This window comes from Primulina eburnea, chromosome 10, assembly GCF_022965805.1.
Source record: "Primulina eburnea isolate SZY01 chromosome 10, ASM2296580v1, whole genome shotgun sequence".
Lineage (NCBI taxonomy): Eukaryota > Viridiplantae > Streptophyta > Magnoliopsida > Lamiales > Gesneriaceae > Primulina > Primulina eburnea.
In genome coordinates this window covers 3,557,281-3,699,815 of record NC_133110.1, presented here as the reverse complement: position 1 = coordinate 3,699,815, position 142,535 = coordinate 3,557,281, and the positions used below count along the sequence as shown (strand labels likewise).

At 34.3% G+C, this 142,535-nt stretch overlaps 17 protein-coding genes, 1 long non-coding RNA gene and 1 pseudogene across 23 annotated transcripts; 7 read left to right on the top strand and 12 right to left on the bottom strand.

The window, feature by feature from the left end:
* Window positions 1-4,320: 4,320 nt before the first annotated feature.
* On the bottom strand, window positions 4,321-5,677 carry LOC140803681 (uncharacterized). Its single transcript, XM_073159578.1, has one exon. The coding sequence runs from the start codon at window positions 5,352-5,354 to the stop codon at window positions 4,425-4,427; it is 930 nt and encodes a 309-aa protein (XP_073015679.1). The 5' UTR covers window positions 5,355-5,677; the 3' UTR covers window positions 4,321-4,424.
* A 754-nt stretch (window positions 5,678-6,431) lies between these two features.
* LOC140842598 (probable glycosyltransferase At5g03795) lies at window positions 6,432-9,837 on the bottom strand. The gene is made up of 4 exons (XM_073210607.1): window positions 9,107-9,837; window positions 8,176-8,423; window positions 7,445-7,793; window positions 6,432-7,258 (listed from the first exon to the last, which is right to left on the bottom strand). Exons 1-4 carry the CDS (start codon window positions 9,464-9,466, stop codon window positions 6,584-6,586), a joined length of 1,632 nt encoding a protein of 543 aa, XP_073066708.1. The 5' UTR covers window positions 9,467-9,837; the 3' UTR covers window positions 6,432-6,583.
* Window positions 9,838-11,583: 1,746 nt separating this feature from the next.
* Window positions 11,584-16,247, top strand: LOC140842597 (beta-galactosidase 15-like). Its single transcript, XM_073210606.1, is given in 19 exon segments — window positions 11,584-11,745; window positions 12,087-12,182; window positions 12,264-12,376; window positions 12,485-12,551; window positions 12,658-12,750; window positions 12,989-13,132; window positions 13,271-13,356; window positions 13,487-13,592; window positions 13,709-13,796; window positions 13,894-14,012; window positions 14,107-14,268; window positions 14,368-14,588; window positions 14,680-14,783; window positions 14,869-14,978; window positions 15,068-15,286; window positions 15,380-15,588; window positions 15,694-15,973; window positions 16,135-16,188; window positions 16,191-16,247. Coding segments are annotated over 19 exon segments (2,481 nt in total). The 5' UTR covers window positions 11,584-11,586; the 3' UTR covers window positions 16,242-16,247.
* A 588-nt stretch (window positions 16,248-16,835) lies between these two features.
* LOC140842596 (threonine dehydratase 1 biosynthetic, chloroplastic-like) lies at window positions 16,836-21,011 on the bottom strand. Its single transcript, XM_073210605.1, has 8 exons — window positions 20,358-21,011; window positions 19,652-19,831; window positions 19,080-19,556; window positions 18,599-18,847; window positions 18,437-18,510; window positions 17,889-18,006; window positions 17,332-17,466; window positions 16,836-17,211 (listed from the first exon to the last, which is right to left on the bottom strand). Exons 1-8 carry the CDS (start codon window positions 20,811-20,813, stop codon window positions 17,071-17,073), a joined length of 1,830 nt encoding a protein of 609 aa, XP_073066706.1. The 5' UTR covers window positions 20,814-21,011; the 3' UTR covers window positions 16,836-17,070.
* A 7,166-nt stretch (window positions 21,012-28,177) lies between these two features.
* Window positions 28,178-33,512, bottom strand: LOC140842594 (vacuolar protein-sorting-associated protein 37 homolog 1-like). Of its 3 annotated transcripts, none has more exons than XM_073210602.1 (7): window positions 33,339-33,511; window positions 32,932-33,162; window positions 31,190-31,277; window positions 30,653-30,692; window positions 30,511-30,557; window positions 30,280-30,400; window positions 28,178-28,497 (listed from the first exon to the last, which is right to left on the bottom strand). In XM_073210602.1, the coding sequence occupies exons 1-7, from the start codon at window positions 33,353-33,355 to the stop codon at window positions 28,331-28,333; spliced, it is 711 nt and encodes a 236-aa protein (XP_073066703.1). In that variant the 5' UTR covers window positions 33,356-33,511; the 3' UTR covers window positions 28,178-28,330. The 3 variants fall into 3 exon arrangements, with proteins under 3 accessions (XP_073066703.1, XP_073066704.1, XP_073066705.1); XM_073210603.1 differs by having other exon boundaries at window positions 32,932-33,152; window positions 33,339-33,510; XM_073210604.1 differs by having other exon boundaries at window positions 28,400-28,619; window positions 33,339-33,512.
* LOC140842595 (uncharacterized) lies at window positions 31,529-32,919 on the bottom strand. Its single transcript, XR_012120444.1, has 2 exons — window positions 31,971-32,919; window positions 31,529-31,917 (listed from the first exon to the last, which is right to left on the bottom strand). It is a non-coding gene; the product is annotated as an uncharacterized lncRNA (long non-coding RNA).
* Window positions 33,513-35,773: 2,261 nt separating the features above from the next.
* On the bottom strand, window positions 35,774-37,082 carry LOC140842593 (uncharacterized). Its single transcript, XM_073210601.1, has one exon. It carries the CDS (start codon window positions 36,883-36,885, stop codon window positions 36,001-36,003), a length of 885 nt encoding a protein of 294 aa, XP_073066702.1. The 5' UTR covers window positions 36,886-37,082; the 3' UTR covers window positions 35,774-36,000.
* Window positions 37,083-40,203: 3,121 nt separating this feature from the next.
* Window positions 40,204-42,110, top strand: LOC140842592 (purine-uracil permease NCS1-like; annotated as a pseudogene).
* A 12,162-nt stretch (window positions 42,111-54,272) lies between these two features.
* Window positions 54,273-56,434, top strand: LOC140803581 (probable 2-oxoglutarate-dependent dioxygenase SLC1). The gene is made up of 4 exons (XM_073159482.1): window positions 54,273-54,686; window positions 55,133-55,380; window positions 55,580-55,949; window positions 56,049-56,434. Exons 1-4 carry the CDS (start codon window positions 54,399-54,401, stop codon window positions 56,295-56,297), a joined length of 1,155 nt encoding a protein of 384 aa, XP_073015583.1. The 5' UTR covers window positions 54,273-54,398; the 3' UTR covers window positions 56,298-56,434.
* A 3,218-nt stretch (window positions 56,435-59,652) lies between these two features.
* Window positions 59,653-69,762, top strand: LOC140842591 (uncharacterized). 2 transcript variants are annotated; one of them, XM_073210598.1, is made up of 21 exons: window positions 59,653-60,449; window positions 61,543-61,614; window positions 61,701-61,905; window positions 61,984-62,080; window positions 62,632-62,727; window positions 62,827-62,916; window positions 63,035-63,172; window positions 63,261-63,344; window positions 63,451-63,532; window positions 63,628-63,687; window positions 63,765-63,824; window positions 63,907-64,084; window positions 64,685-64,898; window positions 65,029-65,086; window positions 65,177-65,233; window positions 65,356-65,601; window positions 66,898-66,962; window positions 67,077-67,133; window positions 67,229-67,322; window positions 69,001-69,141; window positions 69,242-69,762. In XM_073210598.1, exons 1-21 carry the CDS (start codon window positions 59,727-59,729, stop codon window positions 69,368-69,370), a joined length of 2,946 nt encoding a protein of 981 aa, XP_073066699.1. In that variant the 5' UTR covers window positions 59,653-59,726; the 3' UTR covers window positions 69,371-69,762. The 2 variants fall into 2 exon arrangements, with proteins under 2 accessions (XP_073066699.1, XP_073066700.1); XM_073210599.1 differs by having other exon boundaries at window positions 59,654-60,449; window positions 63,765-63,817; window positions 63,918-64,084.
* A 1,210-nt stretch (window positions 69,763-70,972) lies between these two features.
* LOC140803580 (UDP-glycosyltransferase 73D1-like) lies at window positions 70,973-72,805 on the bottom strand. The gene has a single exon (XM_073159481.1). It carries the CDS (start codon window positions 72,688-72,690, stop codon window positions 71,218-71,220), a length of 1,473 nt encoding a protein of 490 aa, XP_073015582.1. The 5' UTR covers window positions 72,691-72,805; the 3' UTR covers window positions 70,973-71,217.
* A 2,681-nt stretch (window positions 72,806-75,486) lies between these two features.
* Window positions 75,487-77,317, bottom strand: LOC140803579 (UDP-glycosyltransferase 73C11-like). The gene is made up of 2 exons (XM_073159480.1): window positions 76,633-77,317; window positions 75,487-76,471 (listed from the first exon to the last, which is right to left on the bottom strand). Exons 1-2 carry the CDS (start codon window positions 77,254-77,256, stop codon window positions 75,614-75,616), a joined length of 1,482 nt encoding a protein of 493 aa, XP_073015581.1. The 5' UTR covers window positions 77,257-77,317; the 3' UTR covers window positions 75,487-75,613.
* Window positions 77,318-79,677: 2,360 nt separating this feature from the next.
* Window positions 79,678-81,457, top strand: LOC140842590 (UDP-glycosyltransferase 73C25-like). The gene has a single exon (XM_073210597.1). The coding sequence runs from the start codon at window positions 79,876-79,878 to the stop codon at window positions 81,364-81,366; it is 1,491 nt and encodes a 496-aa protein (XP_073066698.1). The 5' UTR covers window positions 79,678-79,875; the 3' UTR covers window positions 81,367-81,457.
* A 722-nt stretch (window positions 81,458-82,179) lies between these two features.
* LOC140842587 (UDP-glycosyltransferase 73C4-like) lies at window positions 82,180-84,121 on the bottom strand. Its single transcript, XM_073210593.1, has one exon. The coding sequence runs from the start codon at window positions 84,011-84,013 to the stop codon at window positions 82,478-82,480; it is 1,536 nt and encodes a 511-aa protein (XP_073066694.1). The 5' UTR covers window positions 84,014-84,121; the 3' UTR covers window positions 82,180-82,477.
* Window positions 84,122-84,862: 741 nt separating this feature from the next.
* LOC140842588 (protein SHOOT GRAVITROPISM 6-like) lies at window positions 84,863-117,265 on the bottom strand. 3 transcript variants are annotated; one of them, XM_073210594.1, is made up of 51 exons: window positions 117,126-117,265; window positions 116,906-116,996; window positions 116,731-116,785; window positions 116,504-116,635; window positions 116,142-116,213; window positions 113,892-113,982; window positions 113,694-113,789; window positions 113,029-113,107; window positions 112,865-112,928; window positions 111,999-112,102; window positions 110,614-110,719; window positions 109,806-109,895; window positions 109,182-109,259; window positions 108,898-108,965; window positions 108,716-108,815; window positions 108,450-108,626; window positions 107,667-107,756; window positions 107,513-107,578; window positions 107,248-107,343; window positions 107,085-107,159; window positions 105,538-105,597; window positions 104,923-105,012; window positions 104,520-104,641; window positions 103,644-103,773; window positions 103,456-103,535; window positions 102,876-103,011; window positions 101,752-101,833; window positions 101,120-101,265; window positions 100,213-100,293; window positions 100,040-100,140; window positions 99,314-99,552; window positions 99,042-99,151; window positions 98,601-98,729; window positions 98,407-98,481; window positions 98,170-98,303; window positions 97,987-98,059; window positions 97,688-97,819; window positions 97,232-97,413; window positions 97,036-97,158; window positions 96,894-96,954; window positions 91,795-91,890; window positions 91,252-91,352; window positions 90,752-90,857; window positions 89,614-89,727; window positions 89,428-89,502; window positions 86,967-87,065; window positions 86,233-86,304; window positions 86,065-86,150; window positions 85,889-85,982; window positions 85,547-85,654; window positions 84,863-85,476 (listed from the first exon to the last, which is right to left on the bottom strand). In XM_073210594.1, the coding sequence occupies exons 1-51, from the start codon at window positions 117,157-117,159 to the stop codon at window positions 85,294-85,296; spliced, it is 5,184 nt and encodes a 1,727-aa protein (XP_073066695.1). In that variant the 5' UTR covers window positions 117,160-117,265; the 3' UTR covers window positions 84,863-85,293. The 3 variants fall into 3 exon arrangements, with proteins under 3 accessions (XP_073066695.1, XP_073066696.1, XP_073066697.1); XM_073210595.1 differs by lacking the exon at window positions 98,601-98,729; XM_073210596.1 differs by lacking the exons at window positions 110,614-110,719; window positions 111,999-112,102; window positions 112,865-112,928; ... (6 more) ...; window positions 116,906-116,996; window positions 117,126-117,265 and having other exon boundaries at window positions 108,898-108,957; window positions 109,806-109,821.
* A 1,048-nt stretch (window positions 117,266-118,313) lies between these two features.
* Window positions 118,314-119,863, bottom strand: LOC140803759 (thaumatin-like protein 1b). The gene is made up of 2 exons (XM_073159643.1): window positions 119,760-119,863; window positions 118,314-119,053 (listed from the first exon to the last, which is right to left on the bottom strand). The coding sequence occupies exons 1-2, from the start codon at window positions 119,809-119,811 to the stop codon at window positions 118,389-118,391; spliced, it is 717 nt and encodes a 238-aa protein (XP_073015744.1). The 5' UTR covers window positions 119,812-119,863; the 3' UTR covers window positions 118,314-118,388.
* Window positions 119,864-121,969: 2,106 nt separating this feature from the next.
* On the top strand, window positions 121,970-125,403 carry LOC140842586 (ras-related protein RABC2a-like). Its single transcript, XM_073210592.1, has 6 exons — window positions 121,970-122,546; window positions 123,425-123,493; window positions 123,637-123,702; window positions 123,915-124,036; window positions 124,107-124,235; window positions 125,035-125,403. The coding sequence occupies exons 1-6, from the start codon at window positions 122,408-122,410 to the stop codon at window positions 125,146-125,148; spliced, it is 639 nt and encodes a 212-aa protein (XP_073066693.1). The 5' UTR covers window positions 121,970-122,407; the 3' UTR covers window positions 125,149-125,403.
* A 1,086-nt stretch (window positions 125,404-126,489) lies between these two features.
* On the bottom strand, window positions 126,490-128,942 carry LOC140842585 (uncharacterized). The gene is made up of 6 exons (XM_073210591.1): window positions 128,683-128,942; window positions 127,384-127,475; window positions 127,225-127,303; window positions 127,054-127,148; window positions 126,839-126,934; window positions 126,490-126,766 (listed from the first exon to the last, which is right to left on the bottom strand). Exons 1-6 carry the CDS (start codon window positions 128,861-128,863, stop codon window positions 126,698-126,700), a joined length of 612 nt encoding a protein of 203 aa, XP_073066692.1. The 5' UTR covers window positions 128,864-128,942; the 3' UTR covers window positions 126,490-126,697.
* A 1,337-nt stretch (window positions 128,943-130,279) lies between these two features.
* On the top strand, window positions 130,280-139,847 carry LOC140842584 (pre-mRNA-splicing factor ATP-dependent RNA helicase DEAH7-like). Its single transcript, XM_073210590.1, is given in 18 exon segments — window positions 130,280-130,553; window positions 130,650-130,788; window positions 131,309-131,533; window positions 131,742-131,812; window positions 132,473-132,716; window positions 132,911-133,084; window positions 133,215-133,357; window positions 133,480-133,574; window positions 134,640-134,748; window positions 135,510-135,687; window positions 135,779-136,008; window positions 136,096-136,272; window positions 136,780-136,851; window positions 137,002-137,178; window positions 137,639-137,700; window positions 137,781-137,933; window positions 138,014-139,022; window positions 139,024-139,847. Coding segments are annotated over 18 exon segments (3,852 nt in total). The 5' UTR covers window positions 130,280-130,547; the 3' UTR covers window positions 139,612-139,847.
* The last annotated feature ends 2,688 nt before the right edge of the window (window positions 139,848-142,535 follow it).

Sequence of the window (142,535 nt, the reverse complement as noted above, 5' to 3'; positions counted from 1 at the left end):
AAGTAATACTATTAGCATAAAAAGTAATATTTTTTCATTGATGACCCAAATAAGAAATCCGTCTCACAAATGCAATCTGTGATACCGTCTCACACAAGTTTTTGTCTTAAAGTAATTAAATTCGCTTAAATTATGTAATGGATTTAAAAATATTAAACTATATATAATTTGTAATATTATCAAGTTGGACTATGTTTGGTACATATGATATGATAAGTAAATGATTAGTAATTAAGATTATTAAAATATGAGATATATGGATTAATGATATCGACCGTCGTAATCCCAATGTTTTGAAGTTATGTCATTTCTTATAAATCAATAATTAAAAAAAAAAAAAAAGAATGGCAAAATGATATGGACCGTCGTATCTTTCTCAAAATGGCCCCCTCTTTTATGAATCTAATAATTTTTTTTTAAAAAAAGTAAAATTATTGGCTGGAAGAATGAATTTAGGAGAGGATATGGATAAATTTCAAACGATTAAATTGGTGGGTAGATTTGAAACTGAAGAAAAAAACAAAGATCATCAATTCTTTGTCAAATTGATAAAAATGGATTTGATATATAGGAAATCGAATTCACTTAAATCTTTCCATCCAAGATGGATTTGATATATAGATTTGAATTTCAGTTATAATTTTAGTATTAATAGTAAAACAATATATCAAAATTTATAACTATACTTTATTATTCACACATTAATTACACAAAATTAAAATGAATTTATCTGAGACAAGAAAAATATATCTGAAATTTATGGATTTGAAATCTATCGACCGAGATGCAACCTTATATCATGTTTGGATGGAATGATTTGATTTGAGATAAATTTAAAGAGTATATTTTAAATGATACACGTCTTGAATGCATTTTAAATTCAACATAATAATTATATTTGCATTTACATAAGTTAATAAAAGGCGTATTTAAAATTCATCTAAGCAATCAAATTTGCTTGGTTATCCCTCCAAATTTACGAGACTTCTGAAATTATTTCATTACATGCAGGTGCATGCACCCAAAGATAAAATTATACACCACTCAACTTATAATGCGAAAACACTGGATTAATCGAAACTTTTTGTGAGGCCCGTTATCTTGATAATAATCGATTAGAATTCAGACCTAATTAATCAATAAACAATAAAAAAAATGAGTTAAAAATCTGCATCTGATTCTATAAAAATATTAATATAATCTTTCTGTAAATAAGAGATATCAGAAAATCAAATACTCAAAATAAACAACACATGTCATCAACAAACAAAACTAACATTAACAAGTTTCGGCTAGACACGATAATGATATATACCAGACAAAAATATCATATAGCAAACAAGGTTTGATAATAATATGATACAATCTTCCAAATATATACATATTATATTTGAGAGATGACAACACTACTCAATAATACAGCCGAGCCTACTCTTAATGAGCTTTGGTGTTTTCTGATGCTTCCTCTCAAGTACCTGAGATGGAACCACATGTACCATATGTCATGTCCATACACAAAAGACACGACAATCCCTTTTTGGGGTCAAAAACCCAAGTACGAGATATCAAGAAAAGAAATTACGATATATAACATAGAAATACAATGATGTCATACATGAATGCAATGCATAAATATGTGCAAGATATCATGATATAAAGAGTAGAATGATTGATATCAACAGTCATGTATAATATGCTCAAGGTGGTCCGAACTCGGCAGACAGTGCCTCTGATATGGCCCAACATTGTAACCAACAACTACCTAAGTCGGATCGAATCAAGATAGTCAAACATCTTCATGACACAATATGATATCATATATAACGGATCTCAAAAGAAATATAACCGGATCTTAATAACATACATGTTCAATATGGTATATTAAGTGATATTAATATATCGAAGTAAAATAAAAATATTCGTAGATAAAAAAAAATATTTTATTTTACACATCAATTATCCATGAGTAATATATAAGTCATCATATAATATCATACTATTAACATATAACAAAAAATATCATACACAAGATTATTTGTATTAAAAATTTCATAATCCTCGATATATCATTAAACCATCAAATTATTATATTATTATTCAAGGATAAAAATTATAGGCTCATGGGTTAAACCGTCAAATCGATCAGAACCTACAACATTAATTAATCAATATTGGTGCAACATTTGAGCTAAAATTTAATCAAACTCGAATGAGTGAAACTCTTCACCGAGGTAGCCCGCTGCCTTGGACAATAAGGACGACTGTAAATTGAGTTTTTACACTTGTGAAACTCAAAGCCAAGACAATCTCCGTAGTGACAGGCGGTGGATGGCAACAGAAGACAAGAATTGCACAAAAATTCAAAAAAAATTGGCTCAAAGTTTCTGCCCAAGTTCACAACATCAACTTAATGTTTCCGACGAGAAAATCCCACGGTAACAAGGGAGGAATAACGTTGGAGCTCCAACGCGAAACAGGGGTAGATGGTGACTAGCTCAAGTAGCGATTTCAGGTGCAATATTGATACCAATAGAAAGCTTACGTCGAATGATTTCCAACCATATATTTATTTTAACTTTTCGACAATCAACAACAACGAACGAGGCGAAAGAGGTTTGGAATTTTTTGTGGAAGGGAAGAGAGAAATCAACCAATGGAACAGGAGCTAGGCAAGAGAAAGTAGAACGTGAGAGAAAATAACTATTAGTACATGTTTGTGTCCTGCCATTTGTAACATGGAAGTAATGGAATTATTAAACAATATTAGAAAGAAAAGAGCACATGATTCAGCTTTTCATCTTCGTTTAATATTGCGCACATACGAAAGTTTACATCCCCCGACCTACATAAATTATTAACATTAATAAAATATATACATACATAATATATACATACATATATATATGTATATATATATATTATTAAGACACGTGGCGTTTCCCCGAACGATTCAGTCGTATGTGTGCGACACCTTCCGTACTTACCGGACCCACGTTGTGAACGTCTGACCCGCCATTTGGTCCGCTTCTTTCTCAGGTTCACGTTCGATTCGCATCTCCTCCATTTTTCTTCTTGCTTCTTCCTTTGTTTCATCGTATGCATCATTCGTCGGAACGGTTGCGGTACTTGAAACAGCAACTATCGTTTCAGTTTCAATGTTATATTACTGAACAATTGTATAAAAAAATTGAAAAAAAATTTAAATATAAAATACATCATACTAAAAAATAAAATATATGAAATTATTACAAATTAATATATCAATACAAAACTATTTTACAATAATAGCACAAGAAGAAATACACACTAAAAATTATTACATCTAATACCATGAAGAGTGACGGGAGGAGCGAATCATTGTTATATTTTTCATCACTATCTCATAGATTAAATTGATTTCGAACGTTTGGATATTGACGTGATTGTCCATAGAGATATTGATTAGATTGAAATGACGAAAGATCATTAGAATGGGAGGACTGATTTTGTAATAATGTTTCGTCACGACGATTATAATATCCGAATCCAAGATACACAGTAGAACTATCAGTTGTACTTAAAGATCGATACTAGGGACCATGACGTCCAACACCCCGCCATATGATGATAAAGATTCATTGTATCTATCACCAATATATTAAGACGACACATAATCAAATCCACGATGTCTAATTCCATGTGTACCAGATATTGAAAAATCAAATGATCTATCAAAACATGAAAGTTATAGTCTTATATCTTATCTATCTGATAGGAGTGACCTCACAACAATTGGATCAATATACAAGACATTATACTAAAAACCGCAACGCCACATTTTTCATACCATTTCTGCACTTCCATTTCCTATTTGACTCAAGATCAACTTTCTAATCTACACATTCATTTCCATAATCTTCAACGACTACGAAATATAATATCAATAACATAACCATTATATTACATTCCAATAAACATAACCATAAACAATAACCATAAACAATAACCATTACCATACCTTACCGTAATTAACCATTTATCTCATATCCATATTTTTTAAACACCAAACCATTCTGCTCGGTCGTTCCGTTCTACGTCGCCGTTAAATCGCCGATAAAACGTCGAAGAACAATGTTATAAAACAATAACCGATTTGTCCTGAAACTTTGGAACAACGGTCACGGTTCCCGTTCCGTTCCGGCCGCATAACGATGGTTCCCGCGTACCTTGATCGTATGACTCCTACATCGCGACAGCTTGAGAAACTAATCCATAATAATGTGGTAAAATATTGAACTGGGAATCAAAATTCAGGATAAAACCAAATTTTTTTCTTCTTAATTTGTATTAAGAAAATTACAGATGCTCCTTTTCATTATTCAAGAAAAATAGAACAAATAGTACAAAGAATTACAACCATCAGTATTCTGCAAGCTAGACTGGACTCATAATCTGCTAACCTTGGCTGCTTCGGTAGTGTCCACCCCCGTCTGTTTAGCAGCTCCTTCAGTTTCTTCCGCCGCTTGCTTCGTCTCCTCTTTCTTCCCTATCAAGTACTCCCTAGCTCGCCAAGTAGCATTCGCAGCTGAGTCCTTCAATTCGGTGATCTTTCCCACCGTTGTATCCTTCCCTTCTTTGGCCTTTTCAGTAGTGTAGTCCTTGTACTCACCGGCCTTGTCTATAGTTGCAACCTTGGCTTCACCGACTTTCTGCATCATTGTATCCTTCGCTTGTTGCGCTTTTTCAATAACATAATCTTTGTACTCCCCCGCCTGTTGCATAGTCGAGTCCCTAGTCCCCTTGGCTTTTTCAGCTGACGAGTCCCTGGTCTCTCTGGCACTATCAGCCGCAACCTCCGTTTTCTCAACCGTGTAATCTTTACACTCGCCGATTTTCCTAGCCACAGTATCTTTCGTTTGTTGGGCCTTCTCTGCAGCAGAATCCCTGGTTTCTTTAGCCTTCTCCGCCACCTCATCAGGTTTTTGGGATGCGTAATCCTTAATATCTTTGGCTTTCTCCGCCGTATGATTCTTATAAACCTCCGCCTTCTGGGAGGCGGAATCCTTTGTCTCCTTGCCCCTCTCTTCCGCCACCGCCGCACTTTCACGGGTGCTTTCGACACCTTCTTGAGACTTACCCAGCACTGCTTCCTTCGCGTATCCTACTGTTTCCTGTACTGTACCGATCATGCTCCCGATAATCCCGGGGGACCTCTCTTCTCGCTTCCCACCTGTTTGATCAATGTGCCCCGGCTCTTCAACCATTTTAGCTTCTGTTTCTCTCCTGCTTCCCCTGTTCGCTTCACTCAACTCCTCCGCCGCTGTTTTCGCAGCTTCTTCAGCTCTCTCGTCTCTGGCTCCTTGCCTCGATGCCATTCTATCAGCCGTCAAATAAATAAACACTTGAAACAGATGTAACGATCGAATATTGCTGTATACTCGCAAAAATCTTCCGTAGTTCAATGGTTTCACGAACAAGCGGGAGGAATATATGCTGGCCAACCAATTTCAATAAAAATTCCTGAAAAATTAAGATTTTTTTAGAGACTGACAGGTAGAAATACTGCATGCATAGTTGGACTCCATCGCCGTGCCATGTGGCGTGACTATGTTGCGACACTAGGATGAGCGGGATGAAATATAGAAGTTTCGAGCACCGATGATACGTCCGTGGACTTCATCCTCTGACACTGCGCCTCTAGTGCCGAGTTAATCCACGTGTATTCAAATTTATCATACAAAAATGGAAATAATTTTTAAAAGTAAACCAAATATCGTATATATACCTAAATTTAAAATGAGGGAAATTTTTAATTATGATATAAATATCTTTTTGAAAGATTTTGATTGTTAAATCATTAAATTAATATAATTGAGTAGTATTTTGCTTATTTATCTCATTTTAAAATGAATAGAAATACGAAATTCATATTAATAAATGTTTAATTGGAAAGATCTTATACATAATAAAAGATGATAAATTTCACACTTTTTCTTTTCGCAAATAAAAGAAGCTCATACGAGAATTTGTAGTTTATAAATTATACTACTGATCAAATAATTTTAATAATACAATTATTTCTCAGAGAAATAATTGCTTATATTGGTGAATTGATTGGGACATAATTGATTCTTATCGATTGAGGGACAAACATCGAGTTATCATAATCTGATTTTTGAAACATTGAATACTTAAAAAATTAAGCCCATTTTGTTTTGAAATCAAACATTAAACACTTAAAATAATTCATCGTAAAATCGATTAAACATTTTAAAAAAACAATTAAAATATATACAAGTTGAAATACCATAATATATTTTTTTATCATCAAACTCAAAATCGGTAACATTACGAAATCCAAATATTATTATTATTTTTACTAATAATATAATATTAGTTTTCTAAAAAATTATTTAAGACTTAGAAAGTGGAACATACCCCACAACATTTGAGTTATTGATTTTTTTTTTCGAACGCCATACACAATATTACACATATTTTGATGTATCAATCCATCAAAAATTTATACAAATATTTAACAGAGAAACATATTTTTTTTACACTGCCTGCTGTGATTCTTGGACTGGCAAGTAAAACAACGTTGTCATGAATCCTCGATCCCATGAAGCCTAATATTAAGCCTTCTTAGCCAAATCGAATGAAGTGTCATATGGAACACATCGTACCTCTTCGGATGCAAATTCACCTCAAAATGTCGTCTTGCCAGCACACCCCGTCTCTGCAGTCTGATGTATTGTCTCGTAGAGATCCCAGTCAAAATTTGTTTAAGATTAGGGATCTCTGTAACCGAAATTTCAACGGAAAACGACTTCCAGTTCAAGACATCGCTAAAAGGGGGAACGTAATTATCCTTGATGAGCACGGGTACGCAACCGGTGTAAAGGGCTTCGACCATTCTTGGGCTCGCGACTTCATACCCGCTCGGGCAAATGCAGTACCTGCTTTTCCTCATCATGGCTAAGTAAGAGACATCCTTCGGGAGGTACTTGTGAACTTGCACGTCTTGATCTTTGTTTTCCCAATGTTGGAGAAGAATCGGCCTAATGGGACCATGAAGTCCACCGGCAAAGAAAACGAGGATCGGTCGTTTCGAGGGGGATGGACCACCGATCAAGCCATTGGTATGACGACCGGGTAGATTTATCTCTGGTATGGAGACGTCTTTCGAGGGTTGAAATCCTTCTGACATGTTTGCATTGCATAATGCTCTAATTGAGTTGTTAAATAGCCAGGGAACCGATTTAGAAAGCTCGGGCCCCTACGATGAAAACATACCAATAAACAAAAAACCTTCTCGAACCCATAGGCAGAGACCTAAACAATAGTTTGATACTTTCAACAAAAATAACAATGTCAAGAACTTGATACAGCAAGGGAAATGGATATTGCAAGAAAGCGAAAACGCAGAAAACCGGACAATAGATAAGAATGAAGATGTATTTACCCAATCGTGGCAAGCCAGCATGAAATGATCGGCTCCAAGGCTTCGATTCCAATATGGATATTTCTTAGAGACAAGATAGACATAGTCTTTCACGGTCTGTTTCATTGGCAACCAATGATCTTTTGGAGATTTATTATATATGAAGTGGACTATTGATGCCACGCTGAACGGGAGGAAGAAAACATGCGCATTTTCTGGTTCCCTTGTCCGAAATTTTGTAGTTTCCATCTTATATATGAAGTTTCCCTCCATGGAATAAATGCTACCACAAGGACCATTGTGGAAAATAGGTTGCTCTCCTTCTCCATAGACATACACTTTGAACTGCTTTTCCATCTCCAAATAACTCCTAATGTGCCAAATGAAGGTTACATGTGGATGAAGAATTTTTTTTTGTAATCGATTAACATGATTAGTCGAACCTCGCTGTATGCACAACGAATAAGTAAGAGAAGATCAAAATATCACACACGACGCCATGCTCGAGAGGAACTCGAAAACACTGAACCTCGTTACTCAAAGTAATAAAGTTTCATCAACTCCTCGACGGTAGTATTTAAGGTCGATTCTGAGATCATCAGTCATATTGTTGAACCCATTGAATTAAGTATTAATTCTTTCATGCATATATTTACCAAGTTACATATAATAATTTGCTATGCCTTAATTTCAATTCGATTGCGGAGGGGGTTTGGTAACACCATGTAACATAACTAACAATCGCAACTTACCGATGAAAAGCCAAGGGATTCCAATAGATTGGACCGTTTGGGATATAGTCTGTGTCATATGTTCCATTCCCATTATTCGCCTCTCGAATTGATGCTCGAGATCGTTGGAGTCGGGCTTCAAGAGTTTCTAAACTGCTGAACTTTCTTTCTATTCTGGGATTCGATGAAAGGATAAGAGTCTCATTTGATGAAGGAATACCATAAGATCTATTTTTAGAGATTATAGAACTCTCTACCACCTCCTCTACCTGTTCACACAAGAATATATACAAGATCAAAAATCACTTATTAATATCAAGATTTTAAGTCGAATTTAAATTTTTTGTATCCTTTACAAAAATTCCTTAAAAAATATAATAGATTCTTTTCTTACAAGTGCAAGAAATGTCATAATTGAACAAACGGAATAAAGGTGTGGAAAATAATTACCAACAATTCAAAGGAAGCAATTAATACTATATTTAGGGACCAGAAAATAACAGCGTCTGAAGTTGAGGTAAGCTACCATATGTGTTTAACATCATCACATGGAGTTTTTCCAGAATCATGTTATTTGTCAGATAATTAGAGTATGGAGAAACTTTCTAAAAAAATTAAAATAAAAATAAGATCAGTAGAGGGAAATAGGCTTCTTTTTTCAAATTTTTTATTCGCAAAATTAAATATTAATCAAATCAAATATTAAATAAGTATGTACATAATAAATTGATTTTCATAATTTTTTTATACTAAATTCCACAGATTTGGACCAAAACTCATCCTGATCCTGAGGAAAAAATGATTATTAAATTTAAATTACGGACAATATTATTTTGGAATCAAGGATTTAATTTTTAAGATAGTTATACATGTTGAAAATTATATTATATTATGATTGAACTTTATACTAAAATTAAATTCTCTTTAAAATAATAGTAAAAAAAGTTCTCACATGTGGCATCCTTGTAGCTACAACGGCAAGCGGCGGTGCCGCGGAGCGGTTGAGATTGTAGTCCGCCGAAAGTGCCTTCTCTTTATCTCCCCCACCCGCCACCGTCCTCCAGAACTCAAAAGCCACGCCGCCGTCTCCCGGCGGCGGAGTACTCTGCTTAACACTCCCCGCTCCATGATTACTATAAACAGGAAAAAGAGAACTCCGCACCCAAGGATGATTGTAGCTGGAAGACTGCGAACCCATCAAACCCACCACCCCGAAAACCACCATTAACGGAAGCAAAAAACACAGAAGCCTCGTCGAAGACGACGATGTTTTCCACCATGAACACACTCTCCTCTTACACCCTCCGTCCATTATGAATCCACAAAAACCCACCAAGAAACCCTCCTTAGAAACCAAATCAAATCTCCATAATTCATAAACCCACACGATTCAATTTTCTTGATTTCCCGAATCACTTTTCATGCAGCCAGCCCATTAATTCTCTCTGTCTAATTATACAATCCTCAGCCTATTCAATGATGATCCTCTCTTTAATTCTTCCTCCTCCTGTGACGTTTGAGCTACATATACGTACAAAACCCGATTTGTACGTATATGCGTGTTATTGTGCAATTTCAGGCGTTATTTTTTCTCTCTCTCGGAAAAGTGACGAACACAATTGGCGAGAGATGGTTAGAGCACCGAACACGCTAATTCGCCAAGCGGCGGATGGTCTCTGTCTCAGTATTAGAGTTCTTCATGCAAAATTACGCACTTTTTAAATTTTCTGTTCCCCTGTTCTGCCCCTCATTAATCTCCGTAGACCAAATTTAATTATATAAACATTTTCTCCTTAAATTGGACACCAATCGCGAGAGGAGAAATTGACACCAATCGCGGAAGATGGGGTGCCACGTCTTTCCTAGGAGAATGTTTCGCCACGTGGCAAGCACATGTCGCGAGTATACTAGTGAAGGAGCGTGGGGTGTTACGGAGATCGGGTATATATGGAATCGGTATTGAATTCTACAAATATGGTGATTAGCATCTTGAATTTGGAATTTACCTTTTTTTCGCCATAATAATTGCATAATACACACACACACACAATATACATTATGGAGTATCAATTAATCGTGGAGTAGGTCTCTTGTGAGACGGTCTCACGAATCGTTATTTGTGAGACGGGTCAATCTTATCGATATTCACAATAAAAAGTAATGCTCTTAGCATAAAATGTAATACTTGGATGACCCAAATAAAATATATGTCCTATAAATACGACTCATAAGACCGTCCCACACAAATTTTTGTCATAATTGTGATGTGCTGATCTGTCTACACCATCGCTTGATTTTTTTACCGAACTTAGAAGAAAAATTTTGATGGCCCATTTCAAAATCTGTAATCTTTTCAGCCTGCTGTATTATCAAAATCAGAATCGTTCATCGAGGTAGTCACAAATTAATAAGCAAGTGAATATTTGAATAATGATTGAGAGTTTAATTTATTTTCAACATTTTTTTAATGAGTTGTCTAACAAAATTTGTTCAGAGATTTTTACTTGACCAGCATAGTTCGATGAGTACTGCGTTTATTCAGGGTAACACTCTGATTTCATCGTCATTTTAACTAATCCATCTAGGTAAAATTTGAATCATATTTTGATCACCATATTGATTTTTTTTTAAAAAAAAATCTAACACGGGATAAAATTATACATAAATGTAATTTAATCTAAATATCCACACACACAAAAAACTAAAATTATATTATAAATAAAAATATTCGATTTGCTTTAAAATTATTCAGATAATATCTTAACAATAAATTAGGATGAATCAGTTTTTTTCTTAACTAACCTATAACCTTTTTTTAAAAAATAACTTATTAAAAAACATTTTTTTTAAAATTGCATTTTTGGTCATTTAATCTAGTGACTTTGCGATTTTAGTAATCTACATTTTTACGTCATGATAAATAAATTAGAAAAAGACATAAACAACTGTACAAAAAATTCAGTTTATTAATTAGCAAAAGATAGAAGTTGTTATGATTTTAAATTCAATACAAATTTTAAAATTATATCTATCGAATTACCATATATCAGATCAGATATAACAGAAGACTGTACTGTACCTTCTTTAAATGTTTTTTTTTTTTTTATTTAAAGAAACAAGTAATTTAAAGGCTCTACAATTAAGTTTGGAGATAAATGAAAGATAAATAGTAATTATATTCTATCTGTATATCTCTACGATTTGATATTCTCGAGGTTACATTTGGGGAGTTGGATTTGAATTAGAAATCGTACTTTCATATACAATCTTGAAGATATCATTGTTACACAAACACATATAATTCAAGATTTAGACTTATCCCAATTTATCTCATCGAGAATTTGAATAAAATTTGTTGGCCTATAAATACCCACATACCAAATGATCATTTCTCACTTTTTTTTAAGGTTTTATCTGATTAGAAAGAAAAAAATGATGGGCTCTTTCAGATTATTTCTGTTGATTTTCTTCACTTTCTATTTGGCTACAAATGCTGTTGAGGTTACATATGATGATAGAGCAATCAAGATCGATGGAGAAAGGAAACTCATCATTTCTGGATCTATTCATTATCCTCGTAGCACTACTGAGGTATGCATGCTTTCTAAAATTTTGTCTAAATAATATCGTGATTTTTACGAAATTTAGTTATTGAGTCGATGTTTAGATATCATCGATATATACCGTAAAAAAATGTATTTTGTTTTAATATAATCCATATATATACATACATATACGAAACATGCCGAGCTTAATGAATCATATTACTTCAAAATATTCTTAAAAATTTACTATACTAAGAAAATTTTATTATCTCTATAAATTTATTAACCTATAGAATACATAATAATACCTGATTCAATATATCAAAGCATGTATTATTTGAAATTATTTAATTTAATTTCTTTTTGTTGTTGTTGTTGGGATTGTAGATGTGGCCATCGTTGATCAAGAAGGCCAAGGAAGGAGGTCTCAATGCAATTGAGACTTACGTTTTTTGGAATGCACATGAGCCTTTATATCGGCAGGTTTGATATTATATATATATATATTGTGTTATACTTAAAAACGTGTATGCAAATGCGACTGATCTCCTTTTTTTCACACAGTACACATTCGAAGGTAACTTAGACCTTGTCAAGTTTATCAAGACAATTCAAGATGAAGGGATGTACGCGATTTTGAGAATTGGACCATATGTTTGTGCAGAATGGAATTATGGGTATTATTTATGAACAAATTTAGTTTTTTTTTTTAAATATTAATCGGAAAATTGGGAAATTTTACTTATTGACTAAATTATATTTTAATTTTTTTAATGTATGTGTAGAGGTTTTCCTGTTTGGCTGAATAGTCTACAAAATATCACTTTCAGAACCCAAAATGACGCCTTCATGGTAGTGTTTATCCATTTATAACTTAATTGCCTTATTTTCTTTATTGTTTATTTTATGTAAGTAGGATTAATTTGTATATCAAATTTGTTGTTTAATTTGGGTTCAGAATGAAATGAAGACTTTCACAACCTTGATTGTTGATATGATGAAGAAAAATAATCTCTTTGCTTCTGAAGGAGGACCCATTATAATGGCTCAGGTATGTAAAATTTACGTGCGCGGTGTCACAACAATTCAATTATTTCTCGAATGAAAATTTTCCTAAATTTATGTGTAATTTTTGAAAAAAAAGACTAATTTCCCAATCAAATTCTAAATTTTTATTCAATGGGAAAATTTTAATGTCATATATATGTCAATTACTTAGGTAAACTCCATTTCATTATTGATGAATCTGTAAATTATTTTTTGTTTCTATTTTTTGGACTAAAAATCAGATTGAGAATGAATATGGAAATGTCATCGGCTCATATGGAGATCAAGGAAAATCATATATCAATTGGTGTGCCAATTTTGCTGAGTCTCTGGACATTGGTGTCCCTTGGATCATGTGTGAACAAAAGGATGCACCACCATCAATGGTCTGTAATAAATTAAATATATATATATACATACATATATATGTATGTATGTATGTATGTATGTATGTATGTATGTATGTGAATGTTTATATAATATAATAGTAATAATAATATAATTTTGTTTAAATTAATGAACAGATCAATACATGTAATGGTTACTATTGCGACCAGTTTTCGCCTCATAAAAATAGCCCAAAGCTTTGGACTGAAAATTGGAGTGGATGGTTAGTATATATTAATTCTTTATATTATTTAATTATTATCAGCTATTATTATTTTTTTCTTAATTTCGTTTTGTAATATATAATTTAACGTTTTACATGATCTTCATATAAATATATAAAATTTATTAAGGTTCAAGGATTGGGGTGGCAAAGACCCACATAGAACAGCAGAAGATCTCGCATTTTCCGTTGGACGATTCTATCAATATGGTGGCACATTACAAAATTATTATATGGTTTGTCACAACATTAACTTCTAAAATTTAGGAAATTTACATTTTTTATATGAAATTTTCGCATGCATTTCAAGATCTAATTGATCATATATTATAAATTATATACGTGGTTGTAGTATCACGGAGGAACGAATTTTGGACGTGTAGCCGGTGGACCGTATATAACTACGTCATATGACTACGATGCCCCCCTAGATGAATATGGTAAAATATACATAATACAAGAATTAAATATCATATAGTATTACTCTTATAATATGCTTAAATATAATTTAACTTTTGTTTTATATTAACGTTGCAGGTAATCTGAACCAACCTAAATATGGACATCTGAAGCAGCTTCATACCCATCTCATGTCAATGGAAAAAATTCTAACTCATGGTGAATCTACAAATAAAGATTATGGGAACTGGATGTCTGTGAGTAAACTTAATTTCCCATTTTCTTTTTCATTATATATATGTGTGTGTAGAAAAAGATTATATTAAATTTTATATTATTTTCCATTTGCAGTCCACAATTTACAATTACAATGGTTCACGGGTATGTTTCTTTGGTAATGCAAATGACAAAGAAGATGTAACAATAGATTTTGAAGGCAAAAAATACACTGTTCCATCTTGGTCAGTTAGCATTCTTCCGGACTGTGTCACTGAAGTCTACAACACCGCCCGGGTAGGGAGAACGAGTTTTTTATTAGGACAGGAATAAAAATTTTGATTAAACCTCGTATGATTTCTAAAAGGGAGACTTTTTTTTTGAATTTTATGATAGGTGAACACACAAACATCATTAATGGAGAAGAGATTACCAGAAGATGCTGTGAGAGGACTACATTATAATTTGAACTGGAAGTGGAGAAGCGAGCCAATGGAGCACTTGAGATGTCCCGTTCAGTATAGTAGAAACCTTAAAGGTGTTACTTATGCTAAAGGACTCATTGACCAAAAGCTTGTGACAAATGATACAAGTGATTATCTATGGTACATGACAAGGTATTACGCTGTTTCTATGTTGTTTTTTGATGTTTAAGGTACTTGAACTCGATTTTGTTTGGATCCTAGATGATAAGGTTTTTTCATACAGTGTGAACTTGTATGGAAATGATCCCATCTGGGGTGAAGAGGTAACATTACAAGTGAACTGCAACTGCCATGTACTTCACGCATTTGTCAACCGGAGACACATTGGTAACTATCTTCATCCCACATTCGTGTTTATCTAATTTTGATGATGAATCTCGATTGATTTTCTAAGTTTTTCGTTGAATATTAGGATCAAAATGGGTGAGAAATGGGGAATTCAAGTTCGTGTTTGAACGAAACTTTGCACCAAGAGTAGGGACGAATTACATAACCTTGCTTAGTGTAACAGTTGGACTCCAAGTAAGAATTTGTGATGCTATTCTTTTCTTTTCGTACTTGAATTTGCCCTAGATTACTTTGTTGATTTTAATATTTTGTTTTTCTTGAAGAATTATGGAGCGAATTTAGAAAAAACACCGAATGGCATACTTGGACCAGTGAAACTACTAGCACCAAGCAGTATAGAGAAGGATCTGTCGAATAACAGATGGGCTTATAAAGTTGGATTAAACGGTATGGATGAGAGGGGACTTGGAAGTGATCCGATGTTTAGCAGACGAAGATGGTATACAAACTGGCCCAGCAACCAAATGTTTACCTGGTACAAGGTATGATCAATGTACCATATATCTCTCTATATTGTTTTGTTCGGAGAAAAAAAGAGATTAATTTATATTTTATAAATGAAAATTTCTTTGCAGACAGCCTTCGCAACACCAAAGGGGGATGACGCTGTTGTCTTGGACTTGTGGGGTTTAGGAAAAGGGACAGCTTGGGTGAATGGTAATAACATAGGCAGATACTGGCCTAGTTTTCTGTCTGGCGACGGATGCAGTTCCTCATGTAACTATCGAGGAGGCTATGGGGCTTCGAAATGCGAGTCTAATTGTGGGAAATCAACGCAAAGATGGTAAGACGTTCAGAAATTTAATCCAAGAATCTACATCCTCCCACCCAAAAAAAGCTAAAAACATGCAATTTTAACGTACATAACCGTGTTCTTTGCGTACTCTAGGTACCATGTTCCGAGGTCTTTCTTGAACAAAAGAGGCCTTAATACCTTGGTTCTGTTTGAAGAGTTTGGAGGAAACCCTTGCCTTGTAACTGTAAAAACCGTGACAAATTCAAAGGCATATGCACATGCTTACGAAGGGAGCAGTTTGGAATTGTCTTGCCAAGGGAAAAGGGTTATATCCAACGTAAACTTTGCTAGTTTCGGTCTTCCAAATGGGACATTCGGATCACTCGAAAAAGGCCACTGCGAGTCATCCAACAGTTTATCAGTTCTTAAAGAGGTAAAGCTTCTGTTTCAGTTTTCTTGATCCGTTCGGTTTCAATGTTAAAAAACCTAACTATAAATTTGTTTCTTAATAAGATAGGATTTTCAGATTTCTTATAAATGTAAAAAGCTGTTTTGATAAGAGTATTTCTGACTGTTCTTGCTAATGATTTTCAGGCATGTGTTGGCCAGAAAAGTTGCTCGATCGACGTATCGGAGAAGACTTTTGGGCTACTGATTGCAAATCTTCAGTGCAAAGGCTTGCTGTTGAAGTTGAATGCTAGGAAAAATAACACATTTTTTTTATCCATGGCGTATTGTTTTAGATGATGTCGGTTGGAGAATAGTTGTGGTATTTTTTTCTCTTTGATAATTAGGGTTTTTGGTCAAATTTGGATCTCTTCATTTTTTTATATCAAAAATTATTTAAGGTCTAGTTAATGGTATAAAAAAAATTGCTACCTTAAGGCTATTTGCTTAAATGAAGTTATTTATAACATCATAATAACAAAATTTCACAAGCCCAAAGTTTGCATTATAAACCAGAACAACCCCAATAACTCCAAATTGTACATATACAAATATATAGACATGAAACGCGAGTATTTTGCACGATTTTAGGCAAAGGAAAAATGGGATTTTTAGCATTTTACATTGCACAACTGTGCGTGAAGACCTCCAACAGAATTTTGATCAAGTTGTTTGAATCTCCTCATGCAAAATTCCATGTTCGAATAATGTGAATAGAGAGAAAGATGCAGATACAGCTTCTCTCATAATAAATCTGATCCAATTCGAGTATTAGGTATATTCGAATGTAATTTACGATTCCATGTATTAACATACAAGGTTTGAATCATTTTATTGGAACATAGATATAACACTACCAACATTCGATCGACAATCTTCTTCCCATCACAAATGCAATCTTTGTTTGACAATCCCTTCATACAAAGCATACGAGAAACGAAAGATTCCATAACTCTACAAGTGTGATACTTCGACGGATAAAAGGGCACACAAACTGAAAATTCTCACATACAACAGAACCAAGTCTCGACCAAATCCTTGTATCTTTCCAAGGATTTGATATCTAGAAATCCGGCACCATCATCATCTCATTAAAAGCTGGAAGGCTTCGTTAATGGTTTCCACTTCATATTCATATCCCAGACAGTTTGCACGATTCTTGAACTCGTCTATCTCATTTTTCGATACTTGGATGGCAATTAACACGTTTGCCCCAGTTTCTCCCTACAGATACAGTATATGCATATGAACATGGAATGTGAGGGTATATATAACGACGATAAAAATATCATATGCATACGGATGAAATTGATGGTGGCATGTTTTAAACATCATCATAGTTACCTGTGCTCTATAATGGAACAAACTTATGTTCCAACGTGGGCTTAACATATCCAAGAATTTCATCAAAGCTCCTGGCCTCTCTGGGAAAACGAAACGGCATAGAAGCTCATTTTCAAGATTTGATCTGCCACCCATCTAGAAAAAGTAAAAGAAGTAAGCGCACAAATCGAATGCATACTCTAACCAACACATGTAGAACTTAAGGCAAAAAATGGAATATAAGGACTCTATACCAAAACTCGTAGTCTACTTCCACATCTCCCAAGGGACGTAAATTTTTTAAAACATCCCAGTGAGGGGGCATACATTTTAACCAGGTTTCATAGTCGTCTCTTCTCAAAGAGAAGATTGAGCTGAAATTAATGAATAAGCTAGCCTGCATGATTCCTTAACTAGCATACAAAATTCAAAAGGTCAAAAGAAAAGTCGTCACTTTTTTCAAGTTATGTTAACTCCCCTGTACAGTTTTAAAAAAGGCTATGGGCATCGATCAGATTGATGAAACAGAGTGTTCACAAGCTCAATTAAATTTTAGAAATAACTAAAAAGGCACTAACCAAATGCCGCAAATGATCTTTGACCAACTCATTTTCTGTAAGATTAATGGTCAGTAGTTGAGCTGATTTCATTCTTCCTATCATCGCATCCAGTTCCAATTTCGTGTGAAGCCCGACACTGAAGGAAAGAAAAAGAAAAGATAACTCGGAGTGATTTTGGATACAAAAGCACCTGGTTTAAAAAACACTTTATCAAGAATAGTTTTTGAAGTTGTTTTTCCTTAAAAAGGTAAATGCAGATTATGTTTGCATAAAAATTAAAATATCGAACAAGTTTGTATTATGTATATTTCTGATAAAGAAGCTGAAACAAAACACCTCAAAATTACAATTTTTAGCTCATGATTTTGGGTTTTTTAAAGTAAACACCAACAACATATCACTTTTTTTAAAAGAATTTCTCCATCAAAATACTTTAGTGCCAAAAAAGTACTTTCAATTTAAAAGAATTTCTCTGTCTCAACTCTCAATGCTTAGTTGTCAATTCTTTGACTTTTACTTTATTTTTTGTGTCATCTATGCGGAAATATGTGAGATGCGCCTCTTACCTATATAATACGAGAGCATTTTCTTTATCTGAATTATATCTGTATTTGATTTCGGTAATATTCATCGGTCCAACCTGCAAACAGACAACTGAAGAACATAAACTTGGATGCATTCCATAAGATGGTGGGAAATAACAGGCCTAGATGGATCAGGAAACCCACGAGCCCACAGAATCGCTTAAAGCTCCCAAGTTCCTCAGGCATGTAAGTGGCAAGTACAGCTTCCCGACGTCTACCAACATCCGCAAGTTCGGTTACCAATCTCAGTCGATCAAAATTCATGTTAGCTCCACTAGTTACCGCGACAACATTTGCACCCTTAATTCCATAGTACTTACAGTAAGCTTCGGCCCCAGCTAAAGAAAGAGCACCGGCCGGTTCTAAAATGCTCCTTTTCTCCTCAAACATATCCTGTCATAAGGCAAAATCAAATACGAGACAGATAAATAACATCTGAAGGACGTTAACCTCGAAAAACTCCATGATTTTTGGCTTGCAGAAAGCCGGATAACAAGGGAATACAAGAACAAGGATGGGGCAAAACAATTTCACATATAGATTGATTCAACAACGCAGCAGTCTCTGAGAATGCATCAAGAAGAATGAAAAAAGATGAACCCAAACAGTTAAAATGGAATTTAACCTTTATTGATGCACAAATTGCGTCCCGGTTAACAAGAACTACCCCATCTATCAGTTCCCTACAAAGGTTGAACGTCTCTTTGCCAACCTCTTTCACTGCTACACCATCAGCAAAACCTCCAACTTGGTCCAACATAACTTGCCGGCCATGGTACAAAGATAATGCCATTGCATTTGCATCGAATGGCTCCACTCCTATAATTTTTACTTCAGGGGAGACCCTTTTCACATAGGCAGCAATACCAGCAATAAGGCCCCCACCACCGACTGGCACAAATATCGCTTCTAGAGGCTCTTTCATTTGCCGAACAATCTCCATTCCAACTGTGCCCTGCCCTATGATCACATCTGGGTGATCAAAAGGTGGAACGAACGTACGACCCTCCTCTTCTGCTCGTTTTTTGGCATAAGCTTGAGTTTCATCATAAGAATCCCCTACTAGTACAACAGTGGCACCCAGTCTTTCGACCGATCTCCACTATCCATAAAAAGGGTTTAGTAATATTGTTATACCAATAGGGAAAACATTAGAAAACAAAAATCAACAATTAAACAAATCAAATAAGCAATAACCTTAATCTCTGGTGTGGTAACGGGCATAGCGATGATTGCATTGCAGCCCAGTTTCCGAGCGGATAATGCCACACCTTGTGCATGATTTCCGGCAGATGAACATATCACGCCTTGTTCGAGTTGCTCCTTCGAAAGCTTTGCCATCATATTATAAGCACCCCGAAGCTTGAATGAAAAAACCTGCGAAGTATAATATCATATTCACATTCCAAGATCTCCTACCACACCGCACCATAAAGCTACGGACTTCACGTCTTTTCTTTTTCCTCAATCAAAAGCTCAGTAAAAACAAAGCACACCAGGGAAACTTGACCAGTACAAAGCTCCAAAACTTTCCCAGAATCAATAACAAATTTATTTGTTGTCCAAATTCAGGGAAAAAAAAAAGAGTATAGACTAACCAAGATTGAAAGTTTAAAAACATTTCATGAAAATTATTCCACCCAAAAGTTAGAAAATAATAATGATGATAAAGTCGCATAATGATTTCAACGGTTAAAAAAAACATTCTGCAAAGATAAATTTGCCATATTTCATCCATCATTCCACTTTCAGCTGAAATATTGGAATTTCCATCCTGGCCAATTTACAATTTATTGCATGCAAACATGCTGGTTATTTTTTTCTTAGTTGAAGTCGATAAACATACTGGCAGAAAGATGCACGCACATTATGTAATATTAGAATTATAAAATTGAGGACATACGGGCTGAAGATCCTCTCTCTTGAGCCAGACATTGACTCCCCACCTATCCGAGAGCTTGGTGGCCAGCTCCAATGGTGACTCGTACGCCACTTCATACACCTTAGAGGATAATATATTCGTCAAATATTCCATTGCATTCAAGCCACAGTTACCCGCCGCACCGTTGTCCGAGTGATTCTTATTCTGTATCAAATACCCGCTCTCGCACTGCAGAGAACTCGGAGAAACTCTCTCCATATGAGACCCCAAATTACTGTCCGGAGGCGGTGACAGTGTAGCCATCCTAGGCAGCGGAATCTCAAGGGCCGGTAAAATTTCCGCCACCGACTTCGACAGTGTGGCATGGATCAACGGCTTTATGCGTGTGCTCTTTACGGCGGCGAAGGGCTTGTTGACGGTGAATTCTGCAGTTAAAAGTGGGGGTTGCGCGTGGCCTGAGAACCGGAGAGCTTCCATTTTGGAGAAAAAACGAGGGAGGAAGGGAGGCACGGCCAGAAAATTTAATAGAGTATGCGTCGCTGCATGGTGCGAAACAAAAGCGCAAGTGGCCAACAGCGAATCAGATATTGACACGTTTGAATTGAAATATGTCTATTTGTGTGTGCCGGGTAACTCAACATTGAACCGCCTGCATGGGAAGCTACTCCTTCCTAACTAAAACCCCCGCACCTTCGTCGTTAGGGTATTAGAGTTCACTAAGTAGGTCTTTTATTGATTAAGTTCATTTTTTTAATAATATTTTTTCGAACGAGTTTGTTAATTTATTGTCTTCAACGAAAAACTATTTTATTAAACATCTCCATAATTTCAACAGTAAAAACAAAAAAAAATTTTGTCATGCCTATAAGTTAGGCATCTAATAAAAAAAGAGAGTCTAGAATGGCAGTGAAGTATTTATTAACATTACTCTATTTTTATGTTTCAAAAATCATAGACAAAAACTTGTGTGAGACGGACTCTATTTTTATGTTTCAAAAATCATAGACAAAAACTTGTGTGAGACGGTCTCACGGGTAGTATTTGTGAGACAGATTGGGTCATCCATGAAAAATTATTACTTGTTATTGTGAATATCGGTAGGGTTGATCCATATCACATATTAAAATCCGTGAGACCCACTCTACTTAAAATTTTGATTTTAGTTTTTTTTTTTTTTTTTAAGAATTATGATTTAAAAAAAAAAACTTTCAAGCGTTGTAAGTGACGGGAACTCCACACGAAATTATATTCCAATCATAAACTATTCATCATATTATTAAGTTGTCGCCTTTCGTAGCTTGACGCAGACGCATATCCGCGTACATGCATATACCTAGGAGAGCTACAGGCACGTTAAAACCAAGAGCGGAGTCAATATTCAAAATTATTTAGGATTGGTTTCGTCCACGATGTCTTTAATAAAATAAATAATTAATTAAAAAATTTAAAATAAAAAATATGTAAACATCGATTTCATGAAAACATAGAACAAAAGTATTTAATATTTTCAAAAACATGAAACTAAAACATTACTGAAGTTGTGTTTTTCGATTTTTCTTAAAATAAAACTCAATAATTATTAAATCGATGTCAACTTTTTCAACCAATGTGTATGTCCTTTATTTTTTTTCATGTACGCAAGCTACAAAATACATATAATAATTAATAGTGTGTCATTAATTGCTGTCAAGTAGATTAAAAACTGAAACAATTGGAATTAAAATTGTCTTATTATTATACAATAAACATAATGTGTGTATATCAAATTGAAATCTTGTTTTCGTTTAAATGATTTAAAATTTGTTCATATATTTAATTGATGCCAAGGAGAGAATATAATGCATAAATATATATATTTGAAAGTTTTAATATATTCGAACATGAAAATTTTAGTTTTGTCGTAACTATATTTTGACGATCAATTAGTTTTGTATTTTTTGTTAAATTAACAATACGATAGAATTACAACAGGAAAGATATTTATATTACATACATAACCATGAGGATAATGATAATTAAGATTCATAATTACATGAAATTTGTGGTTGAGCTTTATATATATATATATATATATATATATATATATATATATATATATATATATATATATATATATATATATATATGTCTATGTCGAAGGTTGAACTTGACCACTACCAAAAATAAAGGACATACACATTGATTGAAAAAATTAGACCAAGCCACATAGCGCGATGGAACAAGAAGCTACTCGGGGTCCTCTTTTCTTGTTTACTTTTATTTTTAAAACACTACGATCTTCGGTTTTGATGGTAACGATGCAAATCAAATATTTTAAACCGTACAACAGCTCAATCGACAACTCGAGTCTTTTAAATAATTTAACAACTCAAATGTCATATTTCGATTACTCTTTGTAGCAGTGACAAATTATTTTTTCATTCATATCAAATATATAGACTACTGTATATTTAATGCGATGCTGGTATTCTAGATACGTATGAATATAATGCGGAATTTTATGGGACCTAATTACCTGGCTGCTTTCATGTCTTTTCATTTAATATATGGAACCGCCAGTGTTGACAAAATAATTCATCGTACTGTAAATAAATAAATAAATAATAAATAATAAAAAAACACACAAACATAAAAGTATGCATAAGATGAGAAAATATATATCAATATTATTTGACATATGCCACAAAAAAAAAAACAAAGAGTTTTGTGAAATATTAATTTTTGAACTTTTTTTACTTTAAGATTTGAGATTTACCCTAGAGAATATCCGAATTTGCAATTGAATTTGATATTAAAAAAAATACAAAAGCCTCTAATATTGATACCATAAATTAGTCTTTTATTATATTTTACTTTTTATATTAGTTTTTTTTATTGGATCAGTCCGTCTATGATAAAAAAAAATAAAAAAAAATGTGAAACGTATGAAATCTTTGTTAGGGGGCCGTACATATTTAATTATATGAGTAGGTAAAAAAAATATTTTTAATATAAAAAATAATAGTTTTTCATTGATAACTTAAATAAAAGATACGTCTCATAAAATATTACCAATAAAATCGTTTTACACAAATTTTTTCCTAATTACATTCATGAAATATTTACGTTAATAATCACTTTGCGGACACGTTTATATCATGTACAACTCCACCTAGCTATTATTGTTCGGAGAGAATGACGTTAGACTAATGAATTCCTTCTCATAGACTTGCGGCCAAAATGCAATTGATAGTTAAGAGCAATAATTGCATGGTCTATATTTATTTAATTTTGTGGGGCCCCTTTATATACTATTCATCTTTTTTTTTTTTCTGTAAAATATATTAGATAAGAATGTGGTTTTCGGTAAATTGCTCAAAAATCGCCAAAACACAAACAAATATTTGTTTTGAGTGCTCGTGTGAGAAACATTTCTATGAACTATCTTGGCCCAAGTATTTTTTCTCCGAGAAAAATGGTACAAAATATTAAAAATATGATATTTGAGTATAATTTGTTTCAAATCTAGTATTAATATATGATTTTTTAAGTACTCAAACCTATATAACAATATTGATACTACCGACACATTTGTCTTTTCGGGTGAAAATTATTACAAAATATTGAAAATATAGTACTAATATCATATTTGGAAACTAACTATTTTATATCTGATACAAAAAATATATTTTGAATATAAAATAACAATTTTATTAATATCAATATTTACTACAAAAAAAAATCAAATATTAATATCAGATATGAAATAGTTGGTATTCAATTAATATCATACATTAGTGTTATATTTTTTTTATATTTTGTACCAATTTTAATTCAAAAACACATGTGAGCTCAGAAACTTTAAACACATTTTGTTGTAGACCATAGAATGTAAACACATAATTTTTTTGACAATGAGTGAATGCAAATTTAAATTTGAACATAAAGATTTAAAGCAAATTAAACATTTAGTTTTCATGTACTACAAAATAAATTATATTTCATCTATAAATATCATATCAAATTGGGCTGTATAAGAAAAGGAAGAAAGATAAAGGGCTCTATTTGGTGGGACGTGGAGAAATTTACATATAAATGTAAGAACGTGTAACGGGGGATCGTTAGACCTTACTTGTGGGGGCACTATCCCCACAAGATTTCCACGGTTCAGATTTAGTCATATTTGTTATTTTGAAAAGAAAACAAAATGAACTCCATGTACTTGTGGCTAAATCTGGACCGTGGATTTACACATAGGAGCATTGTCCCCATATGTAGGGTGAAATGATCCTGTAACGGGTAATCAACCAACATCATGTATACTCGGGTTGGTATATAACTAATCTTAATATGCAGAGCACCTCTTATTAAACATTTCATAAAAGTCGCAAGACATTCATGTGAACATCTTTGGAATATTTAATGCGTCTGTGTTTCTCGAAATCTGAAAATGTATGTGTAGAGATAACTGATATGACATTCCACAAGATGTTCAACTTGTGACGTCTATGAGGTGTCTAACATATTATATATATATATATATGATAGAAAAGATCTTCATATATATTTTATATAAGTAGAAAAAATATCTCGAATATATTTTGGATGCATAAATTCATATACATAATACACACACTATGTGTGTGCGTGTGCGCTGAAGTATAAACTAATATTTCATAGTCCGTAGACTAAAATTAAATAAAATAAATAAAATTTTATAAAAACTCTCAGGAGACTGTCTCATTAGTTAATTTTGTGAAACAAATATCAGACACGACTCTATCCATTAGAAAAATTTAATTCATATGTGAAAGTAATATTTTTTTATTACATATATGGATCGCGTCGACCCATTTCATATATATATATATATATAAAAGATTATATTACAAGATATTTATTCTAAATTTTATGTGAAAAAAGTTCATGGATAAGAAAATTAACGTGTCGAGGTACATGTAAATATAATATATAAATCAAGTACACAATCGAATAATAAAAAATAAAATAAAATAAGAGAGTTGTGAAAAGAACGAGAAAATAATAAAATTACTCACATTCCAAAATATATTCAATTCCTTCGACGGTAAATGAAAATAACAGGTAGTCGTGGATTTTGAGAAATGAGAGTTACTCTAATAACACAAAAAATATTAATCAGATCATTTTAAAAGTCAATTTTATCAAACAGATCTCCTATCTGACTCGACTCATAAATAATATGTTTTATTAAATATATTAATCGGATCGATTAATCTCACGAATCTCTGGAACATCAGACCTACTCAAAACATGTGAAGCTAACAAAGTTAATCATAAATAATACATGTAATTCGTATATCAAATTTCCACTCGCCCGAAAGTTAATCATAAAGCATGTATAAAAATTTTCGTGGAAAATATCTTAATTTTTTTTATGAGTCGAGTCAGATAAGAGATCTGTTTGATAAATATAGTTGTTGAAAGGCGTAATAGAAAAAAAAAGGTATTTATATTTATTTTATATTTGATCATTTCACCTGATAAAAGAATATCTTAATATAAATTAAATCTTTCCTATCATTTTTCGTACGTTATTTAATTGTATTTAATAAAGTATTAACAAGCACAAAAAAATTTAGAAACGATCAAGAGCTGCCAAATACAAAATTCGACTCATAATCGTGTGCAAACATGTTCGAACTCATTTCGAAAATAAGTAAAAGTAGAATAATATTTGAGCAGACTCAAAACTTCTATCTACATCAGTTGATGCTAATAACCACAGAAAATCAGAAACTGAGGGGGCAAACAAGAAATCTTTCGAATCATTTTGTCACATTTACAAATGACAAACCAAAACAGAAGTACAATCTTTCGAAAAAGACCAATTCCCAAGGCTTCATCTCTTTTTTGTATGAAATGAAAATGAAACTACCATACTCCTTCAATCCATCACCTTTCATTTCTAGGAATCGTAAGTACAGCCAATGTTGAAAAGGACCAACCTTTGAGGAGAGCCCGATTTCTAGTCTAGTGTACGTCGTGGGATCCTCCGGCGTTGTGGTGCCTCGTGCATTTTCGTTCCTTCAGCACTCTTCAGTTCAACGTTGCGGTGCCTCATACTAAGTTACTGCATGTTGTGTATCCTGAAAAACAGGCGTCCAAGTACATCCTCGAAGCACATACCTCGATTTGAATCATTTCAAACTTTTCACTACTGTCCATCACTATATTGTTAATTGGTTTTCTTTTCTAAAGTTTTCTGTACTATATCATTCGATATATTGTGTAACACTTTGTCCCACATTTGATCGGTGAACTTGTGCAAGAAAGAAAATATAGACAGAAAGAACGGAAAAGCACAACTTAAGACATCGAGCACTGCACAACTAGGCTAGAATTCTCTACAATGTGAATGGATGACTGAATGTTAAAAATGTTCTTATAGCTCTAGCGTATTATTGTACTTGATTCTCTGAACAGTTTTTCGTTCCTGAAAAAACTTTTAAGCCAGACCGAAATTAAGTTACTGTCAGCACGGTTTTGAAGAAATGGCTATAGAACTTAAGTAGAAACCTAAACCCACATGCTGAAACAAATAATAAGGAGGGGCGATGGACATTATCGAAACAGAAATGGAATTAAGATTTGAATTCTAAAAACATGTGCATTCAGTTACTTGAAAAGAATTTCAAGGCAACACTTCTAACACACATGTTTCCAGATGATCATTGTGATTTCAGAAAACAAATAGACTGCCTTTGTCATGTAACAAACCTCCCAAAATTGTGGTGCCTTCATTCTTAACTTTAACGAAACATATGCACCACATTGCAGCGCTATCCTGGGGAAAATGGTAAAAAAGTTTAAGCTTGGCACAAATTAGTCACAACCCAAGAGTCATTCAAAAAAATATAACAAATTGAATAAGATACACATTTGCCTCTCTCTATTATGACTATAATTGGTGATCGTATAACAATCAAAATATGGGGAATCCAATTATTCTTGTCGAGACTAGATAGCATTTATTTCCATCAGAAACAATTGGTGTCACATAAGGAGAAAGAGATGCAGTAACCTGCTAAACCAGTAATACATCAGGAAAGAAGTTGGGATGATGCTGATTTCATTAACGAAAGTTTCATAAAACCTCATAGTTCAAATAGATTTAAACAAGACCCTCTCTCGTTTATGCTGCCCATGAACTTGGGTGAACACCTGGCTCCTTTGTCATAGATAGTGGCAACATCAACTAATATAACATAATAGTTTGTGATTTTATTCCCAAAACGGTGTGTTAATTTAAAACAAGATCATACTTCCAATCCCCCAGCTCTGTAAAGAGAACTTACCGGGGGAATGGGGAATGACAATTGTCCCTACTATCTTGCGTGGTATGGCGATCGAAATAGGACATTGGTGTTATTGTAAGGATTATAAAGATTTGAATTTTTGCATTGTCAATTTGTTATTGTAAGGCTCGTTCAAAAAATATTAATAAAGAAAATTATTGTTATTGTTGTTTTATATATGTTGTTATTCCCTAAAGCATGATTTTATCCCCCTCTCTCACAGCCTTGTTGTTGGTTCAACTCTAAATATCTCACCATCCTTCATAAACTAACAGACGTTAACATTCTAATCCAGTACAGTTGATATATTTTTAGAACTTTTTCCGTATATTCTGATAAAAACTAAGTAATCTAACTCATTCAACAATCTTTCATAATAACAATTTTAGTAAATATTATTTGACTCAAAAAATAAAACTATAAATACATCTCATTCTCCAATACATTATTCAAAAGTATATTTCCAAAAACATCTTTCAACCAAAGATTTCACCAGAAATTTTGACATGATATTCAAGCAGAAGGTTGAACTACAAAGAGAGACAAGCAGGTGTCGCGCTATCCAAAAATCCCAAAACAGGTTTACATGAAATAAAAATCTTACTACGTAGTTACAGGAGAAATCACACAAGTTTGAATAACAGATTTTTGTTTGGTGACATATACACATGGAAAGATTCAAGCCGTGAATGATGATGTCCTTGCAGAAAGATGGGTAATAGAGCGTTTATGGTAAGTGTAGCGCATCTTCTTGTATTTTTGCACAAAAGCTGGTAGATCGTTCTCTCTGTCAAGAAGCTGCCTGTGAAAGGCATCGGATTCCTCTTCTGTTTCATTCATTGCAGCTACACAATGCAACCACGACTATCGATCAGACAACAGTCGTATTGATGATAAGTAGTTCAATAATTTCAATTTCCAGTCTCCTTGAAAACCGTAGGCATGGTTTTGAGGAAAACATCTGTCCCTTCAGTCATATGCAAATGTCGTGCAAGTTTAGGCTTAAAGAAATGCACGAGGAAAAGTTCAAGATCCAAGGCGCAAAAGTTCAATCAAGTTTGTCAAGAAGAATGAATAATATATATGATGCAGGAAATAAGTATCGTGTTTCAGGAAAAATGAAGAAAAATGTGAGAGGAAGAAGTAAGGGAGAAAGGTTTGTTGTATAATCAACAGATCATAATAAGTAAAGACCAACTTAAATCCGATAATTCTGGGGCAAATTGGGAAAAAGGGGACTGGTCGAGTCAAACATGATAAGACTCTGATTGTGATGAGTGTGTAAAAATCACTTTCCTCCTAGTCGAAACAGATACTTGTATGTGAAACCAAGGGGTTAATACTCATTTTCGTCCTTTTCGTTAACCGCTTTTCCCATTTCAGTCGCTCATGATTTTTGACTGCTTAATTAATCCTTCGTGTTTTCAAAATATTCCCGAATTCGTCCTTATCGTTATCCTGACGTTAAGGCTAACGTTGACTTGACATTAGCGACGGTTTTTATTAAACCGTCGCTAAATTAGCGACGGGTTTTCAAAACTTCGTCGCTAATCAGCGACGGTTTAATATTTTCATAAAATAAAAAAAAAATAATTTTAATAATTTCAAAAAAAACTTAGAATCGGACTATGCTAACAATATTAATGATCTTAACTAACACTTAAAAATTTACAAAAAATTAAATCGAAAAAGTTTACCCTAAGTCGAAACTAAAATTGTGTAAGAGAGAAAAATTTTAAGTGTTGCGAAGTGGTGTGGATGAAATGGAAAGAGAGTATTTTTATAGACAGTTTGCGACGGGTTTTGGTAACACCGTCGCTAATAGCGACGGTAATATTATTAACCTTGAAGTATAGACGGTTTTGCAAGCACCGTCGCTATTTTACCAAAAGCATAAAGCAAACTGTCTATAAATATACTCTCTTTTCATTTTCATACACACCAATTCACAACACTTAAAATTTTTTTCTCTTACACGATTTTAGTTTCGACTTTGGGTAAATTTTTTCGCTTTAATTTTTTGTAAATTTTTAAGTGTTAGTTAAGATCATTAATATTGTTAGCATAGTCCGATTCTAAGTTTTTTTAAAAAAAATTATTAAAATTAATTTTTTTATTTTATAAAAATATTAAACCGTCGCTAATTAGCGACGAGTTAAAACCTCGTCGCTAATTAGCGACGGTTTTTAAAACGCCGTCGCTAAATAGCGACGGTTTTTAAACGCCGTCGCTAAATAGCGACGGTTTAATATTTCCATAAAATAAAAAATTACTTTTAATAATTTTTTTTAAAAAAACTTAAAATTTATTTTAGTAGCGACGCTAATTAGTAACGGCTTTTGAAAAATCGTCGCTAATTTCTACCGTTTTTCGCAAGTCAACGTTAACCTTAACGTCAGGATAACGGTAGGGACCAATTCGGGAATATTTTGAAAACATGAAGGATTAATTAAGCAGTCAAAAATCATGAGGGACTGAAATGGGAAAAACGGTTAACGAAAAGGACGGAAATGGGTATTATCCCGAAACCAAGAAAGAGACTGGGTTACTGCTTCCAAATTTCAAAGTTCAATACAAAATATGTAAGAGTGACAAATTAGCTGTATAAAACATGCAGTTAAAACTACCTTGTAGTCTATGCAGGAGAGAAGAGGGAGAATAATATTTCATTGTTTCTTCCTTTTTCCCCTCTAAATCATGCAGTTTTTCTTGTGCAGAGGCCAGCTCTGTTGTTCGAATGATTCTACACTGAAGCCACAAAAGGTAGATAAACACGATTTCAATCATTTACTTGCAGCTAAATTAAACGTTGAAGGAAAATATAAAGTATATGCCTTCTCAGAGGGCAAACACTTTACCTGATTCCTAAGCTCCATTATGCGTGGTTCTTTTTCCAGATTCTCTCCTGCAAGCGAAATATCAATAATTTTATTTGATTATGATCATAATGTGGTCTTGCACTCAAATAGAAATTAAAGCAAAAGTAAATAAACAACTTACTAGCAAGCTGCAGTGTTTCGTTCCTCAGTTCATCTCTGACCTAATTTGGTTATAAAGAAAATTGTGAAGTGTGTCAAAATAGTTCTGGCAATTAAACTCGCAATGATGTGGATGAAGAAAATACAGTGTCAAAATGAGAGGAGTCGTGTGAGTGCAAAGACAACAGAAACTCAAATCATATCAAATGACAAGAGACAGTCCAGCATATTTTGTGACATGCATTATACGAAAAAACTCAGATCGATAAAAAACAATGATTGGCTTCAAGAAACAGTCACACACCCCTTTTAAATGTTCAGAAGCAAATGGAAGTTCAAAATTATTAATATTCGTCAATTTAAAAGGTATGTCATTATGACATAACATAAAAGGCCCCAAAATTATTGTTTTCACCTACTTGAGACACTTTTATCGCACATAATTCTAAAAATACCTATCGTACAAAAAGTGCAGAACCCTGCATGTGAACCTTGGTCAAGTAAGATGACTGAACAGTGGAGTGCGGACGTATTATAAAAACCACGAAATGTAACGTACCCTGTTTTGAGTTTTGACAGGTTCAAGTGAAAATAAGAGGTTCTGATATGCCTCCTTGTCGGATAGGAGCTTCCTCAGCTCATCAACACTGAAACATCAAAAAATGGAGAAGATGATGGACACTCTACAAGTTTACAGATATATGACAATTTACTGCCAAAATTATTTACATACACGTTTATATTAATTTTTTTGCAGATGACAAAGTAAGAGAATGTGATAATGTTAAGATAATTGGATTCTAAACAAATAGAGAAAGCTTAAAAGCAGTATCTAACATGTGACACTCACTTTCACACTTCATCACTATCTTATACGAGGAGATAAAGAACAAATTGATTGATGAATTAGATGTGAACCCCGAAAATATATCAATAAGATACATAAAAATATGATAAACAAATCCACAAAAATTGCTAGTTCAACAAAGGCTTACACTACCATAGAAAGCTTCAACCTGTTGCTTATACATCTAGCAGGAACCTAAGCCACACGTTAGCTACGAACCCCGACCATTTACTAATAAAGAGGTCAGAACCTGGTATCAATTTGTAGATGCCACATCCAAACAGCTATTATATGACGATGATAAGTCGAGTTTCGATTGCCACAAAGATGACGCTCCTATAAAATCTTTTGTTCAAGAAGAGCACAAATAATACTCTAAATTCAATATTAAAACTCAAAGTATCAAGGAAAAAGGATATACATAAATCTCGCTTAAGTGCCTTATTAGGTATGAGAACCTGCCTATAGTTACCACATGGGCCTAACAGAAGACTCGATTTAACCAAAACATATCCAAACAAGTAATGCCTGAAAATCAACAAAAATAATCAAGAATGAGCCCAACAAAGAACAAAATGACACAATTGTTTGTTTTTTTTTTTAACCTCCGGACCACCCATACCAAATTCATCTCCTCCAAAGCTTCGTACCAAAGAATTCTGATGAAAGAACACTTAATAAATATATGATCCTAATTCTCCACCTCCATCCGACACAAAACACACCAATAGGACACAAAGCACACAAAGACCATTTATTTGCATCATATCACAAGTGAGCAATTTACCCAGCACTGCAGTCCACGAGAATATTTGTACCTTATATGGGACAGGGCTTTTCCAAATGACATTAAAGAACGGGAACATGGGGACATCTCTAATCAGAAATAAAGACTCATAAAATGATTTTACTTAGAAAACTCCTTAACAATCCCCAACCCACACCCAGGTATATTCAACCCTTCAACCAATCCGACACTCTCTAAAGATCCTAACAAAGATCCCTCCGCAAATGCAAATCCCAAGATATAGAAGGAGCGGAGGAATAATCCTCCAACTGGACGAAATTAGAAACAGTGTCGTTATGAACCAATGAAAGTTGAACTTCTAACATAATCTTTCTTCATTTTTCCTTTATTAACATTCACCACCATGAGATCGTCTACTTTTTTTATCCCATTGGTGAGTAACGTCGCCCTTGACTGATCTTCAGTTTCACTGTTGATTGGTACAGGTTAGGAACAACAATGTGATAAAGTCGTCGAATTTCTCTTCCTATTAAGGTACTCAAAAAAATCATATTTTTACAACTTCACCAAGCAGGAACTAATGCCTTACAACACAGAACAAAAAATTGATGAAAAGTAGAATTATTTAATAGGTTGAAAACGTTGGAAGAAAAAATGAAATTCAGGACTAATCGTCCCATTCAACTTAACGATACAAAGCACTCACCTTTTATCTTTCAACGAAGCAATGATGCCTGCGGCTTCTGCAGGTGAAACATTCACCAGAGAGTTTTGTCGATCTACAGGTCTTGACACAGTGAAACCGCTAGAACTGCTGGAGCCAGCGCCAGGCGTCGCCGGGCGTGAAGAGCTTGGTGAACCAACAACAGAAGGGGGATACCACGAATTTGTAGGCATCTCCTGTGGCCGTGGCTGAGATTGCTGCTCCTGAGAATTCCTACAATTCGATTAGAAACAATAAAAGATCAATAAATTGCAGGCCTAATAAAGCAAGAGTCTCATCGCGAAAGGCAAATAAATCATGTAAAACAGAAAAAGTTCAAAGCATCAATTAATATTAAGTCATTACTTCCTTCCAATGGAAACCGATTGATTTGAGAAACAGATGATTACCAAAAATTCTTGAACATGACTTTGAAATGGTGTAAGTCGTCGATTGTCGGATGAATCCAAAGGGATCAGAAAGAGGATCGAAAACCCTAAAAGAAAAAACCGATTGTCGTCTTCAATTGAGAGACCAAGCTATCTGAATTATCCGAGTTTGATCAGCCTGGACTTGAAATGTAGCATTTACCAAGTATCTTGTATTTTTATTAAATTTTAATGCATATCATCTGCTGTGAATATTCAATTTTTTATAATTCCACGAGATATCGAATATTAATTTGTGAAACGAATTTTGGATTCAAATATTCATAATGCGTTATTCATATTATGCGTTTTGAATATTCATATTTTTATGATTCCACGATATATCCGAATATTAATTTTGTAAAACGAATTTTCGATTCGATTTAATCAATAAAAAATATTATTTTTATATCAAAATTATTATTATTTATTGTATTGTATGGATGTCAATCTTACAATATATATGTGGACGATGTCGACTCATAAAAAAACATACTTTTAAAATAAAATGAGGTTCACATGGTTTGCAACTTTTGAGTTGTTAGATTGATAGGAAGTGAAGATGCAAATAAATTTTTGAAAATGTCAAAAAAATAACAAAACAATATAATTGGGAAACAATGGAAACCGTGTTTTTTTTTTTTTTTGGTGGAAGAGGTTTTGAGGTCGAGCTCAATATCTCTTCCAACTTTGTAAAAGCTTATATGCTATAGTCTGATACAAACTCGACGAAATCACGTGGATTTAAACTAGCTGAAATGATGTATAATTTATATTTAAAATGAGAGTGAGTTTCTTGTGAGACAGTCTCACGAGTCTTTATCTGTGAGACGGATTAACCCTATCGATATTCACAATAAAAACTAATACTCTTAGCATAAAAAGTAATATTTTTTCAAGGATGACTCAAATAAAGATCTGTCTCACAAAATACGACTCGTAAGACCGTCTCACACAAGTTTTTGCTTAAAATAGATATCTGTATTTGATTTTAAACTCGAAAGATTGAGAAATGAGTGGGGAATACTAAAAATAATGATTAAATCTGTTTCAAATGTTAGAGATTCGCAAAAATACCAGGAAATTGTCTAAAGACACGATTGTCCGTTTGATGCTCTCCATTATCTAATTGCTCTCAAGTTTCTGAAATTAGTAATCCTAAGATCTTCCCTTGACCTTTCAATTGCCAATAACTGCATCTCCATTTTCATGTAACAATTTCGTTTAGTTAATTGACTAAAAATACTAAATATTTACTATGTCGCGTGTCAAGTCTAACCATGATTGTTGTATAAATAGAGCATTTGAAACTAATAACATTTATAACCAATTATAATTTTTCACAAAACACCAAACATTTCATCATACAATTGATATCATAGAAAAAATATCAATCCGATTATCATAAGCTACTAGTTGGTGTAATTATTGAGAGGAGTCTTATTTTATGAATTCTAACATTATACTGAGTAAAGGGAATTTTTACAAGGAAAAGGTTATAACAAAGGAATATATATATTGAATCTGTAGGAATCACTTTTAAATTTCGGACATTGATATATCGACAAGTCAATTAACGACGTGAAAGTTGTATTCTAAAAAAGAAAGTGATTGTGAAACTATTGTGTCACAATTGTTGAAAATGAAAGTTTAAAATAGCTTAATTGATCTATATAAAAACTTAAATTAATCATTTTTGTAAAGTAATGATGAATGTTAAGTACCTGCTATACAGACTCATTGTATAGTCGCGCTCGCGAAAATTAAAGTTTAAGACATTATAATTACAACATAAGTTATACGATGACGAGGGGATGTTCGTAGGACTCATAAAATCTTTAAAAATCCGACTCATCTCGAACCCACCCTGCCCTTCTCCCTACACGAGTGGTCGGAATTCCCGTCCCGATCAATGTTTGAGAAAGATCGGGCATATAATATCAACCCGATGAGATTTCCATCCTCATCCGTTAAATTAATAATAATATTTTTTAAAAAATATTTTAATATTATTAATACGTGGGGTTGGCATATTATAATTTTAAACATAATATTATTGGGCCGGAGCCCATGGAAAATTAACCAACTCATTTAAAAGGGGGCTAATTCATAGATGACGATTTCATGACTTAAATTAAATTATCAACTAATTAATCCAAATAAAAAATTCATATAGATAACTATTATAATTATTAATTGTCACGACTCAGATTATTTGTAAAATTTTCCACTTGGATATGAGACTTCACAGCTTTAAAACGTGTCATAAAAAATTCCTACACGCTCATTTAAATGCACAGCATCTCTCCTGTTGTTTGGCGCTGTGTGATTTTGTCTAAAGGCCTTCGCCCCCTTTTCGGGCAACGTCTTTGCTGAGATTTGTCATATCATCCCAAACCCACGCGAAGTCTCTCTGATAACAAATATTGTGAAGTCCTTAACTTCTAATCGTTATTACAATGTAATTTAATTAGAGTTAATTAATTACAGCGAAAAACGGTTAAAAATTTTCTGTACAGAGAGCCCAAAACGCGTTAATTATTATTTTAATACTAAAAATAGTATATAATATAATCTCGTCTAAATACGTCAAATTTATTTAGTTTTTTAAAAATAAAAATTAAATAAAGAAATAAAAATTTATTCAGTATGGAAGAACCGGGCCAACTTGACTCCCCTTCCCCAGACGTAACCTTGAAAATGATCTCCTCAACTTGGACGACATACTATGAAGTTGGTTCACTGGTATCGTCCTATACGATTCACATTCACTCCTCTTCAATTTACCCCTCGAAGAAGATGAAGCAATCCCGGGATTACTCGATCTGATTTCTCCTTCATTTTGGATGTTAATTACAACAAAAGATGGGTCCATTGAAATGGATCGATTCAATCCGCCGATCGAACGTTGTGGAGATTTCATCTCCGCCGCGTGCGGCAGCTCCAACGACATACAGTGGCGGAGCAGGCCAGAGCGTCGTGCACTCGGCAGTGATGGTTCCATGCTATCCGGAGTGTAACAAGCTTCGTCGTCAGGATTGTAATTTGTCTGCGCGGTATCTGCCGAAGTTTCTTGGGGATTGTCTTGCGTCAGAATCGGGGACCTGCACAAGGGGCAGCTCGTGTGGGCAAGAAACCATTGATCGATGCATGGAACATGAAAAGCGTGCTTGCAGTTAGGCAGTGATCGGACCAGATCTTCGTCCTCCAAACCCCCTAGACAAACGACACATTCTTCTTGATCCAATCGAAGGTACTGGTCACAGCCTTTCACGGCGGAGAACGCAAGAACAGGAATGGCGTCGAGAACTTTCTTCTCCACTCCGGGTGAGACGACCGGCACGGGTCGCGCAGCTGTGGTGGTGAGTTCCTGTCGCCGCCTCAAGAAGTACTTGACGAGGAATAAATGGTAGACGATTATGGCCACAGATGTGACAACTATGCCCACCGTAGAGATCAGCAATGGAGATGAAAATGAACTGGAGTGTGCTCTAGTTTGTGATCCAGGCGGTGAAGTCACTCCCTCCATAGATCAAGATCTAGTAGATTCTACTGCAGATTTCATTTAGGAATCCTTTTCTGTGTCTGTTTTTGAGACGTGGATTCAAGAAAACGGTGGGTGAGTGAGAAATAAGAAATGAACAAGAGAAGATTTTTGTCTGATGAATGGCACAACGGTATGTCTTGTTTATATATTTAGAAGAAAAAATGAACACGCGTTATATTTAAGATTGATTTAGGGTTGTAGGATTTAAATTGTGGTGATAGATGCAACAGGTGGAGCTGAATCCGGTTATGGGATATAGAAATTTTCTTGGTTTATATATATATATATATATATATATATATATATATATATATATATATATATAAACCAATGTGTGTGTGTGTGTTGCATGAAATTTGACAGCTGGATTACAATTTGTCATTCCATATATTATCAAGAAATGTTACATGCACATGCACAGTTCTAATATTGTGCACATAATATTTATGTGATGTTGATGTGTGAAGTATAAAAATGCAAGAAAAATAAAAAAAATTGGAACTTCTAAAATCACGATGACTATGAATTTATATTTTCAATAAATAAATATAACATCAAAACAAAGAAAGTTATTGAAAATCGAGTAATAAATTTCTGACATATTTATATTTTCAATAAATTATAGAAATTTACAAGACATAAAATATAAAAATGAAAGATATTGAAATATGAACAGTAACGGCTTGTGCTACTTAAATATGGAATGAAAAACGTGAAACTATGACTAAGATTTCTGTATATAGTTGCTAGAATTTGTTCGAGATTTATGTTGTTATCTCTTCTATCCATGAGTTCCTTTTTATGCAGACTATTGGACGGTTTCTACGCTCTTCTCACGACTCACGATATGACCATGTTTTTTTCCCGCGATCTTCACTTATCTACACGCTTTATATATTCAAACACTTTAATTTGTTGAGCTTCTTTTAATTTGTTAAACATAAATTCACGAACTTGGACAATTAATGGTTGGCATAATTTTGGCCCAAACACGTATACATCAAAATAAATCGATTACTACTATTTGCCAACAGATTATCTAGTGTGGAGGAAATCAACGAAGACGAAGATGTAATCACCGACCAATAGATTATGCTTCTCATGACAGACATGGAATTTAAGTATTTAATATCAGAGTGAGATTCATGTGAGATCGTCTCACGGATCTTAATATGTGAGACGGATCAACCTACCCATATTCACAATAAAAAATAATACTCTAAGCATAAAAAATAATATTTTTTCATGGATAACTCAAATAAGAGACTCGTCTCACAAATACGAGCCGTGACACCGTCTCATAAAAGTTTTTGCCTTAATACCATTATTTTTTAAGAAAGTTGGACATATGAATTTGGCATATTAATGGAATCCTTGTTCTTTTTCTTTTTTCTTTTCCAAAAAATTATAATAATACATCTAAGATTGCTAAATTTAGCACAATATTGATCCCTACTAAATTTTTTTTAACGAACCATTACATGTATCACGATCCGCTAATATATTTTATATAACACATGACATACATGTAATAATTACTTTATGGTTATGGTGTAAGTTATTATAAACCATAAATACCCCTATAAGATTAAAAAAATATTTTATGCCTATTTAATTTTAAAAAAAATTATGATAAAAATTTATTTTAGTAAATTTATGGATTATTTATAAGTAACATATCTCGATAATATTTTCTTTTAACTTATTATCTGAAATTTTGATTTTTTTTTTTAAATAATCACATCATTACTAACTTAAAATATTAGTGTAAAAAAATATTTTGAATTTTAACATGATATCTATATATTTTACACAAACATTATTTTACACAAAAAACAATTAATATGTATGAATATATTGTGTACGGAGAAACACTAGCGTGTATATATATATATATATATATATATATATATATATATATATATATATATATATATATATATATATAGATGAAGTTTTGATATAGGTAAAAATATGTGTGAGATTTTCTCACGGATCGTATTTTGTGAGACAGATCTCTTATTTAGGTCATCCATGAAAAATTTTAGTTATTATTGTGAATATTGGTAGAGTTGTCCCATCTCACAGATAAAGATTCGTGGGACCGTCTCACAAGAGACTCATTCTTTGATATATTGAATATTTATCATAAATATGTATGTGAGGATCGACTAAAATGACAATTATTTATTTGATCTATATAAATCATATCAACTATTCTTACAATACGCGTTCAACCTATCTAAACCCATATAGATAATTAAAATTATTTCTTTCTTTTTTTTATAGGAAAAATTGATTCAGTGTTTTAGAATCAATATTAGTTGTATGACTTCCGAAGCAGAACAAAATCATGATCATGATTTGATAGGGAATCTCTTTGAGTTTTAAAATAAATAAATAAATAAAAATTTTATATGATGGATGTAGATTATTTTTTGGGCCCTTATTTTATTTCATATTGAAATAATCGTACAATTTTCTCTTATTTGTCATATAAATTATGCCAAGTTGCAAAATAATTCTTAACCTATCGACTTAATCAATAATGGAAATTTTTTGAAAAAGGAAGAACAATAATCTATATCAAATTTAAGTATAATAATTGCTAATAAATTTCATTTAGATTGATAGCGTCATAATTTGTATTTATAACATTCACACACAGTAAACTTACATCAATGACTTAATGTTTTTAGTTGATAAATGGTTTTATTATAATTGAGCTTCGAGCTCCATAATTCAACCAAAATTTGATATCTTGATAGCAAATAAACTAAACAAATCAATTCAATTATTTACGTTCTTCAAAAAATTTGTGGATGTTCGTAAAAAAAAATTTTAAACTTATTCCATCCCAAGTGAAAATTTCATTTGTCATATGTGTAGATCTCTTGTGAGATAGTCTCACGAATCTTTATCTGTGAAACGAGTCAACCCTACTGTTATTCACAATAAAAAGTAATACTCATTAGTATAAAAAGTAATTTTTTTCATGGATGAGTACCCAAATAAGAGATATATCTCACAAAATACGATCCGTGAGACCGTGTCACACAATTTTTGTCTTATCATATAGTTAAATTATTTTATCAACATTATTTATTAATCACCTTCTAACAAAGAACTATCACCAAACATTTTTAAAACAAATCAATTCCATTGTTTATCAATTTTATCCTTAAAAATAATAAAATTGATTTTTTTATATCAACAATGTGAAGTAAGCGTAGTACATATAATCGGCGACCACTTCATTTGGCATATATATATATAACAGTAGTATCTCCAATCATTAGTAGAGATTCCCAATTAAAGCCAATCTGAATATCTTGTTCCAGGTAACCATGGTGTCCAAATTGTGTAGTCTCCATCTCCATTCCCATCCCTACAGCCATGGCTCTCTCTTTCCCACCACCAAAACCAATTTCCCTTTCGAAAAAGTCCCCAACAAAACTGTAATCCATCTCCAACCAAATACTTCTGCAAAAAGAATCGCCTTTTTTCCTCTCAGGGCTAAAGAAAGTGCTCAATCCCAGTTAAATCCCATCATTCTTGATGAATTTGAACCTGATCCCACGTTAACAAATGATGACCTTATTCCGACAACGTCGGCTCAACGGACTTTATCCGGTCTCGAAATGGCTAGTTTGTGGGTCGGCCTTGTGGTGGGAGTGCCCACATATTACTTAGCTGGAAGTTTGGTTGATCTTGGAATGGCTTGGTGGCAAGGGATTGCTACTGTTGTTGCTGCAAATTTTATCCTGTTAATCCCTTTAATCCTGACAGGAAATCCCGGGGCTCGGTATGGGATTTCGTTCCCTGTTTTGGCTAGGTCAAGCTTTGGTATCCGGGGTGCACATATTCCCACTCTTCTTAGAGCTCTCGTTGGCTGTGGCTGGTATGGGATTGAATCTTGGATTGGGGGTGAAGCGATTTTCATTCTTTTGCCAAGATTTGTTAAAGAATCATCCTTTGCGAAACCTTTATCTTGGCTCGGAACTTCCCCCCTTGAATTTGCTTGTTTTATTGCATTTTGGGTGGCTCAATTGGCGATTGTTTGGAATGGCATTGATGGGATTAGGGAGCTTGAAAAATACTCTGCCCCGATTCTTATGTTTTTAACTTCTTGTCTCTTATCTGGTCATATACAAATGCCGGTGGATTTAGCCACATGTTATCCTTATCCTCGAGGCTTACAAATCTTGAATTTTGGCAACTTTTCTTCCCTTCTTTAACTGCAAATATCAGTTTCTGGGCGACTGTTGCGCTGAATATCCCGGATTTCACTAGATACGCCAAGACCGAATCGGATCAAATTATGGGCCAAATCGGGCTACCCATTTTCATGGGTGCATTCACATTTGTAGGCCTAGCAGTAACATCATCAACAAAAGTGATTTTTGGGAGTGTGATATCTAATCCTATCCGACTTCTAGAACAAATTGGCGGTGGATTCTTTTCCTAAAATTCTAGCCATTTTCGGCATAAGTCTTGCCACCATTACTACCAACATTGCTGCAAATGTTGTTGCTCCTGCAAATGCACTAGTCAATCTGAGCCCTTCGACGTTCACTTTTCGAAGAGGAGCGATCCTTACCGCAGTTCTTGGGATTGCTTTTCAGCCATGGCGTCTGCTCCAGTCCAGCGAAAGCTTCGTTTATACGTGGCTAGTTGGGTATTCTGCATTGTTGGGACCTATTGGAGGGATAATCTTGGTGGATTACTATCTGATTCGAGGTTCGATATTGAGTTTAAGGGATTTGTACACACTGAATCCTGAAGGGATGTATTATTACTCTGGTGGTTACAATTTGACAGCATTATGGGCACTGATCATAGGAATCTTGCCTGTGATTCCTGGTTTCTTGCTTAAATTTGGGATGTTGAGTTCGAGTCCGGGTATTTTCACTGTGATTTATAACAATGCTTGGTTCTTCAGCTTCTTTACCGCTGGAGTTATATACTGGATTTTTTCATTTGTGAGAGGGAAAAGGAAGAGTCCCCAGCTCGTGGATCCTGTGTTGCCCAATACACCTTAGTTTCTATGTTTTCTTTAAATAAAAATAATGCCCAGAATAGCTTTATGACTTGTCTATTTGGTTGGCCACTATTTTTATTTTGTTTTAGTTTTTTTTTTCCTTGTAAATTTCAAAAAATAAACCTTAAAAGCTTGTGTATATTGCAAGGAAATGCATATTTGTAAATTACTTTCAATTTTATTTTTAAAATTACGTTGGAACCTGCAATCACTACCTTTCGATGTATACTGAATAAACCTCCGCATTAACACTCAAACCACACCAGTTAAATAACTCGCATTGAACAAGCCGTATATGACATATCATTCAAGAAAGTGTTGATAGAAAGAATTAAACTCATGACTAATTTTCAAACATTCACATATTTTACCATTTTAGATATTTTCTATCGACAATTTTTTGTGGCATGATCCAAAGTTGATCTATATGTATTTATTTAATTTTCGAGTCTATATATCTCCGGTTATCTAAATTATGTTAGATATAAAATAACACAAATAATACAAAGGTGAATCGAGCAAGAGTTATCATGAGGAAAGCTCTCTCTATATCATTTAAATGAAACTAAATCTTTTATGGTTCACATCAATGTAGGTTGTTGAAAGTAAAGAAGAAGTGATTTGGCGGGAGGAAGAAGCTCCCATTTTCCGTAACCGTTTTATTGAATTGTATGAATTGCTGCTACTTCTACAAACACAAACCCAACCTATTTATACTACAGGAGAAGAAACGCTAACATCTAAAACACGATTCTTATAAATTACAACTACAACTTTAAGACTCCCCCTCAAGCTTGGAATAAATCTAGCATTCCAAGCTTGGACGTTAGGTACTGATGTTGGCCCTTCCCCAGTGCTTTGGTTAGTAAGTCCGCTGGTTGTTCTTCTGTGGAAACATGAGACGTTTTGATCAACTTGTCACAAATCTTCTCTCGTACCAAATGACAATCAATTTCGATGTGCTTTGTTCTTTCGTGATACATCGGATTTTACAGCTGTCACAATAGACCATCACTGGAAGTGTTAATTGCATCCCCATGTCCTTCAGGATCCCAACTATCCATATTATCTCACACGTTGTGTTTGCCATTGCCCTGTATTCCGCTTCAGCTGAAGACCTTGAAACCGTTGCTTGCTTTTTTGTTTTCCATGATAACAACGAATTTCCGAGCTTAATACAATATCCAGTGGTTGATCTTCTCGTCATGGGACAAGTCGCCAGTCAGAGTCACAATAAGCTGATAGAGACAAGGAACTTTGGGCATATAATAAAATTCCTTTACCAGGCGAAGACTTTAGATACCGTAGCACTCTCAAGGCAGCCTCTAAGTGTGATGACTTTGGATTATTCATGAACTGACTTAATGTCTGTACAGCGTAGCATATATCAGGCCTTGTAATGGTGAGGTATATAAGCCGACCAATCAATCTTCTATACTCACCAGCATCTTTCAATAAAGGATCATCAATGGCAACTTTCCCTGCACTGTCATCAAATTCCTTCGAAGTAAGCCTAGTATTTTGATCCATTGGGGTTTCACAGATTTTAGCTCCTGCTAAACCTGCATCTGATATGAGTTCCAGGGAGTATTTCCTTTGATTCAAACATATCCCTTCTTTGGATCGAGCAACCTCTATACTAAGAAAATATTTTAATGTCCCCAAGTCCTTAATCTTGATATACTTGTGCAAGTGCTTCTTCAGTGTTTCGGTCGAAATCTGATGGTTACCTGTGATCACTATATCATCAACATAAACCAGTAATATGGTAATAAAACTTTGTTCCTTTTTGACAAACATTGAATGGTCATGCTTAGATTGTAAAAAACCAGCTCCTTTCATGATGGAAGCAAATTTGATGTTCCATTGTCTTGATGCTTGTTTAAGTCCATACAAAGATTTTAGTAGCTTGCACACTTTTGTCCCTTCAAACTCCCCCTGTCTTCGAAGTCCCTTGCAATCCTCCCCCTGTCTTCGAAGACCTTGAGGTAACACCATATAAATTTCCTCATCAAGATGCCCTTGAAGGAATGCGTTTGTGACATCCATTTGGTATAATGGCCAATGAAACATGGCAGCGACGCTAAGTAGGCATCTTACAGTAGTAATCTTAGCTACTGGAGAAAACGTGTCATGAAAATCAATGCCATAGAGTTGAGTATAGCCTTTGGCAACAAGGCGTGCCTTATAGCGATCCACACTGCCATTAGGGTGATATTTGATCTTGTACACCCATTTATTGCCAATAGGAACCTTCCCTAATGGTAAATCAACTATCTCCCATGTGTGATTATCGGCCAGTGCTTGCAGCTCATTATCCATAGCAGAGAGCCAACGGGGATCAACAATTGCCTCGTGATATGAAGTGGGTTCTTTCTGGGCAGTGAGTTTGGAAAGAAAGGCATTATAAGAGGGAGACAACTTGTCATAAGTGAGGTAATTAGATATGGAGTGTGGAGAATAACCAAACGAGCATATGTAGTCTTGAGACCAAATTGGAGGTCTAGGATTTCGAATACCTTTGTAGTGTTTTCAAGTTCTTTTGTAATATCTTGTTCACGTATTTCAGTAGCTTTTTGTGCTGCCTCAGCATGACGCTTTTCCATACGTGCACGAGCAGCAGCTGAAATGGAAGCATCAAGTTCCCTTTCTAAGGTCTCTACTCTTTGCTCAAGAACCTGGATATTTCGAGCTTGTTCGGAGCAGAGGGAGGCTTTGGCGAAGGTTTCATCGTCACCGTAAACAACTTTCTTCATGAATAGCTTCTGCAGAGAGTCGAGATTTGACGACATCTCCGCGAGATTGCTGATCGCAGTCGTCCATTTTTCGCCTCCTGTCCCCTTATCCTTCTCTCTCCCCTCCATTGCCGTTTTTCCTCCCGAGTTTTTTGTTGAACATTTCTGGAGTAATATCCTTTGAAGCAATACCGGGTCTCACCGCTCCCATTTTCTGTAACCGTTTTATTGAATTGTATGAATTGCTGCTACATCTACAAACACAAACCCAACCTATTTATACTACAGGAGAAGAAACGCTAACATCTAAAACACGATTCTTATAAATTACAACTACAACTTTAAGATAGGTCAATGGCGAAATTTTTTTTTATTTGGATGACAATTATTTAGCAATGTAATGTAACTCATTTTTCTATCGAATTCAAAAACTACGATGAATTTTAATTTCCGTGTTTTTTAACTTTCACAAAAATTCTTATAAAATTGTCTAATAGATATAAACCTATTATATTTTTTCGCAAGAGACATGCTCTTTTCACTTTATCGACCCCGATATCTTAGTGTACTAGATTTTTGGATGTTAAACTATACTACATTGCAAAAGAAGATGTTCGTTTGGGCCTGTAAAACATGGGATGGATCACAATAATTAAATTGGGCCCTTAAATTTTAGTTGGGCGGATTACTCAAACCCAACCCTAAATCGACACTTGGACGTAGAAGCCAGCATTGAAATCTATCCTCACCATCATATTCTTTATCATTATTATTTATTTTAATATTTATTATTATTAAAAAATTAAGAATTACAAACAAAAAAGAAAAATTCGGTTTTTGGGGTCTTAAATTTTTATTGATGTAGATATCTTCTTGCGTAAAAATTTATTGAATTAATTTTACTCGATTTTTATTTCATTTTATTGAATTAGTGGTTTATATGGCATTTTAGACATTTAAGAACCAAAATTATTTAATTCATTATAATTTTTATTGATTTGGATGATTTGTAAAAGATTCTAATCTTATCAGTTAAATTTTTTATATTATTATTTTTGTGTGTATTTTCATCAACATTCAGTTCACTATGTATCTAAAAGGGAGAAAATTTATGATTTCTACATTCTTCATTTCTGTTATTTTAAGGATTAATTCACAATTTTAATCAACTAACTTGTACTTTTTACCATGAACACAGTTTTTTTGGCAACACGTCATAATTTACGGTATCATGTCGGCTCTCCAGTAAAAATATTAAAATAAAAAATATTAATTAGTGGAATAGGATGGTAAAATGACTAATAACATATCAAAAATGAAAAACATACAAATTGTAAGACTAAATATATAATCTCCTCAGTCTAAATTTAACGTATTTTCCTTTGAAATATTCGAATGGATTATTATCCATCCTATGTAAATAAATTAAATAATATCATTTTGAAACAAAAATGAGCGTTATCTGTATTTAATTCCCCAAGAGATCAATATTCTCGAGACATAAAAATAATAATATTTTTTTTCATAGATCACATCGAGTTAATTATTTATCTAACAAAATCGATTTACTAGACAATAATATGAATTTTTTTGTAATAAAATAATTGAGTATCTTGTGCCTAGAAAGATAATATATTCTCCAAAAAAGTTTTTGTCTCGTCCCTTAGAAGAGACATAAGAGACACGACGACTCCAAAAGATGTAAGCTGTGAACGACAAAGAGATCGTACGACGAAGGGTGACCATACAAACCAGTAAGCGTGTTTTCCAGCAATCATTAGTAGATAGATCTTTGTCGCGTTGTATGTTTTCATTTTTGAGAAAAAAAAACATTAAATTTATGTAATATTAAATTTTACTTAATTTTTTTTATTTTATATTATTATATTATATAATAAATGTCGTTTAGTGTAAAATTTTGCGATGCAGATTGAAGCGCACACAATTTTTGGGGATATTTTGATAGGCATAATGACGTTAACGACACATGGAACCCAGGGAAGCCCGAATCACGTTTTCTCGAGGTAACTGGAAAACTACGACCAAACAATAGTGTATATGTTCCATTGCTATTTCTTCACGTAAAATAAAAAACAGACTGATTTTTTTTATATAAAAATCTATGATTGTTAATCGATTTTGGGAATCAAGCATGCCTAGATAAACACGATTTCGAAATTTTGTTTTAATTATTATGTATGATCGAGTGTTTTTTACTCTACCGAAAAATAAAACCAGTGATATAATTGTAATTCGAATATTTAAAACCATACAACAAATTAAAACACCACACAATGATTGTTTTTCGTAAAATGAATAATTATTATACCCAACGTCCTTAAATGAACTTCAAGGTCCATAACATTTCACGAGTCTCCTTGATATTTTGGAAGAAAAAAATAGTAATACCAATAATTATCGTATATAGATGAAATGTAGACCAGAGGTTAAGCGTTGACATGTGAATGTATAAATACAAAAAATGACATATAGATACTAAGCATGCAACGAATGGGGAACAAAGGACAAAACACACACAACGTAAAAATCTGAACCCTAACCACACGTCGTCGACTCTTTCCCAATGACACCATTTTTATAGATTGACTTTTGCTGGCTTACAACATCACACGTATCCCATCAATATACAACCTATTTTAAATTTAAACAATTCAAATATGTCACCAATTATTCAAGCCTCCAATGAAAAATAATATAACCACAAATAAGTCTGACTCTTTATTTAAATAAAATTAAATTGAACTGAATTCTAAAAGATGACTGATCTCTTAAAAGAAAACAGATGAACATCTCAAATCTATATTGGTTATGTCATCTCCAACCCAAAACTCTATTTTAAAGCAACTCTACTCTAAAATAGTGCAGTTTCTGCACCAAATACAATATTCATCTCCAACCTCATCTACTTCAAATCTTACTCTAAAAAAGAATATTTCATAATATTCTTTTTTATTTTATTTATATTTACATTTAAATTATCTGAATTCGTGTTTTTATTTCAATTGTGTACTTGAATGTTTAAATATTATTCAATAAATTTGCGTGTTTGACATTTATTATAAAATTATTATAAAATACTTTGTAAATTTATATAATTAAATATTTTAATTTTTATGATTTTATATTTAATTATTAAAATTATATAATAAATATTATCTAATATTAAAATAATATAATAAATATTATACTATTATTAAATATATCTAATTATTAATTAAGATAATAATATCATATTATTATATAAAAAATATTTATAAATATTAATATAAATATTTATAATTTAAAAAAAAAAACAGCTACGCCACATGTGGCGCAGAGCTTTTCTCTGCGCCGAATGTGGCGCAGAGAAGAATGGTGCTGCGCTATTTTGCAAATAGCGCAGCACCTGCTTGGGTTGGAGATGCCCTTAGGCACTTCAAGCGTTAGTTATCATATATCAGTCAGACACAATTTGTCACGCCCCAGGTTTAGGCTCGCATCTGCATAACTGCAAATACGTTTTATAAAAATGGTTAATTCAAGTTGTTATAAGAGTTTATTGTAGCCTTTATATAACTTTTTACACTTTATTTTAGACCAGTGTGATATAAATGTATCACACAATTCACATTTCAGATTATTCTCTTAAACGATTAGAGTAATATTCTTCGGTTAGACTTACAATATAGAATAATATATTTCGTACATAACAGATTTTAAGAATTGTTGAATGTTAGAATCCTTGTGCATCATCTGTCTATACTATTTTAGGAAAGGATAATTACATGTGGCTGTCAGATGTCGTTTTTGGCGATAGATAATTAACCTGATTTAAAAAGAGCCGTTCATATTTGAATATTAGAATTCATCTATAAAAATGTAAGGATTGAACCTTTCATACTCTACGCTTTACTTTGAACAAATGTCGATTTACTAAGTCAGTGAATGCCCAACTGATCATGAACTGCTAAAACACCTGCTTAAAGTCTTATTCGATTTTTGTGAGGATCATTTGTGCTATACTGTATTAGTTCTGACATATTTGTAACTGATAAGAAAAGTCTTATTGATCACACTTTTTATTTTTCAGTTAGTTAGGAGTTCCAGTAGGTCGAAAATAAGTCATGTTGAAATTGGTTGTCGCGAGTCACTTGTAATATTATCAAAGTCCTCTAGTGATATATTTTCAAAAATGAAAGAAGGGGTGTGTATGAATACTTGATCTCCTAACATGCATAAACTATCGTTTGTGCATAAACTAACTGACCACGAGCCTAACTGCATTATTGTTCCACTCAATTGAGCGAGCCTCTTTCTGTGCATTCATATTTTGCTGGCTTGTTGAGCTTAACTAACGGAATAAAAATTTGTGTATTGTTAGCCCAACCGAATTATGTGGAGATTTTTTGTCTACATTTCTTGTTCATTCTCTTTTAATCAATTTCATGACCTTAACAAACGTATGTAATACATCTAGAAGAAATTAATTCCGTTATTTGGCTTTCTTTGTTTCCTTTTTTTTTTTTTTAAATTATATATATTTAATTTCCATCATTAATGCTTTTAAAATGCCAGTTTTCTCAAATGTCAAACATTTTTTTATATTCGTTATTCACGCACATTAGTGTATATATATGAGAACAATTTACATCTCTGCATCGACAAAGTAATCGTTAATCTTTATAAAATATTATGGTCACATATTAAAAGTTTTAATTTCATAAAATTTTAAAAGTTTTAATGCACTTTTCTCAGTTTGTAAGAGTCACCCGTGCATATATAGAATCTAACTTTTATCATATAATTATATGATAACAATATAAGTCAAATCTTTTAAATCGTAGAATAGTTCAAATGCCACATTTCGATTAATGTACCTAATAGGGACCATTTTTGAACCCAACGATCTCTCAGTCTCATTAATTGATTGCATTCCTTGCAACATGAAAATCGAACTCATGACTTGACTCTAATATCAATTTTAACAAACGATTGTCGTTTTGCCAAAATTTATTACATCCCAACATTATGTACACATAAAGTTTATAACCACCAACAAAGCTTCGATATCCAACTAGGTTTTATGCATTTAAAATTAATGAAGAAGACTTTTGGATTGTAACTACACCTGTCTGAGTCTGTATAATATATATTAGTTTACTCATAATTTTTTAATATACATATACATATATAATTAGATTAAAATTTGTACCTATGAGTTGTTGTGATAACATACTATAATAAACCACCCTTGCAGATAAATTATAGTGATATTTAACGTGTCAAAAATCAGAAGTCCCCAAAATAGTATATTATATTAAAATATTTTTAAAATAAATTTTTTATGTTAACTACTTTATATGCATGGTGTGGGATTATACGTATAGGCGTAGTTGTTCTTGAATTTTTTTATGTCAACTACTTTATATTTTATTTGTGCTTTGACAAATTTAGTTAATTTTTTTTCTTATGATAATGAAACTCGCAGTCGTTATCTTTTATTGTGAATTGATTAAATATCGTGCTAACACAATAACCTAACTTTAATTAAAAAATTTATATCATGTAAGGATTTTCAAAAATAGAAAAAAATCTGATATAACTAATTTATATATTGATCATCATACATTCATGAATTTTACTAAAATTTAAAAAATATTTAACATTTTATTTCATTAAATGTGAGTTTTAAAATTTTCATATCGAATCAGGAGTTTACTTTTTGTAGTATCATAAAATATTATGAAATAATGTTGTTGATGTTTCGAGTTTTTTTGAAGCATCATATCTCAAACCTCGTCATTAATGTGAATTAATTTTAAGAATGAATGGTCAAAATATAAAATAATTAATTCGTCTAGAGACATGCATGAACATTAGCCTCGACAATTTTAAGGACAATAATATATATATATATATATATATATATATATATATATATATATATATATATATATATATATATATACACACACTGAACTGAAATACCAATATAATAAGAGGGTCAACGGGTACATATACTATATAATAATGTGAGATTGTTTTACGTATTTATATTTGTGAGATGGATTGATGTTATCCATATTTTACATGAAAAGTAATACATTTGACACAGAAAAAATCTTTTTTCTTGATTTGGGTCGGATCAGAGATCTGTTATATATATATATATATATATATATATATATATATATATATATTATTTTACTAGTAATATGATTATGATGATTTAAAAATAATAAAAAAAATCAAAAATTCAAAAATTTTAGATTGATTTATCTTCCAAACGATTGAACTTAAACTTCAATTATCATTTTTGTCATGAGGTCTCAAGTCTTATTTTTTTAAATAAGAGATTTGCCCAAGAGCACAAATTCAAGAATTTTCAGTGCAAAAATTCGAAATTTTTCAAATGTTGAACGATTATTATTATTATTTTTTAATGAAGTAAAATAAAATTAAAAAGTGGTCCAATATGCACGCATTTTTTTATATTTTAAAAAATTAAACCAACACATATTTAAATAAATAAGAATTTTTTTAAAACAAAAAAGAGTAAAAAAAATTTAAAATATAAATTATCTAATATTTTACGGATCATCTTTTTTTGGAAAAAAATTTAGTTGACCGCTTCACCTCTTTAAGGTGATATATCTTTCAAATTATTGAATTTAGCTTTAACTCTCATTTTTTATATGTAGTCTCAAATAATTTTTTTCTAAAATAAGACTGTAGGATAGAGCTTTTGTCATTTTACAAAAAATTATAGCTGATAGTAACAATGGAGCTTAAATCTTTTAAATCATACAATATCTTAAACACTATATTTCGATTGTTCTAACCACCATGAACACTAATTGCATCTAATATTCTTTCACTCAAAAATTGTATTTCTTATAATCAATGAAAGTCAAACTCATGATATCAATTTTAAGATTGAACGATTGCTACTTTATCAAAAATTATAGCTAATGATAACATTACAATTCAAATCTTTTAAATCATATAATAGTTCAAACATCATATTTTGATTTCTAGATACAATTGTTGCTTCTAATAAGTGCCCAAGTTCTAAAATAATAATAATTATTATTTAACAAAGTAAAAAATAAAAAATGCTACCAGTCGGATGTGCATCAATTGCATCGTCCCATATTTGTGCATCATCCGCCATTGACGACAGCGTTTTGCGGTGCTTTTAAAAATATTCTCGGTCCACGGTATTTTTGAACAAACTTTTAGTTTTAAGTTAATTATATAAAAACACATCTATTACTTTTATTAAAAAATAAAAATCTCTGTAATAGAGACAAAAATGGCATTTTGATCTATTTTTTGCTATTCCAATTTTGTATTTATGTTATATTAATAAATAAACTTTTGTTTTTATTTTTATTTTTAATTTCAACAAACACTGTTGTTTTTATTTTTTATTACAACAATTCAAATAACACTGATATTGACTGTCGATAATTTATCAAATTTCACTTTAATCCCTCGATAATTATAAAAAAAAAAATTGTATATACAAGTAGTTAGTTATTATGGATGATTCGGACCCTAATTGGTTAGCCGACCTTCATTGGTTAATTGACCGAAGTTACATCTCTTACTGTTAATATCGATATGTTATTTTGTCTATTTATGTTTTATTTTTTAATTTCATTCTTTTAAATTATTTGTATTTTTATTTTATTAATTCAAATTAAAGTTTAGTCTCTCGTTACTTTTTATGATATAACTTATATTCAAATATAATAATTTTAAATTTCAGTACAATGATTAATTACTTTCTATCATTATGATATTGCCACGATAACTAAGTATAAAAAATATTTAATACTCGAATTTAAACATAAATGTATTTGAACTAATTTTATTTTATTTTTAAAATATTTAATACTCGAATTTAAACATTCATTATGTGGTCCAAGACGTGACATATTCGAGGTTGACTTTGAAGGGAAATATTCGACCCCCCCTGACAAGAGTGTCGACCAATTGAAGGAGCTAATCGAATTTCAAGCTTGACTTTAGTCGCAAAACGAGTCGACATCAAGCCAAATTTGGGTTATTGACTGGGGAATTGCTAGCAATCCCCGCGGGTTGGCCAAATCTTGTGTACTGGCTCTGAGGCCCATTTCAAGTTGACCAAGTCGTATTACCTACAACTGTAATTCAGCAGCGTTAAATCAAAATGATCGTAAAGTCAAGAATGGCGTGACAAGAACAAACCAAGTCTCGAAAACAATGTACACAGTGTAAACATGTGGATGGATGAACTAATTCAAAACCCTAGCTAACATAGGCCGTGTCTACCTATAATTAGTGACAGGTACACATGTATTAGATTTCAAGAATATCCGAGGGTCCGTGTATTTTGGTTATTTGCGATAGAAACTACGTAGTATTTTGCGACAAATTTTCATGATTAATTCGCTAAGAGGTGTAGTCAGATAAAAATAATTATATTTGGATAACATGACTGACTTAAACGTCAGAAAATTGATGATCCACCAGCGTTCGCAGGATCTAACATTCCTGCTTTTTCCTGAATTTTCTTGATTCGTAACGATTTTATCTGCCTTTATCACCACATGTAATCTAAATGATAGTGTCTACCAGATAGCCTTGCGTGTAAGGTTTATGTGCTTTAATTTGCCTCAAGTCCTACTTCAAATAACTATGTATACATTATATAAAATCAAGGCTTTAAAGTCTTTGGAGACGAAGATGAAATGAGATCATTGTACTATAATTTGTCAAACACATGGGTTTTGTAGGGTCAATATTGTTGTTTGAAATAATATAGCAAAAAACGTTATTAATTAATAAGATTATTAAATTGGGAAGACCTTAAAAAAACAAATATAATATAAAAATGAAAATTAAATAGGGTGAAATCTATGGATGTCGTCTCATATATGTCCCTACAACATCTACTCGTCGTACCCAATTGTCAACGATTTACATAGTATAATATCAGAAACCAGTACATGCATGGAACCTACGTAATAAAACCAAAACCATTTTTGTCTCAAAACTGCCTGCTGTTTTTCAAATACACCACAGCCTCCAATTTAGATCCCCTCTTTACACGGCAGCCTCTAGATTTACCCCTCCCCCAAAAAAAAAAGACAAATTAAAATCCAATCATTTTTTTGTCTCCATGAATATAAAAAGTGTTAAACGATAACGTGATTATTGATTTATAAGACGTGACGTTAGTAATTATATCAAAAAAATAAAAATTAATGCGTCAAAACCAAATTTTATCTTCGCAATTTATCAAAACCCAAAATTGGATAAGTTAATGAGAAAAAAAATCACTTTCTCAAATCAAGAAGTAAGTAAGACATATTTTTTAGTTTTCCGTGTTGAAAAAAGATTTTGTATTTCGGTGTCTTAATTTGATTTCGAGATGATTTCACATATGTGTGATTAAAATGTGCGTATGTCATAAAATAATATAGATATTATAATGTCAACTATTAATTGTTGATTATTTTTTAGACCTTTGTCAAAAAAAGAAAATCAAACACAAGGGGCTCTGTGAAATTTACCACTATAAATACACACATTTTGGTTTTCTTGATTCCCATCTTCTTCTATCCAGCTATCCATTCACGAGAGGGTAATAATTCAGGTGGGATATACACATATTATACTTTTCTTCAACACTCTCTGTATCCATTCATCTTCCATTTGTATTATAAAAAATGTCCCCAGCAATGGCAGTCTCGGGGAAACTAAGGAATCAGGATTCCCTGGAAATCCAGTACCAGAAAGGAGTTAAAAACCTATATGAAAATGGGATCGAGCATGTTCCCCGGAAGTACATTCTGCCTGTTTCTGAAAGGCCAAATGTGATCGATAGCGAAAAATCCAGCGAACCGGAGATCAATCTTCAGCTGCCTGTAATTGATTTTGCTGAATTACAGGGATGTAATAGAGCACAAGTTCTCAAATCTCTCGCCCACGCCTGCGAAAATTATGGGTTTTTCCAGGTTGGTAGCTTGTTCTTCCCGGAACAGCATTGATCCCAAGAAGTGAAAGTGTTTTTTTTTTTTAAAAAAAAAACCGCTTAACCTTGATTTTTTTTCTTTGATTTCAAAGACAAATCATCGAGGTTTATCTTGAATCAGATTATGTTCTTATCTAAAGTTCTGGAGAAGCCTCACCTTACACCTTTAATAAAATAGCACATACATATATGTATGTATATATGTATTTTGAGATATTAAATCAATACATATGGCTAATATATATATAAAAGGCGTTAAAATATAAAAAATATCATTGATCATCTCTCATAAACTGGAGCTTTTGATTTTTAAGAAACTAAAATTGAGGAAAAGTAGGCGAAGTTTGCATAATCTAATCACATTATACGTTTTCTTTTTAAAAAATTACAACCTGAATTAATGGACAAAAAATTACATATTTGTTGCAGCTTGTGAATCATGGAATCCCAGATGAGATCATCAGCAAAATGGTGAACGTGAGCCGAAGATTTTTCGAGTTGCCCTTAAGCGAAAGGGAAAAGTACATGTCGGCGGACACGAGCTCGCCGGTGCGATACGGGACCAGTTTCAATCAGGCAAACGATGGCGTCTTTTGTTGGAGAGATTTTTTGAAGTTGGTGTGTCACCCTATACAAGATGTTCTTCATCATTGGCCTTCTACTCCGCTGGATTTCAGGTTAGGACCACAACAAACGTCAAGTACGAGAATTATTATGTCAACACGTACAAACATATATGTATAAAGTTGAATATATTATCCTACGTACATATATGTTTGTCTCAAATTACAGAACTGTTGTTTTCCCAAATCCTATACGAGCAATATACACCATATTAAACCCTACATCGTGCTAAAAATCAGCGAAATTTTCTAGGCAATTGGTGGCTGCGTATGCCGAAGAAACGAGATTCTTGTTCCTAATGTTGGTGGAAGCCATAGTGGAGAGCCTGGGGCTAAAAGACAAGAAAGGAACAGAAACAGAAAAGAATGACGACGCCGATGACTCATTATCATTATTATCGAAGGAATTCGAGAATGGGAGCCAGCTAATGGTGGTTAACTGCTACCCGCCATGCCCCGAACCTGATTTGACTCTTGGAATGCCACCTCATTCAGACTACGGGTTCCTCACTTTGCTGCTACAAGACGAGGTCAAGGGTCTCCAGATACACCACCGAGATAAATGGGTCACCGTCCAACCCGTGCCGGGATCCTTTGTCGTAAACGTCGGAGATCACCTCGAGGTATACATAGAATACATATACACATACGTACACACACACACATATATAGTATACAATCTCTGTATATTAAGACTGAGTTCCATTGATTTGCGTATGTAGATATTCAGCAACGGTAGATACAAAAGCGTGTTACACAGAGTTCTTGTAAATACTACAAAGTATCGCGTTTCAGTTGCATCCTTGCACAGTCTTCCAATCACAAGTACGGTGCGTCCGTTTCCTAAGCTTATCAGCGAGGGAAGCCCGAGGCGGTACAAAGATACAGATTTTGCTAGCTTTCTTGAGTATCTCCAATTGCACGACTGCAGAAAGAAGAATTTTCTCGAGTCCAGGAAATTGAAATTGTAATAATTTGAGTAGAAATTAATTTTTCTAATATTGAAATAATTATATATATAACGTTATTTATTTTTGCATGGAGTATGATCAGTGAGGAAGCGAATATTGTATATATCCTTCGAAAAATATAGGATTTCGAGGGCTTCATTAATGATATAATATATATTTTTATGGCAAGTAGAATCAATGAGTTGTTTTTATTCCATTTAAATATAATTTGTGTCTTGTCCTCATATTATAAGGTTCAACGAATATTGTACTAAATATTTAAATTCTGACATCTCAATCAAGCTAAGTTGATACTTGTAAAATCAAATAACTTGAATTCCAGTGGGTGAGGGGTGTCATAAATTTTGATGACAATTGTTAATTAGGTATATTGATTTTGAAATAATAAATTCATTTTAAAAAAAAATATCTGTATATAGACACAAAAAAAAAAATCAAACAATTAAAATGTGAACAACTGATATAATCCCATAATTCAAAGAATTAATCCAACTGGGGCCCTTACTGATTAATTCCCACTATTTTCTTGCCATTTGAATAATTTACCAAAAAAGTTATGTTTCGGATCTTATAATATAGTTGATATTCAAATGTTCAATTGTTTATCTTTAAGATATTCAAACTCAAATCTTTATCAAAATATAGATCTTAGCGACCGTTGGTGCGACGATGAGATGCAACATCTTTGTATCATCATTCCACACAAGTTTTATAATAATCGAGGTTAAAAAAATAGTTATTTTATCGTTATTTTTAATTTATCATCTCATCATTCATAACCACTTTTCACAAACTAACTGGTTTATATGCTTCCAAATTAGAACTGATATGCTCAAAGTAAAAACTTGTGTAAGACTGGCTCACGGGTCGCCATCCATGAAAAAATATTACTTTTTATGCTAATAATATTTTGTTGTTGTTGTGAATATCGGTAGGGTTGATCCGTCTTACAGATAAATTAATATTCGCGAGACCATCTCACAAGAGACATACTCTATGCTCAATAAATTGAATGTTGAAGCATATATAGTTTTTTTTCCCTGAATCAATGTGTTTGAAGACGACCATTATCTGAGTAATTAATTTGATACCAATATGGTTAGATTACAGGTATCATTCTTTGACTGTGTGTATATTGACTAGAAAGTTATTTTAATTAATTAGTTGCAGGCTTGACTTTGAATTGAAATGATAAAAAGGCAGAAAATTAAATATTCGAGACTTGAATATTCTCATAATTTATGATCCCCCATTTGCACATTTAATTTACACACCATTATATCATATTTTAGAAGAGTAGGTATCATGTGAGATCGTCACACGGATCTCAATCTGTGAGACGGGCCAACCCCGCTTATATTCACAATAAAAAGTAATACACTTAGCATAAAAAGTAGTACTTTTTCATGGATTATCCAAATAAAGATCTGTCTCACAAAATATGACCCGTGAGACCGTCTCACACAAGTTTTTGCCATTTTAGAATTAGTGTAGGGTCAGAAGGATTTCCCAAGCACAGGGACGGAGGTAGAATTTTTTTTAGGGGAGGCGATTTTTTTTCTCTCAAGATAATTAATTGTTAATTTTTAAAAAATATAATTATCTTTTTTTTCGTATTTATTCAAAAAAATAATTGTAATAATAATATTTATTATATTAGACATACATCGAAATTTGGAAAACAATTGACTTACTAGAACGAAAATTTTGAAAAATTTAAACATTTTAAATCTATTAGAAGAAACTGGAATTCAAAATTTACGATTCTTTATTCACAACAGATTTCAAAAAATCAATAATATATTCACAACATCATTATTTAAAATAAGAATCAATTTTCACATGACTCGTAATTAGAGACGAATCTTATATAAGGATAACTCCTGAAAGAATTTTTTTTAATATGATAAGAATTCACCTATATTTTTTAAAATAAGAAATTTCAAAATTAATAAAAAACAATATATTTTGTCCTTTGAAAAATATAGTTTAAGATTTTTTAAGGAGTGAGTCTCATGTGAGACCGTCTCACGGATCCTAAATATATTGTTTTTTAATATGATAAGAATTCACCTATATTATCAACCCCTCCCTTATCATATGTACCAAACTATAGTTTAAGATTATAGTTTAAGATTATTTATCAACCCCTCCCTTATCATATGTACCAAACTATGCCTAATAATATTTATAGAGAGCTTAAAAATCTAATAATTATTCATTCGTATTAATACAAAAATTTCTATAATATATTTTTTCTCTAAAAAATTTATTATACAACATTTCATGCAAAAAATCAAATATATAGAATTTAAAATAATTTCCCTAAATAGAAATCGCTTAACTTGATTTTACCAAAAAAACATTTAACGAACATGGCTGTTCATATATTTTAAAAATAATCACAACCATAAATTTGTTTCTAAAAATAGTTTTGTATAAAAAATGCTTATATATTAAAATAATAAAAAATAGCTTAAATATTTTTGAGTTGTTGTGTTGTCAATAATGATCCTTGACGATCAAAATATTTGTTGAAATATGTGCAAAAGTGAGTAGCTTAAATATATTCATATAAAAGTGCTCGAGATATTGTGTTTCAATATTGGTAAAATGATTTTTTGAAAAGAGTGGCCGATGGGTAGTTGTGAGCAAAAACTTATGTGAGACGGTCTCATGGGTCGTATTTGTGAGACGAATATCTTATTTGGGTTATTCACGAAAAAATATTATTTTTTATGCTAAGAGTATTCTTTTTTATTGTGAATATGAGTAGGGTTGACCTGTCTCACAGATTAAGATCCGTGAGACGGTCTCATATGAAATCCACTAGTAGAAGAGATAGCTTGTTACCGAGCTAACCAACTGGAGACCACGTATAACTTGACCATTTGAAATTGAATCCTTGAAAAAGTTTGATTCTTTAAAGTGTTGTATATTTTTGAATAAAATGCCATCTATTTATTTGACATTTTCAGAAGAAGACTTAAATGTTGATGAATTTCAAATTCAAATTCTTTTAATTTAGGAATATTTATTGTTGATTGCGATATATTTTTAAAATGCCCTTTCAAACCTTTTCTAATAAAGCATCATAAATTTTTTTTTTTTGGAGAGGCTCGAAATGATTATTTGTTTATTTATTAATTAATAGAAAAAATGAAAATGAAATGTCTTAGGATTTTAAAAAATTTCAGGTAGAAGAAAATTTTAAAATGAATTTGGCCCAAGTCCAAGTGATTCTTTCTAAAATGCGGTCTTAGTTCAAATTGGCCATACCAGTAGTAAAACGTTACTTTGGCCCAAGTCCAAGGGATTCTTTCTAAAGGGCGATCTTAGTTCAAATGGGCCAGACCAGTAGTAAAACGTTTGTTTATTTCATCTGTTGCTGCTGTGTTCGCTTCCGCAGCATCAGTGGATCGAAGAATCATGGAAAAGGAAGATAAAACAGTGATAAATCCAGAATTAGGGTTGAAAATTGAGAGTTCAGTTCAGATTAAGGGGGCGGAGTTGGGATCCGATTACCCGAGCCGGTCTGAATCGGTCGGGTCGGATTTTACAGACAAAGGGTATGTCCCTAGGGTTCGGCCTAGTGAGGCGAATGGGTTCGCTGTATATACAAGGAGTAAGAGGTTGAAGAGTGAAAGCGGGGCCGGAATCCGGTGTTTTGGTGAAGTGAGGGGTAATTCGGGAATTTGCAGCGAATGTGACGAGGCCGTGGTTTTGAATGGTGAAGATGGAGAACATGGTGGTGATTCGGTGTATGCGGGTGGGAGTGAGGGTAATTTGGGTAATTCTGGCTATGTAGATGGTGAAATGGTGGAGGTTGAAGTAAAAGAGGAGCCGATGTTTGTGGCTGCCGCTACTGCTGCTGCGGCGAGGAGCAATGGAACAGGATGGTCTACGAGGTCGATAATTAAGTCCAAGAATGAGAAATTGGAGAATGAGGTATCTATGGGTTTACAAGATGCAATCTCTTTGGAAGTGGAGGGATTGCAGAGTGAGGAGTCGAGTGGGATGACTAGTCCAAATGCAAGGAAGATGGGGATTTCTAAGAAAATTGCGATAAAAGGGAGGCCAACAACAGTGAAGGAGCTTTTTGAGACTGGATTGCTGGAAGGGTATCCAGTTTTCTATAATGGCGGCAAGAGGGTATTCTTCTCTCTAACCATTTTGTGCTGATTATTATTCGAGTGACTTTTCTTAAAATTTTTGCATTAGTTATTTTTACTGTTTCTAGCGTTGGACTTTAATTTTCTTGCAATTATTCAGAATTTTAGTAACTTGTTATTCCGTAGGTCCAATTTGTAGTTCCTTTTGGAAAGGAGTTATAACGTGTGCTCCTTCCATTAAATATTAGAATAGATCGTAATTGCACAGACAGGATACATAAATTATTTTAGAATTTCTCCTTGGAGTGGCAAGTTTAGTTTCTTAGTAATTCTTAAATGCAACTTTACTATTCCTTGAAATCAAACTAACAAGAAGGCTTTCTTGACTCTTTTGCAGAATAGAATCAATTACACAAATTGATCTTGTTGTCACTGTTTGGGTACTTACAAGTTATATTTTCATGCATAGAGAGGTGATGCGATTTGGTGTGTTTGATGCAATCTTGCATATCATGTAATTTTCACATGCTAGCATTTATGAGTATTTAGCAAAGATAAATGATTTTTTTAAGCACCCTCCCAACACACACACACGTTAAATGGTTTTTACCTACCCCCCCCCCCCCCCCCTGAAAATTTAAAATCCAATAAGACGGCTACGGAAAAACCAAATTTCTCTCTCTTTAAATATTTTTAAATTTTTTGTCCATCATGGTCGTTGTCATATTATATGAATTAAATTATCGAAATTGCTCTAATCATCAATGTCATGTACCTTGTATTTGGAATGCCGAGGCTTTATAAATTAATGAGGATAATAAACTTATGTGTTGGCTGGAAAATGTCATGAAAAATGTGATGAAAATGATTCTTATATGCCTGTTCTCTCACAAGATTATATGATGAAAAGAGCCGATGAGCATTTCACATGCTAATCCAACTCATGGAAACTTGATTTGACTGAGATGCATGAACTCACATGAACTTGTATTGAGTTGAAAAGTGAAAATTTTCTGAACTGTAAAGCTTTTAGATGTGACTTGTATAACGAGATTTCAAATTGAAGATATCGATTCCTCGCCCAAAGATTTTTTCCTACTTGTTGCATCTGATTGGACATATCATCTTTATAGGGATTTCCACTACGTGGTAGTATAAAAGATACTGGAATATTGTGTTCGTGCAGTTCGTGCAAGGGAGTTAGGGTAAGAACTTAAATTTCTTGGTTTAGTCCAATTCTCTTCTTTTGTGTATGAGCCATATGAATTCAAGAGATATATTTACATTGTAGGTAGTTCCACCATGTCAGTTTGAGATCCATGCATGTAAATCATACCGGCGCGCCTCACAGTATATATGCTTAGAGAATGGAAAAAGCCTCCTCGATGTTGTCAAAGAATGCCGAAAGTCATCTGTAAAGACATTAGAAGAGACATTTCATAAATTTGTAGGCCCTATGCCTGTGAAGGAATCTGTTATTTGCATGAATTGCCAGGGTGTGTATAAATTTGTTTCTGCAATATGTCGATTTCTATTATACTTTGAAGAAAAAATCGATGTTCTTTTGTTTCTAGGGTCATTTCTTGCAACGGCTTTAGAGGTGGAACCAGTTTGTGATTCTTGCATGATCATTGAGAATTCTGAAGTCGATGCAGAATGTACAAAATCTAGGTACTCTTCGCCGACGATAATGTCAACTCAATTTCTTTCCATTGGCTGATAACAAGCTACATGACTCTAATGATTTCGAGGCTGTTGAAAATGTTATATCACAAGATGGAAGTTTTAATGCTAGGAATACCATAAAGTTGAATCACTTTAAGAAATATGAAGTTGTTGAATGGCATTAAAGATTGCCAGATTTCGAAAATGAGGTCCAAATGGTCAAATAAAAATATCGCACAATGATTTGTGGGGATGATTTAGGATGCCTGAAGTCGTGAATTTTAATGTCAAACTTGACATTCAACTGACTTTCAGACTCTTAAAGCTCTATACTTACCTCGTCTCCTTTAATGTTGGGAAGTTAATGTATGGAAGCTCCTAAATTTAAACAGTAAATACATCTGTAATTCTGTATCATGGTGTGCTATTGAGTTTTTGTTTTTAGCTTCGTCAATTATATAAGATAAATCATTAAATTTGATGAACTCAAGTTCGATAATCTTAAAGCTAGGTTCTTCTCGTAATATTTAATTGAATTGTTGCCTTGGTACTTCCAGGCCCTTGGAGCCACTTTTAGGCTTGACAATTTCTGATAATGGTAAAGTGCATAACACTCCCAAAAATAAGAGTCGTCGAGGAAGAAAGAGAAAAAAGTATGCATCATCTTTTGGTCTTAGTCCTCAATTATTTCCTTTGCTGCTTTTCAGAGCGAATGTAAAGGTGAACTTGTTCCATTTATTTTCCCTTTTCAGGCATGTAGAGTTGGTGTCTAATACGAAATCTCCACAGAGATCCTCATTACAGATTTCAACAATGAGGGGCCAGCAGAAGACAATGAAAATGTGGATATTTTTCTCTCTTTTAAGTCAATTGACATCGATTTTCATATCTGACACTTGAAGTATTTATCCTTTTTAATCCTATACAATTCCTCCTTGATTTCTTTCTGCTTGGTTCAAGTCGTCAGCAACCAGTCTCAAAATTTTCTGGAAGTGCTTTGGCTAGCCATTTGAAGTCATCTTCTGATTTACATGCTAATGGTAGTGATTCTCCGCAAGGATCCATGAGGAACAACAATACGAGAAAGATCTTAAAGAAGTTGGTGTTTATAACTATTGTTTGCATGTCTTGATTTGTAGTACCAAATAATCTATTATCTATTTAACTGTTTCATTGTGGCTTATAGGTTTTCAAGTACGTCCAAGCCCTTAAAACGTGGATCTGCTTACATATCCATGAAATCAAAAAGTTCTTCAAAAATTACTAAAAAGTCTGTACTTTTAGCTGTGGTGTTTTCTGAATCATATAGAAATCTGATTGTCTTATTTATGCTTCGTCTACATGCCATATTAGAAAATGTTCATGGGTCTTCGCAGAGATCAGAAAATGCACAGGATGGTCTTTGAAGATGGTGGATTACCAGATGGAACTGAAGTTGCTTATTATTCTAATGGCAAGGTGGTTCAGATAAATGCTTTATGTGTTATTTGCTTAACCATCATCTATTTATTAGATTATTTCAGCATTGTAATTACTCGCTTGTCTGTTTGTAGAAATTGCGTGACGGCTATAAAATGGGATCGGGTATAATGTGTCGATGCTGCAGCACTCTGGTACTTGTGTTAATGTTGTGTTTGAAATGCTCCATATTTTACCAGATGTACTATTTCTTTTTACCTACTTTGAGCAGGTTAGTCCATCTCAGTTTGAGGCTCATGCTGGTCGTGCCTCCCGCCGGAAACCGTATGTGGTTTCTGATTATTTTTCTGCGAGATGTCAGCTTTCTGAATCAACATTTAGTTGTTTCCATTTAATTTCCTTACGCATTACAGTTTTTCTGTAGCTATATGTATATCTACACTTCTAATGGGGTGTCCCTCCATGAATTTGCTGTCTCCCTGTTGAAAGGGCGCAAGTTATCTGCAAATGACAATGATGACTTGTGCATCATTTGTGCAGATGGTGGGAAACTTGTGCTTTGTGATGGGTGTCCCAGGGCCTTCCACAAAGGTGAAGTTAAGATTTATGATGTGCATATGTTGGTGTTAATTTTTGTTCATAGATTTACCTGAAGAATCATGCCTTTTTCTGTTATCCGAAAATTTTGTGTCACATTTTTTGAATATATATATTTATGTACGTGCTTGTGTTAGATTTGGGTGGCATGCAATAATTTTCTATTTAAGCATGACTCATGAGTTTTTAAGCAACTCTTCGATGTCTGAACATAGCAATTTGTATTTCTATTTAATTTAATTTTTTAATCTCTGTTTGCTGAATGTTCTTGTATCTATGGCGTTGTATGGTACATCCTGTAGACTGGATGTTTATCAAATTAGCACAACCCTTCTTCAATGTCCATTTATGTTAAATCCTATGTGGCTTCATGATAGTTGAACTTAATATGTGAAAGCCAACTGGGGTTCTTTGTGAGACACTTTGATGGAAAACATTATGAACCTTGTTCATATACTTGCTTCTAGTTGATGCCGCTTTTCTCAAAATGTTTCTGGGTTTTCTTTTGAAATTCTCTCGATGATTGTACATTTCGAGATATACAATGTTCATGCAGAGTTTATGTCTATCCACTATCTCTATCTTGCGATGCAGAATGTGCCTCCTTGTTGAGTATTCCTCGTGGCAAATGGTTCTGCACCTATTGCCAGAACAAGTTCCAAAAGGAAAGGTTTGTTGAGCACAATTCAAATGCTGTTGCGGCTGGAAGAGTTCTAGGTATTGATCCCATTGAGCAGATAACAAATCGGTGCATTCGCATTGTCAAAAACCCAGAAGAAGCTGAATTGATAGCATGTGTTATCTGCAGGTTACACAAATGGCACATATATAGAGCAGTTTAATTGATTTTTATATTTTTCTTTGTGGATTTCCCTGACGTTAGATAGTCATTGTAGTTATATTTTGTTTATTGATCTATGAAGTTACTATGTTTGCAGAGGCTACGATTTTAGTAAATCTGGTTTTGGTCCTCGTACCGTTTTACTGTGTGATCAGGTATATTTCTCACCTTTTTTACCTTTTTTGTTTTACTCTGTTATATTGTAGGGTTGTACCATACCCTAAAACATAATTTGGTATTCCCAGTGTGAAAAGGAATATCACGTAGGCTGTTTGAAAAAATGCAAGATGGCTGATCTAAAGGTGCGCACATTCTCATTCTTTGGAAGGATGAGTTACTTCAGATTTGATCTTTTGATCCAATTGCCTTTTTTGTTCCTACACTCTTGTATCTTTCTCTGAATCTGTAAGCATCTGTTGTGAAGGAGCTTCCAAAAGGAAAATGGTTCTGTTCTTTGAATTGCAAGAGAATGTATTCCGCACTCCAGGATTTGTTGAATGCTGGGGCTGAAAAGATTCCGGACTCTTCTCTGAATATTGTAAGGAAGAAGCATGTAGAAAAGAATCCAGTTGTTGATGTTGATCTTGATATGAGATGGAGGCTTTTGAATGGAAAAATTACTTCTCGGGAAACCAGAGTGTTGCTGTCCCAGGCTGTAGCTATATTTCACGTAAGAACTGTTGCATCATATTTACTGTTCATTTTCCCGGTTAATAAGATTTGATTTTGGTCAATGGCAAGATCTGAGAAATGATTGGACATGTTTTGGAGTGTGACTCTAGTTGAAGGACGAACACAAATTCATTAATTTAGGAGTGTGACTCTACTCCAGTTTTCTAGAAATGATTGGACATGTTTTGTTTTGTATTTGTGAAAATATCATCTGGCACCATTATAATGCAACAATTCATGATAATTCAATAATTATTTATTTAACAACCGTAACAGAACCTAAACAATTATACGTTTCTTAAAATTTTCCTACCGAACTAAGTTGTGCGTGAGTGAAGGTCCACTAACCCATAGCAACACATATTCAGCCTTTGCCTTCTAGATTTACTGTAAACACAAAAGTAAGAAGAATTCAATACCAAGCTTTATTACTTTACTAGAAATAGTCAAACTAACTAGTTGTCAGCGCTATGGGTGTACTCACTTTGGAACTGGTTTGTAATAGCTTTGGTGTGAGCACTAAAATCTTGATACCAAGGTTTTAGGAAATAATCATTTTATATAGAATTTTTAGTCTGACATGGTTCCATGTATAAATAGCTTCGCTTTCAATCCAATAATGACTGAAAAACAAAAATAATTGAAATTTCCTACGTTCTTTCCTATTTTTGGAGCTTTAACGAAGTTTCCTACGTTCTTTCCTATTTTTGGAGCTTTAACGTATAATTTTCAACCGCGTGTGATTTTTTTTAATGAAAATAATGGTACACGGAAGATCTTTTTCATGTTGTTGTCTCGTGCAATAACTTTGCATACCAAAATTATCTTGATGGTAGATTAGATAATGTGCTTTGGTTTGGAGTTAAAGTGTGAATAAATTATATTCCCGCTCTACCAAAATAAGGGTAAGTTAAAACTATATGACATTGTTCCTAGTATATCTGAATCAAAATGTTGTTAATCAGCACCTAAAACCAGTACTCAAATTGCATGTATTTAACCTTTGTTGCATGCTTGTGAATTCCATTTTAGTATTGTAATCTGTTATGTTATAGTCTAAAACAAATAATCTGCACTCTCAAGTTCTATGATTTCCTCTGGCTGTGATTTTTGCAACTGTCACCCCAAATAAATTATGGACTGGTAAGCTGATAATTGATATTTATTACTTTGATTACTTTATTGATGCTTTAGTTTTACGCTCACTTTTTTCTTCATTTTCTGATACATCAATGTTATTCTGTGGATAAGACAAATGTGCATCATTGGATATGCTTATTAACTTGTTTTCCAGGATTCTTTTGACCCAATTGTGGACTCAGAAACAGGACGAGATTTTATTCCCTCCATGGTTTATGGGTATTGATTAATACTTTTACCTTTTCTCTGCTTTGTATGCTTTTCTTATTTATGTTCATGTCTTCGCTCTTGTCCTCCTCTATTTTCGTCCTTTCAACCCTTTCTCCATGACAGGAGGAATATTAGAGGTCAAGACTTTAGTGGAATGTATTGTGCAATATTGACTGTGAAGTAAGCACGGTTACTTTGATTCCTGTAAATTTTCCTCCTTTCATCTTTGGATGATTTAATTTTCTTGCTTATATACACTTGCATATATGTTGCAGCTCAATAGTTGTATCAGCAGGGATTCTGCGAATTTTCGGACAGGATATAGCTGAACTCCCTTTGGCTGCTACACGTAAGGGTAACCACGGCAGGGTAAGTTTTTTTTATTTCTTTTCATCAAGAGTAGTCCTTTTTGTGTTACATTTCCAATGGTTTTTGACTTATTTATGTTTTCGATTGTCTGGGTTTTGGTAGATTGCTAAATTTAGATATTTGATTACATGTATATAGATGATGCTTTTCTTGAAGCTTCACTTATATTAGTGAATAATGCACATGCAACATGTGTAATAATGACTATAGTTTATATAGTGATAATATTATTTTTCTTATTTAGTTAAACACTTAACATAGATATTCAGAGCACAAGGCGTACTAAAGTGCTAGCGTACCCTAGAGCCTGATCCGCATGATGTAAGCCGAAGCGTGCGATTTATCAAAATAAAATGCATTTGACATAAATTTTGAAATTCAACATATATAAAGTGATTTACTACAATATCAAATAAGTTAAATATGTTTAACAAAAACAGTAAACAACATAGATAAAAATTCATTAATAGATAATGTAGCGTAAATCATAAACAGAAAAAAACTTTTGGAATTGAAAAACCGGAAGCAGTAAGCTGTAAAAGCAATTGGAAAAAGAAAAGGGAAATGAGGGCTGCCTATTGCCTGATTTGAATCGCTGCCTTTTGGGCGTTGCACATAGAATCACAGATAGAAGTTGAGGGAGCTGATAGGTTGCTGCACATCGTTAAAACTTACATGAATGCAGGGTTTTTTTTATCATTAAATAGCTATGTGATTTGGTAATTGAGTTTCTAAGTTGGTTGGGCTAGAGTTAATTTTTATTTACATGCATAATTTGCAAACCACTCGTGAGATGCTCGCTTTTGAGCCTCACCCAGGCCTTGGCGCGCACTTGTTTCAAGAGATGCACATGTGCAATTACCAAGGTGCAATGGGTGCGCCTGGCTTACGCCCTAGGCACTCGCTTTTAGCAACTATGACATTTAATTGTCTTTTTCTCTAATTATAAATGCACTTGAGAATTGTGACTAAAAATTTGTACGGGTAAATTATTAAGAATTGATAACTGATTAAATTTGACCAAAGAAAAAGGATGGGAATGTTTGAGAGAACTGTGATTATGTGGGTTAAATTTTGATTAAAATGAGAAGAAATTTTGGTCTGATTTGACACACGATAACGGTTATTATGAGTTGTGCAATTATTATATAATAGTGGGTAAAATGGGAAGAAATTTTGGTGTGATGTAACACATCAAAGTGGTTATTATGAGGTGTGCAACTATTATATAGTGCATAGATAGATAGATAGAAAACCAATTTCTGATGTCTACCTCCGATAAAGCATTCATCACCAGGCGCCCTTTTATTTTTAATTCTTTTTGATTGATTTTACCTGGTCCTAAATGTACATTTTAGGTGAATGTCGTTATTACCTGTTAACAATACAGAACAAAAAATGTACAATATGCTCATGGAGCCATTCTGAAGAGAGAACTTAAACAAGCCAAGCAAGTGTTCTGTGGTACAGTAACAGCTATACAGCAGCTGTAGAAGCTTGTTTGGTTATATCCCTTGATTGTTGTTTGATACACCCTGTTTGTGTCTAGTCAAATCTAGCACCTAGGTTAGGTGGCACGAGTAGGGATTATTAATTTGCTTGCATCAAGATATACTTCGATCTTTGTCATAATGTTGAAGTATTTGTAGCACTTCTCATGAAATTCAAATCTTTCCAGGGATACTTCCAAGTCCTTTACTCGTGCATCGAGAAATTGCTTGCATTTCTGAATGTCGGAACCTTTGTTCTCCCAGCAACCGATGAAGCGAAATCAATATGGACGGAGAAGTTTGGGTTTAAGAAGATACCAGAAGAACAGGTACTCTGCCTCTTTTCCTCGACTCTTTCATAAATAGAACTGAACGTATTACAGCTAATGATCTTTCATGACCTGCCATTCTGGTCTTGTACATTTGCAGCTTTTGAATTACAAAAAGATCTGTTGGCAAATGGTAACTTTCAAGGGGACATCTATGTTAGAAAAACCAATTCCAAAATGCTGTACTGATAATCAAGACAAAGAAGATTCTGATGCTTCCTTTCAGTGATTAGCAAAGCAAAGCCATCGAAGCCATTTTCTTTTTCGGCTCAATGGGTTATTGTACATCAAGTTTAACTTACTTCATAGTTTTGACCAGTTAATCAAGAGCTGCGGATTAACCGTGGATGAGTTCTTAGGACCTAGAAAACATCGTGAGAGGCTTTTTATGCCATGTGGGGATATGGGAGTTGTAATAATGTCATTGGCGGTTAATTCTTGGTGATGTTAACGGTGGGTTTCTCCAATTGTTTATATGCTTTGCTGTGATATTTAACTGCTTGTAAATAATTCTTAGATGCCGGAAATGGTCTAATTAGTGTTTTTGTGAACGGTGCACATATGATGTATCTGAAGAATCGTGTTTCGCTGTATGGATATTTCACTTTTCCCAGTACTAAATTTTGTTATCTGATCAATATAGCTAGGTGCTGCTAACATTTTTTGGGTAAATGAAGTCCTCTGCTACATGTGAAATTTCTTACTGTATTACATTGGCTGGTATTTTTTCATGTACTGATCAGTGTGTCGCAATCTAAGTACGTATTGGGATATCAATTGCATATTGGTTCGAGTTTGATTCTCCATCTACAGTAGATTTGATCTGATTCGATTAATGTGGGGGTCTAATATAGCTCCGGAAATTGAGGTTTATGTGGGAAAAAATAATAAAATTATAGGGATATGGTCAATATTTGGCGATGGCAAACATCTAGCAAATATATTACTTGCTAGAATCAAGTATCACAATACCCATTGAATTCTTTACGTCTGAAGTCTGAGAGCAGATCAGCTGTGCAGATAGCCATAGATATAATCCTCACTCACTAAAATGGGTACTTTTTGTGAAGATTTATTTGTCCTTGAATTTGATTTTTTTTCCCCTAACAAATGGAGTGACGTGAACTTCTGGTTGTGATATCTATCAGGAAAATTTAAATCATGTTGTAATGAACGACTCCTATAACAAATTATTCAATGTTTCTAAAATGTACTCTGCAAAATAGAAGTATACAAAATGTTCCAACAGTCGAATCATTTAACAATGGTAAAAAAAAAATATGATCGACCATGCCTCTCATTTTAAGTATATATATTTTAGGGTACAAAAGTCACTTACTCAAAATAAAATAATAAAAGTCTCTTTAACTCATTCGTTGAAGTTTTCAAGATACAATATTCTTAACACAAAACAGGTTTTCTTGACTTCTTTTGTGATGAATTTTGTGATTTGAGTATTAAGAAAGGAAAATGAATGGAGGATTTGTGGTGTGCTCTCCTGTTCTATGCTACTTATTTCAAGTACCGTCTTGCAATCATTGGTTTTGTATAATTTATAAGCTTGATGAATTTTTTTTATTATGGCTCGATGGATGTATGGTTTGAATATGATATATTTGATATGTTTTTCCTCAAGTTAGATATATCATACAAAACAAATGGTATTGCCGTACAACATTATGGATTTACGGTTTTGTAGTTTTTTTTTTTGGGAAAATTATATATGTCTGCATGAGGTATGCCCGAAACAAATGGCTTTTCAAATATCATGATACATTTTTTTCCTTGTAGCTCCACTCTGGCCATATTTTTTGGGTTAAAGGTGGCAGTCTAGGCAATTTTTTGGCTTATCAACCATGTAATATTTATTATCTCAGTATATAACACTAATTATGATAGAAACTACATTGTATGTGACTTTTGATGCATCTAGCGTGGCATCGAGACGGTCACTGATCTAAAAGTTCAAAATTTTATACATTTTTTTGCTTCTGTAAATGCTCTAAAAATACATTAACCAATCGATTGTCCTTTTATTGATTTTCCTCCAATTTGATACGAGACAAGAACTGTCCTTTAAGATTGAGCTCCAATTTGGTATGATTTCTCCATAATATCCTGAATCAAACCTGATATATTGTAGTGAGAGGATCCATCAGTTTCCATTGTTTCCATAGCCAAAATCCTAATTTCTTCTGCCCTCTTTCTTATCTTCTCACCCTTTTCTTCTCCATTCATCAACACTTTCACAGCATTCTGAACATGTTCTTTCACCACAATCACTCCTACTTTTTCTTCTTCACCCCATCTGACAGGGATTTCGACCCCGATTCGAACCCCGATTTTCAATATTTCCACAACAAGCTTCTCATTCAAGAATTGCTCAGCAAACATAGGCCATGTTATCATCGGCACGCCTGAGCATGCTCCCTCAATAGTCGAATTCCAACCGCAGTGTGTCAAGAATCCTCCAACGGCAGGATGTGATAAAATCAGGACCTGTGGAGCCCAACCCTTGATCAGAAGTCCCCTCCCTTTAATCCTCTCTTCGAATCTTTCCTCCAGCAACCATTTTTCGAGTTCTTGAAACCGGTCTCCTGTTTTGATCACCCAAATAAAGGGATGATTCGACGCTTCTAATCCAAGCCCAAGTTCGATTAACTGTGAGGGAACCAGGCGACATTGGCTTCCGAGGCAGGCGTACAGTACTGACTTCGGATTCATCGAATCAAGCCATTTCAAACACTCTGTCTCCGAGATCGAAGCCTTGTTTCCTCTCTCAAATTTGTCCAAAGCTTCCCTGTTACATAAAGATACCGGGCCAATGCACCATACTTTCTTCTTAACTGCTTTTCCATACGCTGCAATGAAGCCACCTTCCATTCCGGGGAACGTGTTTACCACGACCCCGTAAGAACTCGATTCAGCTTCTTGCATTTGGTCCCGAATATCATCCAAATCAGGCAACGCAACAAACGCTCCTGGTAACTGAGCTTTCTTGATTTCAACCCTGACAGGCAATCCAGGAATCAGAAACGGCTCCGAATCAGATATGACAGATAGATCACGCCAGGAAACCTTCAAATTGTGCGAAATCAGCAGCGAAAAACAGCACATCCCATGAAAAACCACTCTCGGGACTTTGAATGTCTTGGCCAATTTAGATGTCCAGGAGAGACACTTATCCGAAATGATGCAACTCGGAGGGGGATCATTCTCCTGCAAATATTTCTCCAGGGGACCCTGGAGCATATCCAGGGCAGTATAAAATTTACGTATCAGGTCCCTGGACGGGACGCTGTCAAGATTTTCACAATCTGGTGGCAATCCTACTTCCCGACAGGGAAATGGGATTTCTACAAGATGGATATTCAGCCCCGACACTCGAGCACGACAAATAGTTTCCGCGAACCGCGATGCATTGTTCGGAGTCGTGATTAAGCTTATCTTAACGCCACGTTCGGCCAACAATTTGGCCATGTCTATCATTGGTATCATGTGGCCTTGAGCTAGTAATGGGATTAGCACAAAATGAAGTTCTTGTGCCATGATTCTTGAACCAAATATCCCGATGAAGAAAAAAGTGGCGAATAGGATGCCTTGACAATATTTTAATCCGAATTGGGTTGCAATTTTCGAGTCTTCTTAAAACATTTCAAATGGGAGGCTACTGTTGGATTATCAGGCTTGACCCGGTCTCAAACGAGTCAAATTGACCTGGCGTACCCGACTGGGCTGAGTTTTCTTTAAACTGTGGCCCGTTTCATACGCCTTTATCATCTCAATCTAATCTAAACATGGAAATGGCAAAGCTAATCAATCCAATCCACGTGAAACAGATTAATGTGTCGTAATAGGATTGATTTAAAGTAACAGCAACAATTATGCCGTATTACTCACGAGTCAAGTCAATAACTCGACACGCTGTCTGCTACTGCGTTCAACTCGGGTTATATATATATATATATATATATATAGTTTTGATATGCTGCACACCTATCGTGCACATCTATATGAGCACCGATGAAGTGTCACTCACCAAATAGATGAACAATTTTTCTATACATCATCACATCCAATAGGTGAATGACACCTCATCAGTGCTCACATAGGTGTGCAGGTAGGTGTCCAGCATATCAAAATATATATATATATATATATATATATATATAGGGACTGAGGACCTACCAATTATATTGCGTGATTATTGACATGACCGATGTTAACAATTTTTTTAGATCGGAGTCTAACTTAAAAAAAAAAAACTCTAAATCATAATGTTTTTTTATATTCTTTTAGTTTCATTATTTTTTTGAATCAAATTAATATATTAAAGACAATATAAACAATCATGGGCTTTTTAAAAATGTACCAAACATGAGATAAGGGAGATTATTTATCAATCTCATCTTTATCCCATGTACCAAACAATGCCTTAGTGTTTGGTTGAATGTATTAAATAAGGATAGATTAATAGTCAAATATTTATCGTTAAAATTTTAAGATGTTTTAATAATCATTTTGACCCGGTTTAAGATCCAATTTTATTAATCAAATAGTTATCCACAAAATTGGATCTTAAACCGGGTCAAAATGATTATTAAAACAACTTAAAATTTTAACGATAAATATTTGACTATAAATGTTCAAATGATCACTAAAAAATAACCAGTTTTACATTCAGAGCTAAAAATATTGATCCAATTTGTGTAATCAAATTGTTTAGTAATTTCTTTCTCAACTGATAACTTAAACAATCAATTCAAATTTTCTTTACAATTGATTGATTGAAGAAAATTCTGATGAGTTCTAAGTTTTGAGAAACTTTGTTCAGTACTGCTATTATAATCGGGATAGTCGACCTGATTTTTGCATTGCGAGCATTTGAAAAACATCAAACCATTTTCTCGAGGTAAGGCATTATATTAATTTACCGAGTTTGCTTCTCTTGTTAGTGACTCATTCAAGAATGTATCTCTTACTCCTAAAAAGAAATCATCCTCGTTAATATAAAAACAACTCGGAAATTCGATACTATTTAGTGTTCAAGTATATATAGCATGGGAAATTCAATGTTATACGTAGGGTACTGCCTTACTTGCAGCATCAACGACTCCAATTGATTTGAGTTTATTTGGGCCATTAGATCAGCTACCATAACATATTGAAAAAAAGTTTTGGTTTTGTTAACGACTATAGTTTTTTTTGTTTTTGTTTTTCCTGACAATAAATTTTGATCTAACAATTTTTAAATTTTGTTATGATATTTAAATTTGGAGTAGGTCGTTTGTGAGCCGGATCAACCCTACCGATATTCACAATAAAAAATAATACAATTAGCATAAAAAAGTAATATTTTTTCATAGATAACCCAAATAATATATCTGTTTCACAAAATACAATATGTAAGACCGTCTCACTCAAGTTTTTACCATAAATGTGATATTTTACTCGAAACAAAATATAAAATCTATATTATGACAATATATGCTCATAATCAATACTCGTGTGTAGATTCATATGCCACTTTTTTCTTAAGTTCACGGCATATAAAAAAAATTCAAGTGATTTGGGCTCGTGGGTTTAAAATTTGATTGATAATGTGCTTTAGTTAGAGCACGAATAATTGACTATTTGGGCTAATCGCAATCGCTTCACAATTTGATATTCGATAAACTTCTAAGCCCTATTTCAAGGGAGACGAAATCGTCTATTCTCCGACATTTTGTGTAAGACAAAAACTTTTGTGAGACGGTGTCACGAGTCGTATTTTGTGAGACAGATTTCTTATTTGAGTCGTCCATGAAAAAGTATTACGTTTTATGCTAAGAGTATTATTTTTTTATTGTGAATTCGGTAGGATTGACCCGTCTCACAAATAAATATTCGTGAGACCGACTCACAAGAGACCTACTCTTTGTGTAACCAACTCTCAATATAAATTTATGCATGTATTGATTATAAAAAATTACAAGGAATTACAACCCATTAATTTAGAACTTATAAGTTCTCTTGAACAACTTATAAATTCTTTCATGAGGAAAAAAAAAACTCAACGAATTGAAATCAAATAAAACGTTCTTCTAACTGATGTCGTGAAAGATTTGAAACGAAGCAAATGACAACTTGTATTTGCATAGCCGAATCCATGCAAAAATTGATGGCAAAAACTTGTGTGAGACGATATCACATGTCATATTTTGTGAGACATATATCTTATTTGGGTTATCCATGAAAAGTTATTACTTTTTATGTTAAGGGTATTACTTTTTATTGTGAATATCAGTAAGATTGATATGTCTCACAGATAAAGATTCTTGAGACCTTCTAGACCAATTCAAAATTGATTGATTACACCAGAAATAACATTTTCCAAAGTTGAATCTAAACAGAACTGATTGTAGAACAAACATTTAAAATCACATAAAACAAACAGAAAATTTGATGAATCAAATTGGATGGCTATACATCACTAAACTGATTTCTTTTGTTTAGCTAATTTTGCGATATCTTCGATCAATAACTTGATGTTTAAGCAAGACGATCCTCCATCTTTGACCGATCTTTTCGCCATTTTCCCAAGCTCTTGTGCCATTCTCCTCCTCTCACATCCCTCTTCTCCTTGATCCATTACCATCTCGACCGCGGCCTGAATTCTGTCCCTCGTCACCTTGGCCTCCGGCTTTTCTTGCTCCCCCAAATGTATCGCAACTCGAGCTCCGACTCCAACTCCAATCTTCAAAACCTGCACGACTAACTTTTCATTCAAAAACTGCTCACCAAACAACGGATATGTTACCATCGGCAAACCGGCACAAACACTTTCCAGAGTCGAGTTCCATCCACAGTGTGTCAAGAATCCTCCCACTGCAGGGTGCGACAGAATCAACACCTGTGGGGCCCAACCCCGAATCAAAAGGCACCTTTCTCTCGTCCTTTCCTCGAACCCTTCCTCCGAAATCCACTTCTCGATTTCTTTGGATTCTGATCCAGCGTTCATCACCAGAATAAACGGATGGTTCGATGCTTCTAGCCCCAAAGCAAGCTCAAGAAACTGTGGAGCTGAAAGGCGCGCAAGGCTTCCGAGACAGGCATAGATTACAGAACCTGGCCGCCTACTGTCAAACCATTTCAAGCACTGAGCTGCATCAATGGAGGCTTGATTACCTCTCTCTGCCCTGTCTAAATTGTCATCAATTGAAAGGGACAACGGTCCTATACTCCAAACTTTGCCGCCTCTAATCTTTTTAAACTCATCCACATATCCATTTTCTAGCTCTTCAAAACTGTTCACCACCACTCCGTATGCCTGTGACTCCGTTAATCTCACCTGTATTAGTTTCATCATAAATAAATCTTGAGTGATATTTGTGATAACAAGGTACAAAAATTAAATCTTGTCACTTTTTAAACTCTAATACATTATTTTAAAAAAAACATATTAAGATTTTAATCAAAATCCAGGATGAAAGTGGGTTTTTACTACCGAACCTGTTCTCGAAACTCGAAAAAATCACTGGTTCCTGGGTTAAACAATCCCGGAAGCTGAAGCTTTGTGAACTCAATTTCATCCGGCAAACCAGGCACAACAAATGGCACTGTTTCCGGAACACTTTCATGAATCTTCGAAACATATAAATTATGCATCACCAGCTGGGTAAAACAGCTCATCCCATCAAAAGCAACCCTCGGAATCTCAAATTTCTTGCAGGCCTCCGCCATCCACGGCAGATGTTTGTCGCAGATTACGCAGCTAGGGATGGGATTCATTTCTTCCAATTTTTCTTCCACAATCGCCAGCAAGAGTTTGATAGCGACGAAGAAATTGTGGATTAGTTGGTAAGAGGGGAGAGTATCCGCGCTTTCGCATCCCACCGGCAATCCAGCTTCCTCGGACGGAAACCTGATTTGGAGAAGCTGAATTGGTAATCCGGACACGGCGGCTCGATTGACCACTGAACTGAATCGATTGAAATTCAAGGGGGTGAGCATGATTGTTACGTTGACGCCGTGTCTGGCCAGCACCTTGGCCATGTCTATCATCGGAATTACGTGGCCGGGGGCCATAAAAGGGATCAAAAGGAAGTTCAGATGCTCTGGTTGAATGCCCGCCATTGAAACGGCTTTTTTCGAGTTCTCAAGTTTGAATACTACAAATTTAATATGCCTTCATTCAATAATTTCCCATTCTAGTTCAGGTCCAATGAGCAAATACAATGGTACCATAACTTAATCTCAGCCATTTTATGTTGAAATAATAATAATTTTGTATTTAAAAAATAGAATAAAATTACACATTTTGTTAAAAAAATTATAATTACACGTAATTAAATTATAAAACTTAACGTAATTTTAAAAAGCATAACATAATTTTAAAACATATCAGTAAAAAAAGTCACAATATTAAAAAGCGGATGAATTTCACAATAAAGAAAAAAATGTTATTTATAAACAAAAGGTTGGATTTTGTACAATATAGCCGTTAAGTTTTTATATATATATTTTCCTTAGTTTTTCTAAAAAAAATATTTTTTTAAATATTAAATACTCTATACAGTTTTTAAAATTGACCTCGACGGTCGACAATTAACGATTCGAACACGTTATTTTGTCATATAATTAAAACCCTAAGAAATCTTATTTTGCATTTGATCCTGAAATTGATTCATGGATGAAGTAGGGCATAATCGAATGATGAATGCAAATAAACAGGGTTTATCTTTAATATATTATCCTCTTTATTATACGTCAAGGTGGGGGCGCAACCGAGTCTCGATCGATCTCGAGACTCTTTCGAACTTGTATTTTTGTATCAGATAAATTATAAGTCATTCAATAAATTATTTTAGCATATAAAATAAAACTTTATATTACTCGTTTTATTTAGCAATAGCAATGAGAATTTTTAAAATGACAAAATACAATGATATTTTTATCGAATATTAATTATATTTACAAATACATAGGTGTAACAATTTCGATTATATATTTGCAGGGAACAAATTGTTACATAAGATATAAGAATTTGTTTTATTCTCATTATCAGGGATTGAGATAGATCGAGTCGGGATTTTTATAGTGGTTTTTTGTATGCATATACTTACTGATTTTAAACGTAATAAAAAAATAATTACACGAATGCTTGTTCTAGATTAAACTTATAAATATAACTATTGCCAAAAAATAAAATAAAAATATATTACATTTAAATGAGAAGTCTGCACGCAGTTACGTGTACTGTTTCCATACGATATGTGTAGAAGACAGGGATGAAAAATCCAAAATTTGCTGTTATGTATGAATTAGCTGTTATATTCGTTTGTTCACTAGTGAGAAATGGATCGAAAATTATCCCCACCCAAAAAAAGAAAAAAAGAAAAGAAAGAGAAATAAATGGATCGAATTATTTTGACAAAGATATTACTATATATCTTTGTTAGTTTGTTTTTGAAAAATTATGTGTACCTTTAATCTTTATAAGTAAACATGTAAGACCACTTATTTTAAAAAAGAGTGAGTATCACGGATCGTAATTTGTGAGACGTGTCAATCCTACCCATATTCACAATAAAAAGTAATACTCTTAGCATAAAAAATAATATTTTTTCATGAATTACCTAAATAAGATATCCATCTTACAAATACGACCCATGAGACTGTCTTACATATGTTTTTGCTTTTAAAAAATTGTCCACTATTAATAGAAACTAATATGATTTTAAATTGACTGATTGTTCCGCGTTCACATCAATCATTAGCCAGCGCGCAGATTTTATTCAAATAAGATCCTTTGAGATTAATTTTTAGAAAAACTTGTACTATATTTGAATAATAGAGTATGTCTCATGTGAGACCGTCTCACGGATCATAATCTATGAGATCGGGTCAACTCTACCCATATTCACAATAAACAGTAATACTCTTAGCATAAAAAGTAATATTTTTTCATGGGTGACGCAAATAAAAGATCCGTCTCACAAATACGACTCGTGAGACCGTCTTACACAAATTTTTGTCTGAATAATAATATGTTAGAAACATGGTAATTTTTGGTGATTTAATTAGGTCGCTGATCCAATTTATAATTACATATTCTTACTGACTTCAAGAAGAAAACTAACTAATCATGGGTAAAAGTTTTCTAAGAGTCTAATAACCGACTATCGAACTAAACAGATTGTGTGTGAGAGATACTGATAGGCATACTAATATAAAGACAATTGATGAAACATAACTGACAGTTTATTTCAAGATCAGTCTATCAAAATTCAAACATTATTTAAAAAATATCAATATACTCAGTGATTAAGAATTAAAGCTCAGTTAAAATATCGAATAAAATTTTTAATATCAACGATCATTGATTCTCAACAAAATGTCAAGATTCACATGCACTACTATAATATATCAGAAAAGAAGATGACATGACAAAAACGAAATCAGAATTTGGTAACTCTTGGAAAAAATCGAGTGAACCATGTTATTTTGTTTTTTTTTTTCAATGAGTCTAAACCATGTATAGATGGCGTACTTTGATTGCTTTCCTCAAGAATATCACCTCTTTTCAAAATAAATAAATGAATAAATGTAGAAGAATCAGCAAATTTTGATGCAATTGTCAAATCCCACAAACTAACGAGAAAAACACCCAACTTTCCAAGAATCCATTCTTTTGTTGGAGGCATAATCAAGCTCAAACCTCAAAGTCCTCGAAAATCTTCATCCATTTTTGCCATGGCTACTCAATCCCACAAGCTCCACTTCATCCTGTTCCCTCTCATGGCTCCGGGGCACATGATTCCCATGATAGACATTGCGAAATTACTCGCACAGCGAGGTGTGGTTGTCACGATAATCACCACCCCCGTCAATGCCAACAGATTCAGCACAACGATTGATCGTGCGACAGAATCAGGTCTGGAAATTCATCTCCTCAAAATCCGGTTTCCATCCTCGGAAGCAGGGTTACCCGAAGGGTGTGAGAATCTTGATTCGCTCCCTTCCCTGGATTTGGCTTCGAATTTCTTTGTAGCCCTTAGTTTATTGCAGAAAGAAGTGGAAGAACTGTTTGAGGAGCTAAAACCTCGGCCGAACTGCCTGATTTCAGACATGGGTTTGCCCTGGACTACACAACTTGCTGAAAAGTTTCAGATCCCTAGAATAGTTTTCCATGGAACTTGCTGTTTCTCCCTCTTGTGCTCGCACAATATTGTATCCTCCAAGATTCTTGATACATTGAGTTCAGATTCGGAGCAATTCGAGGTTCCGAATTTGCCTGATTCTATCAGATTAAGAAAATTCCAGGTTACTGGTTCCACGAATAGGAACTCGTCTGCTATAAAAGATGTTGCAGATCAAATCAGAGCTGCAGAAAAGACATCATTCGGGGTAGTGGTGAATAGTTTTCAAGAATTGGAGGCTGAGTATGTCAAGGAGTATACCAAAGCCAAAGGTGAAAAGGTGTGGTGCATTGGCCCTGTTTCCTTGTGCAACAAAAATAGCCTGGATTTGGTCGACAGAGGAAACAAAGCTTCCATCAACGAGAAAGATTGTCTAAAATGGCTCGATTTACACGAGCCCCGATCAGCGATTTACGCCAGTCTTGGGAGCTTATCGCGCCTAATAACACCACAAATGATGGAACTTGCACTTGGTCTGGAGGAATCGAACAGGCCTTTTATTTGGTCGTTGGGAGGAGGCGACAAATCAGGTGAACTGGAGAGATGGATCCTGGAAAACAGATTTGAAGAAAGGGTTAGTGGAAGAGGACTCATAATCAGGGGATGGGCTCCCCAAGTTCTGATTCTGTCACATAAAGCCATCGGAGGATTCTTGACGCATGCCGGATGGAACTCGACGCTCGAAGGGATTTCGGCAGGGGTGCCAATGGTGACATGGCCACTTTTTGCAGAGCAATTTTGCAATGAGAAACTGGTCGTGGAAGTGCTGAAGATTGGGGTGAGTATTGGTGTGGAAACGCCTGTCAAGTGGGGAGATGAAGAAAAAGTTGGAGTTTTGGTTAAAAGTGATGATGTCAAGAAAGCTTTGGATATGGTGATGGATGAAGGGGAAAATGGAGAAGAAAGGAGGAGAAAAGCCAGGGAGCTTGGAGAAATGGCGAAGAAGGCTATCGACGGAGGCTCTTCTTATGGGAATATGACAAGTTTGATCAAAGAGATTATGACAAAATCAAATCTTGATGGCCAAGAGATTATTCTTGCATAGAAGAGGCCACTCTAGCAAGTGCACTTAGCTTCTTTAAAATTGTGTTGCAAGTTTCAATCATATTAAAAAAAAAATTTCCGATTATTTTAAATATATAGTTCAATATTTTTTTTACTAATATAATCTCATTAAATAAGTTTTGGAAAATTGTACAAATATTTTTTGAATAATAAAATTAATTATTATCATTATTACTTATTTTACCCACGTGAAAATCTGAATAAAAAATAAAAGTTCTAGGATCGTGAATTAACAACTTTTCATTTTATTCTATATTTTATGTAGAGTAGGTCTCTTATGAGACGATCTCACGAATTTTTATATGTGAGACGTGTCAACCTAACGATATTCACAATAAAAAGTAATATTTTTAACATAAAAGGTAATGTATATATTTTTCATTGATGAGCCAAATAAGATATCCGTCTCACAAAATACGATATATGATATCGTCTCATACAATTTTTTATCTTTTATGTAAGCTATGTAAGTTTAGATAATGATATACTCTATTATATAGAAGTGTGTGAAGAAAATGACATAGTTTTACTTAATTCAACAAAACTAATTGAAAAAAAAAGAAAATTTCGAACATGATTAATATATTTGATTTTTCATATTTCAAATCTTGATCCTATAAATTATATAATAGGTTAAGTTTTTTTTATTATGGCAATCAAGTGATCCTATTATATTCCTAGTGACCATTATTGACCCAATTTCTTTTCATTTGGGGTCAAGGGGTTGGATCTCATTAATTATACACTAAAAAAAATAAAATGAGAAAGAAAAAAATTAAAGGAGAACAGCAGAAATGCGTTTTAAAGAATTCACTGCAGTGGCGAGAACCAAATCAACCCTAGTACAAGCTATAATTATGTCTTAATGGCCTCCAGGGACATAGGTCGTGTGGTATGGACCTGAAGTGAAGGATATTTTAATCCATGTTGGTGAGAGATCGAGTCTCGGCTCTCTTTTTTTGGAGAATTTCTCCTGCCAACCTCTCCTCTGGGTACCTGCTGTCGATGCAAAACCCTGATTTACCTCCCTTCACACCGGGGCTTGAGACGGCTCTGTGTGGGCCCTCGGGGTGGGGGTTCACCCTTTATAATTATGTCTTAATGTGCTGCCATTTTGTCATATTTTCATGATCTAATAATGCACCATTTTCAGATAGGATTGCTTCATTTTCTTGATACATGATGACATCTTGTATAAGCAACTCAATGTTTTTGAAGGAAGAACCTCCTTCCTCTGTTGCTCTTTTGGCCATTTCACCCAGTTTTCGAGCTCGTTTTCGTCTCTCTTCCCCTTCGTCTCCTCCATCCATTAGCTCACCAATGACCGTTTTGATCTCATCATGTTTAACTAACACTCCCACCTTTTCCTCCTCTCCAAGAAGGACAGGCAATTCAACACCTACTCTTACACCGGTCTTGATCACATGGACGATAAACTTTTCGTTGCAAAACTGATCAGCAAACACCGGCCATGTTATCATTGGCAAGCCTGCAGTTATTCCTTCAAGCGTCGAGTTCCATCCGCAATGCGTCAAAAACCCTCCGACTGATGGATGAGAAAGTATCATCACTTGCGGTGCCCACCCATGGATCAAGAACCCTCTCTCGTCGGTGTCGAGTTTCTCTTCGAATAGCCTTTCTTTTAATTCATCTGATGCATTTCTGATAACCCATATGAAGGGTCGATTAGAAGCTTGTAAGGCTAAACCGAGCTCCATCAATTGCGAAGTGGAAAAACGGGACAGGCTTCCAAGACAGACGTAAATAACGGAGGCTTTTTCTTGTAAATCTAGCCATTTTAAGCATTTATCTTCATCAATGGATGCTTTATTCCCCCTCTCAGCGATATCTAGCCCATCTATGTTGCATAACGAAACGGGACCGACAGACCAGAGCTTTTTACCATCTCTTACTTTCATGTACTCTTTCAAGTATTCAGGCTCCAAATCATGAAAAGTATTTATCACTGCTCCAAATGCTTCATCCTCAGCTCGTCTCATTTGGTCCTTTATTTCATTCCAGTTCGAATCCAACTGATTAACGGTTCCCCAAAGCTGAGCTTTGGTCATTTCAATTCTATCGGGCAATCCCGGCACCACAAAATACTCGAAATAAGAAGCTATGGCTTCAAAATCCTTGGAAATTTTCAACATGTACATGCATAAAAGAGAAAAGCAACTGGTCCCGTGAAACATAAGTCTAGGAATATGCAAGACTTTACCAAGATTTGAAGCCCACGTGAAACACATATCAGCAATCAAACAGTTGACCCGCGGTTCGAGTTCTTCAATGATTTCTCGAACCTGGTCTTTCAACATGCCGACAGCGACGAAAAACTTCGCAGCATCCTCCATCGATGCCAGCATGTCGAAATTCTCGCACCCATCGGGCAGCCCGGCTTCGACACACGGCAACTTTAGATGCACGACTCGGATATTGAGTTGACAATCTATTGCTCGATGGATCACGTTTTCGAATCTTTTTCCATTGTGACGACTGGTTAAAATGGTGATAATGGCTCCTCTCTTCGCCAGCAACCTGGCTATGTCAACCATGGGGATCGTATGGCCCTGAGCCATGAAAGGAAGCAACGCAAAGTGAGGTTTTTGGCATTCATCTACGGCCATGGTACCTACGTATACGTACGTCACTCTCTGCAGGAAAGACAATGGGATTGGATTATCTAGAAATTTTTTTTCAAAGCTGAGTGGTTTAAAGCTGAGTGGTCTGTTTTCGTTGTCTGGCTGTAAGATTAGTTATCTTTATATCTCGTGTGAGAATTTGTCGCTTACTTGCGGATGATGTAAGAGCATACATAAGCAGATATATGTTATCGCGATGTCCTGAATTCTTGTGGCTATTACAATCGGAAAAGGGTGTCTGTTGGTTACTTTAGGCGGTTATCGGACACAAAATAGAACATTCTTCTTGGACAAATGTGAGCTTGGCATGCACGCAGAGTGAGGACCAAGCAACTTGGCTAGATATATTGTCCGTACCGGAAATAAAAGGACTAAAAACGCGACATCACACGTCCATTTCTGCTCTTTTATCTCCCTATTTTTTTATTATTTAAATTTTTATTCCTGCTTATATGACATTGCACACATCAACATTACAGTTATATAACATTAACGTCGTATCGTAAAAAAGACTAAAACTATTAAAAGAAAGAAAACCAGCCGAGAAATTTGACATATAATTTCATTTCTTTTTGTTTTAATTGTAACATTAAGTTAATAAGCATCCCCTGGCGAAATCAATCGAATCTAACGAAACATAATCTGTTACATTTATCTTCATCATTTTCGGTTACGTTCGATTGCCTTCGAATCTAACGAAACATAATCTAACATGCAAATGAATCAGGATCGAGTTAGCTCGCGTGTTGTCTACGGTAGCTTGATTATTATTACAAGATCGAGCTAGAACTCGAGCCAAATTTAGAATTTGTGTGTTTGAATGGACATGATCCCGAATCCGTGCATAAAACAGAACTATTCAGGGCTCATGCACAATACCAAGGCAAATAATTTGTAAGAACTACAACGACGCTTTTCGTTTGTATACACTTTAGATGCTGGGAAACTACACGAAATAGTCTCGCGAGTAACGAAATACACAACCAGTATCTATCTACATGACATAATATACATAGGGCTTTAGTTGCATGCATATACACACACAAAATTTACCTCGCATCTATCTATACACACTCGAATGTTGTGATAAGAGATCCAAGAGCCATCTTCATTAACAAAGCACTGCTCCTCGTACTGCTCGATGAACGACGAATGTTACCGATGATGCTTCTGATCCAAGAACCATATTTCTCGTGGCACATTCAATGGTGGTGATTGGTTCTAGTTAAGACGTCATCAAATTTGCAAACTAGTCTTGAATCATATCAAGTTCTCCTAGAAGAATCAGACTCACTTCCAGCCAGGATGGAGTTCCCCGGATCGAGCCGAGCAACTTTCCATGAACTTGGATTTGTTGACTTCAGTAGTAAACCAAGAGCTGAGGAACATGTAGCTCTAACAATTGCGTCTGATGACCGGATTATCTTTCCAACCAACATTCCAAATACCTAAGAAAAGAAAGAACACGAAATGTTTTTTTTGCTGCATTTCAACAGAATCAATAATTCAAATGAGAACCTGGCTGTGGTAAAGGGCCGATATATGCTGATCATTTGCAACAGAAATTACACTGCTACACAAATAAATAGCGTTTGCTTGTATTACTGGCCAAGGAGCTTCAAAAGCCTGCACATCAATGACATGCCAACCCAGAAGATTTTTTCAATAAAATTCTATTATAATGATAACAAGGACGAATAATTTGAAAACTTTTAGGAATTAAAAGATCTTGTCGAGGACTATGATTTTAAAGGGCAGAATAAAAATCAACGGCATGCTTTCTTCTCTCCCCATTTCTCCCTCATTTCGTAATTCACGGATAAGATGGGCATTAGCAAAAACTCGTATAAAAATGTGGACCTGTATTATTGAAGCCAAGTATGTGTCAACCAAGGAAGGTATATGCTCAGTAAATTGCTTAGCCAGGTCTCTCAGGAAATCTTCATAGTCACTTCTGATGTGGTACAGGCACAAAAGAGGGGTGTTTATACAAGGAAAGAAAAAAAAATCCCTGGTGTGGATCTGTTGGTACATACCGATGATCAGAACTGAAACGATGAGTGTTTACAAGAGCAGCCATACCATCAAATTCCAAAAGAGGAACAATGGATTTGAAAGTGTTCTGTGAGGAAAAGTAAAGTGATTCATGATCTTTCCCTGGATAAGGTAGGCAATATAGCAAAAGAACAGCAAGGGATTATTACCCGGCAAGCTCGTCGTACCCCAAGATCATCATCATGAAGATGTAATGCTAAACGTGGAAAGGCTGCATGAACCTGGTAAAGTAAATAAAGTTTTATTTGAACTTCGAGTATGTGAGAAAAGTTTTGAAATCAGTAAATTAGTCAACCAGAAATAATAAAAAAAAATCTGCTTTCAACAATATAAAAGAGGCAGGATCATGATGATACTAAAGATGAAATAATGGTATAAGGAAGGAGCAATTATTAATATCCGGGGTGGGTTTGTAAGACCACTTTGGAAAACATCGAAATGATTCTCTCCAATTAACTAACCACATGCCAGCAATCCGGTAAGCGTATCTAGCTTTCTATAATTTTTGGAGCAGCCATAGTAGAAGTTTGAAAATTACTTTTACTTAGTTTGTTTTGTTTACCAAACCCGCCTGATTTAAAAAGGTTTGGATCATGATGATGATAATGGCTGATCTATTTTAAGAATAATGAAAAAATAATCAGTATATTTGCTGATTTCAGACCATATGTCATCCAAGTTTGGTTTGCTTAAGGGTTAATGTAAAATTATTTTTCAAAATTGTAATTATCTAATTGGTCTGCTCAAGGGCTAACATAATATATTTTTCTAAATTGTAAAAACCAATTAACTAAAAAAAGATTAAGATAACCAAAAATTTAATATTTTCAAGAATATCTGAATGAAAACTGGCTATGCTACAAAATCACAGTGATTAAAAGACCTGCTCAATGAATGCATCATGCTGCCTCCCAGACCCATAGCTGCTAAGCGCTCCAAGTGCTGAAAATGCGTTGGCTCTGATTTTAGCATTCATGCACATCTGGGAAAAAAGAATCCATATAAACAGATAGCCTTCTGACCAAGTAGATGATCAAGCTTTAAAATTGTTAACAACTCCAATGAATCCAAAAGAACAGTACAAACTGAATTTTAACATTTGAAGGCAAAATAATATGAGAAAAAAAATGCCAAAAAAAGTAATTAAAGCTCTGCATTTGGGTTCAACCATAATGGTGACCAGAACTCAAAGTTCAATAGCATTAGCATCAATCTTCAGAGCACTGCCACATCATCATCATGTATTCTAATCTTGGGGCTGAACTGATGGCTACTACGATCGGTTTGGAAATTTGTCTGGAACATCGTTGTTTTTCTCTCTACCTTGAATCAGATTTGCTCATCTTTTTGACCATCACAAAATTCGATCGCTTGGACTGGGAACTAAATCATCTCCGGACAAGAATTTGCTCTATTCTTCTTGTTAAAATTGAGACTTTAACCTAACTCAACCCCAAGAGCTAGCTTAAGGAGAGAAGATTGTCAAAAGTCCATATATACAACTCCCAAAGACTTAATTCAGCTGACGTGAGACATTTAACACACCCTTCCACGCCAAAAAATGAACAACTGAAGCGTGAAGTTTACAAGAAATTATCAAGTGGCTCATAGAGTAGTCCAACATAATATGGGTCTTGACTCTGATACCATGTTAAGATTGAGACTTCGACCTAACTCAACCCTAAAAGCTAGCTCAAGGGAGGAGGACTATTCAAGCCCACATAAACAATTCTCGAGAAATTAATCAACACATAATGGTGGAACCTGGGCTAAGATATGAACCTGGCTCTGATATCATGTTAAGATTCCCGCTTCAGATATTCATTCCAAGGCCACATCTATGTGTTGGACTGCCCTATGAATGACCGATGATGTAAATTCACGCTCCAAATATTCATTCTCGCACGTGAAAGGTGTATGTTAGATGTCTCACATCGGTTGAATTAAGTTTTTGAGCACTGTGTCTATTATTTGGACAATCGTTTCCCATTAAGCTAACTTTTGGTGTTGAGTTAGTAGCTCCAAGTTTCAATATTAACATTTCTAGAATTTCCAGTTCAAATATCTCACAGGTATAAGGAAAGGGAAACATGTTGCGGATGCGCTAACAGATATAGCCTTCGAAGAAAGATGGTTTCAATTATTTTCAGAAGATTTGCTTCCCAGGAGAATCAAAGTTCTTTACAGAATGGATCAGATAAGTGCCCATATATACGTTTCTTCCCGGATCACCTAGTGATGTTTGAATATATTATTTTGGCGTGCTATGTAATCCTGGTCGTATTTCAGTTATTGAAAGGTCTCAGAATAGTCCCCCTCCCATGTACGTTGCTTTCTTGCGTTCAATAAAGATGGTCTTGCTCTAAAAAAATTCATGTATCCCACATATCTAGTTGATTATGCAAAGATGGGCACTAACCAAAGGAAAAGTTTATCTTAGACATGGCTCTGCAGTCTCACTCGCGCACAATAAATAAAGACCAATAAGACCCAAAACCCATGTGTAGATAAACAGATTCAAACATCAGGAGAGTTAGGTAAATGATCCCACAGAAGCTCAATGCAGTTGTCAGAAATTAAAAAAAAATTGAAACAAATAAAAGAACGACAGGAACATCATATTTTGTCCACTGTTTTCAAAGCAACGGCCATTTTTTCACTAACAGGCTGCACCAGATTGAATTTGTGAATTGTCATACTTCACTGCATGATTAAGCACAATATCAAATCTAAATGAAAACCGGGCATGGAATAGCCATCACATGTTTCCTTCATCCAGAAATAAATATCCTTGTTTAGTGAGCACACATTTACAAAGATGAGTTAAAAAAATAAAATTTCCAAACCCTTACAAGTTTAACCTCAAAAGTAGTGATCAATAATTAGTGTATGCTAGACGTGTTCTTTATTTTCCTAAACAAATAATTATACAAGGTAGTAGAATACTGCAGGATGAGAAAAAGAGTAATGGTGTGTGCAAAGTGATAGTTCAAGAGAGTTATTAAACCCAAGGCCAGAGGCAGTCCAGGAAAAGGTACCTTGGGAAATTAAAATGCTATTTAAATAGGAGGATACTCAATGTATGGTCGGTGGAGAGTAAGTAGAGAAAAGGGAACCATATGTTGATGGAAGAAATATGAGTTTTTACAAAAGTTAATTTCATCATGCAACCGAGAATATGTAGCTGACTCAGCTGGAGGTTGATAGGCTTACCAATGAACTACTGGTTCAACAGCAACCCATTTAAAATCTCATGACTCTCAAAGGATTAGATGAAAATCAAGAACTCCCCTGCTAAATCTACAGCTACAAAGAATATAAAAATGGTTATGTGAGGAACTCACTTGAAGATTGCGAAGCCGAACAGATAGGTTCAGCAAAACGGGATCCACCGCATCACTGGAAGATGATCCAAGAACCTATAAAGGTAAACATCGGCATGATAAATATGCATAAATATATGGATCAAAGTAAGTTCTTTTTCCAGTCAGGGGAGTGAATAGCGTAAAGAATATCCTAAAAAAAATCACCGTTAGCAAACATGAGACAGCAGTAAGCTGAACTGATTCATCTGGATCATCCAGCAAAGCAACTATAACACCCAGAATTTGAGTGGTATACTGGACAACATGGACTGGCGGCATCTGCAAGGCACACAGAGAGAACAAAGAACACAGTCACCTACATATAAGGATATTAGTTACACACTGATAAGTGCATAAAAATAGTTTGGATATGGAATAATCCAATGACATTGAATCATGAGGATTTTTTTGCGATCGTCCATAATTTTGAACATGATATTCTTTGATACTTATGCTATTTTTTTGTATATGCATCACTGGAATGTGCTAAGGTTCATTTCTACTCAAATTTAACTCACTAAAAACTGAAACAAAAGAGAGCATCGAAACCTTCAAGGTACAGTACATTTCTCCACTGCAAAGACAGATTTTCAATCATAAACAGGGATGACAGTCTTAAACACATTCCTTTCCTTGTCACAGTATTATTTAAAATCCCCAGTTGCCCAAATAAAACTCACACTCGAAGACAATATTTACCTACCAGAAATTTGTCAACAAACTAAAATCATCCCCAGCCTTTCTAAGCACAAACACGTGGCTGTTACTTGTCCTATTTCACCACCTCTAACTGAAGCAATATCTAAGTTCTCTCAATATGCTGCATCTTCCTCCAACACACCACACCATAGCATTTCAAGAGGAAAAAAGTTAAGTCCTGTGCCCAATCACCACTAGACCTTCCCCTTTCTATATCCTTCCAATCTATAATCAGAACCTCTATGCCTTGCCGCAACCCCCTTCTTTCCATAAGAAGGTCTACAAGGTTAGACGATGCTACTTTACATCACTTAAAAAAACAAAAACGCAACCCTGGCTCGAGGTTGATGTACATTGCTGTACTAGAATTATGATAAAAGTAGGGGCAAAAACTAAGAGAGCGTGAACTGACAAAATTTATTAAAAGAACACTGTTTTTTCCCGTCAGTTGTCAACAGCAGAACGTACTTTCAAACCACTCCAATTTTGCAGTTATGAAATATGCACTCAAAACAACTTGATCAGAATAAAAAAGTCGACCGACAGGTAAACAATTGCCAGACAAAAAATTGATGTCAAAATATTTAGAAATATGTTGAACTACCTGGACAAGTCCTCTCAAACAAAGGCGTCTAACAGTTGGGGAATCATCAGAAACATGTCGACAAAGTCCTTCAACCATCAGCTCCAATATAGAACCAATGCAATCACTGTATAATGCAAAACCATGACCACAAGAATGAACGGTAGTTAACTTCAGCTTGAACCAACAAATAACACCACTAGTAGCACCAGTAACCCTAATATTTAATAATGGAAACTATTAGGTTTTAAAAATCTATACAAATTACTTGGACAACTTCCGAACACGATTAATGTTCATAACAAAATCAAACTAATATATATGTAAAGAATAAAATCTAAATGACTAAGGATCTGTTTGGTGAGTTCCTCGAGAAACAACTGATCATTTCACATTCCATTAACTTCTTTAAACACAAATATCACTCCACACTAAAAATTATTGTATCCATCACATCAACTTCCAAAAAAGCTACATAAACCACCACCTTTAAAAAAGGGAATATTACTGTGTAAATATACCTAAACCTCACAAACTCCGATAACGCAGCGGCGGCGGCTTCCCTCAGATATCTGTACGGCTGGTCTAATGATTTGCTAAGGATCAAACATATTGCAGAAACCTGATAGTGATGACAAGGGAAAGTAAGACGATACAAAAATTAAGAATCATGCAAACAATAGCATCAGCTTATACACATGTACACTCCAGGATCCTATGAAGTCTGTGCAAACATGTACTATAAAAGATAAAAAAACAGCAAGCAACAGATCTGATTTGCAGTCGATAATGTATATTCTCCATGATATCACAATTCAAAAATCAAATAGGGAATTACATGAATACTTCTCCTTCATCTATCATAGTTCTTAGTGAGATCAACTTCATTCTAGGTGCCAAAAGGCAGTAAACTTAATCTCGTATACTTATATTTTCCAAGCACAGAAAAGCTAGTAAAAGTAAGAAACCTTTCAATTAGAAGAATATTTGACAGTTGATATGAATTTGCTCTTCCACTTCGTCCATTATAAAGCGGGAACTAAGAATTAAATTAGGATGTCTACCTCTTTCGGCCTTTTTATTGAAATACACCCAGCCAGGTCACCAATGAGACCAATCCACGCCTCCTCTTCATTTTGTTCTCTGTTTCTAGCCAGAATCTGCAAAAAAGACGCACTTCTACATTGTCAAACTCAAATAAAATGTTTAATGATAATTACATCTACCTCCCATAAGATATAGAAGTATAAATAATGGTATTAAAAAAAATTAAGTTGGCACCTACCTCTAGAATAAACAGACCAAATTGTTGACATCTAGGAGTAATTCATGAATTATGAAGGTCAGTTATGTCGAAGATAAGGGATAAGATCAGAATTGATTTAGTGTATCTTTATAATTGAGGAAATTGTTATTGTAGATTAGTAAATCTCCTAATTTATGGGATTGTATATTCTGCTCTATATAGTCTGGGTTGTTTAAAATTAGATTATTATCAATTGTAATCATCATTACGAATTAATGGAATAAACGTATTTTTACTCTCAAAAGTATATGTTATTTTCCTCCAACATGGTATCAGAGCCGTATGGCTCTGTCCTGTATGGCTCTGTCCATTAGGAACTCGACTTTTCTCTCTTCGATTTTTCAGCCCTAAGTTGCTGCACTTTTCTACCATTTATTTCTACAAGCAATGATGGGAGAAAAATCCGAGACCCCTCCTACCAATGAGCCAGTGCAATCTGTTGTGGGTGAACTGCGGCAGCTTCATTCTACATATCGTTTAAATGGGAAAAATTAGCTGAAATGGTCCTGGTTAATCCGAACCACATTGAAGGGGAAAGGCAAACTTAGCCATCTCATTGATCTTGCACTCAACAAGGACAACCCTGAGTTTGCAGCTTGGGACGAAGAAAACTCTCCTCATGGTGTGCTATGGAATTCCATGATGCCAGATATTAGCGATAACTGTATGTTCTTAAGCATTGCGAAGGAGATATGGAGTGTGAGACAAACATACTCTAAGGAGGGAGATTCTACCCAGATTTATGAAATTAAAGTTCGGACGTGTTTAACCACTCATGGCCATAAATCGATCGCATAATATGCTAATACACTCAAGAATTTATGGCAAAAAATCGATAATTATCGTTGCTTTGAGGCAAAGTGCCCCGATGATGCAACAATATTAAAGAATTTCACTGAACAAGTTTGTGTCTACGATTTTCTTGTAGGTCTAATTCGATCAAGTTCGCATCCAAATTCTTGGAAGGGACCAGATTCCGTCCCTGAATGAAGTTATAGCCATAATCCGATCTGAAGAAAACAGGAGAGGAGTTATGCTTAAACCCCAAAATGTGGGAAGCTCTGCCATGATTGCGAACAAGTATGGTGGATCGAATCCAGATAATCCAAAGCTTAATGCTTCAAGAAGTCTGCTTCCAGGGTCCAAAGATGAATTATGGTGTCCCAAGTGTCGAAAAACAAACCATACTCTAGATCGATGCTAGAAAATTCATGGAAAGCCTCCACACATGGACGAGGAAAATAAACAGAAGCAACAAAAAGGTCGGGGATACACACGTGTCTACCCAACAACCCGTTGAAAATCCAGATTCTCACAACCCAAAGAATTCAACAAAGAGGAGATAGAACAACTAAGGGCATTCTTGAACACCCTTGGAAAAAAAAAAGGTATATGTTCATTGACATATTCTGGTAAGTTTCCTATTTCCATTGGACTAAATGCTTCACACAGCCCTTTAACCAACTCCTGGGTGCTAGACTCTGGAGCAACTGATCACATAAAACATTCATCACAAAACTTCAGCACCCACTCTCCTTGTCCCAGTACTAGAAAAATCACCACTGCCAATGGCTCCTTGATCACTGTAGCAGGTTTAGGACATACACCAATCAACCCTTCCCTTGCCTCAAAGGAATTCTACATGCATCCAAGCTGTCAACGAATATCAGTTCTATAAAGAAATTAACTCAAGACCAGATTGTTCAGTGATTTTTTGTTCTAATTATTGTGAATTTCAGGACAAAGCATGGGGAGGACGATTGGTCGTGCCAAGGAAAGCGATGGACTCTACTACCTCGACTCACCAAACAATCTCAATTTAGTTCAAATGATGTTTTCCATTCTACCTTATTATCAAATAAGGAGGAAATATGGCTTCAGCATTGTAGATTCGGACATTCATCCTACAAAACTCTCAAAGTCGTGTTTCCTAACCTATTTAGCTCAATTCATACCCAACACTCCAAGGTTCGAGTGTTGGGAGAAGCGAAATAAACCACTTTCGTGAGATATTATATGTGTGACGGGGCATGAGAAAGCCCGTGAGCTAGAAGACACAGAGGGAGCACGTTTACAGGAAGAGGCCCCAAGAAGAGCCAAAGATCGGAATAGTCCATGGTCATTACAATAAAAATTCTAGCCCAATTGGTACCAAAACCCTAAGAATCTAGGTACTAGAGGATTAGATGTTGAGTCTTTTTCTTGTGATGTATGTACATTTGTGAAACATAAGCGTGTATTATTTTCCATAAAGCAATAAAAGATGTTCTACTCTTCGACGAATCCTTGTGTTTATACCCACAACGAAATGGACTTGCTGAAATGAAGAATGGTCACTTGGTTAAAATTACCCATGTTTTTTTTCAAACACCATTTACCTAAATCTTATAGGAGGATGTTGTTTTAACGGTTGTTCGTCTTATTTTTTTTCTATAAGAAACGATATTTTATTAATAATATTGTGTCAAATTACATTAGTGGACTAGTGATCCACTATATGGAGAAGTACATGACACGTTACATTTAATGATAAACAAAAGCCCAATCTCGCAATATATCAAATATGGAAACATTCTTGAAATCTTCATGAGTGGCCGATCCACATGGCCACTGATATCTTTATTTTTTCACAACATTGTTCTTTTGTTTCTTCCTTGTCTTCAAAAATTTTTCTATTTCTTTCCAGCCATACAAACCAACAGATGCACTGAACCACGACACGCCAAAAATTTCTTCCCCTGGTGCCTGTCAGTTGTCCTAAATCCATATCAATTGACTCCCTTCTAGAGTCTTACGCGATAAAAGTCCTCTTGATATGTTATCAGAGACATTTTTTTTAAGAAACGATATTTTATAAATAACTTAAAATATGTTGATTACAGTAAGTGGACAAGACTCATGAAGATTTCAAGAATGTTTCCATATTTGATATATTGCGAGATTGGACTTTTGTTTATCATTAAATATTAAAGTATTGTGTAGTTCATGATTTAGTGGATCACTAGTCCACTAATGTAATTTGACACTTTATTAATAATAAAATATTGTTTCTTATAAAAAAAATCTCTCAATAAATATGTGATTAAAACATTTTGAAAATCTTCATGAGAACCAATCCATGTAGCAATTTTGGTTTTTATTTTATCCTATCACTCGACACTGTCTAACAACACTGACCATCATATGCCATGAACCACCACTTGAAAACATATTCTTCCCTTGTTGCCAAGTAGCCGTCCAAGATCCGCAGCGAATAAATCTTTCGTTGGCTTTGGTACTATCAAAACCAAAGTGTGGATTATCAAGAAACAATTGCCTCAGTTGCAAAAATGATCACTTTCATAATAATGTTGTCACTTGCAGCAAATTATGGGTGGATATTACAACAATCTGATGTAAAAAATGCCTTCTTGCGTGGATATTTTGAGGGAAAGATCTATATAGACGGTTCCACCCAGATAAGAGAAGAATCTGAGAAACGGACAGGTGTGTAGATTGAAGATAGCTCTACACGGACTCATGGAGTTCCCAAGAGCATGGTTTGGAAAACTCGCGTCCAAACCACGCGAAGGCCATGGAATCTATCGGGTACAAACAAAGTAAGGGTGATCATATTTTTTTTGTGAAACGCTCAAAATCAGGGTTAGTAGTATATTACTTGTCTTATTATCACAGGCGATGATGAAAAAGAGAAACAGGCCTTGGACAACGATTAGCAGCAGAATTTGAGATCAAAGATATTACTTGGTATAGAAGTAGCCTACCCGAAGCAAGGAATCTTTATCTTCCCGCACAAATACATCATTGATTTACTTCGATAGACGAGGAAATTAGCTTGTAAACCTATGAGCACGCCCGTAGAGTTTAATCCACAAGCTTGGGAACATCTCAGAAGACGACCCAGTGAATAGATAGATGTATCATGTAGAGAGACTCGTAATATTTCTCTCACACCAGACCTGACATAGCCTATACTGTGAGCGTGATTAGCCAATTCATGCATAGCCAAAGGAAGTTGATTGGCACGCAGTTGACGGAATACTTCAATACCTCAAAGGAAGTCCAGGAAAAGGAATTTTGTTCAAAAAAAGGTTATGTTATGGTACTTGAAACCTACACAGATGCAAATTATGTTGGGTTAAACAGTGAAAGACTGGATATTGCACCTTTCTTGGAGGAAATATTGTGAGTTGGCGGAGTAAGAAACAAAGCGTTGTAGCAAGGTCAAGTGCAGAATCAAAATTTAAAGCTATGGCTCAAGGAGTTTGTGAATTGTTTTATCGTTTCTTAAAAAAAAAGTTTGTGAATTGCTTTGGCTGAAGATCATCCTAGAAGATTTAAGTTGAAGTGGAATGGGCCCATGAAACTTTATTGTGATAACAAATCAGCAATCAACATTGCACATAATCCAGTGCAGGATGGTTGAACAAAGCATACTGAGGTTGAAAAACACTTCATTAAAAAAGAGTTGGATACTGGCTTAATTTGTACACCATATGTCTACAGATCATCAACTAGCAAATATATTCACCAAAGGATTGAATGGTCCACCGTTTCAAAAGATTATTTCCATGCTGGACTGTCAGACATCTATTCACCAACTTGAGGGAGAGTGTCGAAGATAATAGATAATATTGTAATTGATTTAGTGTATCTCTATAATTGAGAATATTGTTATTGTTGATTGGAAAATCCCCTTATTTATGAAAGTCTAGGGTTGTCTATTATAAATTTGATTATCGTTGATTGTAATCCTCATTAGGAACTAATGGAATACACGTATTTTTACTCCCAAAGTATTATGTTATATTCCTCCAACAGTTTCCATAAAATACAACTAAACCAAGGTTCACATACCTTTCCCATCTCCAGATCTCCAACACATTCACAGAATGCATTGAATGCAACCAGAAGTGTGCTGACAAATAAATAAAGGTGATCAGTAAACAAGAACTCAAGTTGCATTGCAAGTGTGTTGGAAGAACATGATTTAAAATACCTTAGTGGCTCCTGCTGACCAGCATTTGCTAAACTGTGACAACTTCCCAAGTGAAGCAACAGGGTTGCAAGGACAGAACCATAGTTTTGCTCGACAGCCCTTTTTCCAACTTTACCACCACCTCTGTAGATGGAAAAATTAACTGTTGATTATCCTAGAAGCATAGGTAAACGAAATCACACAGCACAAAATAAACCTGAAGAATGCTGTAAGTGCTATAACAGCTGTGTTCAACATATTATCTTCCAAATGACCTTCCCCAAACCTGTTGGAATTTTCTCCCTTCCCAAGGTCACCTTGAAAGATAGACGTCTGATTCAGGATAGAAGTTAAATGCTCCAGGAACGAATATGCAAGTACTGAATGCTGGGAAAACACCTAATAAAACAATAGAAAGCAGATAATAAGATGTAACAAAAAGAGTCCCGCACTGTCAAAAAACTGTTAATTCAAGGATAAAAAAGGACAATGGCATGAACCAATATGAATCAGATCTAATGAACGTATGAAGAAATGATACTGAACATTGCAAATGTGAATTAAAAAATGAATTCAAAATACAGACACTTTGAAACAAAGGTGCAAACAAATGTTAGAAAATAAACAATAGATCGGCAAATGACATGGTTCTGATACCAATGTACAGACTCACATAAAATGCATCCTGGATTGGCCAGCCACCACGTAGTCTAGATACATCTTTGGTGGCTATATCTCTCTCAGCAGCAGCCAACACTTCATTGAAAACAATTCTTGAGCTGGTTTTCTCAGCAAGAGAGGAGATCTTTCAACATTAAAGAAATTCATCAAGGCCCAAGAACTGATCCAGTTTCATATAAATCACTTCAGCTTTCTAATTCCAACAGGATTACCAGCACCCATAATCACAAAATAAAATTTGCAAACAGTCCAACATCACCGGATTGAGATAGAGATAAGTCAAAAGGATACAGCATTAAGAGTTTCTTGACGTAGGTATTTTTCAGTTACATGAATTGCAGCAGAAAGCAAAGACTGTGTTGTCCTGTTCACATATACGAAAATAGATAGTAAAAAACAGATGCATTCAACTGTGAAAGCAATAACAAATAATTGCATGTAAAACAAAATCAAACTTGAGCCCAACTCTACAACCTTGAGATATCAACCTCATTCAGCTCATTTCCCCTCTTTGTGATGAACTCAGTCACAGCTTGAACTGCCCCTTCCGCAGATAGCCTGATCTTGTCACAGATAGCTGTTGAGGAAACATGTAGTGCAGCAACAAGCTGTGTAAAACCAATGGAGAAAAAAAGAGATTACATCATCTATAGCTTTAAATATCAGAAAAGGGAAAATGATGTTCTGAGAGTTTACAATTTAAGCACTTACCTCATCCTTGGAAAATAGTATACATACAGAGGAAACAATCCTGTTAAATACCTCTGATGGATCAAGTGAAGCATCCTATCCAATAAAAAGGAGATTATAAAACTTGAGATAAACAAATTTATTTTTCCTTTCTGATTTTTTTAAGTAAATGAAGTAAACAAGCAACAAAGTAAGAGAGTAAAGTGGTGACTTACACTCCTTAAGATAGCAATAACATCCTCTAATGCAGACAAAGCATTATAACGTGATTCAATATCAAGCCCATAAGCAGAGTTTGCCGACCTTGGTAATGACAGAGATATACTGAAAAATAAATCAATAATCTGCAAATTGGGAGAATGTGTCAAAAACATCCCCCCCAAAAAAAATTTCAGTGGAAGTTATATTGAAGTACACACAGAACACGGTAATGATACACATCGCGTCTTGTGAAACAGGAAAAGAGGGAGACATGGAAGAATCCTAAGGGGGATATAATCTTGTCACCGAGAATTTGAGAAAGAGCAAAGAACCAATAACTGATGCAGAAAACATAATGACAACCTTTGCAATTAATATTTGGCAGAGGTCAAAAACTAATCATAACATAATGGCATAAACTAATCATAACATAATGGCATCCTCCAATAACAAACCTGTGCAGAAATTTTTCTAGCTTCAGGATTTGGATCAGCACATCGAGGAATATATAACATGATCCTCTCTCCCAGGCACAAAGCATCACGACTTGGAGACACAAATGCAGCTATAATAAAAGACGAAATAAGTTTAATACAGGAAATCACCACAGGAAACAAAAGTGGACAATAAGCACAGAAGAAGTTCAACATAATAATGATATTGTCAAACTGCTTAAAGCTGAGAGAGAGAGAGAGAGAAGGGGGTAGGGAAAGTAAAGTTAGCTAACATGGTAACTTTGAAAAATTTCCATGCAAACCACGTTCATTTTGTTTGGAGTGAGTGCAATTTCCTTGGCATCCAAGTGAACAGTATCCACCAACGCATATAGTCCGGAACTTAAGAAGCATCTCTCGAGCCGCAAGACAACCTCTTATTCTTTGATGATCGACAGAGGAAGAAACATAGGGATCAATCTGTCTCATGATATGCAGTAGCTGTTCTGCTCGACTTCTTCCATCCTCTCCACTGATCAAACAACTCATTAAAAAGGGTGCACAATCATCCAAAACCATGTACATCCACAAACAAACAAAACTACAGTGCTCAAAGTCCTAGCAATAGACTGATCAAACTGAGAATAGGAAATCAGAAATGCCCTTATTACCTGAATAAATTGCCAATTACTGTCCTATAGCAAAAACAAGTACATATAACCTATTTTATTGTTGCCCATTTGTCTGTTGTGATCATGGATGCCTTGGTTTCCTGGCATACAAGAGTCATAAGATACTCGACTAAACTACCAAATACTACAACTCTCCTGAGTTGTGAAGCTGTGAACCACAAATGCATAACAGTCTCACAGGTTTTCAGTGTCTTTGGTTTCTGCTTATTGGACAGCCCAATGGCAACAAATATGGATAAAGCATTTAATATTCAACACATTCTCACACCCTACACTTACAGTAGCATTGTAGCAGCTTCTTAAACCAAGTATTTTCAGAATGAATACCTTGTAACAAGAATGGCACACAAAAGAGAAATAAGGTGTTGTATAACTCCATTTATGACATCAGGCGGATCATTTGGCAAACCAAAAAACCCCAAGGTTGCCTGTCAATAAAAATAATAATCAGAAACAAATATGTTATTTCCCAAGTAATAAACAGCGGCACTAACTGGCACCTTTAGAACATGGTTTCTTGTTTCAACAGTCAATTTAGGCTCTACAGAAATCAAAGTAGTACACGCACTTAAAGCAAGGCACTGCATAGAAAAAATGAAAGTCAGGGAAACTGAAAGGCAAATTATTTGAAAGATGATCAACAGAATCAAAGACAGGATAAAATATCATCAGCGATGTCATATCCACTCGGGTGCAATAGTTGACATACAAGTCTTAACGTATGGCTCGATATCATATCAAACTATAGGATAAATTGAATCAGGAAAAAATGTTGACAAAATATGATAAGAGGGGGCCAATGCATGCTTGACAATCGCATGCATGCTAAATACGAATTTGCCTACACACTTAACATCATATTTTAACACTTGTAATATACTATGAGGAAGTTTCAATGGCAACACCTTACTAGCAAATCCTTTAGCTTATGTACGTAGGAAAGAAGTAGGCCGTATTTACGACTTTTATGGATAGTTGTTTTTTTGTCAATGAACGAAACTTTTGCAAGTGTTTAAATGTCGAAATTCCATTGATTTGACCCACTTTCTTTAATGTTTGACTTCACACAAAGCTCTAATAGTCCCTAAACTGAAAAATCTCAGGAAAAAAGAGAGGATATTTCCGTATAACTCTAATGATAAGGAGTGGCAAACTAGCAGCAATAAAAAAATCCCACTCAACAAGGAAAAGTTCCATTTTTTCTTTTTTCTTTTCTCAGTTTGTTTCTCTCTAAAGAAAAGAATCGCCCTCCACTCTTGGTGAAAAGAGTAGGGAAAAATTATGTTCAATTATGATACAGATCCAAAACCAAAAAACTGTTACTTCAACATTGGCTTCTGCGTGAAGTCGTCGTCCAAGTACATAGAATATTAAAACAAATCATGCTCAGTTACAAGTAAAACAAACCTGAGTGTGTAGAAGCTCCAGATTAGAATCAGAAAGTCCGTCATCATCGTCACGGCCCATCAAAGTTAAGATGTAGTCAAGTAGCAGATCTCTCTTTCTCAATGGGAATGATTTACCACAAGCAGCAGCACCGATGACAGCCTGGCCTGCATAGAGAAAACTGACGAGGTCATTATATTACAGACTGACTGATGCTAAGTCAAACAAAGTAGAATCAAATGTATTTTCATGTACTAAATGATTTTTTCGGAAACAAATGGCACAAAAACATGTAAAATAGAACAGAACCAAATCCAAGTAGTTAACTGCTACATTTGAAGTAACATTTTATGGCCTGTTTTAGTCTTCTCATTACTTCATTTTGTCCATGACGCAAAATCAAAATGAACCCCCCTCTTAAAAGGACTGTGACCTCATTGAAGTTCTCAATCAAGAGAAGTGACTCTTCATGATGGTGATACCAAACCAGATATTCAAAGTGCTTGTAAACAAAAACTGATGTGCCACCTTGTAATAGACCCAATATCAGAGAGCTTGATAAGAACACTTGGTAATATGAATTAAAGAGAAAAATCTTTCGGATGCAAAGCAAAATAAAACATTAACAAGGACGATTGGCTGGATTCACAAACCTAGCAATCCAATAGCAGTTATAACTGCCTGCTTTGCTGTGGGGTGGTGTACATGAAGGAGACGAGAAAGCATATCAGTCCCCTGTAGACAACAAATTAAGAGTATCACATAAAAAGGCATATGCAAACACGGCAAACAGCTGCGACAAGACCAAATAAATAAATAATCTAAGTATCCAAATATATAAAACTATAACAGCAACGATTATATTTTGACAGTAGAAGATAGACGATAATAACCAGAGTTGACAAATAGAAACTTTAAAGTATTTTTTATATTCAAGAAAGGTAATTGATGGCTTAAAACTAATGGGATTCATGAACTAGCTGAATCACTGAGACCAAAGTAACACGTGTACAAACGGTATGATGCAAGCTCAAAATACATCAATCACATCATCTGAAGAACAGATGCTCATATCAAATTTACACTAGGAAAGGAGTACAAGTATGACTTTTGACTACAAAAGTTGAATGGATTCTCTAGAGGAACAATACAATTCCAATAAATTGAAACCCTCCGACAACGTGGATATTACTAATTCAAGTAGACCTTTCAAGAAGTGGAACATATTTGTAATACTCTAAATTATGCCCTAACAGGCAAACAGAATTATTTGTATTCCTCCTTTTACAAAGAGGAACGAGCCAAAGCAATTTTGGGGATTACCTAAATCTTCTATTGAAATATCCCAAAAAACATAAAAACTAACCTAAAAGCAACTATTCCTTTTAAGAGCCTCGAAGAATACTACTCAGCAATAAATAGAACAAAAAAATCTTGATGTCCCAGAGGCCAATTGTAAGCACGCATTTCTCCAACACCAAGCATTCTATCAGGCCTCAAATATTTGTTCAATACTAACGGATAACATCATAAAATCTTCTGAACATAATTTGGTTTGCTTCGTACAGATTATGGAAATAGTCAATGCACTTCTTTATTGTCAGATACATGCTTTTGCATCATAAAAGTTTCAAGCAGTTAATTACTTGTTTAATCAAAACTTTGTAAGATGCAAATTTTTGGTTCAAAAGAGAAACAAAAAATATGTATCCTAGCAAATCATTTCATAACAGATAACACATAAAAGAAAACAAAATCACAGAGCATTATGCCATACCACAAGTGCATCTATTCTGGCTTCAATAACAGTTGATGGAGCATATTTTGCAGCATATCCATACATAAGAGCCAAAGAAGCATGAACATCATCCGATTCTTCCATTTTGGCTCTATCAGAAAAGAATGAAAGAATTCTGCCATAGAGTTGCATTATTTAAAGTCAGGTGCAATGGAAGCAATACCAGTATATATCCAGATGAATTTGAGACCAGATACCACTAATTAAGCAAACAGCATGAAGATAAGCTCAACAAATACAGAGGATTGAGTTTCAAACAACGCGAAATCTGATGTTAAACCCAAAATTAGAACGCATAAAGTTCCAGATTTGGTGATCTTCTCGAATGTAACAGAAATGAAAATGTTCCATTTTTTCCCTTGAGACATCAGTGTACAGCAAAATCTCCACAAGCTTGGCAATTAAAATTGTCTTTCATGTCAGAAAAAATTAAGCTTGAGTGCTCGACCTATAAATGCTTATTTTGCATGGATATAGACATATAGAACTTTTAATTCCACTAGTTCTACAAATGGTAACACTGTAAAAGTGAGAGTAAACTCATAGGTCCAGTATATACCTTTGGAAGATGCTCTGACCAACATTATCAAGAATGTCTTTCAACTTATCCAGAACTGTGTCCAAGTGCGAAGTGGCAACCTACATGTCCACATAACAGTAGCCATGAGCACCATTCAGTTGATAGAACTGCTTGTGAAACTCTTTTCCATGAATGAGATGAACGATTTTTATGTCATAAATGATTACCAATCCCATAGCCTTAGCCAAACCAAGTCTATTCACGGGTAAAGCAATATCAGCTTGCACGTACATCAAATCAATTTTAGCCCGAACATAGGTTCTGTCATGAACTCTCTGCAGTAAAATGCCAAGACACCTGCACTCGAAAAGACCAATTAATTTCAAGTTGTGCCATAAGAAGGTTTCTCCATGAGCAATCTTACAAACAAAATTGGTTCCAACTTGCACCATGTCAAGATTTCTCAATTAACTTTACATACAAAATAAAGAAGATTCAAATAGCACAAACATGCGGTACAAATGGTGATAAAAGCATACATGTGCAAGTGAAATTTCATTAATAAATGTGAGCATGATCAAATATAAAAATTACTTTTGAGTAGATGAATTTAAAGTAACACAATATTATTCACGTTTAACTGGCGTAGGGTGCATGAATCCTCTAATTCTTGTCTGCTATATCAAAGTCAAAATAATCCCAAAATTAAAAGAAAAGGAAAAAATGGACTCAATTTCAAGCTAACAAGAATAGGGTAAATGAGTCTTAAAATTATACATAATTGTCCATGATGATTGATTCCAGTATGAGCTCCTACTGATCTTTTTGTGAACTATTCTGATGTACGTATCAAACAGCATTGACACACGCACAAATTTTAAAATGCATACCAAGATAATTCAAAATATTCAGGCAGTTGGTAAAAAAAGAATCGTATCTTGCAAAAGAAAAGGTGTGACCATAAAAATAAAGAAAGTAAAGATGTTGATTTCCCCCTTGTCACTCTCCCCCGGGAAAAACCTATGCAATCTAAAAAATATAATACCATGTATGGTTAGAATTTGATCCACTGGTAAAAGTGAGTTTCATAACATTTCACATACCGGTGAAGTAGCGCAAAATGTTCATCATCCGATGAATAAAGTTCGTATTGATTTGAGAATGAATTTCCTAGAGAGATCACCCAATCAACATCCTGAATCACATCCAAGGATTCTGCAATAAACTGTGGGCCATAAACAAAGACTATAAGCAGCATGCCTGCTCGTAGTTCATCATGAAACTTCACTCATATTAAATCCATGGTTCTATCTAACCCATAAAATTCTGGTAACTTGTAAAATTAAAAGAACGGTCACTCTTACTACATCGCGTAGCGAGAGGAAGACAGTGATTTAAAAAAAAGTCACAATTTTCATGAGGTGAATATGGCCAGCTCGGCTCCTCATAGATCTTGTAAAATTTCAAAAGTAATTACACAAAATACAAAGTCTAACCAACGCTTACGTTGATAACCATGTCATCCCATGTCTCTTGATATAACGGATCCTCTTTTAGGTCTTCCGGATCACTCACATAAGCTTTCATTTTGGGAATCTAGAAGCTTACAATAGAAGATTAAAAAAGTTAGATCTGAAAGACAAATAGGTTTGATTTTCTACCCTCGCATAGAGTCCAACACGCAGATAGAACATATATAAATATAGAGAATATATATACATATATATAAAACCATCAGCTTATAATTGCAAAAGGATACACAAACACAACCACACACACATATATGCATATACGCATGAATACACACACATATATATGCACATCTATATGTTTGTTCATACAAATATATGTCTGTGTTTGTGCATGCGAGTACACATGTATACACACACATATACATAAATATCCTCACAAGTGCGTATGTAACTCAATAGATGAATATGTGTATATGAATAAACACATATGAACATAGATAAATAAGGGTCAAACAGTCAAATCCCAAGGAAAAAAATACTAATGATTTCCGAAATATGGTTTTGCTAATATGGAAAGGTATTAAAAAGTGAACATTCCCTCAATTTCGAGCCATTTCATAATCTGTGATTGGTGCTATATCTAATATACCTCATCTTGCCAAAACAGAATAATATTCTTGGGAAATATAGAAGCTAAGTTATACAGGACCTGCAAAAAAATTTATTAATTAGTCCTGCTCGTTAATCAGACTTGATGTCATTCATGAAATTCAATCAGATTAAAAACAAGTACAAGAAATATCATTTGATATAATGTATAGATATATCAATAAATTACCCCAGAAATGTATCAATGAGGCTGAGCTTGTTCAACATGAGAGCATTTGATGCTATTTTACCAAAAAAAAGTTCAAAAAACAAGCTAAAGCAGGGTGAATTGTAAAAACTTACATGGAAACATCAACTGGTTTATTTAATAGCACTTATAAGCGGAGGAAACGCTCCATCAAGAAGTTCACAATCGTTAAAAACAGGGTGAATGGAAAAACTTAAAGTGGAAACTTTGAGCGTTCTTTCCTGAACAGACTATCAACTTTTCATAAGGTTGGTAACAAAAGAAAGTGTTGGTCATCTACAATAGCCTTGAATAAGATATCTAATTTCAAACTTCTCCACTTGTACTTCCAGTGCTTATGGAATTATTTTTTATGAAAATGTCATTTAAGAGCCTATGGAAAAATGAGATACATGTTCAATTTGATTTTCTGAAGACGACGGATCTCAGTGTAAATTTCACGTCATTTATTTAAAAAGTATATTGGATTATTTGACTTTTTATTAATATCAGTACATTATATTAGAAAATAATACTATAATACAATGAAATTGAATCATAGATGTCAAATGAAAGAAGATAGGTTTTTTTTTTTTTTGAAAGAAAACAAAAATAAGAAAAATAATGTTAGATTTTGATTCAAGAGCTCGAAAATCCATCGACAAAGCAAAACCAAGCAAAGCCTTGTCCTTGCTTTCCATTTTCATAGCAATAAAACAGACAAAGAATCTGAATAATTTGAAATCCAATTTCTAATTATTCACCCTAAGATGAAAATATCAAACTCATAATTTGGCATACAACTAAAATGAGAAAAATTTTGTCACCAGTCAAATTCATCCCCACTGTCAACCATCAACTATATTTCATGATTAAGTCGACCATTAAACAAGGAGGATACTTCTCATTGCGTAATCAAAAGTAAACCCAATGTGATGGGGAAATTAAATTCATTGGATATGTGGCACTTGTTTCTTCCCTGAAAAACTTGTGAGCATAGCAAGATATAAAAACATTATATGAACCTGTGAGCAGAGCAAGATATAAAAAACATTGCATGTTGGATCTTTGGCACTAAACTGATCCCTGAAAACCTAGTGGAGTAAGATATAATAGACTGTAAATATGAGTAGGCTCTTTGGAGGTGAAAAAGTAGTCGTCAGATGGCACTTTAGGATCAGAGCTACTAAATAAGACAAAGTATCCTAAAGGCTACAGAATAAGGAAAGATCCCGAACAGTAACGTTCATTTATGATTTACTAATATTGCCTACCAGCATGGTCCAGGTTTGCGTTCGATTTGAACTTTTTTGTAATATTATACATATGTACTAAACAAAAAGGACATAAAACACACTTACTGTTAAAATCTGAGTCACCAACTGCTCCCTTGCCAGTGGATTGTGAAGAAGCACCACAAGCCGTGCAAAAAGATCCTAAATACTCATATCATGACAAAATTGTACAAATGCATTTACATCCAAAAGTGTATTATTACACAAGTAAACATAGGGGGTATCAAACCTCAGGATTCGGAATACTGCTATGAGCTTTACCATCAGAAAGAATCGTATCACCTAGATTTTTGTTTCTGCATAATTCTGAGATGCATCTGCAAACCTATATGAAAAGATTAACTTGCTTACACAATAATAATGTGTCCATATAATCGACAGATCTATCAATTATTGACAAGAATCATATTTTAAATGTCAAAATATGGTCAGGGATATATTAGATGGGAAATGCTCAAACCATCTTTCAAACTTCAAATACACGTATATCGTACCGTGGCAACAGCACCAGTATAAATTCGTGGAATGATCATCTTCAGCAAAAATGGCCAGAGCACATGCTGGAAACATAATCGGCAATGATCAGCAACAATACCAAGAGAAAACCCAAATCGCGAAACAAAAAATTGATCAAACATGGCAGCAGACCTCCATTTCAGGAACAGTTACTGTTATCAAAAGAAGACCTTTTTCACAAATTGCTCGTAAATCTGTTGGACTGACGCCTCCAAATTTTACCTGAAAATGACCTTTGCATTTAAGAGAAATATTGAATACCAATTACAGATTTTTTAAAGATCATATGTGCAAGAGCAATTTTCATAGTACACTAACACGAACAGGACTAACAAAATTCCTCCACGTGATGAGGAATGATCCACTTAAAATGCAATTTTTTACTCGAATGACATTTCATTTAAATTGTCTTCTTGTCAACTAGAAATGAGAGTGGAGATCGAAATTTTCCTCATCGAAAAAATTACTTCCATACCAGAAGAAACACAACACTTGATTAAAATATCTTTAGAAAATCATCCAGACAGGCATCTAAGAAACTGATTGAGAATTAAATTCTAGAAATCATTTTTTTTGTGGTTTTCTCCTTAAAAAGACAGCATTTTATTATTGACAAAACTGCCCCTCAGAACATTATTGGGTTTCCTTATTGCCTTTTTTCTTCGTATAGAAAGCCCCTCGGACCATTATTGGGTTTTTTCAGTACATTTGAAGATATAAAAATTAATAACTTAGTTAGCCAGAAGAACTGTGAATAGCCAAAGATAAAGTATCCGAAAGTATGACATAATTGTGAACTTTAAAGTGTCATTATTTTTGTGCTAGTAGCACAGCTTAGAAATAAAAATGCAAAGAAGATAGAATTAGTTGTAAAGATCTATGTGATGAATAGAGCACATTCCAAGAAGATCAGACCTCTGTCTTCTTATACAGGAAAGCATATGATGAACCAATCGATTGAGTGAACTCCTTAGATTTCTCATTGGTATCACCATCCAAATCAGGCATTGCACAGTGTCGCACGAGATATTCTACAAATAGCTCTCCTGATGGACCAACCAAGTAACAGTGGGAAGCCATAACGACAATTAACTATGTCATAGAAGCAAGAGATGATGTAAGTTAACAAATATATAAGAAATTGAAGATCAACGGTGACTGACATTTTCATGCAGAACTACCTCCGCAAGTGCTTTGCGAACAGCCAAATTATGCTCGTCCAACAAATGTTTCACTGCTTCAACCAGCAAGGGCCTTTTAGTGTGCCAAGCTTCAGACAATCTTCAGAACAATGTCATGGCATGCTGAGTTGGCAAGCAATCACGGAGTATGATATCATAAAGCAAATATGGAGAAAAGTAACCTTGGCAGAAGGTGCTTCAGGACAGAAAGTGCACCAAAAGTGAGAGATTCTTCTTTCAACCTGCATTTCTGGAACAAAGTGAACAAATTACAGACATTACCTCACTTATAAACAAGGTATGGTAATGTAGTCCAAATCTATTGAATTCCATTTTCCTTTTCATCGCCAACATTTTTTTTTAATTTAGTTGGGGGGACTAGATAAGGTGGTATCACTTTATACAATTAAATAACTACAATGTTCCAGAGTTTGTGGCAATAAAAAAGATTAGCAATTGTACCCACATTGAGAAGAAAGACAAACAGATCCTCTGGGTAAATCATACCAACCGTGAGAAAGCAATGTTGAACTTCATTGTAAGTCTGAAATTGCACGAGGTACACAAACCAATAAAAAAAGAATAATTATTTGAGATTAATTATCTTTTTGGACTTAAAAATGAACGAGAATCGAGTAACAAAAAAATAAATTGCAATGACCAGATAAAAAAAGAACCGCAAAAAGTATCACCGAGCTGATGACAAAGTATATTTTTAAAGCGCACAATCAGAATCCCAGGTCACACTCTACAAGGAATTCAATATTTGGCGTTATATTTTTTTGGCATAGTAGTTAAAAATTGATAAAAAAAATGCCCAACCAAAATAATGTTTTACCATCTCCTAGGATTTTATAACCCCAGTTAATGCTCTGTAAGAAATCAGCTTCGAATCAAATAGAATTCATGGATCCACACTTAAGTGAGGAGAAAATATGAGTAAAGGTGGTAATATAAAGCAAAAACAACCAAAAATAGAAAAAAAAATGGGATGGGTATTATAATGTGATCTACTGGCATCAAAGATAGATGGGTGGTCAAACCAAATAGTTTAGTTTGTAAGTTAAAAAAAAACTCATTGTAACTCCACCTTTAGTCCCACTGAAAAATCTGAACGCTGCTTACTGTCAGTGTTGATGCAAACCACTGGAAGAAGCGTTGATAAAATGACAGTAAGGTCCTGCCAAATTTCACTTATATAAGCCTTGACAAATTCAATAAAATTAGCGAAAATTATAATTATGTAAGATAACATTTGGAATTATCATATAATCTAAATTATTTAATGTTCCTTAATAATCTACTGTTTAATATCCATGAATCCAAATATTTAGCACGTGACCCTTGAAAGGCAAACTGAGACTCTAGCATGTAATCAGCAATAAAGCAGAGTTGGCAAAGTTGGCATACTTATCAAACCATGAACTATTCCTTGAAACACAAACTGAAATTCAAAAACATAAAATTTTCATTCGTACAAGTATTAACGTCATACTTGGCAGGAATTTTTATACGCCAGTTAGAATCTATGCACTGACTTCTGATACAAGTTAAGGGAAAGTGAATCAGATTGTTGAAATAATGCCGAAGATTATTAGTTATTACTACGTGGTATATCATTAAAATGCATTAAATCATTAAAAGGCAATGGGCAGAATAATGTTCAATGGGACAACATACAAAAAGACGTTTGGGGAGAGAGAGAGAGAGAGAGAGAGAGAGAGAGAGAGAGAGAGAGAGAGAGAGAGAGAGAGCTGGGAAATGTAATGTATCCAAAAGCTCGCTGGAAAAAAACAAAACTAGATCCCTTAACATCTTATTTTCAATTAAATATCAAACAAGCTTAAAGACCAAGAAGTTCCATCCTCTCCATTAAAAAGTCTATTATCTAAACTGACCTCAAATTCAAGCAACGGTGGACCACTTTCAGAAAGTAAAGATGCATTCAGGAGGTTGTAGAGACTACATGTGGCCACAAAGGCAATATCTTGATCCTTCTTATACCTAAATTAAGAAGAAAAGGAAGAAGGAAGAATCATCAAAGTCTAGGAAGGACAAAATTTAAGCTAATTACAATTGTGTTGGCCTATGTATACTGATAGGCACCATTAGTCGGGGCTGGTCTGGGACGGGTTTGGCCAAATACTTGACCTGACCTGCCAAAAAAATTGGACCCAGGACCCGCCCCGCCCCCAAAACTCAGCAGATTTGGACCCGAAAACCTGCTAAGTGTTCAATATTTTCAATTATAGTAATTACACAAAAAAAAATCCAAATATTAATACATTTATCAAAGTTACATCCAACCATAACATTTTAATAATAAGTCAACTGCAAAGAAACAAAATAAATTAATCACAAGCCACAACCTAGCAATTTATACTATTTTAAAGGAAACATAATTCAAGATCCATGGAGGGGCGACAACATTGTGAATTAGGGTTAATATTGTGATATTCATTATTCCATATTATATAAAATATAAATAAATGATTATTAATACATATACAGGGACGGGTGGGTTATGGACCAGTTAATACCCGTTGACTGAGTCTAGATAGGTAATGACTGGGTAAATTTTTTGGCGAAACAATTATTTGGGGTGATTTTGTGAGATAAAACAGTTTCAATGGAACAGTTTTTAAGAATTATATATTTACTGAATCATCCATAAAATTAAGAAAATGGAACATGCAGGCAATGATTGGTTTCATTCTGATGGTTTCGGTAAATGGCTAAATGCTTTAGTGATATAATTATTTGAGATGAATTTGTGATATAAAAAAGTTCTTACAGGTAAATGTTTCATTCTTATGCTAAGAATTGTTTTATAACAGAAAATTTATTAATTTATAGATGATATCATGCAAACTTCAATTTCATAATTTTATTAATATTTAAGTTAACAATAATTAGAAGTGAGAAATTTTAGATTTTAAAATATATAATAAGAGATAAGAATAAAAATATAAATTAATAATAGAGAACTTCTTTTTGTGGTGACAAGTGGAATTAAAATTATTACAAATTCATTAAAATACATTTTGGGGAAAGAGAATGAAAATGTACTATAAGTATAACTTTATTTTATGGAATAAAAATTGATATCTACAATTGAGACCAAACACGGAGCCAGTGAGAAATTGGGAGTTTTATATGTTAGTTGAGTTGAGAATGATTTTTCTTGTCTTTTTCTTGTTGTGCGGATTTCTTGTCTGCACTTTGTAATTTGTGCTTCTAATTAATGAATATATTGTAGTTTCCTATCAAAAAAAAGTCTTACAATTCCAAAATAGTGGGTATGAGCCTTGGCAAAGCCGACTTCAGTTGTGTCCTAGTTACAAGACCAACCATCTGACCCAAAGCCTCCACCGTAGATATACGTACCTGCAGAAACAAAAAGAATTTAACAAAATCATGGTTTTCAGACTAACTTCAAAAGAGAGAACACTAGATGACCATAAAAGAACGAAAAAACATTGTTTTTTCTCCTAAATTAGCAGAATATGCCTTCAGCTAGGTTGGTATGACAGGTGTAGTTATTTTCTCACTTGAAACCATCCCCTCCTACAAACTTACACCAGAGGCTGGGGCCGATCTTGTTTCCATGAAGCTAAGTTGCACGATTCATAATTAATACACGACTAAATTGTCATCTTAATATATTATCCAACTGAAGAGAAATTTAATCTACTTAAACCAACCAAGGGTTGGTGCAAACCGATGATGGTCCAAAGGGCAGCAGCTGTAATTCTTTAAATTAGCCACGTTAGGCACAAAACTTGAAGAATCACAGCAGTTTATGCCTCATTTTTAGCTTTAGAAAGTCACTACCCACCAACATTATCAAGGATAACACAAAGGAGAACAGGTAAATTTTTTCTTCACCCCGAGAAATTCAAATTTCCAGAGCAGGAATTCTGAAATCAATCTTCTTACAAGGTATTCTACAAGTGTGGATATAATCATCTAACAAGAAGATATCTCCAAGCTATCTCATGCAACACAAAATTATGAGGAAGACATGGAAACCATCTAAGATTTGTTGTGGGTGGTATCTCATAAACAGGGAATGGATTTTTTTCGCTCTTGATCCAATGAAAACAAAGACGTATGAGATAAGTGGGGTCTAATTCTTCAATTTGAAACCTTGGGATCCCTTGAATTGGCCCAAACTCTCAGCAAAAGCTCAAATGCGGAGTTCAGGAAAGACCTGTACAAAGTACACATTCAAAACACAATTAACAACTGAGAATTTTAAATCTTGACTCTTGAGTGGCAGAATATAGCAGAAGCAAGTTAATAGGCCTCACATGACATCACCATCAATAACTGTAGACAATGGGAAATCAACACTATATTGCCAACAGGCCTGGCACCAAGACTTGAAAGCTGTAAAGAAACAAGAAATATCCAGAACATAAATTAGGGAGAGAACGTCGCCGTTACGTGTAGTGCATGTAGCTTATCACGGTACTGTGAGGATATTTCAACCAAGTACCAACAAATATGTCATAAAGGGATGCAAAATTTAAGAGTATAATTTCAAACACAAAGCATACATCACCAGCATTAATCTCTTTCAAGTCTTCTTTTTTAGTGGCAAAAGGTCCTGAACTCTAAAATATGCCATTTATTTACCTTGTCAAGTATGACAAGAAGTTCAATTTAGACAGCTATTTAATACTTTTGAAGAAGCTACATTTGTTACTGCATAAATGATGAAGGAATATGAACCAGGCATCATGCCCATATCTAAGAGCTGATATAAAGCCCAAGTTGTTGTGCAGCTATTTCATTGATCTTGAGAGATATTGGATAGCCTATCTCATGCCATCCTTTCTCTAAAGAAGTTGATCATGTTTGACGCGTGATACCATACACCATATTATCATTTGCTGTATTATGCATCAATTGAGATAGTAGCATCACACCACATGCCACCAATAACAGAACGGGATCGCTAAATATAGCATACCATTTGCAAAGATTGGCCGGTGGATGTCTTTCACATTTCCTAGAATGGGCAGAACTCTCATGAGTACTCCTTTAAGCCGAGGAGTGAACTGAAAAGCTTCATAAAGGAAACAATTACATTTAAGGATGACCAAAATCAGATGTGGAATCTAAATAACAATTTTAGCTCTGAATAAAAAAACTTATAGTGATAGCAAACCATCAGATGAAGCAAAGTCTGCAAGTATTTGAACCATTGCTGGAACAGCTAAATTTGAACTGGACAAATGAAGATATATTTCCTCCATCATCTGCAAAAATGAGAGAATTAAACTTTTCGATCCATGCCTATGCATCTCTACACAGTATGACAATAGACAGACCTGTGAAACTCTGACCCATATTACTTTATTAGCTAGTTCATTTAAAAGTTAACCATCTAAGGTTACTCCCACAGAGCCAGAGGCTTTTGCCATCCTCTTTTTTTACCAAATTCATTATGATACAAAACCACCTCCAAAATTATCATCACCCCTTTGTCATTGAAATCCAATTTTCTTTCATAAGAACAACACTTCCGGGTCTCTACTTCCTTGCCAATTGCCAATTGCCAACTTTAATGCTAGTTTCCCTCTCCTGACTTTGTGCCCTTAACATTCTTGTTAGGGATGGCAATGGGTTGGCTATGGGTCGTGTCCACTACGACCCAAGATCCAACTTTTTAAAATTTTGAAGGACTCATACCCCTCAAGACCCGTTAAAACTTAAACCTATACCCACCCCAATCCATATCCGAAGTTTAACTGCCTTTAGGCCAGCCAAATAATTATATTTATATTGTATTTTGACATCAATTTTTTATGTTTTATTCCACTTGAGTCAAGAACATAATAGTGGCTAGTAGTTATCTTTGGAAGCTCGGGCATATTCATGCTCATATTCCGGAGATTAAGGTGCGAGACCTGTAAAATAAAATGGTAACAAGTATCTCGAGTAGTTTAATGATACAACTTACTTGGATAGTTGATTTTTTAATTATGTGTCAAATAGCACAATTACATACTTACGAGCTTACATGAGATGAAGCATGATTCACTTATAGTGGTGAGATCATATAAAATCCATTTTCATGTCGTGAAAAAATGAGATATATGTCTAGAGATGCACTCAATTCCACCATGTGGGGTTGCTGACTCCGTGGATGTTGTAGAACCGAGTGCAAGTACGTAATACAAACGGATTTTGTTGTGGTTGTGTGAGAAACATCACCCTCATACTTCTTGTATTTTTATCCTTGTATCACATTTGGACATCTTCAAATGTGCATCGTTCTCACATGTTGTATTCGCATTTATGTGTTCCAAGCAGGATTTGAACCTTGATGAATTATGATGGAGAGGCGCATGGATGCCTCAAGATCCTATGTGTTTTTACGATATTGTGTCATACATAGTTTATGGAAATTTTGAATAGTTGTTACACATTCATCCATTTGTCAATATCATTTGAGCCAAAGAGGAATTCGACATGTTTAAATTTGCGGCTACTTGGTATTTTTTTCTTGTAAGACATGTTAAGGTAATAAACACATTATACTTTTGGTCTATGGATTCCGACTTCACATTTAGTTAGATCATTCGGTTTAACTAATGATGGAAACTTCTAATTTAATCTCACAATTATGCCAGGTAAAGTGAGAACCAGGGCCCTACATATAATGTAAGTTTTCATACTGTAACAATGAAAACATTACTACATGAAACCCGAACAATCCTATAAATTGTTTTACGGTCAAGCCAGTCAGAATCGGTCAGACCGGTTTTTGAATCGGTTCACCAATTTTTATTTTAAAATAAAAATCAATATTTTTTTTTTCAAAAAAATTTATTTCTTATATTTATAATTTACATTTTTGTTATATAAATATATATATATGATTATTTGGATTTTGAACTTTATTAAAAATATTATTTTGACAATATTAGACATTATTTTTATTTATTTTTTAAAAAAATATATAGATATAATTATATTTTATTATATGTATGTTTTCAGATTTTCAACTTGGATAAATATATTTTTTTATTATTTATATGCACATTTAAGATCTTTATAATTTAAAATATATTAGTCACCGGTCCGGTTATTAAACATTGCACAAAACCATCATGATTTCTACAATATTGACCATTAGGCACTTATCTCCACTATTATAAACGTCATGGATATTTTTCTCTTACGACAACTAGCTGATCTAGTTCAGTCTCCATTCTACAAATGTCGAGGTTAAGATTGCATATGAAACATTTGAATACCTCATTCCATTAAAGAGATTGCATGACCGTTGGTGCTCCAAAGCTCAAAAGTAAAAAGCGAGAGCAATTGTAGAGAGACATTTGAGACAACAGTACGTATTAAAACAGCATAATATCTTTCCAAATTGAAAAATCAATCTAAATATGAAACTTACAAGGTCAGGCAAATGTGAACCCAATGCCATAAGCACACCGGCTCCAGCTCTTTGCCAATCAGCATTGAGTTCCTAGAGTAAGTTGTTTTTAAAAGCAATAGATATTATTAACTTTAAATTTTAAACATAAACCCGTGCCAAGCTCCAAAAGGAAAGATGATCAGATGCATCCAAATACAATTATCTGAATAATAGAATCTGAATGCTATAAAACAATCTGAGAATGGAGATAGTTATGCAATGTCGAACAAACTACCTTTTTTTTGCAAGAAACGAATAAAATTACACTGTAACACGACAATAACGATATCATTAATTCTTAGAATACGAATCAAGCATTATCCCCAGGTAATATATTGTACCTTGGTTGACACCAGTTCGGTCATTGCTATTTTGGCAAGCTTTCTCATATACTGAGGATCAACATCGTCTTTATTCAATTCCCGAATCGCGACAGACATAACTTGAAACAGCCCGGCCATATTCCCAAATCTCTGAAATGTTCAAACGATGGTAATATTCCAACCGAACCAACCACGTCTTCACGAACAATCATTTTTAAACAATATACACAAAGACGAAACTGTACCCTTCTTCCACCGCGAGATACCGTTACGCAACAATCAAGAAGCAGAAGTGGGTTTCTGGAAAATTTCACAATTCATTAAATTTTCAATGGGCGAAAACAAGGGCACATTGATACAATCAAGCGACTATAATTGTAATTATATCCAGAAACTTGTCGATCAAGTAAAATAAAATACAAAGATGCGATATCCTTCAGAGTTGCGGCTGACGCTTCTCCAACAATTGACGAGTCATCCGCTAGAGAAGATACAAGAACTTGAACTGCCTCTGAAAAAAGCGAGCACCAAAATCCACATATATCAAAAAAAATCACAAAGAAATTCTTCAGCAAATTGCACGACAAGAAGAAAAGCAAGATATACGGGTACAAGTTTACGGGATTGTGATGCATCATACCAAGGGCCGGAATACCGGAACTCGAGGATGCCATTAATTGCAACCGAAATCTCCACGAAGATCAGAGAAAAAAAGTATGATGATGGATGATGATGCGCTGTGGAAAATGTAATAAAATATAACAATGTAATAATAATAATAATTAATTAATTAATTAATTAATAAATAAACAAATTATTAGTCAGTGGACGCTCCTACCACGACAGCTGTTTTTATAAAGTGCACGTGGATATGTTTTATTTAAGGCAATTTCTATTGGGCCTAAAATTGTCAAGTCCAAGTGAAGGCTATGAGTAAATTGGGCCGGCCCGATCCATTAGACTTTTTCTTAACAAAGGATGTGTATATTATACCTGTTCAAGGTAATCCACATGTATATTAACATATTGAATTTTTAAAAAAAATTAAATTAAATAATTATGTTAATCCCCAATAAAAATACTTCTCAAACCACTTTTGCTAATCGTTTTTAAAAGTTTTCAATAATTTTAAATTTTAGACTTTGTTATTGTAAAAAATAATAGAATAGGTATTTGGGATAATTAGCAAATAATGCTGGTGAAAATAGAAAATGAAAAAACTGGTGTTTCATAGAATGATACATGAGCCTCTTCCAGTAAAATGTCACGAGGAGTTAGAAAATTATAACAAATATTAGTCCTTTTACATTGATTTTCAAGGTAATTTCGAATGCCTCGACAAAAAAATAAAAATATATATGATTTCATCCTTTTATAATTCAAAACTCAAACTTTAGTTATTAATTTTTTTTAGCACAAACCACTTAATCCAATAAATATTACGGAGTGTTTGTCGCTTTATTAAAAGGTATAATTAGTGGTAACGGTGCAATTCAAATTTTTAAAATCGTACAGCAGCTCAAACACTAAGTTTCAATTGTTCTATCCATCATCAACAATTGTTGTACCCAACAAATTTCATCTCAATAATTATACTCATTGCCATCAATTAGACTCAAACTAGTGTCATTGACTATGATACCAATTGTAGGACCGAGCATTTGATGTTTTGCCAAAAACTATAATTAGTGGTAAAAGTGCAACTCAAATCTTTTAAATCGTATAGACTCTCGAGAATCACAATTCAATTGATTACCCAACATAGATCATTATTACGCTAAACAAATGACATTTTTCATCTAAACAATTAGAAAAGGCAAACAAAAAATTTGATGTAGAAAGATAAAGTTTAAATCGATATCAGTATTTATTACAAACATGCAAACATAGGTCGTCAATCCGGTCATGGGCAAAAGGTAACAATGTAATTACCTCCTGCCGGACATGTGAACAAGCTAGATTTATCGTCGTAAGCATAACTATACGCCTGAGGACACGGCCGCTTAAAAATCTCTGAATAGTTCGTCGGCTTGCACGTGTCCGGAGTACTATACTGACCGGTGCAACAATATTGCGGCTGATTGAAAGCGAAACACGCACTTTTACAACCGATCACGCCACCCCTTCCGTCCCTCACCGCCAATTCATTAGGACATCCGTGATTATTAATATCGACGGGGCAAACCGCAGTAGGACAACCGCCGCTCTGTGGCTCCACGACTACGGGGAAATTGAAGCCATCGACGAGGCTAAGGTCGTAATAATCTTTGTTGCCATCTCCATTGAGAGTGAATTCGATCAGAGATACAGGAGGGGTACCGCCGGCTCCGTTGCATGCAACTTGACCCGATCCGCAATCTCCGGCGAGACACTGAAATCTGCCTCCAGAATTTGAGCAGGTGGATCGAGCCCAAATCCTTCCCGACCATCCTGCTGGTGCATTGAGGGTTGTTGAAGCTTTGCTTCCCAATTCAAACCCGGTTGGAATTGACCCCCCACGGCTAGTCAATGTTGCGGGCCATATAGTATAGGGACAATTGTTTTTAATCGTGAACATTGCCGACATACCTCCTGAAGAACAACCAAATAAGTTAAATAGATATTGTTTATTTTTATATGAAAAAAAAAACAAATTTTAGAAAATAATACAGTAATCATATTCTACATATATAAATTCTCAAAAAAAAATATTAATTATTTTTATATATAATGTGAGGTTCGATTGGACAACAATAGAGAATATTGATTGTTGTAAACGTTCCCTCAAGCAAAAGTTGCAAAATTTATGAATAAATCTCTTCTTTTAAAAAAAAAAAAAAAAGAAAATGCAAACTTTGTTCACAAAAGATATAAGGTGCTTGGATATATTTAAATGTAAATTGTATTGTGTAGATAACTTTTACACATAAGAAATTCAAACCAATATCAATCACAATGTATTTCAAATCTTTAAAATATTAACATTATTTGAAATTCATTATAACTAATATATTTATGATGTAAAAAAGTAGAAGATGAATTTGGTTTTTCTCTGTTTAATTCATCTAATAATAAAAATAAATTTGAAATCATAGATTTCCAATAATTCAAGATAAATGCAATCTAAAACTGGACTATCATCTAAAACTTTCATCTCCGATTATGGTACTTGTGTTTACAAAGTCTTCTACCATGAAATTATCAAACAATTATTTTCTATTGCAAATGTAAAAAATAATTTATAAAAAAAATTATGTACTCTCTAAAAGATATTTTAAGAAAGAAAAAATCTCACCATAAACATAGCAGAATAGGGAAACAGTGAAAAGCAAACAAACGAATCTCATCGCAGTTTATGTCTTCAGAAATTGATTAGATATAATATTTAAATTAATATATATATTACGGGAGCACAATGTTGCATTTATATACCACACACACCGATGGCAAAGTCAAAAGTCCATTGAAACTTTGGAGGCAGGATTTTGGCAATGGAAAATTAAATTTATTTGTATTGATTAAATTTTACATATATATTTTAGAAAGATATACACGTGAAAGTTATTATTATTTCTGTTTAATCAAACAATATCCACTATATGTTACTAAAATATTGACTGAAGATTTGCAAAACATGGTGGAATTCAGTAGTGATACCTAAACAAAAAATGATAAATATTACGAAATATTACTTTAGATTATAAAGTAAAATTTGTGTGATCTAAACAAAGTAATGTGGACAAGCTAAGGGTGCTAAAAATTAATACTCATTGACTTTAAAGATATAAATAATTAGCATATTTTTTTTTATTTTTTTTTTATCTTTGTTTATATGTAAGATATTTTTGTGACTTAAAAACATTGTTTGGTGCCAGTGAATGAGATCTAATATATTTGTATAGTCTTCTGTTTGAAAAATAATTATTTATTTTTATCTTTCAATTTATTATTTTACACTCTATACACGTGATTTTAAAATGAATTTATAGAATACTAAAAACTTCCTACGACCGAATATTTAAAAATAAAAAAATAAAACAATTTCAAAATGTTAAACTTATTTCTTTATTTTTAAAAACGAGATTTTCTGTATTTAACTGACATGTTTCATATATAATAAATAATAATAATAATAAGATTTGACTTTATGCCGTGCTATTGTAATCATGAGACGACCACATCATTGTCTATAAACTGAAAATAAATGTGATTTGTCTTCCGCGGTTTTTTTAAATGCGACATTTTTATTAGTTGTAACATGCCTTTCTGCATTCTTTCCGTAATTTATTTATGCATTTATTAAAAATATTGCACATGGAGACTGCTCAAATAAACTCATTGCTACGCTCGTGGCCCAATTATGCTCCATCCAAACTATATTATATAATTTTTTAGATATAAAATCAATAATATATTTAATCAAATCTATATTATGAGTTGAGTATCCATGTTCTATAAATACATAATATTATATTTTTAGGAAATCGGCAAAAAATCAACAAAATATACTTAATAATATTAGCATGAGCTAAGTTAAATACTTTTTATTATACAAAAAAAAAAATTTAAATTAAGTATATATAATATATACACGTTCGGAAAAATCGACTTCGAGGCTCCGTCTGTGTTGTAATCAATTTCACAATGGTCACGAATTAACTCGAGTCCGCAATAATAGTTATATGCTACCAATTTCCAATTATTAAGCATAATAAGTTTCTTGTGTTTCGTACACATTCAAAGTTTAATTGGAAAAGTCTACACAAATAAATTCCTATTTTATTATTGTTAAATGAGTATTTTATATAGTAAATAAAAAATTGTTGAAAATAATTAATATATTTAATAAGAGTATATTAGTCAAAGAGTAGAAGAAATACTATTATATGGGCTAATTGCACCAAATTCTCGTGAAAAATCTAAAATACATAAGACGGTCTCACGAATCTTTATCTGGGAGACGAGTCAACCCTAACAATATTCACAATAAAAAATAATATTTTTTCATGTATGACCCAAATAAAAGATCCGTCTCACAAAATATGACCTGTGAGACCGTCTCACACAAGTTTTTACCTTTATTTTTTTAAAAGCAAACACATTTTATCCTTATGTTGTAAAAACTCAGACATATTTACTTTTTTTTATAAGAGTTTTATGTCTGATTTTTAAAAACACGAATTATAACGTGTTATTAATTTTTTATGAGGTTTTTTTTTTTGTTATTATTACTCACAAGGAATGTTGACATACTTATTTTATTTTGGACCGAAGTAGTAATTATGAAGATCAATTATTAAAACATCTACCCGTACATTTACCTGGGCCAATAAAACAAATTAGATAATCGTCAAAAGGTCCATTCCGAATGGCCCACAAGAAAACATGGAGCCCAATTGAAAAATAAAACTCACCCACTTCCAAAAAGGGAAAATCCAAACTCACCCCCGTTCTCCGTGTAATTACAACTTTAGCCTCGTACTACAGTTACCGTCACCGTACCGTCACCGTCACCCAAACGAAACACACGTTGCGGTTTGTCGCGGAAACGGAATCAGAAATCCAGAGAGGAAAACACCCGTTGTCTTCGTTCCTCGGTTTTTCTCTATCTATACATACACGCAGACATATTTATCTGTGCGTTATATAAAATATATGTATATGCATGTGTGTCAGTGTGTATAGTAGCTAGAGAGAGAGAGAGAGAGAGAGAGAGAGAGAGAGATGAAGGGAATTATGGGTTGAGTGCCATAAAAAAGGCTTCTTCACCTTTGCCTTTCCAACTCCCTCTCTTTTTAATGGAAAATTCTCAGTGTTTGAGGTTGTTGGGCGGCTTCAATTAAGGGGGGTATACTTTTCTCTAAGTGGGTTATTGTGGAAAAGATAATCTTACTTGTAGAAAGAGAGAGAGAGAGAGAGAGAGAGTGAGGATCATCATTGGGGATGGCTTCTTCTGGTCAGGGGCAGAGCAACTTCGATCTGTCTTTCAAGATCTTGCTCATCGGAGACTCTGCTGTCGGCAAAAGCAGTCTGCTTGTTACTTTCATCTCTAATGCTGTCGACGATCTTTCCCCTACCATTGGTAATGATTTTGTGTTTATCTGGGATTTCTTGACTCTGAGTTCTGCGTCGTGTTGTCTGGTTCATCGAGGTAAAAGGTTGTTATGTAGAGATTTTGGAATGTTTGGTTTTTCGCAAAAAAAAAACAGTGTTGCTGATTATTTCATGGGTTTGTTGGAGTTCTGTATTAATATGTTGATCCAGTTACTTAGGCCAGAATGATAAAATTACTTTGATGTTTGGATGATTTGATAGGGACTTTGGTTCCCATGTGTCCAAAATGACTTTTGCCAAAAGTACTCCCTCATGATAAGTGGTCCACTGTTGCACATCTCCTCACTTATAAGCTGTAGATCGAAGTATATATGCTGGGAATCAAAATCTAAGACATACACGTGAATGTTGTTGATATTTGATACCATCTTAATGAAGTATGATGGGAATCGCATGTGCTTAGTATTGGGAAATAAAGACTGGTTTTGGCTTTTCTTATTAAATTTCTTTGTATCTTGCTTAGGATGGTGAGTAAAAATGTGATATGAGTAACTTCTACTGCTTCTTATTGCATTTGTGTAATCTATCATATGCTTTAATCTTAATTCTCTGTCTTGTACAATCTTTGACTTGAATTTTGTTTGAACTTCCGGTAGATGCACAAAATATGTTGAAGCTGTTAGTGCGCGAGAATTAATAAAATGAAAACCACATCACCCGTGTTTCTTGCTTCTGAAACTCCTTGAGTTCGTAAAACTCATGTTTTCTTTTCCTTTGAACCCCTTGAGTGCATAAAACTATTGCAATATTTTTGTTTGTGGTATGTTTTGGGTTATTTGTTAATATTTTTGATGATTTAACAAGCCATAAATTTTCTATGTACTTACCTCACTGTGATTCACCTAGGTGTGGATTTTAAGATCAAGTTTCTCACAGTTGGAGGGAAAAGGCTGAAACTTACAATTTGGGACACGGGTAACGTAGCAAAATCCTCATTGTTCTTCTACTTGAAATTTCCTTTAGGATTTTCCTTTTTAAAAAATATTCACATCAAAATGTCGGATCATGAAACATGATTTTGTCCTTCTTTGTAATGGTAGATTTTAATGTCTTTTCAGCTGGACAAGAAAGATTCAGGACATTGACAAGCTCATATTATAGAGGTGCTCAAGGGATCGTTCTTGGTGAGCTACGGACGAACCAAAACGTGCTTGTCATTTCGATAAGTTTTGTCTATTATTGTTCACCGTGCTGATTTTCTCTATGAAGCAGAATCATTTTGTTTAGGAACAATTTGTTATCATGTTTGCATATTTATGAATAATTTGGTTTAAATGCATTTTCTGCTAGTTTTTGTCCTCGGTCATTCATTGATAGCATTTGTTTTCTTTTCCAGTTTATGATGTGACAAGAAGGGATACATTTAGAAACTTGTCGGATGTGTGGGCAAAAGAACTGGAGCTCTACTCCACCAACGAAAATTGTGTCAAGATGCTTGTCGGAAATAAAGTTGATATGGTAAGTAAATATGGTTTTGGTTGTTGGGAGCTTGTTCTTGTTTCCTCTCTCATCATTGGGACTATTTCAGGAATCAGAACAAGTTGTGAGCAGGGAAGAAGGGCTTGCCCTGGCGAAAGAGCTTGGCTGTCTATTTCTTGAATGCAGCTCTAAAACTCGAGTAAATGTGGAGCAATGTTTTGAAGAACTCACGCAGAAGGTAAGAAAATACATGTTACTTTAGTTTCGTTTTCAAGAATACAGCTCGAGATCTTGCTATGGCAATAGATGTTGAAGAGTTGAGTCGTGCACATAGAAAAAGGTAATTTAATGGTTCGTCTCACATACAAGATAGCTTTCATTTTAGTCCGTTACTTTATGACAGAGGCTTGTTTCATTGAAGTACGGTCTATAAATGAGTCCACGACTCGACGTCAACAAAAAAAGGAAAACATTGAGCTCCATATATGCATGCTAGTGCACCAAGTACTTGCGATGCATGTGCATAGAATATAAAAAAAATTCGTGACTAAAATTTATTTTTGTAAATTTGAATATATTTATAATATTTGTTTCTAGGATAATGAGATAGATATTTAAAATAATGAGATAGGGGGAAAAGAATGTGGGATGTTTTCGAGGGAAAAGAACGTGGGATGTTTTCGAGGGAACAATTTACTTTTTTCCACCTTAATTATTATATATCTAGGAAGAATGATACGGACAAATTTGGACATCTTTTAATTTTATGAAATATTGTTACTCTAAGAGGTTTACACATTATAATATGGTAGAGATATTGATAATAATTTATATATTAAAATATTAATTTTATTTATTGAAACTAAACTGTTTGAAAATTATTTTTGAGCCTGCGATCTTGTGAATAACTTTGAGCTCGAGCTGGAGCCAAAAAATCCAAGCTTAATGGAAATTAAATTGATGCTCATGGCTCGACTCACCTTATACACCTGTCTGGAATGCACTTAGCCGGGCCTTGGCAAATGTTTTATTTCCAGATTATGGAGGTTCCTCGACTTCTTGAAGAAGGATCAACGGTAGTGAAGAGAAATATCTTAAAAAAGAAGCAAGAACAGCGGACACCGCCCAATGGTGGTTGTTGCTCCTCCTAGTCCAGGTGGTTTGCTCCAAGAAACACTGTAATAGTATAGTCTCGAATTTTCCCAACTCTGAGTTTCTCCTCCACATGTGAAGTTCAGAATTTGTATATCTGATGACAAACATGCTTGTGATGATGCACTAGATATGTATGCGCTGCATCTTGTAGGATTCGGTAGCTTTTGTAAAGTTGTAAACCAGTTTGGGTTTATGATCTCTATTCTCTGTTTGAAAGTTGATTGACTTTGCCCATGGCACAACTCTGTCAATATTCGTGGCGCATTTTTCTTTGCTCGGATCTCCAAATCGGAGCATAAGCTCACGCCGTTGATATTTTTCATACATGAATCAATCAAAATTTTAGCACAGGGAAGATAGATGGTTTTGGTTTTGGACACGGAAACATAACTCCAGGGGAGATCAACTATATACCAATTTGTAATTTTGGGATGCACAGATGAGGATCAAAATGATTCCTCGAGTAATTTAAGGACTTGTGAAATCGCTATCTTTTTTTAAAAATGATTCTTCAAATTTTCACTCAAAACAATAGGTTTTGATGTTTCTTGACCACATGTTTTTATTTCCGTTCGATTTTATTAAAATCTCAAAACTAATCTCATCATTTCCTAATAGAAAATGAATTAAATCTTTAATGTTTTCTATCGAACCAAATGCCTCCATATTAAAGTTTTTGGTATCTAGAAATTTTACAACGCAAACATACAAAACCCAAAAGAAGATGGTTCTTATTACCACTTTAACTGTATTTTTCCAATCTCCAAAAGAGGACGTTTAAGCCTTTAAACAAGTATTTAAAAATAAAATGAAATCTATCTAATATAATAGATTTTCGTTTGATGATTGAAAAATGTAATTATATGATATTTTTGTAATAAATTTTTTGGAAACATTTATCCTCGATAATTTCATCTAATCCAAAATTACTCTCTAATTTATTCAAATAAATGAATAGAAATATATGTTATTTAATAATGATATTTTTATTATTTTATTTAAAAAAACTAATATGAAAATCACTTTATTTATCAAAAAAACTATATCTTAAAGAAATCAGCTTTTCATTTTTTTTGAAAACTATTTAATTCTGAATTTTTCCCACTTTTTCTAAAGCTATCCATTCAATCACTTCTACAAATCATTACTTCTTATTTTTTTTCCACTTTTTCATAATTTATAAATTTAACCACTTCTACAAAGCATGATCGTTTGCAAACAATCCTTGATTCGTCACCCTTGTTCAATAAATAAAATCAGTACCACTCTTTAACATACACATAAAGCAGAGGAAAGGGCACCATTGAACACAAGCTCATAAATTAGACAAGTAGCCTCAGAGGAAAGGGCGCCATTGAACACAAGCTCGTAAATTAGGCAATTAGCCTCGGTTCATAAATAAGAACTCAATATCACAATGAAGAATCCTATCCACAATATCTTTCACATGGTCACACTAGAAAATTTGCCAGAGACGCATTTAAAAATTGAGTAAAAGCCTGAATCCTAAGTACACTATTTTTAGTAGCAGGTTCAATGTATAGATTAAGCACCTGAAGCCATTTCCAATATTCTCCTAGCATCAGTTCCTGCCTCGGCGAGTTCAGTTGGAGTCTGTGAACACAACTCGTTAAGTAACTTGATGGTTCAGAAAAGAAAAAGATAAAAACCCAACTCATATATTACCTTCCCATCTATGTTTGTTGTCGTGGGAGAAGCTCCATGAGCAAGCAACAAGCTTACAACATTCCCATATTCACCTCTAGCAGCATGGTGAAGAGGCTAAAAGATGCACCAAACGTGTGTTAATTTTGAAGTACCATCATTTTGAAATTACCTTTTTCCACAAGCTAAAGCAGTGTTATGACAATTCAAACCAATAAATGGCAATACAGACTCACAGTGTCCCCATCCCCATCAACAGTTTCAAGCATTCTCTTCAAACGCTCTGGATCATTAGCACGATTTATAAGTTCATTTACTATCTCTGAATGACCTGTGAATGAAAAGAGAATATGTAAGATTTTATGAAACAAGAATATGATGGGTACACAGAAGGTTGATCAACCCACCTCCTGCACATGCATCATGCAGGGGAATTCCACCATCTTCATCCTTTGCCTCCAAGTTGGCTCCCCTTTCCAACAAAAACTGCAGAATAATACAATTATTCAGTAAAACTTGAGAACTAAAAACTGAAATGGAAGTATCCTGGGTTGAGATGATGTGACCTGCACACATGTCAAATGCCCATACAAACACGTAAGATGAAGAACTGTGTCACCGTCCTCAACTGGTTCATCTATGCTGCCATTAAAATTGTCTGCAATCCTCCATAGAATTTTGAACAAGTATTAAACCAAAATGAACGATTTTGCACAAATCTGGCAAAAATAAGAGTCATAGCATGGCTGGAACCCACCCAATAAAAAATATCAATCCAAAAAGAAAAGGAAGTTAAACAATTACATAGTTTCAAATGTCAACGTACTAGAGCCTTAACTATATAGGATGGAGTGCTTGACACTTTATTAGAAGTGATAATTGATGATAAAGGTGCGTCTAAAATGCCTAAAACTCATACAAAAATTCAAGCACCACAATACATTGATCCTTGCCAGTTGTTGCACCAACTCCAGAACCAAACATAAAAACTAGTAATGCCAAGTTTTTCAAACCGTAGCGCAGTCCATGAGCCACATTCAAGGTGGCAGGAGCGGTTCGATAAATACTCGCTACCATACACTCACCATAATGGAATGGATATTTACTAGACCTAATAATCACTAACAACAACAGAAGATGTAAAATATGCTCCAGAGTTGACATCTCTTGGCATACTTAAAATTAAAAACCTTGTCACTAATCAACTACTTGTCTGAGCCACATTCAAGACAACTGCCAAATAATAACTTTCCAAGAACAAAAACAAGAAAAGCCTTGAGCAGTCGAGCCACGGTTTTTCCAGCACTAAAGAAAGAGAACTGAAAAAGAAGGACCTCGGAAAATTTCCAATTGAACATTTGAGCGGTAGCAAAATAAAATTCAATAACACAAATGAAATTTTCCAGATCATGGATCGCTGCATGAGATAGCAAGCAAACTGCTACTCATACTCAGTTCCTACAAAAAGGTTGAACTAAGAACCGTGCGCATTATCAACAGCCGCCGGAGCGAAATTAAAGTGTAGTTGAGTGCAAAGAAAACTCAATCCAAATAAAAACCCTTAATTTTCAAGAAATCATATACTCTGTCAGCTTACTGCACAGCATTCAACTCTCATGCTGAACATAGGCCGAGAGACTGTGCTTAATACTGCTTATGAATCCCACAAAATTCATAGCAGAGTATCATTTGAATCGAAACATATTTCTTAGTTAAATTTTCCTGCACAACTTCCAAGCACGTCGTTGGCGCCATCAAAGGAAATCAAATCAAACAATGTGTTTAGGAAATATTTTTTTTTAAAAAAAAGGTATATAACGTCTTTGGAGAGTGTGTGCGCACGCGCTTCATAAAATAGCGATTACCGAGAGCTATGCGGAGGGCGTTGATGTCACCAGACTCAGCGGCGGAGACGAGGGGACGGAGGTGTATAGGTGTTTCGGAGTGGTACATGTCATCTTCTTCCCCAAACTCGACCCTTTCCTCTTCAAACAGACCGCCTTCTTCATCGTCGCTGCCGTCTAGACGACCGTCCGGCACCGCCATCAACAAACGATTTCTACTCAACGGCGGACTTCAATTAGCAGCTGGAGAAACCCAGGGTAGGAGACTCGAAAGAAAATATAAAAAAAATTAGGTTATAGTTTTACTAATATTATATATTATTATTATTATTTGATGGATTAGTTTGAAAATAAATTTAATTTTCAATAGAAACTCTTTCCATACAAACTTCTTTACTAATTTAAACTTGAATGTGACGTGTACATGTATATATCAAATATTTATTTTTAAATAATTTTTTTTGTAAATTATTGATTTTTATAATAATTGTTTAAGTTACGGTGATTATTAATTAAATATTCAAAGTTTAGATAATAATAAAAAAATATTAGTAATTTTTTTAAAAAGGATGAGGTATGACCATTGTCCATTATCATTGTGTGTGTCAAATATACAAAAATCAAAGAGTAAAATACCAAAACATTATACTTTTGGTAAAGAGCAAAGACCAAATATTTTATAATACTTTTTGTTTTTTTATCATGAATCAACTTAATCCACAATTATCATGAAAATATATTGTTAATATATAAATAATATTTTTTTATGCATTGGTTCGATTGGATATTCGTCTTATAAAATTTAACCATTAAACAATCTGAGTTTTTGTATTGAAAAATATATTTTAATTTTATTAGTCGTCATTATGGAGTACATGTCAAATAGTGCCCAAGATTTAAAAAAAATATGTTTTTTTTTTTTAGAAACCAAGGATTCAAAGTTTAAAATTTTAGGATGTAAAATGAGGTTTTAAATATTAATCGGGAACTTTTAACTTTTAGGCCCCGTTTGGTTTGAGGGATAAAATAGGTTTATATTATTTATAATACTTTATCCTTCGTTTGGTACGCGTGATTATTTAACTCACTTTATCCCTCATATGAATGATTATGTTATATTAAGTAGGTTAAAATAATACCTCCTCACCCCTAGGATTATTTATCCTACTCTTAATCCATCTTATTTTTCCAATATTACCCTTCTCCTAAATTCAAACTCACCACCACTTCCCGCCTAAATTCAAACTCACCACCACTTCCCGCCGCCGCAACGACCGCCGCGGCCGACCGCCGCCCGCCGCCACACCGCGACGCCGATGCGACCATTTCGGGCCGCCGGCGGCCGTTTCTGTTGCAGCCCCCGTCAGCCGTTCCGCACATTTCGCACGCCGCCGCCGCGTCACGCGTCTCGTCGCCCGAAGGGGAAGGCAATTAGTCTTTCATCAAAAATCAAATTATCCACACTAAAATCTTCCGCATTTTATTTTACATATTATCCATCCTACACAATCATTTTCTTTATCATTAATATTAATCATAATTTTTCTATCTTCCAACCAACTCAGTTCAAGTGATAAAAATAAAATAAAATTTAGTTTATATAATTATCACTAGGATTTTAAAAGCTAAAGAAAAAAACAAAACCGAGCCTCTAAACCGTGCGGACCGCCCAAGCCCGAACCAACCGACCACAGTCTGCCACGCACTCCTCCCCACGACCCAGCACCGATAGCCGCCCACCACCGCCACCGAGGCTACCAGAAAACGCCCTAAAGTCCAAAACTTTACGACCTGAAGCAGAGCTGGTTGGGTTCGTTTTTAACTCTTCGACGAATTGCAGGTTCTTGAGATCCAAGGATTGCTTAGCAAAACCTCCGCGAACCTACATGGAGGTCGGTGTACTATGATCAAAACTTACACATGTACTCAGTGATGCGATTTTATGTTGACTATGGTGTTTCTTTGTTCTTGTTTACCTGTGAATTCAGAGAAATGGAGATGGAGTACAGCTTGACCTTGATAAAATAACAGACACTCTTGAACCAGAGGATACTACGACTGGTGGCCTTTTTGTACCTGGAAAGGATAGAGTTATGTTCAGACCTCCCGAGAAGAAATCCATGTTAGGTTTGATTGACATTTTCGTGGGTTTAAAACTGCTCTTGTTCTACCGTAATCATGAGTTTTACAAGTTAATGATTCAGTATTATAAACATATTTGAAATGCAGAAAAATGAGCTGCTCTTTTCCTGAAATTAGATCAATTTTGTTTTTTTCCACCTTTATAGAATCTTATTGTTTCAGCTGTGTTGTATATCTTATCCGATGGTAATTAGTTTTGTTACTGAGCAATTCCAATCTGAATGTTAGGTCCACTGATTTCTGCTTATATGTGGTAACTTCACTTGCACAAGATAAAATTTGCCTGAAATTGGGGAACTAGTTTATTTCTTGATGTTACATCTTTGGAACATTCTTGCTACCTTTTCTGTCTCTATTGGCTTTGCCACCTTGTCTCGTCACTTTATCTTTGTGTTTACTTATCTCATATTCTTTCCTTGACTGCAGTCTGCAGCTGAATTTTCTAGTTGAGCAATGTTTATTTGACTATCGATAAGCATTATATCCCAGTGTGTTATTATGATAGGGCTCGATGTCCTCGCAAGGAAAAAACGCGAGGAATTAAACATGGAGGGTGCATTCATGGTTCCGAAAGACCGGGTTGCTTCTATTGCAGCATCTCTCAATGAAGAAGATGAAATGTCCCTTCATTCAGGAATTGATGAATTGGAGAGTAACGTGTCTAATGATGTGCACAAGTATTCTAACAGACAATACCGTGAATTAGCAACAAGTAAAACGTCTAATTCAGGTAGCATATCGTGTTTTAGTATTGTTTTAAGAATCTATTGAACAAAACCAAGCGTCAATAAATACATAACTTTAGAATTCTAATGGTTATACTTTCAGAGTTTAGATATTTTCGTAAAAGATTCCATGAAATATTGCATTCAGTTATTATCTCTTAGTTCTGTACCGAGTTCATTTTTTTACTCAACGGTCTGTCCCTTGCATTTCAGGAACTGTTGTTACTGAAGAAATATGTAACACTGAAATGTATGTAAATCGCTGTGCGGATGATCGTGTTAAGGTTTGTACTACATGCCTCTGGCATTGATTCCCTGTTTTAATCTTTATTCACATCATCGAGTGTTCAAAGTATATCATGATGTGATTGTTTCTGAACCCGAGATGAAATCTCAAACTACTGTTTTTTAGCAGGAATTTAAGTAGTAGCATCAACAAAGGGCACTACTTGCATCGGTCTTCATGAATTCATGAGACCTAAAAACTAGTAGTTTGAAAACTCATCTCAGGCCCCAGAAACTATCGTAGTAGCGTAATGAATTCATAAGGCCCGGAATCTGGTTTCTTAATCTCGAGGATGATCATCATATCTTTATTTGTTATCTGCCATTTTAGAATTTAATTTTTTTCCTTCACGTTGTTCACTTTTTCTGGAATTCTAATTGGTTACTATATATTAAGAATAAATGCATGTTTTACGCTGCATACTCTTTGCGATGACGAGAAATACTAGCATGCTTTGGAGTTGCTGATATACAATACTAAATGAAATATGACTGAATAAACTAAGTCATTGAGGTGCTGAACGTTGACTTTAACCAATTATGCTGTCAGTTTTAAGGCCAAGAATCGATATATTTTCTAAAGTTTGCTTGTGTGGTCACATTCATGAATTCCTGGTATCTTGCAGCTCCTGTAATTTAACATTTGCATCCTGTTTTAGGTTTCGGCTAAATCCACTGGAAGGTCCAGGCAAAGAAGTCCTAGTTCTGACCTAGTCCATTACGATAGGAGTAGAAGCAAATGTGTGGAAGAGTGCAGAAGCTCATGTAATGCCGGTAGAAATAGACATAGTTTTGTCAGGGAAGGGAGGACTCACAGAGAATCATCTCAAAGTCGTCAGAGAGTTCCGGGTGAAGATTATGGAAGAAAAAGATATAGACATGACAGTTCTAGGAAATCTCCTGGTATCTCTACTTTGTGACCTGAATGATTTTGCTTCTTTAATCAAATACATTGAACTAAATGTGGTTTAGAGCATGACATAAAATACGTCAACATTTAAATATGATATTTCATGTGAATAACATACGTGAATATGATGGAGTTATTTTCGTGTTTATTCCTTTTTATTCTTAGATAATGATGTAATCCGTGGCAGGTAGATCTGACTGGGATGATGGACGGTGGGAATGGGAAGATACTCCTCGTCGCGATGGTCATAGTTCTAGCAGCAGGCACCATCGACCTTCTCCATCCCCCATGCTTGTTGGGGCCTCTCCTGATGCAAGACTTGTTTCTCCGTGGTTGGGTGGGCGGACCCCTAATTCTACCGGTAAGTTTCATACTATTCCATTATATTTTTAAGTTGCACATTGGAAATTGGAATTATCTTGTCTGGTTTCTCAGGCAAGATTATGTGCATTATTTGCTAGTAAGTAATCAAAGTTGATTCTTCACTGAAGCTGCTGCATCTCCTTGGGATATCATTGTCCCGTCCCCTACTCCAGTTCGAGCATCTGGGTCCTCTGTTAGGTCTGCAAGTTCCCGATATGGCGGAAAATCTAATCAGATTGCATTCTCTGCAAATAAGTTGAAATCAGCAGAGGTAACTCATTTCTTCCTTGTTTTAGTTTCAAATTTTCTTGAATTTTTCTGGTATTTAGTTTTAGTTTACCTGATAGACCGGGTTCATTTGTTTTTTACCCATACCCTATTTTATGATTATAGGATGAAGAAGATGGCCTGGATGGATCTGAAGATCAGAATCGCGAGATATCAGAAAGTATACGCTTAGAAATGGAGTATAACTCTGATCGTGCATGGTAATTGAATTGTTTATATTTCTATGAAATGTGTAGTCAAAGATCATGATATGTTTTGTATAGTATATCGCATGGTCACTATAACTGGAATGCATTTGGTCTATCAACTCAATTGCCTATACGATGGATGTAGAGTTTAACCGAAGTTAAAAGACTCAACAATGGATCCTTTCGAATCATGAACTGAAACCAGTACCCTCTCTAAAAAAATCAAGACCGGAATTGTGAACTTACAGTGCGGTTCTTGTTCCTAAAAATAAGAAAACGGAACTGTCAATTAATCATAGATTTTGAGGTTTTGTAGTGCACATAGACAAGTTAAATTATATAATTAAGTTACTTGATTTTTATAAATTGAATTTACCCTTTACTTTGTTTCTTTTTCAATAAAGACTAAATAGGAACAAGAACTATAAAATAATCTTAAATTTTAAGGTTTTGTGCTATACATATACAAGTTAAATTATGTAATTAAATTACTAGATTATATAAATTAAACTTACCCTTTTTTTATTTTTCAATTTTCAATAAAGACTAAATATTAGAATTATGTTATGATATAATTGTTAAATAATTAGTTTAATTACCTTATTTGTTGTACATTAATTTTTTTATCGATAAATTGAAAAGAATAAATTTTAAATCAAATCGGTTCAAACTGAGACCAAACCAAAATTGAAACCACTAAAAGTCAAAAGCGAAACCATATCCAAACCGTTTGGTTTTAGTTCCACCTTTCATAAAAATCAAAACCGTCAGCTTTAGAACCGTGGTGATAAGAAATGGATTTGAAAATGTGCTAATTAATTTTGAAAGATAGTCTATTAGTTTGTTGCTTCATTTTAGAAAGAAATTGAGATAAATGGGCAATCTAATGAATCACCAATCTTTTATCATGTAAAGGCATGACTAGAAGAGCTCTTTAAAATTCAATCTTCAACTTTTCGATCCTAGTTTTTGTTCACTGAGTTACTTTTGGCTGTATTGTCTGTGCATATGGTTATTTTGTTACCTATGAGTGCTTTATTTTTGTCTCATAATGAATGCGGTGCTGTCTTTTTATAGGTATGACCGAGAAGAGGGTGGGGCCTTAAATGATGCAGATACTTCGTCACTTTTTCTCGGTGACGAGGCGTCCTTTCAGAGGAAAGAGGCAGAGTTGGCTAAGAGACTGGTAAATTTACAAGGCATTAGTATGATGTAGCCTTTTTTAGCAGCATTAAGAAGATTTCTACCCAGACATTACTTTACTCCAAATTCTAAAAGTTTTCAAGCAATATCAAATTATATCACGCAACTGAAAAAAATATTGTTTATGCTGGTTCCTCATTCAGTTTGAGTTAATTGTCAATAAGAGGAGCGTATCCTGTGTTTCTTTGTATTTGATTTGTGGTGATGATGTTATGACTAAAAATGGCTAATAGCGCTAACATTCTAGTAGGGGGACGTTTGGCAATTTCTGGATCTTGTGTATATATTAAATGTCTATTTGTATATTTTTTTAAAATAAAGTAAAAATACATTACAAGTGAGATGGGGTAGTGCTTTCAACAGTTGTGGTTCTGTTTTTGGGTTTCAGTGGCACATGCCAGGTATTGGGGTTTTCAAATCTTATTCCTGTTTAGGAAATAGGCCTTAGAAGAACATTTTTGACATACTCTTTTTTATTTTTTGGCATAAGTTTTTAGAAAATTAACTGCTCTGAAAGACGCGTTCTCAATGTTCCTGAGGTTAAGTATGCAAATTGTATTGTATTACTTGTTTTTATAGATTGCTTCGTAGAGCATTCGATAGAAAATCTCTAAATTTGTTCCCATAGTGATATGCTCCATTGATTCATGTTTTATCCATTATCTGTGTGTGGTTTTCATGTTTTGAGCCTTTTTTTTCCAATTGAAATTTTAGTTCCACAGCCATTTATTTCCTTAATGACAGACACGAAGAGATGGAAGTAAGATGACGCTGTCTCAGAGCAAAAAACTATCACAACTCACTGCTGACAATGCTCAGTGGGAAGACCGCCAACTTATGAGATCAGGGGCTGTCAGAGGGACAGAGGTGCAAACTACCTTTGATGATGAGGATGAACGAAAGGTTATTCTTCTTGTGCATGGTAAGTATCAAAATTATCGTATTGTAGTTCATGGCATGATTATCGTAGATAAAAGTTTTTCTCTAAGAGGTTTTCAACGTCTCTCATTCAGACACAAAGCCCCCTTTTCTGGATGGGAGGATTGTTTATACTAAACAAGCTGAGCCTATCATGCCAATAAAAGACCCTACATCAGATATGGCTGTAATATCTCGAAAAGGATCAACTCTTGTTAGGGAAATCCATGAAAAACAGAGCATGAACAAATCGCGGCAGCGCTTTTGGGAGCTTGCAGGTTCAAAACTAGGTGAGATTCTTGGCGTTGAGAAAACTGCAGAACAGGTATGTCAAATTAGTTTTGTGAAGATAATGGGTTAAACTTTTTTAACTAAGCTATAGTATCTAAAGATTTTTTCCATCAATGATTAGATTGATGCAGATACCGCTGTAGTGGGTGAACAAGGTGAAGTTGATTTCAAGGAGGATGCCAAATTCGCACAGCATTTGAAGAAAGGTGAAGCAGTGAGCGAGTTTGCTAAATCGAAAACAATATCTCAACAAAGACAGTATTTGCCCATATTTTCTGTACGAGAGGAATTACTGCAGGTTGGGAAACCATTATCCGGCTGTTTTTCTTGACGGCTTTAAGATATAAGAGGTCTTCAAACATTTCTTGAGTAACGAGTGCAATGTTAATTAGTAGATGCATTTAAGCAAACTAGTAGAAGATTAGACAATGTTAATTATTGACAATTCGCATACCTGAACTCATTATCGAATAATTTATTTGCTCTGTTGTTTTGATTGTAGTAATTTTCTTCTATTTGGAATTGCCATCGTTTACAAATGTCAAACCTACTCATTATTCATTATAATTTTCTGTCTTTAATGGTAATCATCTCCTTCCTATTTGGCACATTGTTCACTAATGTATATTTAAACTCATTATTGTATGATTTATTCACTCTATTGTTTTGATGTCATAATTTTCATTTGACTTGGCATTGTCATCTTTTACAAAGGTCAAGCCTGAAGTCAGTCTCTGTATTTTTCTCTCTACCTTTCTAACGGTAATGATCTTCTTCCTATTTGACCCACTGTTCATAAATATAGGTGATTCGTGAGAATCAGGTGGTGATAGTGGTTGGGGAAACTGGCTCTGGAAAGACCACACAATTAACTCAGGTTTGTTAAAACTTGTTGTAGGTAAATCTAATTTTTTTTCTCTGGTTTGGCGAGTGCTTCACCTTTCTCGTGTGTATTTATCTTTTTGGGGGTGTGCATTTGTTAAAATATTTGGTTCTGCATCGACGACTTATGTGTGACCATTGGCAGTATCTGCATGAAGATGAGTACACAAGCAGCAGCATTGTTGGTTGCACACAACCAAGGCGTGTAGCAGCCATGAGTGTAGCCAAAAGAGTGAGTGAAGAGATGGAAACTGAGCTTGGTGATAAAGTTGGATATGCGATACGGTTCGAGGATGTGACAGGACCTAATACGGTTATCAAGGTAACACATTGTACATTCCTTCAACCTTGGTTCATAGAGGTCTTCATTTGCTTTAACAAGATAAATTAGTGTTAAGTTGATGACATTACCAGATTCGTGACAATTTTAAAACAGGCATGTTATTCTTGTATCTTAACAATGAACTTTTCCATTTTATCCACTAATATGTGTTTATACTTTTATTAATGGCTACAAGGACAAGCAACAACATTGCTCAACTGTTGCATCTAGTTTAGGATAAGTAGCTGGGCCACTAATTGGTTTGATGTGCTAGAACTTATCTATAAATAAGACTAATACTCACCTCTGTTGTCACAGTCGTGAAGCCTGATTTTCAATGATCACACTGGTGGCTGTTGAGCTATGTGATCAATGTTTATTTACTTCGCTGTTAGTCTAATGTTCAATGGTCACACTGGTGCTCGTAGAGCTTTGTAATTAATGATTTCTTACTCTGCAGTACATGACTGATGGTGTGCTTTTGAGGGAGACACTTAAAGATTCAGATCTGGAAAAATATAGGTGTTTTTACCTAAAAAATGGATGTCGAATTATTTTTCTTGTGTATGTGATCTTTTACCCTCTTTACGTTGATTGTGTAGGGTCATTGTGATGGATGAAGCCCATGAACGATCCTTGAGCACAGATGTGCTGTTTGGCATCCTCAAGAAAGTTGTGGCAAGGCGCCGCGATTTCAAGCTCATTGTGACTTCTGCCACTCTTAATGCTCAGAAATTCTCAAATTTTTTTGGAAGGTATGTTTTGCATTTAATTTATACTGAAGTCTGGATTTTCGTTTGCTAACCATTCCTACCCGATTTCATTCTCCATGCAGCGTTCCTGTATTTCACATTCCTGGAAGAACTTTTCCTGTCCAGATCTTGTACAGTAAAACTCCTTGTGAAGATTATGTTGAAGCTGCTGTGAAACAGACTATGACGATCCACATCACTAGTGCTCCGGGTGATATTCTCATCTTCATGACTGGTCAGGATGAGATCGAGGCAACATGTTATGCTCTTTCAGAGCGCATGGAACAGTTGATTGCCTCAAAAAAGGATGCCCCAAAGCTCTCAATCCTCCCCATTTACTCCCAGCTCCCTGCTGATTTGCAGGCAAAGATTTTCCAAAAAGCTGAAGATGGTGCTCGGAAGTGTATCGTTGCTACCAACATTGCTGAGACATCTTTGACTGTTGATGGAATCTTCTATGTTATTGACACGGGTTACGGTAAAATAAAGGTGTATAACCCCCGAATGGGAATGGATGCTCTCCAAGTATTTCCTGTCAGTCGTGCTGCTGCTGATCAGCGAGCTGGGCGTGCTGGAAGAACTGGGCCAGGGACTTGTTATCGTCTTTATACCGAGAGTGCCTACCTAAATGAAATGCTTCCCAGTCCTGTCCCAGAAATCCAAAGAACCAACCTTGGCAATGTTGTTCTGTTGCTAAAGTCTCTCAAAATCGACAATTTGTTGGATTTTGACTTTATGGATCCTCCTCCTCAAGAAAACATCCTAAATTCCATGTACCAGTTGTGGGTCTTAGCCGCTTTGAACAATGTTGGGAGTCTTACAGACCTCGGTTGGAAAATGGTGGAGTTTCCACTTGATCCTCCCCTCGCCAAGATGCTGTTAATGGGTGAGCAGCTCGAATGCATCAATGAGGTTTTGACAATTGTGTCAATGCTGTCAGTACCCTCTGTTTTCTTCAGACCTAAGGATAGGGTTGAGGAGAGTGACGCAGCAAGGGAAAAGTTCTTTGTGCCAGAGTCAGACCACCTAACGCTCCTCAATGTGTATCAGCAATGGAAATCTAATCAATATCGGGGTGATTGGTGCAATGATCCATTTTCTGCACGTAAAAGGGTTGCGTAAGGCCAGAGAGGTGAGATCCCAGTTGCTGGACATTTTGAAAACTTTGAAGATTCCACTTACGTCTAGTGGCCCTGATTGGGATGTCGTGAGAAAAGCCATATGCTCAGCTTACTTTCACAATTCTGCACGTCTGAAAGGTATTGGAGAGTACGTCAACTGCAGGAATGGAATTCCATGCCACTTACATCCAAGCAGTGCCATATATGGCCTGGGTTATACTCCAGATTATGTGGTTTATCACGAGTTGATACTTACGACGAAGGAATACATGCAATGCGCTACAGCAGTTGAACCCCAGTGGCTAGCTGAGTTAGGACCCATGTTTTTCTCGGTAAAGGAGTCAGATACATCAATGATAGAGCATAAGAAGAGACAAAAGGAAGAGAAAACTGCCATGGAAGAAGAAATGGAGAACTTGAGAAAGGTCCAAGCCGGAAGGGAGAAAGATAGCAAGGAGAAGGAAAAGAAGAAGAGGGCCGAGCAACAGCAGCGAGTTTCTATACCTGGCTTGAAGCAGGGGTCGTCTACCTATTTGAGACCAAAAAGGCTCGGTTTGTAGTTTATGAAGGATTGCCGAATATATTTAAGCCACGGATTCTGTTTTTGTTTTCAATTAACATGATTATATTTAGCTTGAGGTTTGTCTTGTCTTGTGTTGTCGGCATCAGGAGCCCGTGAGAAGTGTGGGTTTGAGGATAAAACCAGGAGAGCTTCATTTAAAACTCTGAAATATAAAGTGCAAAACAATTGAGTGATAATATAATAATTTGGGGACCAAAGAATTGACATGGATGATTAATTAATCGATTTTAAAATAAATCAAAAGAAAATGAAGTTTATAATCTTCTTCAAAATATTATAATTCTTTAGTAAGTTTTTTGTGAGACAGTTTTATTGATATACATCTTTGTGACGGGTTGATCAAGTCCATTCTTAAATGAAAAACTTTGTTTTTCATGATTCGAGTTGAATAAGATATATATTTCACAAAATTGATCCGCGAAACAGCTTCATAGAAGTGTGTGTAAATTTTTATTTTTAAGTCAAGTAAATTAACATCTATGAATAATATAAATAATACATGGATAATAACTTTGGGTATTCTATGATACTATAAATATATGATTTTGAATTGTAAATTTACATGTATGTCTTTATCTTAATTAAATAATATAATAAATACATGTTTCTTTATTGTTTTTTTTCCAATATTAATGAATCTAATCTATATCTATCTATATCTATAATAATAATATAATAAAAATTATATGACTTTGAATTATGAATTTCTATGTATGTATTTATTTTCATTAAATAATAATAATAATAATAAATATTTGTCTCTTAGCTTGTTTTTTTCATCTATTAATGAATTCAAAAATAAATTTAAGAAAAATGATATTTAATCTCCATTTTTTTTTAATGAAGTTTACAAATAAATTGAAAAAAATAAAATTTAAACTGCATTTTAGAACGAAATTTACAGTCCATTTTTTTGTTTGATTTATATTTTTTTCAGCAATTAATAAATTCTAAAATAAAATAAAATTTACACGTTTGTTCAAAAAAATTAGTTCTTCAATTTTGTAGTAATTGTTCAGTGAGACGGTCTCATGGATATATATATTTTAAACGGATCGACTTTTAAAATAAATCAATCCGGTCCATTTTTGAAGTGAATTTTTTTTTTTTTGTATGATTCAGGTGAGATAAGAGACATGTCACAAAATTGACCGTGAAACAGTGTCATACAAATTTTGTGGCAATATTTGTTTTTAAATTGAATAAATTAATATCTATAAATAACGTAGATAATAAGCTAATAATAAATTTGAAAACAACGAAAACTTGTCATTCAATATGCCAACTCGAAATCCAATACTCGTGCTTCCTGCCACAGGAATCGGAACAGGAACGGTTTATTTCATCTTATCCATGTGGGCATTATCTCCATGATAGGATGAATGACCAAGATTTTCCCATTTATATATAAGATATGTGACAAGATCTTACCCGTGAAAGTAGGAACCATCTTCCAGGAATCGTCTGGAGGGTTGAATATAGCAAGTTTATGCTCGTTTTTCCCTTCCATGCAACACAGCTTCTTCTCTAGTAATGCATGCGCAATAACTATAACACAGCCGTTTTTCATCTGGCGCCATGTGTGCCTATCAGGACTATAGACATCAACGAACCTCGAGTTCCCGATGGTGAAACTTGACCTACCTCCCATAACTCAGATCGAGCTTCCCCTCAAAGCCACAGGCAAAACATCCCCATCTTCGGCGCCGGAAACTATCACGGTCCACTTGTCAGTATCGAGATCATAAATCTCAGAAGACGAGAGAGAGTCTCCACTCTTCCCACATCCTCCAACCACATAGACCAAGTCATTAACCTCAGCACAAGCAAAGTCGTACCGCGCTAAATTCATGCAAGTTAATCGACTCCGGCTGCAAGAGTTAGAAATTGTCATGGACGATCCAAAAAAATTGACCTCTCGCGGATGGAGGAAGTTTAAATTCTGCTGAAAGGAAATAAACCTTGAATCTCGCAATTGCTCGCACAAATTAATCATATCCGATCTACGCATTCAGAAGCATAACAAAATCAGCCAGATTTCGTTCAGTAAGTAAAATCATTACAGCAAAAGCATGACCAAATTCAAACAAGAAAGGATTAGTATCCCAAAATCAGACATAACTAACAGCGAAAATCACCCCAAAAAAAGTAAAACAAAACAGATTATTGATCGATTATACTATTAAAAACAAAAAAAATTGCTACAAATATAATGTCGCACAGTTCATAATTTATAATTAAATGAACTAAAATCAGAGGGAAAAAACAAAAAATAAATTATGAAAATTTACCTTGCATGCAAATTTTTGAAGAAGCAGAAGGTAGAAGTGAAGAGCGTTAATTAGATCAATGGATAGAAAGACTCGCAAATTGGAACGCTTTTCGAGGATGCTTCGTTCGTGGAATTATTAAATAATAAATTAGATTAAGCGTGTACGAGCTAGTGTAATAGCTTATTGTTCGATTAGTGATCAAAGTTTAAATTTTTTTTATAAATGTTTTTTTATGATTATGTTTAAAGATTATTGAGTTATTCCGAGATTTAATCAATGTATACCTAAATAATAACCACGTATTTCGACATCATTAAAATAAATAAATAGATTTTATATGTTTAAAATTCCAGAGAAATTGATTTCAAATATTTTATCATTAACTTTTTCAAAAGTAAATCATTTTTCCTATGGGTTAAAATATGATCGGCTTAAATTTTGTGGGCATCTCTCCAGGGGCAAAAACTTGTGTGAGACGGTCTCACGTGTCATATTTGTGATACAGATATCTTATTTGGGTTATCAATGAAAACGTATTATTTTTTTATGCTAAGAGTATTATTTTTTATTGTGAAATGGGTAGGATTGACCCGTCTCGCAGATTAGGATCCGTGAGACGGTCTCAAAT

Bases quoted from the DNA above. Each gene is read 5' to 3' on its own strand.
- LOC140842594 (XM_073210602.1), bottom strand. The intron at 30,693-31,189 runs GTACGTTACATT...TAACCAAATTAG, and splicing joins CTGTCAAAACTCAAAACAGG to GTCAGAGATGAACTGAGGAA. The intron at 28,498-30,279 runs GTAGTTTTAACT...TGCATTGTGTAG, and splicing joins TCTCCTGCATAGACTACAAG to CTGCAATGAATGAAACAGAA.
- LOC140842596 (XM_073210605.1), bottom strand. From the start codon at position 20,813: ATGGAAGCTCTCCGGTTCTCAGGCCACGCGCAACCCCCACTTTTAACT. The intron at 18,848-19,079 runs GTTAAATTCCAT...GCCTTATGACAG, and splicing joins CAATTTGTGCATCAATAAAG to GATATGTTTGAGGAGAAAAG. The intron at 18,511-18,598 runs GTGGGTTTCCTG...GTCTGTTTGCAG, and splicing joins TTAAGCGATTCTGTGGGCTC to GTTGGACCGATGAATATTAC.
- LOC140842598 (XM_073210607.1), bottom strand. From the start codon at position 9,466: ATGGACGGAGGGTGTAAGAGGAGAGTGTGTTCATGGTGGAAAACATCG. The intron at 8,424-9,106 runs GTGAGAACTTTT...TTGTGTGAACAG, and splicing joins TAGCTACAAGGATGCCACAT to GTAGAGGAGGTGGTAGAGAG. The intron at 7,259-7,444 runs GTAAATACATCT...TTTTCATCGTAG, and splicing joins TGCTGGCTTGCCACGATTGG to GGGCCCGAGCTTTCTAAATC.
- LOC140803759 (XM_073159643.1), bottom strand. From the start codon at position 119,811: ATGAGATTCGTTTGTTTGCTTTTCACTGTTTCCCTATTCTGCTATGTT. The intron at 119,054-119,759 runs GTGAGATTTTTT...GTTCTTCAGGAG, and splicing joins CCTATTCTGCTATGTTTATG to GTATGTCGGCAATGTTCACG.
- LOC140842586 (XM_073210592.1), top strand. From the start codon at position 122,408: ATGGCTTCTTCTGGTCAGGGGCAGAGCAACTTCGATCTGTCTTTCAAG. The intron at 122,547-123,424 runs GTAATGATTTTG...TGATTCACCTAG, and splicing joins CGATCTTTCCCCTACCATTG to GTGTGGATTTTAAGATCAAG. The intron at 123,703-123,914 runs GTGAGCTACGGA...TTTCTTTTCCAG, and splicing joins TGCTCAAGGGATCGTTCTTG to TTTATGATGTGACAAGAAGG.
- LOC140842593 (XM_073210601.1), bottom strand. From the start codon at position 36,885: ATGGAGGGAGTGACTTCACCGCCTGGATCACAAACTAGAGCACACTCC.
- LOC140803581 (XM_073159482.1), top strand. From the start codon at position 54,399: ATGTCCCCAGCAATGGCAGTCTCGGGGAAACTAAGGAATCAGGATTCC. The intron at 54,687-55,132 runs GTTGGTAGCTTG...TATTTGTTGCAG, and splicing joins AAAATTATGGGTTTTTCCAG to CTTGTGAATCATGGAATCCC. The intron at 55,950-56,048 runs GTATACATAGAA...TTGCGTATGTAG, and splicing joins ACGTCGGAGATCACCTCGAG to ATATTCAGCAACGGTAGATA.
- LOC140842587 (XM_073210593.1), bottom strand. From the start codon at position 84,013: ATGGCCGTAGATGAATGCCAAAAACCTCACTTTGCGTTGCTTCCTTTC.
- LOC140842588 (XM_073210594.1), bottom strand. From the start codon at position 117,159: ATGGCATCCTCGAGTTCCGGTATTCCGGCCCTTG. The intron at 107,579-107,666 runs GTCTGCTGCCAT...TTATGTTTCCAG, and splicing joins TAACTGTTCCTGAAATGGAG to CATGTGCTCTGGCCATTTTT. The intron at 87,066-89,427 runs GTGAGTTCCTCA...CTTTTTTCCCAG, and splicing joins TTCGGCTTCGCAATCTTCAA to ATGTGCATGAATGCTAAAAT.
- LOC140803580 (XM_073159481.1), bottom strand. From the start codon at position 72,690: ATGGCACAAGAACTTCATTTTGTGCTAATCCCATTACTAGCTCAAGGC.
- LOC140842590 (XM_073210597.1), top strand. From the start codon at position 79,876: ATGGCTACTCAATCCCACAAGCTCCACTTCATCCTGTTCCCTCTCATG.
- LOC140842585 (XM_073210591.1), bottom strand. From the start codon at position 128,863: ATGGCGGTGCCGGACGGTCGTCTAGACGGCAGCGACGATGAAGAAGGC. The intron at 127,476-128,682 runs GTAATCGCTATT...GGAGGATTGCAG, and splicing joins CGCCCTCCGCATAGCTCTCG to ACAATTTTAATGGCAGCATA. The intron at 126,767-126,838 runs GTAATATATGAG...TTGTGTTCACAG, and splicing joins CAACAAACATAGATGGGAAG to ACTCCAACTGAACTCGCCGA.
- LOC140803579 (XM_073159480.1), bottom strand. From the start codon at position 77,256: ATGGCGGGCATTCAACCAGAGCATCTGAACTTCCTTTTGATCCCTTTT. The intron at 76,472-76,632 runs GTTCGGTAGTAA...AAACTAATACAG, and splicing joins TTTTCGAGTTTCGAGAACAG to GTGAGATTAACGGAGTCACA.
- LOC140842591 (XM_073210598.1), top strand. From the start codon at position 59,727: ATGGAAAAGGAAGATAAAACAGTGATAAATCCAGAATTAGGGTTGAAA. The intron at 61,906-61,983 runs GTGTGTATAAAT...TTTTGTTTCTAG, and splicing joins TATTTGCATGAATTGCCAGG to GGTCATTTCTTGCAACGGCT. The intron at 62,917-63,034 runs GTGGATATTTTT...GCTTGGTTCAAG, and splicing joins CAGCAGAAGACAATGAAAAT to TCGTCAGCAACCAGTCTCAA.
- LOC140803681 (XM_073159578.1), bottom strand. From the start codon at position 5,354: ATGGCATCGAGGCAAGGAGCCAGAGACGAGAGAGCTGAAGAAGCTGCG.